Below are 144,179 nucleotides of genomic sequence, written 5' to 3'. Positions count from 1 at the left end.
TCGTTTAGGGATTTGAATATTGAATGGTATCCTCATGGTAGACAGATTCTAGAGTCTATATATGTATTCAGGCATTGTGCATGCAATCATATGTTCGTGAATCAAGCATACATTTGTATATTTAATCATTTATATGAAAAATAATTTATCTTACTCTGCTGCAGGCAACATGCTAAGGATCTAAGAATGAAAGCAAGAGCCAAAACTCTTGAGTTCATGGAGCTGGCAGCCTAGGAGAAAAGACAGATTCCAATAGCACATGGTACCAGGGAAGCATGCCCTGGGGAACCCATCAGGCTTTTACATGCCAGTCACTCTTCAGCCAGCGATGTCTGAGTTCTGTGAAATATGAAATGAGAATATAAATATTAAAGAAATGATATTTTGCATTTCTTTCTCCCAAGAGTCTTGGTCCTGTTCTTAAAAATGTATTCGCAACCAAGACTTTAAGATGAGACAGAAATACGACGCCAATGGGAGCTGAAACTCATGCTGTTTCTCAAGGATGGAAGTAGAAGCAGTAGGCAAACTTTGCGGTGGGTTTTGACTGAATACGACAATGGAGTATAACTATCGTGGAGTGGGCACCCTTACAGAATTACATGCGTTCAGCCCCTGGGATTGTTTGTGAACAAGCTCCCTGACCATCTGGAGGGATGCTGTGATTAGGAACCTTGATCTAAGGAGCTGAAATCAGATGCTGTGAGGTTTTGAAGTTTGGGGTTTTTTTTAAAAATGATGAATGGCTGGACTTCATTTTCAAAATTTATGAAAATCTTTGATTTTTCAATGTTTAGAACACCACATTGAGAGGAAAAATCTAGGAGAGAATGACTTTTGGTTCTCATTTTAAAAATTTTAAACCAACTAAGCCTGAATTTAAGAGCTAGTGCAAAGCAAACATACTCAGTGGTCTAACTTACTCCAAAATGCTTCTGGAAGCATCACGGATTTGGATGAATGTTCTTAGGCGTTCTTAAGTCACATTAGAAATTGGTTTTACTGTCCGTCCAATGTAAAAAAAAAAAAAAAAAAGTGCTGTGATTTGATATTCTCACAGTTAAATGTAATCCACAACCACAGAAGAAAATTTTGCCTAAAAGATATTTGGGATCCAAGTGAACGGACAGAAAAGACAATCATGGAAAATGCCTTTGCTTCTGCTGCAGGCATGATAACTGCTAGAGAGCACTCACCCATGCAGATGAGTGATGATTCTGAATGTTTTCCAGAGTTTTCCTATTTTGAGCCAAATGACATCTGAAAGGGATCCCTTTGTGGTGGGAACAACCGAAACGATCTTATTTCTCAATCTTTTAGTGAAACACTTGTAGCTTTCAAAAGAAAATAGTTAAAATAAGTCAAATGTATACTGCTTACTATTATTGTACCGTTTATTTCAACTTGAGTAATTTTTGAACTTTTTAGGGTTTTAGCATTTCGATGCCCTTGTGACACCTTTGAGCTTCGGTACAAACCCATGAGATGGGTCATGCAGATCATTTTAGGTGAAAAAAACAAATCTCAACACAGTGAATTCAACTTTCACAGATTCCTATAGTAAATGCCAAAACTGCAGCCAGAACGAACATCTCTGGATGTTACAGAGTAACATGTCCACAGTAGATGTTTGCTGAGTAAACAGTGCCCCCCCACCCCCACCCCCCCGCCCATGTTCACTGCTGTTTTACATCATGCAGATTTCCATAGTTTAGAAGGTGCCTCCTTGAAAAGATAATGACTTAACATCCCACAGCAAAAGGGTAGAACTGAGGAAAATGTGAAGTTAAAAAGTCAAGAGTTTTTGCTATCAGTGGCTTATCAGGTTGGGCAAAGTTCAAGGGGAAAAAAGGTCAAATGTTTTGGTGCCTAGGTGGATTTCACGAGCCGATAACACTGAGGATGACTTCCAGGTTTCTCTATGATTCTCAACATTTCGAAGTGTTAGTACTGTCTTCTCTCCTTGGAAGTCACCCAAAAGTATTGAAAATGGGCCTGCCATTCAAGACTCCTTTGCTGTAAGCAGGTGGCCATGCAAAGCTACATCTGTCCTACCATCACATGCACAGAGGTCTGATACACCTGTGGGAAGTTCTGCTGACTTTGAAATGGGAAGAATAAACAGACTGGAGAGATTCTTCAATTCCTGCTCTCATCTTTTACAAGACACCTTGGCGGGCAGCTCAGTGACCATGTAGAAGAAGGATGTTTGATCTGGAAAGAGGACGAAGCTAGATCAGGAACAGGAATGTTTGGAGGAGACAGGTGAAGAATGGTGAGATTCAAGTCCTCTAGGGCAGACAATATGCAGAAGAAAGCAAGGACAGAAGAATTCTGAACAGACACGAAAAGGAGGTGACTTTATTACTTCTAGAAGGATTTCTTTTTTTCTTAAACATTACATCTGGAAAAATGGATGGGGCTTTCTGGGAAACAAAGTGATTTACTACAGCTAGGGTTTTTTCTAGTATTTCAGCGAAAAGTAACAACCAAATGAGGGAACAGGAAAAAGCACTTCCATAATTGTGAGGGAGCTTAGACTAAAAGACTCCTTTGATATTTTCTCATTTTAGATTTCCGTGACTTCGGACCCAAGCAGAACTCATTTAAAGCCCTCGGCCTCTTTAGGTTCCTGCCATGTTGATGGCAATTAAAGTTTTTTGTAAAAACACCAGTCATTGCAAATATAGCCCAGATCATTGAAAAGCAGGTTTTTCATGACAACGAAACAATTTGTTTTGCTTATATACACACCTGCATGTGTGCACGCCCACACGTGCACACACACACAGACACACAGAACTCTCTTTGTCCATTGCTAGCCAATTTCCAAATCTCCTGAGTAAGATATGTATTTCTACTAAGGCAGAACAGTCACAGGTTCAATAATTAAAGAGAAAAAAAGGATCTAGTGTTCGTTTTCCTACTTTCTACCCATTTGTTGTTTGGGGTATGTGGTTGTGGCTGGGGCTTAGAGAAGGAGCAGAAGATCTCTATTTTCTAGTAAAGAGGTGTAGAGGCAGTTTTTATAACTTATTGCCATTAAGTAGGACTTAGTCTTATATCACTAGACTGGTGTTGCTATGTTTGTGGACTATAGTTTTTTTAAAGTCCATTTTTAAAATATTTTTTAAAGATTTATTTATTTTTAGAGAGAGCATGTGTGTGTGAATTGGGGGAGGGGCAGAGGGAGAGAATCTTTCATGCAGACTCCCTGCTGAGTGAGGAGCCTGATGTGGGGCTCAGTCTCACAACCCATGAGATCATGACCTCCACACTTAACTGACTGAGCCACCCAGGTGCCCTGTGGACTATACTTTTAATTACCCATCCTCCCTTTCTTCCATAATAACAAGACTTGAGTTCTTAGATTTCAGCTTGGCTCAATGGAAGGCACTATTGAGATAGTCTTCAAAAATGGACTCCTAGCTGGAATCTTGCTCAGAAAATGCTCCCAGTCCACCTTCTCCCCCACCTCACCCTTGCCCCGAAGGTGAAAGAAGAGCAGATGTATGAGAAAAAAAGATTCTCAAGAGTAGGACAGTAATAAGGCTCCAGTCTTCACACAAATCGCCATACAAATAATATATATACACACAAATAATATATACTCTGAGCCAACTTTGATCCTCATGAAAAGCAAATTCAGAAGACGTAGAAAAAGATTGAACTTATTCAAAGTGGCTTCAAGGAATATCATGAAATTTTCAATCTATGCAGCTTAGAAGAATTATGTGTGGCATTTAGGGGAGGAGAGGATTCCTATAATAGAACTTTCTAATAGAGCTTTCCTCGGGACTGGGTTGTTTGTTGAAGGAGTTTCTCTATGTGCTCATAGGTTTGACCTATCCACAGATTCGTGATGGTCTATGGTAAAATTTGAGAGAAATAAGGACAACTTGGGGTTTTTTTCATAAGTCTAATATATTCAATCCTTAAAAATTGAAAGACTCACTTCTTTTTATTTTGGGGGTTATATATAACATTTCTTCTTAAAATTATAGAATAGGAGATATTTACCAATTGTCTTGTAAAAATAAATCAATGACAGCTCTAAATTGGTTTACCCTATATTTTGTTTTAAATTTATGGGTAACTCTGTGAGATATGTGGGTAAGATTTATCACTTTTAAGATACTAACCAGCTTTGATATTTACTGCACCTTGTATATTGAATCCAAATAGTTCCTGACATTTTGGGTTTTACTAACACTACAGTTTTTCATTCCCTGCCTTCCATTCCTTGTTGGTTGGACTGAGGCTCTGGCCACATGCCTAATTTCCAATGCAATTAGAACTCAGATCTATGCTTGCTAATATCCTGATTGTGGGCTGAGAAGTATGGGTTTCTTGCTATCCTGGGAAAAGAGATTCAGAATTTTCATAGACAAAATATTCTAGCACAGTAGAATATTTTGCAACACACGTCTTTGAGAAGGTAGAGTCTGATTTAGTCTCAGTAAAGATTAGCTAGTTTTTAAAAATTACCCTTTATTTATTACCAACAGTTAAGTGACAACCATGAATCTGAATATGATATGGATCACAGCTGATCAAAAGTGGGCCAAACCATTCCTGTAAAGAGTTAAGGAACAGAGGACAGTCTCAGTTCTATATGAATGACTATATTCCGTTTAATTTGGTGTCTGAGTGGGAAAAGATTCTTGCACACCCAGAGGACCCTTGGCTATGGGTAATTCACTCTCAGAGGATACATCTGTGTGAAGAGTTGCAGTCTCATTATAAAGGGCTCTTTCATGATTTCTGATTCTGCCCTCTCTCATCCCAGAGCCATGCTTTTGCAGAGCTGCCAAGTGGCAGGTGGAATCCAAAAAAAAAAAAAAAAAAATAGCAGCTGTGGCAGTAAGTTGATGAAGTTTTATTTCCAGGTGAACTGGGATCCAGAGAATATGAAATGGAGGGAGGGGGGTGGGAAAGGGAGGGGTGGGAAGGGAAGGGAAGAATGGAGTTTTTTGTAACAAAGTCATAAAGTATTTTTCCCTAATTTTCTTGCATTTCCTATTTATATAAAGTATCTTGATCACTGTGTTGCTCTACAGAGATTTTCAACGGAATTAATTTGGGAGACTGAACTAATCTCTGAAAACAAAATTGACTAGTTACAGTTACTTTTTGGACACTTTTTCTGTATTGTGAATTGTGTGGAAATGTACAGAATAAAAATTAAGAAACATAACCAGTTTCTTTTCTTCTCTTACTGGCTGCTAGATGTGGCGGGTGTGAGTGCTGTCCTTAACGGTGGTTAAGTTAGATTTTCAATATCAGGAACTAAGCAAACATCGGCTGTTAGACAAGGCAGAAACTCAAAGGGATCCCTGACAAGGCAGACATTAAACAATTTTTTTCTTCTTTTAAGATGGACTAATAGAGGCCAGATTTATCCTGCCAGGGACGTGACTAAAGAACATCTATATATGAAATAGTGATTGTTAAGACACTGGGCATTAGGCAAAACAAAACAAAATAAAACAAAAAAACCCACTGATTCTTAAAAGATGGGAGTCAGCTGCATGTTTATGCCATTTTACAGACTTCAGAGTTTCCAGACAGTGGCTTGGGGAAGGGTCATTCCCACAGAGCCTGGCAGAGTTCTTGAGTTGGGGAGACCGAGGCAATTGAGCTTACAGAGCGGAGTATCAGGAAACTGCACAGAGAACCCCACAAATCTGCAGAGATCCCCCACTTTGGTATGCAGTAAAACACTTGCCTGTGTGTGTGTGAGAGAGAGAAAGAGAGAGAGGGAGAGAAACCCACCCAAACTTTGGAGAACCATGTCAAATGCTTAGAAGGCACAATGACCAGTGCTCGCACGTGGCTGGCAATAATGCCCTTTGCAACCAGCCACGCCGCACCCCTCCCATCTACTCTGCCACAGCTTTTTATTTCTTAACAAAACATTATAAATCCCCTGCTTTCCCACTCTGGTCCCTTTTCCTCACCCACTCAGGCCACAGCGGTGATCACCATGGTGGTCTCGTGTGAATCTTAACACATCTCCATTTCTTCTCCCTTCTTCCACTTCTCAACTTCTATTAACTATATTCCCTGTCACAGATGTGCATTTTATTTTATGTCTTCACATTTTAAAATTTTAATTCCAGTATAGTTAACATACGGTAGTATATTAGTTTCTAATATAATGTGTACTATATGTGTACTGATAGTGATTCAACAATTCTAGGTATCACTCGGTGCTCATTATGGTAAGTGTGCTCCTAACCCCCTCACCTCTTTCCCCCATCCCCTCACCACCTCCCCTCTGGTAACCACCAATTTGTTCTCTATAGTTAAGAGTCTGTTTCTTGGTTTGTTTCTCTCATTGTTTTCCTTTGTTTTGTTTCTTATGTTCCACATATGTGTGAAATCATATGGTATTTGTCTTTATTTGACTGGCTTATTTTGCTTAGCATTATTCTCTCTAGCTCCATCCACATTGTTGCAAATGGCAAGATTTCTTTCTTTTTTATGCCTGAATAATATTTCTCTCTCTCTCTCTCTCTCTCTCTCTCTCTCACACACACACACACACACACCCCACCTCTTTATCCATTCATCTGTTGATGGAGATTTGCACAGCTTCAATAGTTTGGCTATTGTAAATAATACTGCAGTAAACATAAGGATGCATATACCCTTTCAAATTAGTTTTTTTTTTTTGTATTCTTTGTGTAAATACCCAGTAGTGCAATTACTGCATCACGTGGTAATTCTATTTTTAATTTTTTGAGGAGACGCCTTACTGTTTTCCACAGTGGCTGCAACAGTTTGCATTCCCACCCATACTACACAAGTGTTCCTTTTTCTCCACATTCTCGGCAACACTTGTTGCTTATTGTGTTTTGATTGCAGCCATTCTGATGGGTGTGAGGTTTTATCTCATTGTAGTTTTTATTTGCATTTCCCTGATTATGAGTGACACTGAGCATCTTTTCATGTGTCTGTTGGCCATCTGTATGTCTTATTTAGATAAATGTTCATGATCTTGGTCCATTTTTAACTGGATAACTTGTTTTCTGGGTATTGAGTTGTATAAGTTCTTTATATATTTGGGGTACTAACCCTTTATCAGATATGTCATTTGCAAATATCTTCCCCATTCATAGGTTGTCTTTTAGTGTTTTTGTTTCCTTCACTGTGCAGAAGCTTTTTATTTTGTTATAGTCTACAGACACACATTTTACATTCAATTTTGTGCCAATGTTAAAAATTCTATATGTTATCAATTTTTTGAATTCTAAGATTTGAAAGTTAAGAACATGGACATTTATTAGCATGGCAGGTTAATGGGTTTCTCAGAGGCAAATATTAAGCTACGGTTACATTTTTTTCTGAAACTTTTCAAGGCCAGGACCCCAGTGCCAAACGAAAGAGAATATTTCTGTCATTCAGACCAAATCATTTATCTTACTATTTTTAGATTTCTGTTCTTCATATTTGGACCTTTTGATACTGTTTTTTTCTTTCTTTTGATGTTGTCTTTGTTTTTGTTGAAAGATACAACACACACACACACACACACACACACACACACACACAGTTTTTTCATTATGTCTCTTGTATCATCAATCTCCCTTGTCATCCTGGAACCCATTTCATTCTTCCTTCTACCTTCAGGGTATCTCGGAGTCCACTGGCTTCCTGTTCTAACTTTGATGAACTTTTTCATAGTCATGCTGTACAATTATCACCTTAGGCTTTTCTTCTTTGGACTTCTACACTTGTCTTATCACTTTTTTTATAAAGATTTTATTTGTTTGACAGAGAGAGCACAAGCAGGGGAATCAGTAGAGGGAGAGGGAGAAGCAGGCTTCTGCAGAGCAGAGAGCCCAATGTGGGGCTCGATCCCAGGACCCTGAGATCATGACCTGAGCCAAAGGCTGATGCTAAACCATCTGAGCCACCCAGGTGCCCCTGCCTTTGTCTTATCACTTTCGACTCACATATTTCTTAGTTTCTTGATTTGCTGGAGTATAGTCACAAATTATTTCTTAAAACCAAGCCCTAGGGAAATAAGTTCTTTGAGTTCTTGCATGTCTAAAAATGGCTATTTTGTCTTTTACTAAAGTTTGTCTGCCTTTGGGATTCCAATTATGATACTTTTCATTAGAAATCTGAAGAATCTTAGGAAAAAGAAGACCTGTGTGCTTTATGAAAAGTAGAAACTAATTTGCCAATATATTCAAATCTCAGAGTCACATGTTATGGGAGTAAAATGACTCTAGAAAGCCTGCTGAATAACTTCATTTTGCACAGGAGGAAACCAAGGTTCCAAGAGACCGAAAATGCTGCTCAAGGTCACATAGCTTAACTGTGACAGACATAGCTTAACTCAGGGGCTCCCCATTTGCAACTGGTATTGCAATAGCATGTTCGAATGCTTCAGATGCCGCCTGAAGGAGCTCCTGGGGTGAAACAAAGAGATGTTTGTAGCAGGTGAGAAGGCGCTGGACTTCGGCTCAGGTCTGCTCCTGAGAAGCTATGTTTCTTGTTCTCCTTGGGTCCAACTTTCCTCATTGGTAGAACAAGCTTGTACGACCAATGGTCTCTAGAGGGCCCCTTTCTTCTCTCAAGTAGTAAGAGACTCTGAAGGGGATTTTTTTAAAAGATTTTATTTATTTATTTTACTTGAGAAAAGAGAGAGAGTGGGGTTGGGGGAGGTGGGAGAGGGAGAAACTCTCAAGCCAACTCTGCTGAGCACAGAGCCAGTTGCTGAGCTCCGTCCCATACCCCTGAGATGATGACCTGAGCTGAAACCAAGAGTTGGGCTCTTTCTTTTTTTAAATATTTTATGTATTTATTTGACAGAGAGAGAGAGAGATCACAAGTAGGCAGAGAGGCAGGCAGAGAGAGAGGAGGAAGCAGGCTCCCTGCTGAGCAGAGAGCCCGATGTGGGGCTCGATCCCAGGATCCTGGGATCATGACCCGAGTGGAACGCAGAGGCTTAACCCACTGAGCCACCCAGGTGGCCCAAGAGTTGGGCTCTTAACCGACTGAGCCACCCATGTGTCCCTGAAGGGGATCTTTTAATAGAAGTTCATTATAAAGATGAAAAAAAGCTTCAAAATGATCTCCATTCAAGGTCCTCCCTTTGGAAAACATTACTAAAATTATCCCCCAAATATATTGTTTGAGCGCCATTTGCCATAGCATTCATTACCGGTCAGCATTTTAAAAGTCTAAAACAAATCCCTTTTTAATAATATATCTATGGATCCAACCCTTGAGAATTTTTATGTGTGTTTATTTTCAGGGATCAGTACAGTGAGTCACAGGTGGCTAGCTCCCCGACTCTACAGTCTGTCACTTCAGAGGTGTAAAGGTAATTAGCTCAGTTTCATACAGGTGGAAAGAACCAGAACTTACATGGAGCACAAATGCTTGTAACTATCAGGTTTTATAACTACGTGGCAGCCATGGTAATGATAACAAGAAGGTTTCTCCTTCGCTGACCACTCCAGTTAGGTCATGGGGCTTTTTTCCTGCTTGAAATTGTCTGAATCCTTGGGGACAGCTCTGGGTTCGACACCTATGTTGCTGATTACAGACAAAGTGAGCTTTGTCATGTAACACATTTTCTCAGTCTCAGAATCCTCATCAGAATTGTAGAAAAACAGTACCATGAACTAAATGGATTTTTGTGGACATTAAATGAGACTGGCTGGAAAAATACTTAGAACAAAGCCTAGCACATAGTAAATGCTCAATAAATTGTACCTATGAAAATATGCTGGGGAGAATTACATTGATGACATGTTGTTTTTGTTTTTTTTTTTTAAATCACATTTCTTACACTTCCCCTGCACTGTGGGGCAGGGGACAGCTGAAAGGAGAGGGCCTGTATAGAACTTAGATGATTTGGTATACTTAATCACCTTTACTCTGACATAGACGTTCTTTATCTAAAGTTTGCCTCAATCCTTTTTACTCCCTCTGGCTTGTAAAGGTGCCTTAAAAATAAAAGGTATACACACTTTGGCAGGGATAAATAAGGTATAATTCTGAAAACTTAAATTGACAGAAGATACAGAATAAATAGACCCAAAAGCTTGAGCTGAGAATGGAAAAGAACATTCATAGGCTTGTCCTGATTCGAGTTTCATATGATGTCAGTCTGTGGGCATCTCTGGTTTACGAGGAAACCACTGGGCTGTCTCTTCTGATATGCATGCACATGTAACCCTATTAACAATTTGGTTAGGTCCAGGGATCGTTTTCTGATTTTAATTTGGTTTTTTAAAAAATGTTGAGCTCACCAAATTTCCAGACTCAGATGGTAGAGAGCCAAACTTTGGAAGATTCTTTCGTAACATGGAAACCTCTGCCAATGCGTAAGCTGTAGTGATATTGTACATGTTCTCCAGACTACCCACAGGCTTCAGTTCCAGTTTCCCTGTCTAGCCCCATTGCCTGCAGCCTCTCTTTAAATGTCCTCTATGCATAACCTTTGCTTTTAGCTTTGGAATTACATTCCGTCTGGCTCCTCTGAATTTAGGTTTTTGAGGTTTTGTGGTTGGTTTTTGTGTGTCTGCATCTTTTGTTTTTTGTTTTTGTTTCTGTTCTTGTTTGGTTTTGTACTGTACAGAAAGGAAAAAGGCTTCTTCAGCCCAAACCTAAGGTTTGCAATGAACACCATGATATAGTTACATGAATTAAGACCTTTTCGTTGTTGCTGATGATGGGGATGAAATGGAGGCATACAAGCTGTTTTTAATTATCTATACAGAAAAATCGATAGCAGTACTTTGCGCCAGCTCAGTGAGCTGCTGGTTCATTGCAGGAAGAGATTACAGTTGCCCTGTCTGCCAGCAACACACTCATCCCTCTGACAGAGGCAATTGGGAGTGAGATTCTCAACTCCTTTAGCGGTAGCCTCTGGTAAAAAGTACATGCTTAATTACCAAATGCAAAATGGCCATTTAGGTTGTCCCAAGAAGGCTGATACTGAAGGAAAGGAATTTTCTTGCTCTAACCCAAACCCAACTCATATTTCTCATTCTATTTATCTTGTCTAAAAAGAAGTAGGGAGTGGAGGTTGGATGTCACAAATACTAAATATCATCCATGTGGTTTGTGCTAGAATAATGTCCTTGTCACTTGACTTAATATCCCCACTCAAGAAAAATGAGTCTTCCAGAAATTTATTAGTTATGTTGTAATTTTTATTTTCAAGGAACAAAACAGAGGCTGTGGGAGCCTGGGTCAGAAACTGTTCCAGTCTCCTCACTGGTGTAAATTGAACCAGTGGTTCCCATACTGAGGTTCCCATACTCTGGTCAACTGTTATTTTATGGCCCCAGTGAACCCCACCTCCTGATCTTAATGTCCTGTATAATCCCCTTCCACACTAACTTTGGGTCTGTCCCTTTTGCTAATGTCCCATTTAGCTGGTATGAAGCAAGTAGTGGTTTCATAGGCACTTTCCCAATGGGGCTTGTCCCTCTGGTCTGCTCTTTCTAGGGACCCAGCACCATTATGACAAATCCCAACTTAGCCACATGGAGAGACATGCAGAAAGAGAAAGATGTCTAGTCAGCCCTGATCCGTTTCAGCCACCCCGGTGGAGGCGTCCATCTGATGTATAATTGAAGAGGCCATCTCAGATGTTCTAGTCCCAGTGTGTGGCAGAGGAGAGCCACCCTGATGAGTCCAGTCCAAACTGCAGAATCATGAGCATAAAAATGATTGCTGATTTTTTTAAAAAGATTTTATTTATTTATTTGTCAGAGAGAGAGAGAGAGAGAGAGAGAGAGCGAGTGCACAGGCAGACAGAGTGGCAGAGGGAGAAGCAGGCTCCCTGCGGAGCAAGGAGCCTGATGTGGGACTCGATCCCAGGACGCTGGGATCATGACCTGAGCCGAATGCAGCCGCTTAACCAACTGAGCCACCCAGGCGTACCATGATTGCTGATTTTTAAAGCCACTAAGTTTTCGGTGGTTTGGTACAAAACCATGGATAACTGAATCACAGTCTCAGTATCTGAAATGACACAGCCTGATTGGCTCGACCGTTTGTGAGCCATTCCCTCATATTAGTGAAGATACGAGAGGGAATAGTTACATGATTTTTTTAGCCCACCAATAATTGAGTTTGTGCATTGAAGTGGCCTGTACTGCAATACAGAATCAGAATTATGGAATTGGATAGTCCTCCCAAGGTATACATTTGTATTTTCAAACTCTTCACTTTGAAAATTAAAAAAAAACAAAAACAAAAACAAAGATGGAGTCCACCAAAGTTGAACTAGGAACAGAATTCAAGCCTCATGATTCTCCCAGTATCTGTATTGTGTTGGCTCCAGTGATTTCCAACACTTTGAAGGACACAGACCACTGTTAACAACACTAGAGCATAGTTAATGCTAAATTAAAGTGAATTAATTTGTTTGCTTTACTGTACTTTTTCTGCTAATGTTCATCTAAAGCTGTCAGATCCGTGGCTATATCCATATCAGGGGACTGTTTATGCTGATAATCAAGTCTTTGAGAGGAAAGGTGAGGTAAAGGACTGAGAAACTATCAAAGTAGGAAAATCGCTTCCAGCCACTTTCTCACCTCATAAAGAAGCAGCTGTGTCTGTAGTCACTCCATAATGTAGAGCATTTCAGCCGCAAGGACCTCTGATTTGAGAACTCTGCTTCAAGTCTTGATGGACATTTAAGGAGCTGCAGTCCCATGCTTTCAGGTCACTTGAACTTATTGGTTTTCTTCCTTCCTTCCTCCCTCCCTCCTTCCTTCCCTCCCTCTATCCCATTCCTCCTTCCTTCCTTTCTTTCTCCCTTTCTTCCTTGTGTTCCTGCTTCCTTCCCTTTCACTCCTCTCTCTCTTTCCCTCCCTACCTTCTTCTCTTCCTTCTTTTTTATAAAAAAGCCTCACTTGATGATATGGATGAATTTTAGGCTCCTAGTGAAAAGCTACCTTAAGTTCTTGGAGAAGAACAGCAGCCATATGTGAGTTTCTAAACCCCAGGTATGCCAGTCTGATAAGCCTCTAGTCATGGGGTCAAGGAATAACAAAATGTGAGGTTAGATAAGCTACTAAATATTATTCCATACTGTAGGTTTTCAAGATACATCTTGAGGTTAAAAAAAATGGTTTATGACATATTTTATATAATTTTCAATAAGCTTAAGAGAGTTGACCAGTAATATCCTAGCTAGTCAAGACATCACTATTGAGGTTCCTGTAGTTGCAAATGCATAGTAGATCAAAAGTTGCGGTGGTATAGAACCATTGGCTTTTGAATACACCACTAGCAAAATTAGTCTCTACTTAGACTTTCATTCCTGATGCTAGCTAGCATCTACCCTCAACTGTTGAACCAACATCTTGCTGGGCAGTCTTTCACTGATTTTTTGGTATGCCATAATATCTTAATAATACAACATAATACAAGGAAAATAAATTATAGAAATAAATTACAAACTATTGACAATGGCAGTGTAGTTTCTGGAAATGAGAATAATTGAATTGCAAAGAATAAGGGAATCTTGGAAAATTGATGAAAGCTTTACAAATTGTTGTAAATAAAATCATGCTTCAGATTTAAAATGTGAAATAAGGCATATTGCATTGTCATACAATTTGTTGGAAAGACAGAAACAAAATGTAAAAAACAAATGAAAATTTGATGTATTCTTTGGGTTGGTAATTAGTGTATATTTTTATTATAAGTTTAATTTGTTAAATAATATAAATATTTTCATTTTACTCTTCAATATAATAATCCCCATTTACTATGAAATGTTGATCACTTATCTAAAAAGGTATTTTCCATGTTCTAATTATGCTCAGATAATAAGGCCCTCTTGTACTTATTAACTGTATTGAATGCATGATTCAAATTCTGGTACAAATGACAGAAAGAGATGACCACTTAGTGAGTGTCTTTTATATTCCATGATCTGCTCTGAGTACACATTACACTCATTTTCTCATTATTAATCCTTGTTAACAACCTTCTGGAGTAAGTACCTACCAGTAATCCCATTTTATAAATGAGAAAAACTAAGGTTAAGGATTTAAGTAGCTGGTATAAATTCAGATAGGTATTTGATAAAAGAAAAGGAATTGTGATCACAAGTTGTTTATTGATGGGGTTCAAGGAGTCACTAAATAACATACCACCTTACTGTTTAAGTTCCGAGCCAATTGAGACATTAAAAATAAATAAATACAAATAAAACAGGACAAAGCAAATGGGACCCCCAAATATTGCTTTTATTAATGATAAATCTGATATTGAAAGTGTGGTTCATATGGAAAGACTAGTAGGCTTCCCGTTATGGCTTCTAGAAGGACAGAGCCCACAGGATGACCTTGCATGTTGTTTCCTCAAGTCTTCCCACCCTGGAAGTGGAAAAGAACTATGAATTGGAACAATTGGGGTCTAGATAATTCACCAACAAGAGATATGTGATTGGCTATTCAGGAAGAAGAATCTTCTTTAGCATAAATTCCTCCTTTAATAACATTTGGCCCCACACACACATCTTTTGTGCCGCTGTTAGAAATAAAATATTTGTCGGAATGAGACATTAGTATCTCTTATTGGGAGTCTATCTTAGGCTCTAAGTGTTTTCTTATTCTAAACATTGTGACAGAAAAAAGAAAAAAAGCTTGAAATGTGAACCTGTTATCAGCAGATCCTGCTAAGGAGTTCTGAGTTTATATGGTGAGATCAACAAGGAACTCTGAAAAGCCTAAAAAAGAAGATGAAAAGTCTAAGGAAAAGAACAGAACTGCTTACAGACTGTTTGCACAGAAGTAACCTGGTGGAGATGAAGAGGAAGAAAACCATTTTCCCACGCAACAGCTTTTTATTAAGCCTGTGATAATTAAAACAGGAAATTAAAGTGTTGCTAAAACTTAGTACAGATAAACGAGCTGAAATCCAGCATTAGAAAAACAAAACAAATCAACAAAAACCCAGGTAAGTGCAGGTAACAGTGTTTGGTCTTGGGGGAAGAGATCATGTGATTATGGTTTACTCATCATACCGAGGGGGGAGAAGTCTGCTTGTGCCATGGAATAGTTGGTTCAGATGTTTGTCTTCTGTAAACTCTATCTCTGCTGCCTGCCCCCCCCCCCATTATGGAGGCTGAAAAAATCATATCTCCAACTTATTCCATCTTTCTTCCAGGAGAAGTCACATCTGACCTGTCACGGCTAATAGCATGCAAGGAAGGGTCTTCTGGGGGTCTTGGAAGGATTTATTTTTTTTCCCCACATGCAGGAGATACTCAAGGAGAGACCCTCTGCCAAACACCACTCCTGTGAGGTAGCCATCTTGTGAGATGCGAGATGCAGGACAAGAGCGTGGCAGAGACACCAAATGGGCTCTGAAATCTTGGAGACACTGAATCACTGCCAACGACCACAGATGTCCAGAAGTCTTGTTATGTGAGACATTGCTAGACGGGTTTTCTGTTATTTGAAGCTGAAAGCATTCCTAACTAGTCCTAAAAACGGAGGCCACACTTTAGGACAGAAATGTATCTTCTCAACTGAATTCCATCGTGATTTTTCTCTAACAGTTTAGTTTCAGAAGGTAAATAATCCTAATGATTCATTTCCCACAGATCAAAATGTTATGTAATGTGGCAAAAAAGATAAAAGTCTGGGAAGGAGATGACCAAAGAAGGTCAAAGTACATTCTAGGTCAGACCTGGCTCAGACCCTGACTCGACCACCTCAACCTGTATGATTTCATCTGAAAAATAGGGATAATGAGTCATTTACCTCATGGGGTTGTTGTGAGAATTATGTGTGATATTTATAAATTGCTTATTCTAGTGCCTGGAAGATGAAGATGATTATGGCCTGTTATTACATACTCCTGAATTTGCAAAATAAATGTTCTTTGTAGTCAGTCACCTCCTTAATATCAACTTGTACTTTTCCAGTTTTTCAGGAAAGCTTTATTCTGTCTTTACTTCTCAAATATACTCATTCTTCCTTTTTGACAAAATTCCCGTTGGTGCCAAGTTTCTCCTGGGTAGTCAGTTATTCCAATCCTTTAGATATTATGCACAAGTCAACCACTGCATTCTTCTTACCAACCTCTCCCTGACTCATCTGAGTAGGATGGGACCAAAATTAGTGTCTTGTAAGGGAGTTTGGAGAACAGGGTGCAAGATGGCGATGTAAAAGGAACTGGAGACGATACCCAGCCCTACACACGTAAAAGCCATACCCAAGAAATGTCAACTAGCTGGGGTACGGGAATGGAGCAGAAGTTAGGGTTGCTCTGATCCTCTCACTTGTGTACACAGAAAGCCAAAACAAAAGAAAATAACAATACAGTGAGAAAGAAGATTCACAAACATACAACACAAAACAAAGTAAGAACCAAGTAGGATTTAAGACATTGAAACTATAGGCTTTGGGTAATAGTAAAAATCTGGTTACAAATTTACTAAATATTCCTGAGAATGATTGTTTAAATGGATAAGGGAAGGGCCCCCAAAAATTGGGGGATTGGGGTGGAAAACAAGTCTTAGGTAAGCTACCAATTTTGTCCCTTGTGTAGCAAATAACCAGGTTTTTATTTAAACAAAGACACAACTTCCTGTTTCTCTAATCACTTTGACATAAGGAACCTCCAAAATATGGTTACGTCCAAGTGGGGGAGAAATGAAAGAATTAGTCATTAGCAAAGTTTCTCCTTTTCCCTTCAGAAATGGAAACATCAAAAATTAAACACCCCCTTTTAAAGGGCAAAATCTAGTTTGGGAAGATTTTTATTACAGGGTTGAGAGCTTCTTCCATGAACTGATTTAGAGAGGCATTCTAAATGGGCTAATCAAAGTGAGTGGTCCAGAGGCTTAGATCATGCTTTGAAAATACATAATAAGTGAATTTAAAATTGTCCATTTGTGCCGTGGTATATATTTCTTTTAAATCTTTCTGAAATAATGCACTCTCCACTTGAACCTCACATAAATGTCCAAACTCAGCATTCCTGAGAGTGGACTTATTTCTAGTTGCCCAGTCCTGTTCCCTGTCTCAAAATATGGCATCACCATCCACAAAGCTCCAATCCTAGGGGTTATTTCTTTTTTTTTTTTTTTTTTTTAATTTTTTTTTTTTTTTTTTTTTATTTATTCACTTGATAGAGATCATGAGTAGGCAGAGAGGCAGGCAGAGAGAGAGAGGAGGAAGCAGGCTCCCGCAGAGCAGAGAGCCCGATGTGGGGCTCGATCCCAGGACCCCGAGATCACAACCTGAGCCGAAGGCAGAAGCCCAACCCACTGAGCCACCCAGGTGCCCCCTAGGGGTTATTTCTAATCATTTTTTTTCCTTTTGCCATCCATAGCCAATCATATATTGCTTCATGTCCATCTACTGCTTCTTGTCCATTATTTTCTCTCTAATCTGCTGTCCCTCCATCATCATTGCTGGCTTACTTATTCAACCACCATGATTTCCCAGTTGCATTATCTCAAGGCGGATCCCCTCTGCATCTTCATTCCCCCACCTCCAGGTAGCCAGAGCCAGACCTTCAAAATGGAAATACAAATATGGTGCTTCTTGGCTTACAGCATACCGAGGAATGTCTATAACAATAAACTCTAACTTCCATATGAATGTTGGCAAGATTATCCATAGACTTAACCCAAGCTCATCTCTTCAGGTATGTTTGCTACAAACTTGCTATGTAATTTTTTTTAAAAAATGACAAATCTATATATAAGGGGTCAATGGCCATGCTCCGTTTTGATTTCTCTCTAACATGCAAGAAACAGAAAGGGATAGCTATCTATTTATGTATCTATACATTGGCTTCTCTCTTCAACCCAACCTTTTATTTTCTTGTCTGGATCTCCACTGGAATTTCTGATAGTGTCAATCAAAAATGTCGATCTATTGAACCCAACAGGATGAGTCAGCAAGGTAATGCAAGGGCTAGGAATTTAACTTCTTACAGCAATTACTATTCATTGACAGTTTAAAGGAATGCAAAATCTGGAAATGATATGCCAGAATACCTTATGACAGGATTGGGAAATGAGAAGGAGATGGTGATTAAGTGAGGTAGTAGCAATTATTCCAATTTTCAATATTCTAGGCCTCGCTTTGCATACAAGATATGTATTCTATCCAACCTAATTCTTAGTAAGGTTTTTTCCTACACCATCGAAAATTAAAATGAAGAAGTGACCGGTTGTGAATGCTCTGGTTTCAAGAGAAGCCGAACACCTTGGATATGAACGGATGCCATGAGGCAACTACTCAGAAAGCAGCTGATTGGGACACTTGAGTCCCACTAAATAATTTAGAATCCCTAATGGAAATCAGACCCAGTGCTTCCCCAGTGGAAGCACAGCCCTTCTTAGTTACCCGATATCCAGTGAGCTACTCAAGAGCTTTGGAAAACAACAATACAGTAAAAGGTAAAAAATATTTTAATGGCGTTCATACTCTCCTGGGTGCTTTCTTGGCACGAAGTTCCCAACTTCCTGACAGCTGCTGCCATTGTGAAGAGACAGGGAGAGTGAGAGAAAGAAATCAATATTTAAATCTGAAACAGCCAGAAAGTTCCACGAAGCTTGCCAGCATTAACTGGTTTGTGTATGTGTTTGGCCTTTCAAAAGCCCCCAGTCTTAAGAGGAGAGAAGGTATTCTAAGTAAACAACTCATTAAGAATCACACAGCAACACATTTAATTTAAGGAAGAATATTCATGTGAGACTTTGTCTAGAAACTTCAATAATAGCATCAACTGTTGCATAAAGTAATGTCTCTCTCTCTCTCTCTCTCTCTCTCTCTCTCTCTCACTCTCTCTCTCTCTCAAAACAGGAAGAGAATATTGATTTCCCAGTCTTGGCCACCAGCCCTACCCCTTCTCACTATAAGCATTGAGATGAATGAGTTGGTGTCTCTAAAAGCACTAAGCAATCTTCAAGAGAGTACCACTTTATAAATAAAAAAAGCTTTATTATTATTGGGTAGAAATGTTAGAGAGAAAGTTGGAGCTCTTATCAAAGGCTGTTGGTGCCCCGACATTTGCTGTCAGCTCTGAAAAGTGGCTGTGAAATTCATTGTATCCAATCCCGGTTGGCTTTGGGCCCAGCATACAGTGGGATTTCTGGCCAATGGCCCCGTACAGTGGGAAGGCTGGCGCCCGGCCCAGGGATTAGAGAGCTTTCATTTCTTTGTCTCATTGATATTAGTCACAGAATCTCCCTTTTCATGCACAACCCAAGCCCATGTGGGGGTGCAGGGGGAGAGGGCAAAAGCAGAAACGACTATGGACTTGGAGCTCTGGTACCTTTCGGAGTAAGAAGAAAATTTCCATTTCCAACTCAGCCATCCAACATCTGTATCTATTTCGTTATGCACAGTTAGCAGGAAATGGATAGTCTGGTATGTCCTTGAAAGGAAAATTGCTTTATAGACATAAGATACTGTGGGTTAACCTTGGACAAACAAGGAACTCAGTATCTTAAGGCTTCTTTTGCTTTCTCCCTCTCGAGTGAACTAATGACTTCTAAATTTCATCTCAAGGAGTAGCGATTTTGGCAAACAGAATTTGCGGGCACATTTCCTTCCATTTCTAGACATGTGTGTTCGCGGGTACCCACATGTATAGCTTTCCTCCTGTCCCTTCTTTGCGTGTGTGTGTAATGTGTGTTTGAGCGAGGGTAGGGGGTGGATGCTTGGCAGAATCCATCTGTACTAATAGGTCCTGGAGCCACATTCTATTTGAATCTCCGAAACTGTTCTGCTGAGTTCCAAAGAGTAAACTTTGGTCTCAAATAATAATCATCTTGTCTTAAATATTCATACGCAATGGAAACTGAAAGTCATTTCCAAAATAAAACTAGGACTATGAATTGCTAAATAGCAACCGATCTTAAAATAAACCACAGAGCCCCAACATATCATAACAAAATGACTCAGGCGCACATCTCTTTGCCTGATTCCCCTTAAAAATTTTTTTCAAAAACCCCTTTCGATACAAGAAAGGAAGTATTAAAGTCTTAAGGAAGGTCTAAATGGAGTGCACGTGCATAAGCTTTTCGTTCTATTACAGAACTGTCATTAGTGAGAAATTAATCTCAGATATGAAATATGCATATTTTCTGGGACCAGCTGAGTGGCAGAGGGAGTCAGTGAAGGACCGGGAGAGAGGACATATCAATGCCTTTTGAAAAGCTGTCACCCTCCTCATTACTCGATTAAACTGTGTTTCCCCAGCTACAAAGTAGTAATGATATCCATCCTTATAGGGTTCCCGATGTGTATCCGGTGAGAATACACCGGATAAAGTAAGGTTTCAGGGAAAACTTACTTTATTTAAGGGGGGTAGAGTTGCGTACCACTTGGGGAGGGCACTGCTTAAGAGGAGAAATGAAAAGAAAGATGGATTTTTTTTCCTGTGAATACATGTTAGGACTTCCAAACTCCTAAAATTATAATAAGATGTCTAATCTAATCCCACACCCAGAAAAGTAGGAAGCTTGAAGATTCCTGGTCCTACTATATTTTAGTGATAAGAATATCAACACCGAGGGGCGCCTGGGTGGCTCAGTCGTTAAAGCGTCTGCCTTTGGCTCAGGTCATGGTCCCAGCGTCGTGGGATCAAGCCCAGCATCGGGCTCCCTGCTCAGCAGGAAGCCTGCTTGTCTCCCTCTCCCACTCCCCCTGCTTGTGTTCCCTCTCTCGCTCTGTCTCTCTCTGTCAAGTAAATAAATAAAATCTTTTAAAAATAAATAAATAAAAACTTTAAAAAAAAAAAAAAGAAAGAAAGAAAATCGAGATCAAGAGCCATTAGCGATTTATCGGAAGTCGGAAACTAACCAGCAGCACCTGGAGGGAATCTCACTCTTCTAACCCCGTATTGTTTATCTGCATTCCTTACTAAGGACAGTGGCCTGGGTTTTGTTGTTGTTGTTGTTTGATAAATGGATTATGAACTCTGAGAGAGGTGGCGGTGGTGATGGGATAGCTCCGTGGCTGTGTCATTCTGGAAAGTTTCATGGTATGGGAGGAGCTGGGCGGAAGGGTAGGGTGTTAGTGAATGCAGAGCAGGGAAGACTTATCTTGCAGAACAGAGCAAGAGTCCACGAGGAGTCACGCAGCACGATGTACCCAGAGGGCACTGGGGACAGCTACCTGGCTGCGGTACAAATAATTCACTGGAGATGATAAAAAATTAAGCGTGTTATCAAAGGCCAAATTTTAGATGATGCTCTTCAAATAAATTTTACTGGGCTCTATCAAAGCTTAGGCTCTCAAATGAGAGATTGATGAGATGACAAGTTCTTAGTAGACTTTCTTTCGTTGAGGCTGCCTCCGTGCTTTACATATCAGTTTTCCTAAATGATACATGAACAGGGTCAGTCTGTTTTAGAAGCCTGCATGTCTCTGTCCTGTCTGCCACAAAGGCAAGTTCCAGATCTGCCGCACATGAACCTCACTCTAGCTCAGGTTTGCTCCCAGACCTCGCCCCTTGCTTCAGCCAAAGAGTCTACAAGCCATTCCCATTATTCTTGCTGGACGTCGTGGGCTTCACCCATGACTGGAATAGTTACAGTCTCTGACTCCATCTGCCTCACTTCTCTAAACCCATTCTTCAAAACCCACTATACATCCTTCCATTTCTTTCTTTCTTTTTTTTTTTTAAGATTTTTATTCATTTATTTGACAGAGAGAGAGAGATCACAAGTAGGCAGAGAGGCAGGCAGAGAGAGGAGGAAGCCGGCTCCCCGCCGAGCAGAGAGCCCGATGCGGGGCTCGATCCCAGGACCCCGGGATCATGACCTGAGCCGAAGGCAGAGGCTTCAATCCACTGAGCCACCCAGGCGCCCCACATCCTTCCATTTCTATTAAGTTGTTTTCCCCCCCTAACCTCTGATGTGGATCCTTTTTTCCTCCGAACGGAGAAAACCACCTTTTACTATAAACTCCTATACTTTTATCAGTGATGCTGTATGCATATGTTCTTTGAGGACAGGGTACATGTCCTTACACATGGGACTGTGTTTGTAGTCCCCATGCTGCCCCCGCATGAGCAGGTCCTGGGGCAGAATCTCAGAGGGTTGCCTGGTGGGGCATCTCTACACGGCAGACATCCTTCTGGGTTAACTATCAACTGAATATCTATTAATAACAGCAGTTGGCAATCTACTCTGGGAAATAAGCAAAGAAAAATGGATTTCTTAAAATAAAGAAGTTGGCTCTTGGAAGTCTTAGGATATGGTTTGTTTTGACATGGATCTATTCTGGCCCAGAATTTAGGGTGGGGATTTTAAAGCTTCTTTGTTAATGTAACGAATGGTGATAGAGTATTTATTAATTAGCAAGTAATGTTCTAAACAGGTTAAAAGCATAATTTTCTCAGCAAACTTAGAAGGCAGACACTGTCATTACCCTCACTACACAAATGGTATAAACCAAGGCATGGAGGGTAAATTAACTAGCCAAAGTTCAGACCACCAGCAAGTGAAAGATCCAGGCTTTGAAACCAGGGAATCTGACTATAGCCAATGCTGTTAAATACTATCTCTTTATTTTACTTTGCAAGTCAACTTTATTGAAGTACATATAATAATTTTAGTTATGATAATAAAATGTACCCACATAAAGCATATAGCCTGATTTTTGACAAATGTGTATTTCTTTTTTTTTTAAAAGGTTTATTTATTTTAGAGAGTGAGTGAGTGAGAGAAGGTGCAGAGGCAGAGTGAGAGAAGCAGACTCCCCCTGAGCGTGGAGCCCAATGTGGGGCTCAATCTCATGACCCTGACATCATGACCTGAGCCAAAATCAAGAGTCAGACACTCAACTGACTGAGCCACCCAGGCACCCTGACAAATGTATATTTCTGTATAAACACCACTTTAATAGAATATTTGATGATTCCATCAACCTCTCCCTGACCTCAACTTGATGTCACAGGTACAACCACTGACCTGTTTTGTTTTGTTTTGTTTTTTAAGATTTTATTTATTTATTTGACAGAGCGAGATCACAAGTAGGCAAAGAAGCAAGCAGAGAGGAGGAAGCAGGCTCCCCGCCCAGCAGAGAGCCCGATGCAGGGCTCGATCCCAGGACCCTGAGACCATGACCTGAGCCGGAGGCAGAGGCTTTAACCCACTGAGCCACCCAAGCGCCCCTGTTTTTTGTCAATGTAGATTAGATGAGCTTTTTCTAGAATTTGATAGATTGGAATCATACAGTATGCACCTAGAAGTGTCTGGCTTGTTTGGCACAGTGCAATGTTTTTGAAGTTAGTTGATGTTGTTGCATGTATCAACATTTATTCTTTTATTTCTGAATAATATCTCCTTGAATGGATCCACCAGATTTTATTAACACGTTCATCAACTGATGGATTTGCGATTTGGGGCTATTATAAATAAGGATGCAATGGACATTTATGTCCATTGTGTGGGACACACCTATATGTATTTAATTGGAGAAAATATCCAACAGCAAAAAGTCTCCATCCACTGGTAGGTGTATATCTAATTAGGAGAAGCTGCCAAACTTTTTTCCAAAGTGGTTGTACCATTTTATATTCCCACCAACACTTGGGACTGTTGGTCTTTTTAACTTTAGCCCTTTCAGTAGGCTATATCTCCTTGGGATTTTAGTTTGCATTTCCTTGACAAGGAAAATGATGTGAAGCATTTTCTTTATATGCTTATTGGGATTTACAGATTTTCTCCTGTGAAGTGTCTGTGGAGGCCATTTTTTAAATGGGGTTGATTGACTTCTGATTATTCAGTTACACGAAATCTTTAATTTCCTGGATCACGATCTTTGTCAGACACACATGTGGTTGAGAATATTTATTTGCATTCTCAGGATTGCCTTATTATTATTTTAATGGTAGCTTCCAAAGAACAAAATTCTATTTTTATGAAATGCAATTTATCAATTCTTAGTAACAATTTATGTATTTTTCATATTTTATCTAAGAAAGCTTTGCCTACACCAGGGTAACAAAGATTTTTCTCCTATTATTTTCCCTAGAGATTTTATAACATTTGCTTTTACATTTAGGTCCACAATCCATTTTGAGTTTATTTTGCTCTACAGTGTGAAAATGTATTTTTTTCCCATGATGACTCAGTTCTTTGGGGACCATTTGGAATGACAATCCTTTCCCCGTGAAATATGTTTGAGTCTATTCATAAAGTGATGGTTTTGTTCTCCACTGATGTGAAAGTCTATCTTGATGCCAATATTGCACAACAATCTTGATTATTTTTGCTTTATACTGGGACTTGATATCAAGCAGTATGAGCCCTCCAAATGTGTTCTTTATTTTAAAAATGTTTTGCCTATTTGAGATCCTTTGCACGGCCCTAGAAATTTTGGCTCCAGTTTGTCAATTTCTATTAGAAGATCTGTTGGCATTTGGTTAGGATTACACTGAATCTGTAGATAAATATGGATTGAATTTATATCTTAGCAGCGTTAAAATCTGAGATTGATGAACATAATGAATCTCTCCCACTTATTTCCACCACTCCCATCAGAAATGTTTGGTGTTTTTCAATGTCTAAGCCTTGGACGTGTTTTCTTAAACTTATCTCACTACTTGTTCATGTTTTTGAGATACAGTTTTTAATATTTATTTTCCCAATGATTAATTGCTAGAATATAGAAATAAAATTGAGTTTTATAATTTGAACTTGTATCTAGCTAAGGGCACTTGGTTCTAGAAGCTTCTCTGAATTACTGACAATTTTCTATGAGTGTATACTCATGCCACATAACAATAAAAATTGTACCTCTTTCCATTATTTTTATTTCTTTTTCCTGGCCTTACTTTACTGGCTGAGATCTCTAGTACAATATCCATTGAAAGTTGTAAAAATGGAGACTTTTGCCTCGTTCCTAATCTTTGATGGAAAGTATTCACTTTCTCTAGTGAGTGTCACAGTAGCTGAGGGCTTTCTGCAGAACAAGGATAATCAGTTATACTCTTAACCTGCTGAGAATTTTCATAATGAATGGGTGTTGAATGTTTTCAAATGCCTTTTCCTCTCTGTATGTAAATGTATTCTTTTTGTCCCTCTAATTATTTTGCTAATATAGTGAATTATGCTGTATGATTTTCACACGGAAAACCAAACTTGCTTTCCAGGGATAATCACCCAATGTGGTAGAATACAGTCATATTTTTACACATTCCTGGCAGTGATTCGATGATATGTGTTAAGGGCGTCAGCATTTATTGTCCCGAGGGATACTGGTGTGCAGATTGCTTTCTTGTAACTTACGCTCCAGCTCTTGGGTATTTCAGGCCTGATTTGCTGGGTGAGTGTGGAGGGGCCCCAAGGCCTGGTCCTCAGCTCTGCCAGTTTAGAACCTTGATATTTTAGCCGCTCTTGATAAGAGAGACAAGACTGACGGGCTTAAGTCAAGCAACTGAGACTCATAGCTGCTTGACTGATAAAAGTGTAAGTTGATAACATTTATAGGCATTGTTTCCTGCTTCCCAAATCTGTTCTACCTCTTCCTTCTGCTGACGTGGTCTCTGTGGTCACAGTGACTGGGGAGGCTGGATTTTTCTCTACTGGGTTTGGCTTAATTTACTTTTCTCTTTCAAATTTTTGATTTAAATTCTATTTAGTTAACCATACATATGTAAGTTTCAGGTGTAGAATTTAGTGATTCATCAGTTACACATAACACCTGGTGCTCATTACATCCCGTGCCCTCCTTAATACCCATCACCCAATGACCCCATCCCACCCCAACTACCTGGGCCTTATTTACTTGAAGCCAAATATGCCTGAAGCTCCTCAAAACCATCCAGAAAAGCCTCAGTTGACAAACTGAAGACGCAGAGTCAAAGATGGAAACACCTGGTCCTGGAAGACTTTGAAACACTGACTTTACCAAGTCTCTTTGAGATAAAGTCCCAAAATATTTAAGCCATTTTAGTTGAGTTTTCTGTGTTTGTTTGTTTTTTTTTAAGATTTTATTTATTTATTTGACAGAGAGATCACAAGTAGGCAGAGAGGCAGGCAGAGAGAAAGGGGGAAGCAGGCTCCCTGCTGAGCAGAGAGCCCGATGCGGGGCTCGATCCCAGGACCCTGGGATCACGACCTGAGCCCAAGGCAGAGGCTTAACCCACTGAGCCACCCAGGCACCCCTTCTGTTTTTTTAAAAAATAAATTAAGAAACCCCACAAGCATTATGAAAATTATCTAATAGAGAAGTACATTTTATAATCCAGTTACAGTGATCAAAACAATAGTTTTTTTTTAACCTTTGGAATATTTCAGAGAGATGAGGAGAAGTGTATTAATGGGACTTCCATCAAACCGTGTGAGCCTGATGGCTTGTCCTTTTGCATTCTAGGGCTACTGCAGCACTTGGAATGGTAATCGAGAATCCAAACATCCTGCCAAGTAGGGGATCTGTGAGACACATGACAAATTTTTCATCCGGTTCCTTCATATTTTTTCACTCCAATGCTGATCACACTTCTCCTTGTATTTGTCACTGCAAAATCAGTGGCCTCATTTTCAAAGCACCTCTAGGACACGTTTTAATTTCTATGTCTTCAGATTGTATTGCGTGGGTTATATTTTAACTGGTAGCCCTCATGCAGGGGGCCATTAATTACACCTGGAGAGGCTGGCCCCTGGCAGGGAGGGTGAGCATTAGCAAATGCTGGGGCATGTCTGGGGGATGGGGAAGTATGAAAAGGTGTTTGCAGTTAGTTGTTTTTCACAAGAAACAGGGAGAAGAATTTTGGACAGTGTATTACTATCGTAGCCTTCTATCTGGGACCTCTGCTTCTGCCCTTGCCCACCTGTGGGCTATTCAACACAGAGAGACCATAGTGAATCAATCAGTCAGATTTTGTCACTCTCAATGGCTTCCCACCTCATTCAGAGCAAAAGTAGAATTCTTTACGTTAGACAAAGGCCATGCATGATCTGGCCCATTACTTGCCTGGCCTGGGTGCCTTTCTCCACCCACTGAGCTCCTGCCATAGTGGCTTCCTTCCTGGTCCTCTAACACATGGGGCAGGGTCAGACCTCAGGGCCTTTGCACTGACTGATCCCTTTGCCTAGTGGTCTCCTCCCAAATATTTACATGAACGACATTTTATAATTCCTTTAGGTTTTCACTCAAATTTCATCCCAGGACCTTTCCACCCCACAAATTGGCAATTTTATCTTCTTTCATTGTCTTTTTCCACCCCCACGGCACTCCTCACGTCCTTTTAAAATTTAATTAATTAGTTAATTAAACATGTTTATTTATGTAAACAAAAATTTAAACTCTATCGTAGGAGGGATTTTTATCTGTTTTTGCTCCTGGCTCTATTCAATCAAAAACTTGAGTCTTCAAAGGTTGTTGGCTAAAGGAACGGAATGAGTTGAAATCTTGAATCAGCAGACCCACGATGAGGCTACGGGAGGAAGGTTGTATTTGGAAGTGAATGCTTCGGAGCACGGGTGAAAATATCTTCCATTTGAACTTTGGTGTAAATGCTGGGTTGAAGTAAATTATGACTAATCTCAACCTCAGAGATTACTATTCCTTAAAAAAGACTCTTAAGGGATTCATAATCTCAGGACTATTAACATTTTGGGACAAATAATTCTTTGTTATGGGAGCTGTTCCGGGCATCGTAGGACGATTGGCAGTATCCCTGGTCTCCACTTACTGGGTTTGCCTGTAGCAACTGTCCCCCCCAAGCTGTGACAATCAAAAATGTCTCCAGACATTGTTCGATGTTCTATGTTGCCCTCGTTTGAGGGCAACGATTCTTGCTCCTGGTTGAGAAGCCCTGTTATCAATAATTTTCATATATTCCTATTTGAATAGAGGATCCTATTTTTTATATAATACATGCTATGGAGTGGAAATCATGGGGATACCATTGCTTACGTTATCAACTCTGTAGTGTAAGCCCCGTAATGACGAGCAACATGTTACATCTGTACGTGTTAAGATAAAACTTAGGAAGAAATAGAAAATGAGTAACCCCTTGTTTAAAGGCCTAGAAACTCTACCCTTCAGGAGTAATAGTGAATGTTGAGAAGCGCCTTTCAGAAAAGAGCCTTGGCAAAATAAAAATAGTAAAGAACAAAGTGCATACCTTCCCAATTTATACAGGTGAAATCACACTGAAACCAACATGGCTTCGTCACTGAGAAAATGGAATCACAAGGAGAAAGAGGCAACATGCAGTCCGTGAGTCGAGGGGACACAGCTCCTTATTCACTTATTTGTGCTTTAGGATGGTATATATATAGGCTTGTGTATGAAGACTCTAGGTATAGGGATAGACTGGAGGTTTGTAAGCGAATTTCTGCCCCTTTTGACAAAAGAAATGATTGGTTCACTGACTGATTAAAAGGTCTACATGGGGAGACACCTCTTTGACCCTAAGTGGCACCCTCCTGGGACATTTGTCCAGTAGCAGTCAACATAGGAGCCCCACATCACTGGGGACGATTCGCCACAAAACGATGCTTCTAATTTGGGGGGTTGGGTATGGGTCTCAGCAAATGTAAATTTTCAGAATTACTTAAGGCATTTAGTAGATACTAACCAAACGGACCTGAAGGGATGTAACCTCAGAACTGTGGAAAATGGAAGTTGACTTTGCAACCATCTGTGGGAGGATGCTGTCCAATGATACGTTGAAAGGAGGAAGACCGGGGGCAGGCAAGAACTGATAAGTGGCAGAAAATCTCAAAATTCACTTTTTAAAAAAATATATTTTATTTATTTGCTAGAGAGAGAGAGAGCAAGTGCTAGCGAGAGAGTGAGAGAGGAGAGAGCACACGAACAGAAACAGAGGGAGAAGCAGACTCCCCACTGGGCAGGGAGAAGGACCCTGAGATCATGACCTGAGCCAAAGGCAGACGCCTAGCCTACTGAGCCACCCAGGCACCTCCTCAAAATTTAATTTTTGAAACGTTTGGGGACATTTGTTTCATACGCCACGATTATGACACGCAATATTTTTATCTCATCGGTATCATAAACATCTACATGCTGCCCAAACAACCCTCGCCGTATTACCTTAGCCTGGTTTCTCAACTCAGCATAATGAAAATCCAGAAAGCCACGCAACCCAGCCTCCGAGTTTCACGGAGACCAGAGTTTGAGCTCCATTCATTAAGCCTCTAAACCCTTGGGTGTCAAAGGCCTGTCACTAAATAGGTCACTCAAGGCACCAGGAAGCCAAAAAAGGAAAGAGCCCCCTAAAGGAAAGTGGCGTTTAATTGGGAACCTTCAGACACCTGTCACTCTCGGTGACAAGCGCGAGAAAGGACTTCGCACATTTGTGACGCGCAGGTGGGACGGGGCTGACAGCGGGAGACACTGGAGCCGGGTGCAGGCGAGGGTGTTCGCGCGTGGGGAGGAAGGAGAAGCTGCTTTTGAAGTCTGGGCTCTTTCATCCCGAATATCATTTAAACAAAACAAAACAAATGTCTGAGGCCAACACTGTATCCTAAAAGGCCATCCGCTCTGCATTTAAGCGATCCTCCCTGTGAAGCCCGGCGCGCACCCACCGAAAGCACAGGTCAGCACCAAGTTTGGAAAAGAGAGGTTGTGCGGGTCCCTGCTCCAAACAAAACAGTGCCTGCTCTCCCGGCCCCCTGGTTCAAACCCGCGTGCTGGCTCCTGCGGGGAGAGCGGCCCTGGAGACTCCTGCCTTTAATGAGCTTCCCAATCAGCTCGCGAGGGAAAGGCGCGCTCCCTCCCTCGCCCAGCCCGCGTCCTCGCCCTGCCCGCTCCGCTCATCCCTCCCCTTCTCCATTTCCCTTCCGTTCCCTCCCCGGCAGGGCGCAGCGCAGGCCCAGGCTGGAGCAGGCTCCCCGCCCGCGCGTCCCAAAGCCCGCCGACCGAGCCGCCGCGCGGAGCCCCAGCCGAAGCGGGGACACGGGAGCGGGAGCCCGGGGAGGCACGGTCGCGGACGGAGGGCGCAGCAGGCGCGCGCGGGCAGCGGCCACCGGCACCCGACCGAGCGCAGAGCCTCGCCGCGTTCAACAAAGGCAGCCCGAGCGCGTGCGGCGTTTGCAACTCCAAGTAAGTGGGAAGCGCCGCGCTGCTCCGCCGCCGCCCGGGGCCACTTTCCTTGACCCTCGCCCACCCGCCCGGGTGCAGCCGAGGATGGGGGTGCGAGTGGGAGCGGGCTGCCCCCGAAACGGATTCGCTCCGGGGGCCCACTGAGGCATGGGGGGGGTGGTGCGTAGGCGGGGGGAGAGTCGGGTCCGGGAGTCGGGGTGCGGGTAGGTGAGCGGAGGAGAGCAGCTGGGGCCATGCCCTGCGCGCCTCTGCGCCGCGTGCGGGCGGCCCGCGGGGTCCACGCCGGGGCTGCGCGCTCCGGAAGACCTGCCGTCGGAGGTGTGTCTGTGTCTGGGGAGAAGTGAGAGGAAGGGAGGCGCCCCGGCAAGCGGGGCTCGGCTTCCCGTCCTTTCTCCGCGCCTCCGCCTGCACCTGGGCTTGCGGGCGGCCGCCTGTCCGCTGGCTTTTGTGGGTACGGTGCCCGGGGGCGGGGGCGGCGGGGGCTGCTCCTCCCAGGGCCGGGGGACATCGAGAAGCCCTCACCGAACCGGGACACTCCTTGTCCTGCCCGCCAGCCCGGGAGGGGCTCCGGAAAGGGTCACATTCAAAGTTTAGAAAGACACACCTGAAACCCATCTCGTTTGAATGCGGACTTTAACCACCGCCCCGGACACAGGCCCTTGAACTTTGAGGCTCCCGCACAGAAAGGTGGGGAATGTTCATTACGAATTTGCCCGGTTCGTCGTTTCCGAGTTAATGTTTCTAAGAAATTAACGTTTTTACAGCAAGGAATATACTCACCTCCTTCCTTACTTTCCATACAAAACCTAAAACTTCCTCTCTTGAACACACAGACACACCTCTTTCTTCTTAACAAAAACACACAGAACACACACCTCTCGCTGATACACACTTGGCTGTTAACTCTTTTTCTCTATGTTAACAGCTGCTTTGTAAGTTTGGGGATACATTGAAAAAAAATAGTGGCATGGGGGGAGGGGGAGAGGTGGCCGATGAGGGAGAGTGAACAATGGGCGGGACCTCGAAGTTTCCTTTTAGCATCTTTCCTCTTCGTGGGCTTGTTGCTGTAGCAGCTTGAGAACGGTGGTGTGTGCCTGCGTGCGCCTGTGTGGGAGCCACGGGCCTGGGAGAGGACTGAGGTGGCAGCCACCGAGAAGGGCTCTGGGACTAAGAGCATCAGGAAGCAGTTTCATGGTCCCGGGCAAATGTGAAGTTGATGAAACAGTAGAGCCCATTCATGCCCGTGGATCGCTGGGGACTAATTGATACGTGGAGATATTTCAGGGTATTGATAGTGAAACAAAAGACGTGTCTCCCAGCACAAAATAAAGCATGCATTTTCATCTTCATTATGTGCCCTTTTAAGTAAATTATGCACTTTAAAGACCAAATCATTAAAGAACATGCACAGTCCAGTTAAATTCAAAGGAAATTAGAGCGGGTATTAGCTCTCGTCCTCTTTGGGGCTATGGGTGCCTTCAGAGTGGTGAGACTTGCACTCATTGAAACTAGAGGATGAGATTTTTTCTTATTTTATTTAAAAACAAAACAAAACAAAACAAAAACACCTCCTTCCATTACCGTGTGCTTTAAGAAACTTTTGTGCTGGGAGTTCTCTAATTGTACTTTACGTCTTCGGAAGGTGATCTCCCCCGACCTCCTTCCGTTCCCAGACATCTTGGGGACAGTTTTCTTCCCACAAGTGAGATCTGTGAGGCGTGCCCACCTGAAGCCATTCAGGACCACAGTAGGCGCTCTCTCTGCTGGTCACGCATGGATGCAACTGCATTGTATTTTTTTCTCTCTTACTTCTTTTTTTAAGGTTTATTTATTTATTTGAGAGAGAGCAAGTACATGCAAGGGGCAGAGGGAGAGTCTTAAGCAGACTCCGCAGGGACCATAGACTCCCAGGCTGGGTTCATTTCCAGGATCCTGAGATCAAGACCTGAGCTGAAACCAGGTGGGGTCCTTGAACTAACTGAGCCAGACAGGCGCCCCTCGCATTGTGTTTTCGAAACCGGAGTTGTGTTAATCCCCAGTTAACATCCTGTTAATATAGAACTTGAATCACCTGATGTTTAAATGAGGTATTATAGAGAATGAGGTTAATTTAACAGTATACAGCATATAATATATATTATATAATAATATATAGTTCTGTGGTTTCCTAGACCTCTTCCAAGATATTTGGAGTAATAAACTTGCCAATATATTAAGAGCTTCAGTGCACCTTTTTTTTCTTACTCTAGTAAAAAAAAGCCAGTGGCCTTGTTGAATTTTCATGGAACTTGATCATTAGAAATAACCTGAGAGAAATAAGGTCCCCAAATAGTTTAATCGCTTTTATCAATAAGATCCATCTTAGAAATGAAATATTTTAGGTTTAAATGCTTTTTTTTTCCCTTTGAAGATACTCTCGGTTTCTCATTTAAGTGACCTCTCATGTGGATTCTGATTCTCTTTCTCATATGTGGGTTGTTTTTTTTTTTTATTACTCTTCAAAATTTTCCCAGGAGACTGAGTTAAGTTGGCTTATTCAAAATGGTGTGTGTGGTTAGCTAATGGCAGATCGAAGACCAAAAGTCAGAATTCAGATTATACATTCAAGTTTTCCACTCCTGCTTTTAATATGGTGGCGTCGGGATATGGGGAGTGGTCCTTGACTTCCCTACGGAAGGCAGTGTTTAAACTGAGAGTACCCAGGCCGACCAGAGAGCAAGCGTGGTCTACACCGGAGGGCATTGAGTCTAGTTTAAGGTATGGCTTATTGTGGGGCCCTGGGAGGAGTCCAGGTTTCCCAACTGTCCCCTTCCATTGCCTGGATGCTGAATGGGGCTTCTTCAAACGGTTAAGGCTGCCGTTCTCATGAATAATCAGAACTTCTGTCTTCTCTTGGCACAAGGCCATGCCTTTGCTCTGTGGTAAAATAATGTTCAGATATGGATCTTCTCTTTATGAGCTGGGCCGACTTTTTTCCATCGGCCACAGCCTGACTTTGGAAAGTTGTTCTTCATCCCTGATATTTATGGCCAATTCAAGTTTCCATCCATCGAGCCATTTTTCCACACACTTCATGCCAGTCTTGTATGTGGCAGAATTCTCCGTGTCTCACCATCTTTCTAGGTTGTCAAATATAACAAGCCTTTTGTTCCGCGCTGTTTTAGTATTTGGTTTAAAAAAAAGAAAAGTTAAAATGTCCGTGGTTTAAAAGAGTAGCTATACCATGACATTATCGGAGGGCATTGTGTTTATGGTAACATTGTGGAATCGATTATGTGGATCACATTCACCACAAATCCCTATTTTTTAAGCTCAGGCAAAGAATACAGTCAACAGTTGGCGCTTGAGACAGTTTGAGAAATAAAATTTTAATTTCTTCTACTGGGATTCATTTGTTAGCCATTTCTTCACAGTAGGTTTAGGTAAAGTGACATTTCCAAAAAAGGAAAGAAAAGAAAAGAAAAAACCCATCATAATGTGTTTCCTAAAAGCAGAATTCTTAAGATTCCTAAACATCATCCTTAGTTGAAAAAAAAAAAAAAAGTATATGAATCTTGAAAGAAGTGAGTCATGGTAACTGACACTGACACTGTGCTCTTAATTCTAAGAACTGTTCGACAAACCAAAATGTCACTTAAAAGGCAAATAGCTGCCTCTCTGACTACTTGTGATCTCTGTCTGTCAAATAAATAAATAAAATCTTAAAAAAAAAAAGGCAAATAGCATGCTGTATTCCTAACCTTTTGTTTTCACTTCTTCCAGCTTTAGCACTTCCCTATCCCCCTCCTCTGCTCTCTTTCTCGTTGCTCCCTTCTATCCATCCAGTGCCATCATTTCCCATTGAACAAGTCCCACGATGTCTTGCCCAATTCCTTCCCCGTATCTGGGGTGGCGAATACGCTTTCACGTACCTATGTATCCGGAAGGGTCGCCCATATCCTGGGATGCAATTTTCACGTTTTTCTGGCCTGGTTCGTTCAAACCTGTTTTCTGGTCCAACATGCTTTCTGTGGGACTCCCCTGGATTGTTTCTCTTCTGACTAAGACCCCGGCTAGGATCAGTTTATGCTTCTGTCACTAAGAGCGGTGTTGACTTCATTCTCCTCTCAGTTTCTCAACTTCAGTGGAGCCTGGATTACTCACCTCCATCCTCCCCATCCCGCCTCCACAGTATAAGATTTCTTGCTCCTATGGTGAGTCAGTTTAACCATAATAAGCAGTTTTCATTATATGTATGCTAGATGCCTAATACTGAGCTAGACAATGTAATATACTCAAGAAATAAAAGTTTCTTTTCTCTAAGGCTTACAGTTTCACAGTTCCGTTTGTATATGGAAATGGTGCTAACTTGTGAAATTCTTTATTACAAATACATTTAAAAGAGATGCCAGACAATGAAAATCCATTTATAGCCCTGCCCTCCCCCCCCCCCCATCTCTGGAAAAAACACTTTAAAAGTCACAGGTCATTTCATCAAACAAATGACTTTTTACATTTCTTCGTTTCCCTTAGCGTGCAACAGCATCGCTTGCCAACGCTGCTTTCTTATGATTATCTGATTATCTTTTACTGCAACCTCCCTGACATATTAATTTTTTCTAACTTCCTTGGCCACTCCTCAGCATTTTTTTTTCTTCTTTTCTTCTCAACTTCCACATGTGGACATTCGTTTCCAAATACTCACATCTCCCCGCTGCCCCTCCCTCTCTCTCCAGATGCTTCAGTATTGATCATGACTCTTTGGGTTTCTACTCCAGTCTTCATGAGAGAACTCTCAAATCTCTCCATTCTCTGTTGAGTTTTGGTGTCACACTTAAAAAAAAAATTTTTTTTTTATTAAATAAATACTAAAGGGGACAATCCTAGTTGGGGAAGGAGACTGAAGCAAGGGACTTCTTGTTATTTTATTCTTAATTGCAACAGACTTCTACACATAATGACTGTCTCATTACTTGTCAGGTAGTGTGATAGGGAATACAAAAATGAATAGGCCTTCAAATCGTTTATGGGCTACTCAGTGTATGTGTGAGTACCATTAAAATAACTACAACACAAGTTACAGCAAGATATGTACATACAAAGTTTTTGCCCTAAGCAGTTCCAGCAAAAAAGTGATTAAAAAAATTTTTTATGAGAAAAAAGGAAGTTTAACTCAAAAAGGTTAAATGGAGAAGGTGATAGTATTTATTTCAAAATCATCACTGTCTTTTGGTTACTTTATTGCGATTTATTCTGGAAGAGAAGTTGACTCTGGATTCCTTTGTGTTTTCATTTCGCATTGACCATGTCATGGGGCAGACAGGAAATGACTGAAAGTGACATCTTAGAATTCACTCTGAGTTATTTAGAATAAATATAATTAATATTAAAGACTTGACACATCACCATAGATGGTCTCTTCAGGAAAAGATATACCAGACATGAGGTTTTGACTGTCCTTCAGTGGACATCTATGCATGGAGGAAAAGAAAGCAAATCCTCCATGTCAGCTGTGGAATTTGGATGAAACTGTGAGTGAATAGGAGGTTGAAGGCATGGGGAGCGGGGGTGGGGGTGGGGTGTTTCCCAGGCAAATCTGTCCTCTAGGTGGCGCTTTAACTCTTTAACTCTTGCTTTTCCCAGCGGGGTTGATTTTGGAAAAGCTCATCTTTCCCCTGTCATAGTTACTCACCATTATCGGGAGCTCCACCCCACCCACACCATGCATCCAGAAAGGCAGGGGCTCTGTCTCATTCATCTCGAGAATCCTAGACTATCAAGGACCAGACCACTGAAAATGACCAATAATGTCTGGCAAATGAGTGAAAAAAATAAATGACTCTGAATACCATTCTCTCCGCCTCTCATGCTCCAAAGGCCTTGATGATCTGTGTCCTCTATACCTGATTCCTCTAGACATCACCTGGTGCCAATTTCCTATTTAAATCTGAGCACCCCATTCTCAGCCTCGAACCTCTGTAAGAAGCCTATCCATCTCTCATTTCTTCACCTCCGTCATTTCACAGGTCATCTAAGCCTTTCAGGTCTCCGGCCTGTCTTCTAATCATACTCTCCCTTGTCCGCTTTATGCCCAGAACTTGCAAGGACTCTGACTCATGGCTCCCTCCATAATGGAGAGAGAAATCTGACTTCCCTCTTCTTTAACAGACCTATATAATTCAAAGCTACAAGACTGCTCAGTTAAAGCCTTATTTTCATCATAACTCCAATGTGGCTAGAACATTTGCTTTTCAGAACTTTTTACATTTATTTTTAAATATTTTTATAACAATTCCACTTAGAGCAGGATTTTTTTTTTTTACACTGATACAGCTAAGCTTAGAGAGGTTAAGATGATCCCCGTAAGTGCCATGAAAGTATTAAAACAAAGCTTTTGGGGTGCCTGGTTGGCTCAGTCAGTTAAGCATCTGCCTTTGGCTCAGGTCATGGTCCCAGAGTCCTGGGACTGAGCCCCGAGACTTGTTCCGTGCTCAGCGGGAAGCGTGCTTCTCCCTCTCCCTCTGCCTGCTGCTCCCCCTGCTTGTGCTCGCTGTCTCTCTCTTTGACAAATAAATAAATAAATAAAGATAAACAAATTATTTATTTTATTTATTATTTATTTATTTAAACAAATAAAAATAAAAGTTTTAAAAATTCCTAGTTTGGGTATTTTCTTCTCTATAACATAATGCCATTTCATCCTCTGGCTAATGAATTTCTATGCCTCAGTTGCCTCTTATATCAAACCTAAACTGCAAGGTATCTATAATAAGAGGTCAAATAACCTGGGGTGGCGGTTCCCTGACTTCTGTTTATGGGAATAACTAGAATCATGTCTTAACTTCCAGATGCCAGGGGCCCAGCCTTGAGGGGTGGAACCAAGGAACACAAACATGTGACAGGCCACCCGGATGTAGGCGATGCAGTAGGTGTATTAGCCCTAACAGGCCCATATTTGAGCTCCACAGTCAAGGAATTCAAGGTAGAAACCACAGTTCTACTCACTCATAGGTCTGTGACCATCAGCAGATATCACGGGTTTTCTTCAATTGCCTGACCTCTCATTTTACTGAGAACATGAATACTTCCCTTGCAGTACTGACATGACTGTTAATCTAGAAAATGAACATGAAGGACTGAACCCAGAGTCTAATTGGTAGGGCTGTTGGATGAAGACGATGAAGGCGCTAATTCCGGGGGCGCAGTGACCCTGCCCGGTGACACCACGCTCCCCATCGCTTTTATTTCTCAGGCCCAGTTGGGGTCTCAGACATGCAGACAGGTGAGACCTGGGTGAGACCCTTCTGCTGTGCCTCACACTCTTAGATCATTCTCTGTAAAGACAGCTCCCAAATTCCCTTCCCCTGAAAAGAAACACACAACCTGTGGTCGTGCTTAAGGCCTGGGGTCTCCAAATCAGGCTGCTGACCTTGGCCTTTCTTGGGGCATCTAGGAGAGCATTGTGCATTCAGGGCCCCCCAGTCCAGTGCAGCCATCCCACTCCTGGCACTGGGGAGGCCCGTAACCACGCTCTCCCTGATTGCAGCCACCACCAAGGAAGCATCAGCTCCGGGTGGGAGTCCCCATGAAGCTGCAGAAACCTGATGGTTCCCCGGCAGCTCTGCCTGGCATTTGGTAGGGACAGGGCCTGTGTCACTGACCCTCCTGCAGCCTCAGGGCATCTTGGCTGTCAGATGGCAGGGAGGCTGGGGATGGCATCCCTTGCTTTTGCCTTCAGTGATAAAGGTACATCGTGACAGTCTGAGGTTTATAAACTGTAATAAACTCTTAGGCTAAATGTGAGCAGTTCGTAATAAAATCAGCGGAACCCGTTCTCTTTCCCCAATTCCGCTGCTCGTCACTGTCATTTCCCGAGGACGCCTAGAGATCGCTAAAGGTGCCCGAAGGTCCGCTTGACCGGACGAAGTGAGCAGGAGGAGAGATGTGTGAAGGGTGTGAAAATATGAAAATCTGAGTCAGAGCTGGGGGATGGGGAGGAAGCGAGAAGACAGTCCTAAAAAAAGGCTCAATTAAAATGGTTTTGCATTCTTTTACTAAATATTATATTATAGTTCTTCCTGAAAGTTGTCAAGAAGACATGCCAAATTGTGCAGTCAGTTTTGCTCGCTAAATTTAGGTCTTTGCAACTGAAGAGCGACACCGCGTTTACTCTGTAGCCGGTGCTTCTCACACTTTCACGGGCATTTCAGTCCCCTGGAGGTCTCGGGACAACGCAGCCTGTGGTTTAGCAGACGCCCGGCAGACCTCTCCCACAGCGATAGCCCGGCTGCGGGCCTGGGGACCTGACTTCGAGCAGCCAGCCACCAGGGTTGGGATCGACGAACTTGAGAGAATGGGAGAGGCACCAGAACTCTCCAGGCATGACCTTTCATAGCTTAATACAAACATTGAGGGTCATGGGCAATAACCCTTCTTGCTGTGCGCAAAAACAGCGCATGCCCATGCTTGATGTCCAAATATTTACAGTGTTTGGTTTTTCATAAAAGAAATTTGCAATCACCATCTGATTTCCTGCTTGGCTCAACTGAAGACCCTTAGAGTAAGAGGCCCCCTGCCAGGCGTGCACCAGTGTCTCCTTCCATTGTTTTCCCTGGAGAAGGGAGAAGTGATTCATGCCTTAATTTGTCTTAAAAGCGAGTGAGTGAGATGTGTTTAGGAAACTCCCTTTTTCTTATGAAAAGGATATAATATCATTTGTTTTCTTTGTGCTAGAATATTCTCTTCTTTAGATTTTGAGTATGATTCTCTTTGATCGTCCCTTCCGTACCGTAGCGGAAGTCGAGCAGGTGTCTTCTATCTTGGTGACTTCTGGGAAGACGCTGGGCCGCTAGAGTTTTTTGCCGCAGAGCCAGGTTTCAGCAATAAGGAACATATCCCAGTACCATTCTTGGGTAACAAAATCTTCACTCAAGCTAAAACAAGGGGAGACCACACACAATTTTAGAACAGTGTTTTCATACTGGCCTTCCTTCTTTGCTAATAATGCAGCTTTTTCTAAACCGAGCCCTGGGAGTCTTGCCCGTAATAGCCAAGGGTTATCCCTGAGGTTGTGACAGATCGTGGTCTTCCAGTTGGATCCTAAGAACCCTGGAGGGGTTTTGGTGGGCATGTGCCAGCAGGTCCTGTGGGGCATCCACGTTAAGCCCGAAGGGGCTTAAAAGTAGCTTTGGAGAATTTTAGGCAAGGGTCAGTGTTGTTGTTCAAAAGATATTTTCTACCAAAAAAAAAAAAAAACCACAAAAAAGAAAGAAAGAAAAAATGTTACCTTCTTGTGCAATATATTGCAGTATTTCTGTAGGTATGGTCCAAGGACTGTAACTGAGGAAAACTGAACTGTTCTAGGAAGGAAAACAGGTAGTTGATTAGATTATTTTAATAGATTTAAGTACTTAAATTTTGAAAAAAGAGCCCGTCTTCCTATGCACACTTTAAATTTACAGCATACATTTAACTATTAAATTCAATGTCTTTGGCAGTATTCAGAATCTCAGAGCACCATGCATGACAGACTTGTGAAAAGGTGGCTTCACTTTCATCATGGGAAAAATAAGTTTTTCATTATTATATTTGTTATTGGGAAAAGAGAAATACATACCTGCAAAAAATCATTTTTTCCTCATTCTAGAAAAATATATCATCATGGCATAAGATGCTCAAATTTTTAAAAACTGTAAAGAAGAAAAACTCACTTCGAGTCTTGCTCCAAAAAGATGCTGCTATTAACACTCCGATACACATCCGCAGCTTTCAGATCTGCTGATGGTACTGTAAGAAATAGTTGAATGAATAATTGCCTGTCTTTTACAAATCAACATGATAATTAACGCACGCTCTATTTTTAATAGCTTTACACACATTCCTGTGCATTTATTTTTATGAAAGAGGCCAATTAAGATGGAAAGTCAGCGTATTTAGCTTGACATGGGCGAATCTGAGTCATTAAAAAAAGCCGAGTCCCTTACTATTACAGACTCTCCTAATAAAGTTGGAAGTAGAAAAATGAAAGCAAACAAGCATAATCCCTGGAAGCAAACAAACAAAAGAAGTCTTTGTCCCAGGAAAGGATGTGCTGTTTAGACGAGAACGCTTAATTCCGTGGAACTTCGTGTGTTTCGTGTGTGCCAATTAAAGGTCAGGCTGAATAAACAGTATCTTCCATCCTGACCCTGAGGACCCTTCCGGATACATATTGGGGGGGTGGGGTGGGGTGGGTAAAGTCTCCCCGGGGAAGCCACAGCTGCCTGCTCCTGCCCAGGACCCATCTAACCCTGTAGCAGCTCCCAGGAGGCTAGGGGCCCTTGGGACCGCTCTGGGGCTGAGGGGCTGGACCCAGAGCCCTGCCTGTGGGTAACCTGCAGGGGCAGCAAATGCTTTGAAGCCTGTGGCTCTTTGATGCATTGGCACCCAAAGGGGAGTTGTTTATTTGCTCCGTTGTTGTTTGGAATGACTAATGTACAAATGGGCTCGAGTTTAAAGTGAGTCAGATCAAATTTACATTGGACGACCGCATTGCTGATTGGAGAGGACAGGCCACAGTTTACACGCTTTGATTGTCTCTGCCGGTACTGGGAGTCCCACCAACGTGAGCCCGAAACGATTTTTAGCTCTTTTTAAATAGAGGTTTTAGTCCGACAGTTGGGGATCACAGAGTTTGCCCTCTGATATGTGATATCTGGGAATTTGGAGATGCAACTTCAAGGCTGTCATAAATGAATTTGGTTTGGAGAAACAGATCAGAAGCAATTCAGCAGGAGTGAGTGGCTGGAGGTGGATTTCTAACCAGTTTCTCTCAAAATAGATCCGCGTTTCCGAAATCAGCCTGACTCTGGGTGTCTAACGTTTCGCGTCCACTGATGCACTCTTGCAAGAGGTTAAAATGACAGCGGTCAACTTCAAAGGCGGCAGAACCAACAGACAAAAGAAATGGGAGTGGACTTGGTTTTGAGATCTTAGGGAAAACCTCCCCAAGCCTGATAGTCGGAAGCCCTGTGCTTGGGGAAAGGAACTTCAGGCCTCCCAGAAAATTCTATTAGAGTTGAGGTTTCCTCCACTGTGGAGGCACCAGTGAGCCCACTGGCTTTGGCAGGGTTTGTGAGGAGACTTCTCTGGGCTGGACTGGTCTTGTCTGCTTTCCCAGTCTCCCGGGCTCTAGATGCCTCTTTGTATAATGATGCCATGAAGTCAGTCAGGCTCTAGGCAGCAGTCCTGGTCCCTCCTTGTTCTTCTCAGAGGAAGCTCTTGAAGACCAAACAGGAGCAACCATGCCAGTGCCTCAAATAGGACCTGAGCGATCTTGGGTGTAAGACCACAAGGTAGACCATTTGGTCGCTGAGCCCACTCTTCCGTAGAGGTGCACGTCCTCTAGCCTACTGTTTCCATCCGTGTCTTCTCCACCCTCAGGGGGGATCAAGAAAGGGGATCAAGGAGGAGACAGAGAGGCTCCCTTTCATGCCCTGGACAAGCAGGATCCTCCAGGCCCAGGGCTTGGCTGCACACGTGCCATGAGCTTCCTGGGTCGGTTTTGTCCCTTGCCTTTCGTCACCAGCTGTAAGGTGTAATGTTAAGCATCTGGTTTAAATCAGAAAAAAGTTTAGGCTTGGCCCCGCCTATTAAAAAGTCCAATTTTATGTTGCGGAACAAATTGTTATCCCCTTGTCTTCTTCTTTCCTCCAACTGACCTCTTCCTTATCTGATTTCCCAAGTCCACGATGAGGCGTGGCCCGGTCTCTTATCAGGCACTAGAACTTGAGCAATAGTTGAAAACCAGTGCAGAATCAGGGGAAAGTGTAACTTCTCTTCTTACTGGTTTTTAAATATAATCTTTGGTGGAGAAGATCAGCCTAAGTACTAGAGGCTGTTTTTCTCAAAGGGGAATGGATTTCTTGGCTTCTCTGGTGTGATAAGCGATTGCTTATCTCTATTCTTGGTGCATTTTGAGCAAAATCACTCTCTGTCCCTTGAGAGTGTTAAATATTTGTATCTGTTATGACTCATGATGCCACGCTGAGTTGGGATGACCGTAGACCTGCAGGGAGGCCGGGAAGCTGAGAGCTGGAGGAGGTAACAGCAGGCGCGGGCAAGTGCAGACCAGTTAGTAAGGCTTTAAGGAGCCAGTGACCACATTCTCCCAGTGGACGCAAAGGGAGAAACTCCAGGACTGCGGCTTATCAGATGACATTGACTTTTACTGAAATAAGGGTGAATGTGTCCCCAGCAGGAGCACCAGCTAAACTGAGGGACACTTGAGGTACATGCTAGCAAGCATCAGGCACACAACTAATGACCGGTGATTCTTGAAGCAAATCTGCCGATCTTAGGACGCATTCCTCTAGCTGACATCTGATACTATTTCTGTTTGTAGATCTCCATATGAAGAGGCTTCCATTTTTTTTTTTTTAAAGCTTTTACTTATTATTTTATAGAGAGAGCATGTGTGCAGGCACACACGAGTGGGGAGCTGGGGACAGGGGGAGGGAGAGAGAGAATCCCAAGCAGACTCCCTGCTGGGCGTGGAGCCTGACTCTGGGCTCGATCTCGCAACCCTGAGATCGAGGCCTGAGCTGAAATCAAGAGTCCGGATGCTTCACCGACCACCGAGCCCCCCAGGCACCTTTGAAGATGCTTCAGTTGTTAAGTCATTTTGGATCGTTGGTCCTTCGTATTTAATGGAAATCATCACATTAGTTCTGAGTTTCAGCCGTCACGGGTCTTGTCACTGAAGCTCATTGTTCTAAACTCTGTTGCTGGGTCATCATTTCTAGTTCTTTCTCTTTGTCGCTGCCCAGGTAGCAGCTGGCATAGAGCCAGCTGCTCAATTCACATTTGTTGCTGCATAGAATTAGGATAACATATTACCTAGTTTCTACCCCCCACGCCCCATCCCCACTGCCCTCCCTCCACCAGCCCTGGCAAGACCGAATATTACTTGGCTGCCCTCGCCACAAACTGTGACCTGAGCAGTCGTCTTCCTTGGCATCTCCAGCTTTTCTTTTCCACGCGATCCTTCGTGCTCAGGGATATTTCCATTATCGATGTTCCGACACCCAGAGGCCTGCCTTCTGCTGTTCTGTGAAGACATCTTGTATCCAGGCTTCATGCTGGCCACTGGCATCCCTCGCTTCCCTTGATGTGCTCTGGGGACACATGGCCATCTGTCAAGTTCAGGACCTGCCAGCACGTCTGGGGTGCTGTTTCTAGGAACTTTCCAGGGCCAGACTTTGTCCCTTATCATCAGCGACTTTGAGAAGCTGCAGACCTTGCTCGCTTTTCTGTGTGATTTCCTCCCCTTTTCCCTTTCGGAGCGCCATCTACCAGCTCGGATAATGCTATCTAACGTCTGTCGGTGCTTTCTCTGTGTGGGACACAAGGCGGAAACTTGACATTCAGTTACAGATTAAACGTTCCCAAAAGCCTTGGGGGAGAAAGACTGTTTTGCTTCTTAAAGATGAGGAAACTGAGTCTTAGGATGGTTAAGTGACTTGTCCAAGATCACAAGCTAGTGAGAGGTAGAACTAGGATTGTGGTCCAAGTAGCTCTGACCACAAAGGTCTTAAGTCTCATGCTGTCCCACCCCCCTCCCCCTGTTCCATGACAAGGGTCCCGTGAGTATCTGAAGAGGTTTTGGTTCAATATTCCCTTCTTTCCTCTGGCCAGGGCCCAGAAATACGGTCTTGCACTGTGTAATTTATATCTACCTCCCTCTGATCGGGAGAATACCCTCCCTGGGTCAAAGAATTCTGTCATTAGGCTAGACCTCTTTGGCTGCATATTTTCATGTACTGGCTCATTTTCCATTGTCTCCTCAAGGGTCACTTGGCCTGGGCTGGTGGTTCAAGGGGCTGGTGCTGAGGAAGGGGCAGGGGAGCACGGGCAGGAGGGTGTCTGGGAGATGCTCCCTCCGGGCCTGCGGCCCGCTATCACCTGACTAAATTGTTTGTTGGATTGCTGTGTTCCAGCCCTGGGGGAGGCCACAATGCCGTGTTTGTTTGTGTATGAGAGGCTCTGGCTTTGATTAGCGGCTAGTTCCAGTGCAGCTGAACATACAATAGGGACCAAAAGGATGGGTGGAAAAAAAAACCCGGCTGCAGTTTCCCATTGGAAAGCATTCCCTGTCAAGCTTGGACATCCAACAGTGGGGCCCAGATGGACAGAGGCTGGGAAAGGTTAGGTGATGGATTCTCCATGCCCTGTGGCCTGTTGTGTGGGACGAAATGTCGAGCCCTGTGCCCCTCGGTGTCTTTCACGAATAAGGTCTGAGACTGGTATATTGATGTGGTTTGATGCGGGGCAAAGCCTGGGGGGAACTGAAGACCATGAAGGGGCCCCGAAGTCACAAGGGCTGGCACGAAAACGGTGGGAAGGGTGCACCTGCCTTAAAGGGCCAGTCACACAGTATGAATAGGAAAAAAAAAAAAAGCATTCCTTTGGCTGTGTGGACGAAGTAAGACGAACTGTGACTGTAATTTTATCAACAAAAGAGAGAAGTGCAAAGTTCTTATTTTGTAACAGCGGCAGAGTCGGTCATTTCATAACAAAAGAATACTAGAATTTTATTCTCATTAAATTCAATTTTGTGTTGTAAGCCCCCTATCCACTGGTAGCTGAATAAGAAGATATCTGCCCAAATTACAGACCCCCCTGTATGTCCTCAGAGGAATATTCAATTCAATGAGAATTTTTAGCCAGTAGAATGTCTGAGACACAGCGTGTTACAGAGGGCTACCATCCTTTATCTCAGACTGGAGGTCCCTTGTCTGGGTCCTCCTAAGAGGGGCACAGCAGACTTGTAGTTAGAAAACCATACAGTATAGCGTATGATGAATTGGTCAAAGAAGAGGTCGATCAGGGTACCTAGAGGAAGAAGGTGCTCTGGTCTGCAGTGGCAAAAGGGGGGTTGCCTGAGGACGTAGGATTTGCAAAAAGAGTGCTGTTGAGTGTGGGAGAAGGGCAGGCTGAGTGGGGGGAGTATCCATGTGAGGGGTGAAGAAAGGGGACAGCCAAGGAGATGACAAAATCAAGATACAGAGGACCGATTGCAGACGGATCCAATGTGTGCACACAGTAGGTGGCCAGAGGACCAAAGTTAGGAGCAGAAAAAAGTGTAGGGCAGCAGGAGCCCTGAATGCAAGCTAACGCGCTTGAATTGCGCTGTGTTAGACAGAAAGGACTCACTGGAGGTTCTCCACCAGTAGGGAAGGGGGAAAAAAAGTAGTAGAGTATAAGAAAGATGATTTTTCGAAAAGCAATAGATTAGAGGTGGAGAGAATCCGTTAGGTTTTAAAAAGTAATCCTCTGTGTACCGGCCCTGCCCCTCAAGCCCTTGATCTTTCCACATTCTAGAAATCCTGTTCATGCTTCAGGGCTTTGTTAAATACCACCTCCTCCAAGAAAACCGTCTTCACTGCCCCAGTTGAAATGAATACTTCTTTCTCTGTTCCCCAGCTTTCAACGATTTCTCTTCTAGTTTTCATTCATTGCTTCAAAAACATGCAATAAACACCGTGTCCTGAGCTCCACGTTAAGTGCTAGGAATGCAGAGATGAATGCGACCCCGTCTGTGTCTTCACATCCCACCGTCTGGCTGGGGGACAGACACATCCATCAGTGGAGTGTCCGTGCAGGGATCAAGATAGGCACTTGGGAAAGTCCGTGGGAGAGACACCAAAGTCCGCTGACAGTGGATTCAAAACAGGTTTTTTTGGAGATCATGTCTCCTGACTTGTGTTTAAAGCTCGACTAAGATAAGGGAGAAAGGGGACGTTCTAGGTGGGGACAATAGTGTAAGTCCTGATTTTATTCTTGTCTTGAACAGTTACTTTAAATGACTCTCTTTTCCTTACTTATCTGTGGAGCTCTTCGCCCAGTGCTTGGGCACAATATGGAATGAATCAGTTTCTGATGTCTTGGTGTAACAAGGTACTTGGGAGGGACCCTTTCCAGAGACACTATGAAGGAAAAGAAAAGCCATCTGAAGTCTAGACGTGAGGTTGGAAGGTGGGTATTTGAAGGATGGTTGGAAGTGGAATGTTGAAGTTCACCCGTTTGGGAAAATTCAGGTGTCGCGGATAGAAAGACGACATCTAGAGAAAGGGCTGATTTGGGGGAAGAGGCCGATGTCCTCGGACTGAAGAAATTGTGGCAAGACGGGATTATCCTCAGACCTGAGCATGAGCTGGACCCACGCATCCCACATGTCTCTGAATTTTGGGAGGATCCTTAGTGTCTAGGGAGGCCCTTTGAGGAGCACGGGCTCCAGGTGTGTCACACGGGGTCAGTGGAAACCAGGCTCCTTCCTGTACCTTCTGCCCCGGGAGGTCCTGCTACTCCGGCTACAGTGAGGTAAGACAACACGAACAGTTTTATTTTCTGGGGAATATTTTTTATTCCTTTACTCCTTGCTTTAAATCTGCCTTAGATGTGTCGGCTTTCGAGAAAGCTCTGTAATCAGGTCTGGGCATTTCATAGGGAATGGTTTGAAGCCACTTCTTCTCAAAGAGGTCGGTTGTTCTCCAAGAGCCTTCTGTAATTCGAGTAACCACATTGGAGATGAGCACCAGTCGCTCACAGTGAGATGCCCGCTCTTTCCCTAAAAGTGCTCATTTTCCTTTCCTCAAATGAATGATCTCGTGCCAGTCGTGGGTAGAGTCACCACTTGGGCAGCGAGTGGAAGGAAGTAGTTCCTCATGATGCGCAACAGCAGAGTAACAGTGAAGCCAGAATGTTCTGGCTCCTCAAATTTTGATGAAAATTACGTGCCGAAAAACAAGAGCCGGACCCAAAAAGGGAGAAAGGTTCTTGTGTTCTTTGTTGAAAGAGCTCCTGTGTGGGGGAGGGGATGTTTTGTACCAAGATGGCTTCTTTGCTTCCTCCACACATCCTGCTGGGATAAGAACACTCTCCCTTCCTTTTTTGGCGTTTTCTTCATCCAACCCCGGGGATCTTCTTCTCGGTGAAGGCAGAGTAGAGGTAAATGGATAGTTCTCGTTTTTCTGCTTTAACAATTATCTTTGCAGCTTTGCTAAAAGAAAAGAAAGCCCAGGAAGTCGCAGTTGTCTGGTTTCCAGTCCAATTTGAGTCAGGAGAGGCAGGAAATGTCCTGGAGACGGAGATTAGACAAGATATTTTCCAAGAAAGCCATTTAGCCCTGCATATATTATACTTAAAATTGTTCCAGCTTTGACGTTAATCTGCAGATTCTGGGCCAGGTAACCTGGGGCTTCTTAGGGTAACATTTTGTGATTTCATGGAGATTTTGCCTCGTCTGGTACCTTTGACTGATCAGTAAGCTTCTGCCAAGATGAGCCAATTATATTACAATTAAGAATCTTTTATCTGCAGATACCCCACTTGATTAAAAAAAAAAAAAATCTTACCCTTTAGGCTTCTCTGTAATGAAGCTAACAACTAATATCCAGATAATGTTTTACCCTTTGCAATTTGCTTTCATAGGTCCTATCTCATTTTGTCCTCAGACCAGTTGTATGATATCGGATTTAATATTTTTACCCCTTGGGGTGCCTTGGGTGGCTCAGTGGCTTAAGCATCCAACTCTTGATTTCGTCTCAGGTCATGATCTCAGGGTTGTGAGATCGATCCCCAAGTCAGGGTCCACACCCATCATGGAGTCTGTTGAGATTCTCTTTCTTTCCCTCTGCCCCTCCCCCCAAACTCACTTTCTCTCAAAATAAATAAATATTTTAGAAAAGACTTTTACCCCTTACACAGATGAAGAAAAGGAGGGTCTAGGAAGGGGAAGTCTTGTCCAAAGTTTGTTCAAGAAGGAAGAATTGGTGTTGCCTCCTCCACCTCGTACAAGAATGGGGGGAGTTATAATCTGTGGAAGTACTTTGTGGGGGAAAAAAAAAAAAAGAAAAGAGAAAATTCAAAGACATTTGGTATTCTGTTCTTTGCAGTGTGTAGTTTCTTTGGCTTAAAACACTGGCATTACCCAATGTTTCCTGAAGAACAGTTGCCCTGCGTTTGAATCCCATGGGGTTGCCATCTAAAAGTGCCTTCTCCTCTACCTGTGAAGTCAGAACCTTTACGTGAGGGCTTAGGAATGGCGATTTTTAGCCAGACCATTTCATACTCAGTAAGTTTGAGAATGTGTGTGTGTGTGTGTGTGTGTGTGAGTGATCTTTTCACCATATGTCTATTGAGAATACGGTCTATTATGATGCTGGCTGTCTTCCAGACATTATTGGAAATAGATTCTACGTTCTAGACCAGGCTTTAAGACTGGCTAACTTCGTATTTTAAGTAAATCATTTGAAGTTTGCAGGCTTTCATGTCCTTAACTGTAAAATAAGGGGGCTTAACGGAAGGATCGCTAAGCGACCCTCAAACTCTAGGATCCAGTGTCTATGCTCTTGCCAGACTTTGGTTCCTGAGACTTTGCGCTCCCCTCATGGAATAAGCTGTGTGTGTTTACGTCTGTGGTTCGTAAATTGGGGTTCCTCATCTGCGGCGTCTGGTTCACCTGGGAACTTCCTAAAAATACTCCTTCTCAGGTACCCCTCAAACCTACGAACTCAGAAACTCAGAGTGTGGGGTAGCACGCAGAGGGTGCCGTACGTTAATAAGCCCTCCAGGAGATGGTAACACAGGATCGAGTTCAAGACCACCAGTGTAAGCCTTTTTGATCCTGACCAGTAAATGCAAATCTTTTGCTCTGTAATTACATTTTGTCTTTCCGAGAGCTCTGACTACATGCTGCTGTCTGTTTCTCAGGAAAAGATAGTAAGAAAAGTAAAATCTCTCTGTTTATAATCCAAGACTTCTGAGGGTAAAACCCCAATTTCCCATGTTTCTAAAGTAGCTTCTCCCATCCATGGAGGTATTTGGAGGTTGCAGGAAGGCTTGGCAGAGCAATGAAATTTTCAATGAAGGGCACTTCTTACTTTACATGGTTCCAGTATGCCTGAATTGTGGTTACTGCAGGTTAGTTAATTAACCCTAATCCCCTAATAACGTGGTTTAGATTTTAGCATATTAACCATAAGTAATTGTACACAGGACAGCATTCACTCCAGGTAGTCAGTCCGCAGATCACAGCGTAACTAACAGATGTGCCTTCTAATTGGTGACTGAGCACATCAGTCCTTTAATCATCTGTCCGCACTGGTCACCTTCTGTCTGTCGTTCATGCTCTGCAAGGAGAGCGAAGAAGGTCGTCTTCCTGCCTCCTGGTCTCCCAGAATAAGCCCACATGACATTTTCCAAAAATGGGTAATTAAAAGAAGAAATTGGCCAATAACGTTGAAAGTGTGGGCAAGACATGAGACGTGGTATGCCGCTGGACGTGAAATTGAAATGACACCCAAATGGAGATAGGAAAGGGCGGGAGGCGGGACATTGGACACATGGTCATTTTTGAGAGGCTGCTCGTATGCAGCCAAGGGCATGTGGTGAACGCAAACTTGACATAAATGAGGCAGGCAGAGAAGACAAAGAGGAGGAAAATGTGCCAAAGTGATTGACGCTGGCCAAAAACTCACTTGAATGAAATTCTCAAGTGTACGCTCAGACTTGAAAACCTGAAGAATGAAAGAATAAAATAATCTCCGCTTAGAAAGGCGTAGGCATTTGCCAAGGCATAGGAAAGATGTTTGCTCTGCATTGTGATTTGCACAATGAGGAAAGGAAAGCAAGCTCTGCAGAGGATTCTTGATAACTGTTTTACAAAAACAGTGATGAAACCCTTTAAGTCTCGGTATTTCTGCCATTGTAAATGACAGTATGCTATTCGTTTTGCTGTCTTTTTTTATTTCTCCATGCATTTATAACTGACAGAGTTTTGAATGATTTGGTGAAAAATTATCCAAGTTGAAGGAACAGTCATAATTTTTCCGAATGATTATTAAGGTTGCTTTGCCCGGTTTCAGTCTGTATGCCCATTTTTACGTAAGCCCTACTGGGCAAGGCCATGACCACCTGTGCGTGTCTGTGTGTGTGTGTCATTTCCGAACAATAACTGTGAGATGATGCATTTTGTGTTTTTACAATAGAATAGAGGTCACCACCTGAAAACATCCATTTATTTGCTTCTCAAGTATTTATAGGATGCTCCCATACTCCTCTTCGAATCCTTGCAAAACAGAGGTGAAAAGATCAGAAGTGCCTGCTTTCCCTGAGCTATCATTCTGGATAAATGAAGAACCAAATAAGCAGATGTAATTTCAATTAGTGTTGGGGTTAGGAAGAAAATCAAAGAGGGGAATGAGACACATTATGAGGGTGCCTGGGCTGGGGAAGGAGGGTGTCCAGGGAGGCCAATTTAGTTTCTACCACAGGCTGTCCCTGGGTGGGGATAAAACCACTGTTACATTTTATCTCCTTCAGTTTCAGTGACTAAGTCCAAACTTCTTATTCTGCGGTGTAATATCTTTATGAATATCAAATAGTTATTAATAGTAAACATACTGTTTTACTTAGCCTAGTCATGTGTGGCCTCTTTTAAGTAAAACAAAGAACCAAATCATAAATCTGTAAATAGAGCCTTAATTCAAAACTATGAAAATTTTTTCTTGCATAACTTTAAACAATATTTTGTTTTTGCTGATTACCTATTTTGAAATCTGGGATCCTATGTTTGAATTCCAAAGGCTGTGACTATACTGTAACTGAGAAACAGATATGAAGTAGTGTTTGGACAAGAAGAGGAAATCATATTCTGATATTCTTTAAAAAAAAAACAAAAAAAAAACCTGAAGCTTTAGCCTAGATGAAATGGATGCATTCCTGGAAACCTATAAACTTCCAAAACTGAATCAGGAAGAAATTGACAACCTGAATAGACCAATATCTAGTAACGGGATTGAAGCAGTGATCAAAAACCTCCCCAAAAAACAAGAGCCCAGGACCTGATGGATTCCCTGGAGAATTCTGTCAAACATTCAAAGAAGGAGTAATACCTATTCTCCTGAAGTTGTTTGAAAAAAATAGAAACAGAAGGAAAACTTCCAGACTCTTTCTACGAAGCCAGCATTACCCTGATCCCCAAACTAGGCAAAGTCCCCACCAAAAAGGAGAATTTCAGACTAATATCCCTGATGAATATGGATGCCAAAATTCTCAACAAGATCCTAGCTAATAGGATCCAACAGTACATTAAAAAGATTATCCACCACGACCAGGGGGGATTTATCCATGGGATGCAAGGGTGGTCCAACATTCACAAATCAATCAATGTGGTAGAACAAATCAGTAAGAGAAGAGAGAAGAACCACATGGTCCTCTCAATTGATGCAGAGAAAGCATTTGACGAGATACAGCACCCGTTCCTGATTAAAATTCTTCAAAGTATAGGGATAGAAGGAACATTCCTCAACTTCATAAACTCTATCTATCAAAAACCCACAGCAAATATCATCCTCAGTGGGGAAAAGCTGACAGCCTTCCCTCTGAGATCAGGAACAATAAGGATATCCACTCTCGCCACTCTTGTTCAACATAGTGCTAGAAGTCCTAGCGACAGCAATCAGACAACAAAGAGAAATAAAAGGTATTCAAATTGGAGGGCATGTGCTATGGTGAGTGCTGCAAAGTGTGTAAGCCTAACGATTCACGGACCTGTACCCCTGGGGCTAATAATACACTATACGTTAATTTAAAAAAGTATTCAGATTGGCAAAGAAGAAGTCAAACTCTTTCTCTTCGCAGATGACATGATACTTTATATGGAAAACCCAAAAGACCCCACCCCCAAACTACTAGAACTCATACAGCAATTCTGTAATGTGGCAGGATACAAAGCCAATGTACAGAAATCAGTTGCTTTCTTCTGAAAATACAGAAAGGGGAATTAGAGAATTGATTCTATTTACTATAGGACCAAGAACCTTAAGATACCTGGGAATAAACCTAACCAAAGAGGTAAAGGATCTGTCCTTGAGGAACTACAGAACACTCATGAAAGAAATTGAAGAAGACACAGAAAGATGGAAAAGCATTCCATGCTCATGGATCGGAAGAATAAACATTGTTAAAATGTCTATACTGCCTAGAGCAATCTATACTTTCAATGCCATCCTGATCAAAATTCCACGGGCGTTTTTCAGAGCTGGAGCAAACAATCCTAAAATTTGTATGGAACCAGAAAAGACCCCGAATTGCTAAGGAAATGTTGAAAAAGAAAAGCAAAACTGGGGGCATCACGTTACCTGATTTCAAGCTTTACTACAAAGCCGTGATCACCAAGACAGCATGGTACTAGCACAAAAACAGACACATAGACCCCTGAAGCTTTAGTCAGTATCTAGCAAAGATTATACTGTTATAGAGACATCACAAATTCAGGTATTTAATATCTTTTATCACCTATCATCTAGGAATTTGGCATCAATGATAAAACATTATTGATAAGAGAAACTTTGCCACTGTTACCATATGAATATATACAAAGAGAATATAGAGAGAACCTATAGAGAGATAAAATATATACCATATATAACATATCTATTTTTTTTTTTTACCAGTTAGAGAAAGAAAAATCTGTATAAAAATACGTGGTTAAAAACTATTTTGAAGGGGCGCCTGGGTGGCTCAGTGGGTTAAAGCTTCCCTCTGCCTGCCTCTCTGCCTACTTGTGATCTCTCTCTGTCAAATAAATACATAAAATCTTAAAAAAAAAAAAAAACTATTTTGAAGCCAAACAGAAATTCAAACCATATTTGGATTAAAGGATTTTCTTTTGACAAAACAAGCATGTCTTTGATTCTTGGTCAAGCTGGGAGCAGGTAGAAAGCCTGCCCTGAAGCCAGTTGGGTGAGTGCTGTGAATCGTGGAGTTGGATGGCAGTGGGGGGAGGGGGGTGTGAGTGGGGAGCATCTCTGCTGGCTGAGCCGTACCTGTGTCCCATAATTCAGCACCATCCGGAGCTTGGAAGCTAGGCTGGCAATAGCCAGGGAGGCCTACCAGCTGTTGGACTGTTTCCTTAACTGCCCATTAGCTTGGATGCTCTGAACACCTGTGGACTCAAAGGGCCTTGCTGAATGCTCATTACAGAGCCACAGCGCGTACCCTTTACCTCAGCGTACTTTGAGTCTGTGAAAAATAAAGCCCGAAGTTAAAGCACGGAGGGTTCTCTTAATCCTAGCTTGCTCTGTAAGATGAATGTAACATCATGACCTCCAGCGAGGAAGAGCAAGGTGTCCTGTGGGACAGGCTGGCGATGGGCCGAAGGACCAGAGAAGCCAGGGTGCTGGTTTGTGTAAGGCTGCTGCTGTTAAGAATAAGTTTTTTTTTCTTTTTTCTTTTTTAAAGATTTTATTTATTTATTTGACAGAGATCACGAGTAGGCAGAGAGGCAGACAGAGAGAGAGAGAGGGACGCAGGCTTCCCGCTGAGCAGAGAGCCCGATGCGGGGCTCGATCCCAGGACTCTGGGATCATGACCTGAGCCGAAGGCAGAGGCTTTAACTCACTGAGCCACCCAGGCGCCCCAGAAATAAGTTTTGATTGACAAGCTGAGGTCAGAAAATCAAGAGAGAGTGTAGAGTGCATATTTGAAGAAAAAAAACCCACAGTGTCATAAAAGTTTGCTTGCTTCTTTTCTATTTAGTATCTGGCATCCTATTTCTTTTTATAGGATTCCCCATGTGTGTATTAACTCTTTATCCTGTTTAAACATCTTCCAGAGATACTTTTCTCCCTTTCTTTCTCCACTACAGCTTTAAGTCCGAGAAGGAGCGAACGTGGTCGTCATCTTCGTAATAAATACTTATTTATTGGTACAGAGACAGGTGTTAAACTCAGAACAGCACTGTGAAATTTCCTAGAAGTATGAAATGAGTCGATAATTGAGTACAGTGGATAGGATAGTTAGGAAATGAGAACCACATTTTTAATTTGACGCTAAAATGTTCGAGAAAGATTTTCTGCGCCAATGTGTGGCTCTTAATTTTCTATCAGGCAAGTGAGTGAGCACGAGGAAGGGTGTTGGGGTGCATGGGTGAGTGTCAGTGAGTGATGAGTCAAAAGAGAAAATACAGGACAATTTTGTTCTCCGTGACATGAAATACTAATAATAAATGGATGATTCTCAGAAGTTGTCATTTAAATATGAATGCATAGGTTTGTGTCTTTCAAGAGTGCAAGCACATAGCGGGGATACATATGGCGTGCAAGGGCATTTCAGAGCTAGAAGGAGGGAGGAATTTGTTTTCTGCCCTTTAGAATGTCGTGGGCACACGGACACGTGGATTCTCAGCGGGGGGATGTGTATGCAGGGGGCTATCCAGGCAGCGAGGAGTACTGAGTACAGACTGGAGAAATGGCCCAGACCTTCACAGTCCTTTTGACCCTTTGATGTCACTGAAGTCCTACCCTACATATAGAAAGACACAATGTCACTGAGCCCCGGCACACCTGGAGAGACCGGGGAACAGGCCCCAGGCCCTTCCCACTTCCACAGGGCACAAGCCTTGTGCCCCGCCTCTGGGGCCTGCCGTCTTGGCGGCTTGTCCCCCTCCTTATCTGTGCAGGTTTGATGCCAACAGGACAGTCTGAGGTCTCAGTCCGATTCTGATAAAATGGCAAACAAAACCCTCCAGGGGAGGAATCCGGAGTTTTCCATTTCAGTGACTATGGAGGAAGCTGAAGAGCTTTAAAAAAAAAAAAAAAAAAAAAAAAGGCCTGCGAGCTTTCGGAGGAGGGTCCCTGCTGTCTCGGTGAAATAACGAAGAGATATTTGTCTCCGTCCCGTGGAGGGCCTTGCTTCAAGGTCGAGTTTTAAGAAGGAACTCAAAAGAGAGCGCTCGGGTGTTGGGTGTTCAAGTCACGCCCTCTTCGGAGGCTCCAGCCTGCAAACAAGTGGAGGGAGGAAACGCTAGTCCTTGTAGAATCTAACACGTCATTGAGCGGGGAATGCTGAGAAATCCTATATGTGTCAGACTTCGGGGAATCCTCACGGTAATTCAGTAAGGTGGGAACCAGTTGATCCCGTTTTACAGATGAGAAGGTTGAGGCGGAGAGCTGGTTAGTGAAATGCACATGGTCTTCAGGTTAGGAGGTGAGGCAGGGGTGTGCGTGGCTCTGGAACACAGGTTGTCAGCAGTCACATGATAGCTGTACCACCCGTAGCGTAGACAGTAGTCGGGGATAGATATAAGAAGAGAGGGACACGTGACACCAGTCACTAATGTGCCGGACAACAAACCAACGTGGTGCTGGTGGAGGGAAGGTCGTTTTGGGCATCAGACGCTCTGCTTCTGCCTTCACGTCCCTTCCTTCACTTGAGCTGGTCTTGTCCCATTTCATCCATAAGGAAAATGACGGCTCAGAAAGGGCAGGTCGATTTCTCAGTCACCGGGCAGTATGTGGCGAAGGTTAGACTTTTGAGCGCTGGTCGTCTGACACCAGAGTCCCCGCTCTGTTTCCAGCCTCGGGGTGACTGGAAGCCGACACCTGACAGGTGGCGGAGGAGGGGCGCGCCCTCCGGAAACACCCGTGGGCCTTCGTTCCTTCGGGGCACACGCATCTGTGTGTCAGGTCTCTGGAAAGGAATGAAAAGTTAAATGAGGCGTAGAACCTATCATTTGTTGTCTTAGAGTTATGTCTGATGAGTCCAGAGGATATAAAAATTAATATTTAATGTGGGGTCACGTGTGATAACATGCCATCTAGAATCTGTAGACTTCTCCCTGGCTTTCCCATTGTTGGAAGTGCCTGGAGTTGCTGAAATGGGGAAGGACGAGGTGCTGAAATTCTTGGTTCATTGCAGACCTTCATCTCGGTAGGGTCCCGGCCACTAGATTACTTCTTGTGAGCAAAGGGTCCAGCCCTGGTCATCCAGAACGTCTTCTTTAAACCCTCCGGCCCCCTTAACCGTCCATTCGTTGAGCTCCAAGGGTGCTGACCCATGTCAACCCTTATTTGCACGCGCTGTGCCCTTCACCTTCTCAGCTGATACCTCCTCTTCCTGCAAAGACTGTAAACTATATGCCTGTTTTTAAAATTTTCCTATAGCACAATCCCCTGCAAGGCATCCTTAGGTCCATACTGAATGCTCTAGAAACAGTGATTTCACTGTAGCAAGGTGTCCCCTCGGGAAGGCTCTGTACAATCCAGAGACGTAAAGAGAGGAGGCACATGGTTGTCTGTCTGAGCGTTCGCTGATGTGGGACGGGGACCCTGTGAGGTTTCTAGGTTGGATGAAAAGGAAGTCATTGAATTCTGGAGTCCATAGGATTTCCCAGAGTTGGGACCTCCGTGTGCATGCCGTCAGGAGTTTGGGGGTGGGTGGGGTGGCCAAGTTCGGGGTCAAGTTTGGGAGATTCCGCTCTCGCTGTCTCCCCACATCCTCACATCCACTGCTCAGGAAGGAAGGTTGAAAAAGAAACTCTGAATCCAGAGGAGCTTGGACATTTATAAGTCTTGGTTTTTAAGTTTAACTTCAATAAACCTCTGGGAAGAAACCTTAAAGTCACCATCTGATCCCTGAATGGAGGGTACGGAAGAACGGAAGGACGAAAGCTCTTTGGGTCGGGGGAGCAGGGCCGGGAAGGAGAGGGCAGGTGCCCGAGGGCCCCTCCCCCGCTCTCTGCACACCCCCTGCCCTGCCAGCACCTCCTTCCCTCAAGCCTGACCGAGTGATGAATGCGCTCGCTCAGTGTCAGAAAAGCTCAAGGTGACTGATGGCGTTTCTGATGAAGGATGCCGCGCGTGTGGGGCAAGAAGAAAGAATGGCAGGGAGAGGGACCACCAGACTGAGATGAAAACCCCCGTCCAGCAGAGAGGCCGGCTTGGGGACAGACAAAGCAGTGGGCTGCGAGCTGGTCCATGCGGGGGCCTGGGAACCGGCAGCACGGAGGGGCCCCTGTGACCCATTTGGCACAGGCAGCGCTGGCTGTGCATTTCCCAGCATCCTCGATGATCAAACACCTGGGTCACCTCCTGGGTGCAGCCCTGTTCTTAGAGATTGATGATGTTTACCAAATCTGGCAGCTGGCTCATTTGTAGGAAAGGTAATGCTTTGGGAGCCCACTGTGCAACCCCACGAGCCCCAGGAGGCCTTTGGTCTCCTGCTTATTGTTCTTGCTGAATGGCCGGCCAGTTTCTACAGCAAACAAAGTGCTTTGTACTCTCCTTGGGGCCCTCTCGGTCCTCTGGTCTCTTCCAGCAGTCACTTTTTTTGAAATTAGCCCCCTCCTGTTTGAAAGACGAGAGCCTCCCCCAACCCCACCATTATTAATGCGAGGTGGCCCTGGACCGTCTTTATAATGTTTGCTTCCCTTGCGTCACCTGACACGCGGAGTCGTGGAAAATGCCTCCCTCTGAGTTTCTCAGGAACACGACTTTGTGTGTGCCCCTAAGGGATTTTCTTCTATGAATTGTGTTCCCTCCCTCCGGAGCAGGCCTTCAAGATCCGAATTCCAGGGATGGAAAGCCCAGGGTGAGCACCTTGCCCCAGGGATACACAGCAAGCCAGCGGGGAGGCTGAGTGGTGGGGCCGAGGCCTTTGGAGTTCGGGGCCTTGAGAATGTTCTACCAAGCCTCCCTGCGGCACGCAGGCTGCTGGCCTGGGGACCTCACTTGAAGAATACTTCTTAGACGTGAAGAGAAAATCTCTGCATCCGTTACCTGTAGAGCAAGAAACGTGTTAAGAGATTATGTCCTTAAGAAGTTGAGTCTCCACGGTAGAGCTGTAGGGTTCTGAAGACGGGCCTCAGGGTAAATATGGGAAGCAAGGGGAGGGTCCCCTGTTTTGGGACAAGATCTAATCAGAGCAGCTTGTTTTTATGCGTGTTATATATTAGAGTTTTAGATAGGATTTTACTTCTTACAACAGAAGTGAAAAGACCACCAAGTCCAGCATTTTCTTTTCAATATGCACATGCAGAGACAGAGGCTGAGACCGACCTAAGATCACGGGACCACGGAACGAGCTTACTTGCATCGCTCCTTTCTCCCAGCTCGGCACCCACCCTTCTCCGCTCTGTCCTGGGTTGCTGGGGCTGGGACGCCACAGACCACACTTCTGTGTGGCCGTTTGGCTCCACATGAAGCTGTGGGGGGGGGGGGGCGCCGAGGGGAAGCTCCAAGTAACTTGGAGGTTCAAGAGCCTGGGTCTTCTGTCAGAGCCCCGGTAGACCTCCGCTTTCCAAATTTCAGGAAATCTACTTCCCAGATAATGTCCTGACTGGCACGTGAGAGGACTGGTCAAGTTGTAACTTCAACACAGTTAAGTCATTCTGTAACACACACTCGGAGGTGCTGTGCTTGATTTTCAGGAGATCAGTCCGGAGTTTACAAGAGATCAGAGAGTCCTTTAGGGCTGCTGGGTAAGTTCTCTTCTGTGATTTGTGATAAGAATTTAGAGTTGAGCTTAGCACTTCTTTCTGTAATCTCTCCAGAGAACTCAGAAGGACCCAGCTCCCATCACAGTGCTCACACCATGACATAATTGTCTGGGACAGCAGCCTTCTGGGCTCTGAAGACACTTTCTTTAGGAGGCACTTGATCACAGCCCTCCACAGGTGTTCATTTGATTAACTGTGATGCTGTCATATCACATAATTACAAGCATGCTATTTTCCCTTGGCAGGGAGCCCATCACTGAGTTCGAACCCAACCCATTGGTTGGACATACCCAACCAATCCTAAAGGCCACCTATGAGGGTCTGATTCCTGATCTCCTGCCTGCTTTCAATTTTTGTATCAATTGGGACCAATCAAGAGAGAAACCATATCAATTATTTTAACAGAATCAATATTAGCTAACTATGTATAAAGTTAGTAACTAGATAACTGAAAATAAAACACTAAGGAATTCTGGAGCATCACAAAGCCACATAAGGAAGGTTGGGCTTGGACCCAAGAGATAAAAATAGGTATAGTGTATATCGTACATTTGTATATATAATTGTCCTGAACTTCTAAACCTATTAGATCTCCTGAGGTAGAGTCTATATTCTTACAACGCTGTTCATGTCTAAAACGCCAACTTTGCATTGTGCTATAAATATCTTTATACATGTCTGTCTTTCATTAGCAGTGGGTACCTCAGTGGTGACATGGAACAGAGTAGATCAAGAAATGCAGAGAAGAATAGTGGGCCACGATACCACTGAACTTGCTTTAGTTAATGGAGTACATGGTATAGATGTTATTCTTGGGAGCATGTTTTAGGATTGTACATTTTAGGGCATTATCTAGCCTTCTAAAAATTTTAGCTATGTTGTATAGCTGAAAGATCACCTTCAGTGACTCCAAAGGTAGATACTCTCCTGCCTTCATAGTGTGACTTTCTGCCTCTCGCTCATCCCAGCAGCTGACAAAAGCAACAGAGGAACAAACCTGCCTGGACCCCAGGCCAGTAAGAGGGGTCGTGATGAACAGCCGGTGCCGAGGAGAGGGACTGCTCCAAGAGGGTGTAGGTGTTTTGAGGAACCTCTATATTGTTTTCCATATTGTTTGGACTCATTTGCTTTCCCACCAACAGGGCACGAGGGTTCCCTTTTCTCCTCATCAGTGCCAACACCTGTTGTTTCTTGTGTTGATTTTAGCCATTCTGACAGGTGTTAGGGGATGGCTCATTGTGGTTCTGATTTGCATTTCCCTGAGGACCGGTGATGTGCCACATCTCTTCATGTGCCTGTTGGCCATCTGCGTGTCCTCTTTGGAAAACTGTCTGCTCAAGCTCTCTGCCCATTTTTTAATCAGGCTGGGTTTTTTTTCCCCCCTTTTGATATTTAAGTTGTGTAACTTCTTTATATTTTGGGGATTTAACCCCTTATTGGATATATCATTTGCAAATATCTTCTCCCATTCAGTAGGTTACCTTTTGGTTTTATCGATGGTTTCCTTCGCTGTGCAAAAATTTTTGAGTTTGATGTAATCCCATTTGTTTATTTTAACTTTTTTTTTTTTTTTTTTTTGCCTTCGCCTGTGAAGACTGATTCAAAAAATTATTGCTAGGACCAATGTCAAATTGCTTACAGCCGTTCTTCTTCTGGGAGTTTTCTAGTTTCAGGCTCTTTATGCATTTGTTTTGTGGTAAGTTATTTTAAACCAGAGTATGAGTCTATTTAAAGTTTCATACTTAAAACCTTTATAAAAAGAAATAGAATTTTCTAGCCTTTTACTAACCTTTTTTTTTTGGTCTCTCTCATGGACCAGATGTTGGAAAATCTCTCTGTTAATAGCTGCTATTTGTTTTTTTTTTTCCATTAAATATGAGAAAGGGGTGGTGGAGTGGTTTTTTTAAAAAACAAATTAAATTGCCACAATCTTTCAAAATGTAGGTATTGAAAGTGAGTTGGAAAGCCAGGATAAAGAGTGGGCAGAGATTATAACTAAGGAGCAGCCGGTAAAGGAAACCACGTCCCCTGTCTCACTTACCCTGCTCCCTGGCTTCGGTAACAAAGCAAGGAAAGTGCTTTCCGGTAAAACTCTCCAAAAAAAGTATAGACTGCAGAGAGTCCCCAAAGAGAAAGGGATGGATTCACTTGGCTGCCTCATGGCTGTACACCCTCATTTATATTCATTTTCACTGGAGAATGACGGCAACAGTGTAATTTAAAAATTGGCTTTGAAAACGGTCAGCACCAAGAATAGATAATAATGAATAAACTGCCCTTCAGATTGGAAGACGTCGTACTTCTCCCCGGTCGGCATTGTCTGGTAGATTTTAAATATTTCTTAGAGCTTCGGAATTGCTACCTGCATCTTAAAACCAGGCCCGTCTGCTTTTGTGTAGATGATACAATCAATGGTACAACCTGGTCTCCTCAGGCATTCCAGCCGTCCATTTCCCCGAGAAACTGTGTCCGACGGTCATCCTTCACTTTGTTTAGGATGTATTTCGGTGTGTTTTGTGTCCCATCATCTTACTTTCTCTTTCAGTCTCCGCTTCCTATGGCCATCTGAACTGGTAGAATAAAGTAACCTCTTGGGTGGAGAGGGAACTTAATTTCCAGCCAAGCCTGTTAGATGGCGGAGTACCAAACTTGGACAATTGAGGGTAATCCGGTACATGTAGAGCTAGCCACTTGGTTCAAACCTTCTTGCTCTTCCCTAATATTTATAACTCCCAGAATACTGTCTCAGTTCCAGGGAACTTACGGAAAGCCAGTGTGCTAGAGAGAACTGGAGAGATGAAATTTGGGGTGGGAGTATCTTATCCTTGGCTGTTCCGTTTGCTCTGAAGATTTTGATCCTCACCTATCGTAGCATATAAATGGTCATCGTGACATGGTCACCCCAGTGGAGAGCCATTATGGTGATAATCTTTAACAAATATTGCCTTCGTGCTCTGAGCATGAGAACTCGTGAGCAACTGGGCATAACCTACCATTGAAAAGGAGATGAGGCAGATGGCTAATTTCTCTAGAAGTTTCCACAGGCTTTGGTCAGCTGATTTGAGAATCTAATCCCCACTGGTAGGATATATGGGTGTACCTAAGTATTTACATATTTCTATGAAGTAATGATGTGAAATAGAGGAATTGGTTCTGTACTGTATTTTTTCTCTACTTGTAAATCCAGTTTTCTTTTTATCCCTTCTTCCCTTGAGTAGCTTCATAAAACCGTAATGCAAACCTCAAGAGAAAGTGGTTATAGCAGATCATGAGAAAAGAGCAAAATTTATGACTTTTGAGTAGCAGTGAATTTGGGGGCTTTCAAATCCATGGGGGGGGTGGGACTCAGGGCATAAAAGTTGTAACCACAACAATGAATTGAACAATGAAGAAGACTGATCTTCTTCCCCTTGGACTAGATAAAGGTTTCATAGGCTACAAGAAGAGAAAGTCCGAGGGGGCAGGGTTGCTAAGACGCGGGTGTGTCTCTCAGTAGGGATTTTGTAACTTGTGGAAATGAGGGCAGAAAATATAATCCTGGGTAGTTGAGAGATCCCATGAACAGATAAAGCTATATCTTACTTCCAAAGAACACAGCAAGCTTTGTAATGTCCTTTCATTCCAGCCCCTGACACTGTGCATGGGACAAGGGCAGGAATAGAAGTGGCTATGCAGGGTATTTGGGGGTGGTGAGGGGTGTCACAGATATATTCTGGCCCTGGCTCTGTCCTTTATCAGTGACCTTGGCCAGTTACTCAGCATCCCTTTCTACTGGACAGTGTTGTTGACATTATCAGGTAGGATGCTATATGTTAAAGCACACTGGGAGTGGTAATCACAGAATTATAAACCATATTACATGCAGAAAACACCAACCTGGAGGACCCACATTAAATATATATTTTAAATACATATTAAAGCTATGTATGTGTACATTGAGTAGATACACACTATATAGAAATATATATTCAAATAAGAGAAACTTATAATAGAACCAGATATGACATGATAGAAAAAGAATTGGGCTTAGGTATCCTGAAGTACAGGTTCTGATTACAGCCGCACCACAAGCCAAATATATGATTGTATGATTTTGAGCAAGAAATGTATCTCCTCTCTCCTAGCCTGGTAGCTCTGAAAAATGGGGTAGACCAGATGGTCTCCGTCATCTGTTCCATTTCTTTTCATTACTATGATTTTGACAACTTACATGTTTGGTCTGAGTTCTTAATAAGGCAACTAGTTTCAATCAGTTGATCTGGTCAGAAATAAAGATTAGGAAAAATGGATTGTTGGAATGCAAAACCACTGTGAATAAGTTAGCCCTCCATCCAATTAGAGGCATTCTGAAAAACATTTCAGTGGCTCTTCTGTTCATAAACGCATGTAACTGAGTGACTTCTAGGTGCCAGGCTCAGGAATCTAGGCATCTTTCCTGTCTTGTCCTAAAAAGGAACTTGTGTTGTCAGGAATTAAGTAGCTCTCAGACAGTGGACGTCAGTAGACACAGCGGGGCACCGTGTCGGCGAGTTGGGAACGGAATAGGAATGCACTTTCGTGGAGGCTAAGACGATCCATAGAGAAGGTGAATGTCAACATCAAAGTCCCAGTATAAAATCTGAAATTCAAACTAAGTGGCGTGTGCACCACTGATATCTGGTTTCAGTTTCAGTCGTTCATCTGACCGCAGAGAACCTGTGGCCTGTATGAAAATTTAGTATCATAGATCAAGTGGTGATAGTCGTTGGTGGACATCAACCCCATAATTTTCATCTGTGAAATCTGAGGCCTTGGAAAGGGCAGTGATGGCCCAAGATGGCGTGCTGGTGAGTGGCAGAGACTTAAAGGTTGATATCCCTCATTCTTAGTGCTGTGATTTTCCCCACCATAGTTAGCCTCCTCCTTGAACAATGGTTCATTATCATGACATCCTAACATAAATGTGACCTTCCTAAGACACAAGTCAGATTTCATTTTGAGCCTGTGTTTAGAAATCTGAGCATCTTAGGAGTCCTACTCAGCGATGCCAAAGTAAAGACCAGTAAATACGAGCAAGGAGGTAAACGAATGCGGAGTACATTTATTTCCAAGTCTGCTGAAAGATGAAAACTCAGCTATTTTTGTTATCCTTGGTCCAGATTTTTCTTTTTCCATTAAAAAAAAAATTGTGAGTTAAGCTGTATAACCATTGGTTTTGGCCTTTTTTCAAAGGGTTTCTTTCATTTTGCAGAGAACCTCATTTATTCCTAGCTCTCCCTGCTCCCCGGGGGTTGGAAACTCAGCCAGGGCATCTGATTTATATAATTAGCCTTTCGTGAGTATGGATGGCCTCTTGCTCCAGCATGAAGCGAGGTGAATTTGAGGAAAAACACTCTTCCTTTATCCTCCTACTGACCCTCCCTCCCAATTCTAGCTCTCATTTGTAACCCGATTTACCGGGGAAAGCCATGATTCTACAATCTGATGTGATCTCACCCTGTCAGAGCTTTTAGCCAGAAAGACTTAGAGCCCATCAATTTCATAATAATGGGTATATAATGACGGTCCCTTTGGTATTGCTCTCACCCAAATCCCCATTTAGAGACGGCGACTGGAAGGACAAAGGCTAGTGTTTCGGGAAGGGCAGATTTAGGGTAGATCAGCCATGGAAATCAGCGTTGGCTCACATGTCCAGGACCTAATGAGAACCTGGCAGAGGCCCAAAAGGAATTGAATCCACTCTGCCTCTGCATTCTAGTCCCCATTTCAGCGCTTTTCATGAGAAGCTGCGGAATTGGAAGCAGAGGAGGTAAAGGAACACCCCAGGGGAGGGGTAACCACCCCCGTATTTACCACAGGGTCATCTCTGTCCTTCGTCCGGGGACAATGCAAGGAGCCTCTGGCTGTTTCTTTAATGAGGGCTTCTTGCCGACTCCTCTCTCTGTCCCGTGTTGTGATTTCCGGAGTTGCTCAGGGTCCTTGCTCCTCAAGGTGGTGAGTTAGTGAACTTGAAGTGCGCAAGCTTTCACCTGCTGATTCAAGCTCATGGACATTTGCTACCTCGTCCGCCTCATCCTTCTCGTTTCCCTGTGACGATACCTCATCTCCTTTGTGCACGTCCTCACGCTTCAAAATCTGACAGTGCTAGACAGGTGTCACCAGAGATCCAAATAAAGGTGGCGAGGGGCCAAATTGTCTGGCAAGATAGTTTCAGAATTTTACAAGAAAGTAGCTGGATTCGGTCCATGAGAAAGGAGGGAGACTGTTTGCTACGTTTTGAGCTACAATGGTATGACTGAGGTCCCTTTGGGGCAGGAGGAGTGAACAGAGGGTGATGGAAACATCGTCTTGCCCCAGTGTTGGCACGTCACGCCCAGAAAATGAGAATCTTTGGGGGACTAATCTCAGAGCTAGCACTCACTTGGGAAAAACCAAACAGCTCTTCAGGTAGATGATTAATACATGAAGAAATGTTTACCTCTCATGGGTGGAGGAGAAAGATGGTGAATGCTGCGGAAATATCTATCTTGAGGTTATCTTGAGATTGACCTGAATTTAATATTGATTTTCCCCCACATCTAACATTCTTATATTGGGAGGAATGCTCTTGGGTTTGCTGACCTCTGCGCTGTAACCAGGTTGGTCAATGGTGAGGCCATTTGTCAGTCTCATTTTGGGTCACTTTCTTAGGTGGCGGTTTGACCTTGGGTGGTGGTTTGACCTTGGGCACGTCCGGCTGCTCAGGCATGACTGCTGAAAGAAAGATCGACTGTGTGAGGCTCGCAAAGAATACATTGGCCGATATGGCCACAGCTTGCTTTCTGTTTTGCAAAAACTTTTCCTCTGAATGAGCGTAGGAGTGGAGGGGGGTTCTCAGTTGCCAGCTCTCTGGCAGGTGCTCTCTCTCTCCATATCTCCCAGCTGTCACACGGTGCCACCACGGCGCTCCAAGAAAGGACAATCCTAGAGACTCTGCGCCTTCTCCTCTTGGTGTTTTCTTTGGGTGCTTTTGTTGTAAGAAGGTGTGATGCGAGTGATGGGCACTCATTTTGAAACAGTTGGCCCCTCGCAGGTAACTCGGTCAGGGGAAATGTGCAATGCTGCTTTTCATCCTTGGGCATTTTCTTTTTGAGATCTCACAACTGGCGATCCACGCTGGTTCCTTACTCCTCTCTATTTCTTTCCTGGCACTCCTCATTTTTTTTGGCCTCCCTATTTCTTAGCTTGCTTTTCAGCCAATAAGGCTTTCTTCTTCATCTCCTGCTTATTGATGAATGAGTTTCATTCATCTTTCTTTCTCTCTTTTTTTTTGGGGGGGGGCGGGGTGGTCTGTGAATAGCTGTAGACTTTGCCTGCTCCCATTTTTCCACTTGGCTGTTCAGTTCCATGGAGACAGAAAATGGAGGGGAGCAGCAGGGTGGGAGGCAGCAGGGTCAAAGGTCAAGAGTGGTCCCCTTTTGAGTTACAGCTTCTGATTTCCACTGGGGATAACATATTGTAACCCAAAGTAGCTACAAGTCGTTGGCTGTCAGAAGGCTCAAAGCAAAGGGAGGGAGGACAAAAAAGGAGGGGAAGATCAGAGAAAAGGGGAGGAGTGCAGACCCTGGAGTCAGTTAACATTACCGGCAGTGCTTTGTAGGATAGTGTTTGGTGACTCCACACAAGGGGCTTTAGGCTTCGTACCGCTCTGCCTATCTTCTCAAGGGTTGACCTGGGAATATATCGCGGGGTCCATTTACAGGTGATTACAGCCTTCCTACCCTATAGATAACTTTATTCAAAACTATTTAGGTAGCAAACTATTGTGCAACATCAAAGCTTTTTTGGGAGGTGGGAGGTTACGCTACAAATTCGATTGAAAATGTCCCTTCTTGGAGACTTTGTAAGACCCACACTCAAGAAGCCATTTGTGTCCTTTTGCACATATGCACACACTTTAGTGGGCCTATTTTAGTGTGTTAGTGATTGTCTCGTGGCTAAACTGCAGGAAATTTTCTAGAAGTAGTTCGGCGAATGAGATTTGCTTGGTTTTTCACTCCTATGTGCCATTTAACAATCCAGATTTAATTGTGATGAGAAATGGATTAACAGCAAAATCAAGCCGTAATTTTCCCACAGACTTTTTAAGGGCTTGGTCGCCATCTGATTTGTCTCTGTGCTCACAGCATAAACCTCAGCAGTGTCCTATAATTGCGTGTGGGGGAATAGAGGATAATGAGTATTTAAGAGTTTTTCGGACATCATAAGCACTTTTTCCATGCTAGGATATTACTTGGCCTATAGCAAATGGTCCTAGTACAGACTGAGGGTCTTACTAAGGGAGGTTTTCAAAGGGTTAGGCTTTAGTTTTGTCTGGGGCAGGGTTTTCATGCTAAGGATACATTAATAATCAGATGGAATCCTCAGAAAACAGTGATTCAACTCAGATCAACAGGAAAATAAAAGAATGTTCCGTAGAACAGTCACTTTAAAATCTGAGAAGTCATCAGAATCACTTGGAGGGAATGTAAAAATTCCTCCTGGGCTCTGTCACTTGTGATTCCTATGTGAGCCTTGTTTTGTAATTTGTGATCACAGCACAGGCAAAGTAAAGAGGGGATGAGTCCTAGAAATACACTCTCCAACCCGAAACCCTTAGTAGAATTCAGAGCCATATATGACAAATGCCATTACAACAACAACAACAAATACAAAGAGAATGTTCTAAAACAAAGCTATTTCCGTGTCTCATGCAGCTGGCCCATAGAAACAGTGCCTTATTGATATGATCACAATAAATACTATACAGTGAATAACCGTGAACAGCAGGGACTTGCTCTTTGAGGCCATATAAGTAATAGCTATTGTTTCAAGAAGGAACTACATTGTATACAGTTTACATTGACAGAAGGGGGACCAGAGCTGAACTGATACATTTTTGAGACATTTTGATGCTATATATTCCAACCACCTACCGAGACTATAAAATGAGATGATTCCAATGGAAACGCCTTACAATGACAAGCACCAAGTAAGTGTGAGCCAAAGTCTGCTATTGCCTTCGTCTCTGCAAAGTTTCATTTCAGTAAGAGCGACAGCAGTGCGGGATCCCTCTTGAAATTCCTTATCAAAAATGTCATTTGCAGAACACACCCAGAAGCGCTTAGAGGGCTCGGGCACTGTGGTCCAGCAGAAGTGCACGCGAGATCTGACATCTGGTTGGTAAATTCAACTCCTTTGTATCCATTTCTGATACCCATTTTCTTTGCTTTATCTGGTATCGTCTTCGGAATTTGTTCACCGAATTTCACCTGCTTGCCAGAACTGTTTATTTTCATTTTACAAGCAACCAAATGTTTCCTCTTGCCATTAGTTAAAAACTACATTAGGGCAGGGGCAACATTCAAGCCTTTGGGGAACTAGGAATCAGCAGATGTGGTTTCTTGCCTCTGCTGGGTTTGTAACTAGCTGTGTCAACATCTCCCTGATACTTAGTTTCTTTGAGAATTAGATTTCTCTTCTGGAAGGTGGGGCTAATATAAATTGCCCCCTTTCCTTCACAAAGTAGCTAGGATCAAATCAGAAAATGGGCACAACATTCTTCATAAACCATAAATTGCTAAATAAATATAGGGGAACTGGTTAGGCTTCATGTTCTTCCTGGATCCGACTGACTTCTCTTAAACCTCAGAGTGATTTTTATTTTACACAGACAAACATTGTTTATAATATTTCTAGACAGAATGCCTTTAGGATTTACTATTTAAAAAATGAACAAAAATAATAAATTACTAGAACTCTGAACGGACATGCATTCGTGTTGTGATTCTCACCCTGGATTTTTGACAATCCAGAGTAAAGGGTTTGTGGGTTACCTCTACTTTGTTAAGTCGTTTTTTGTATTTTTTTTTTCCTTTAAGTAGACCCAACCAGGGGCTTGAACTCACGACCCTGAGATCATGACCTGAGTTGAGATCAAGAGTCGGTTGCTTAACTGACTGAGCCACCCAGGTGCCCCCTACTTTGTTAGGTCTTGATCTTCAAATGCTAAGATAAATTTTTTTTCAGTTATGGCATTAATGTAAAAAACAAAACAGAACAAACATACTTCTACTGAGTTCAAAGAACAACAACAAAGGTTTGCATATTTGTTCATTTTTTTTAAGTTTTTAAAAAAATTTTTTTAAAGATTTTATTTATTTATTTGACAGACAGAGATCACAAGCAGGCAGAGAGGCAGGCAGAGAGAGAAGAGGAAGCAGGCTCCCTGCTGAGCAGAGAGCCAGATGTGGGGCTCGATCCCAGGACCCCGGGACCACGACCCGAGCCGAAGGCAGAGGCTTTAACCCACTGAGCCACCCAGGCGCCCCTATGTGTTCATTTTAATCTGAGTTCCCGGAGTTCTGGTTATTCTGCATCTGTAAGGGAGCATCTTGGGTATTTTTCCTCGAGAATCCAAAATTTAAATGTCTGCGACTCATGGCACTCTGCCCCAGGCAGGCTTGCTATACGATTCTGTTGCCTTTGTGTCTATAATTCTCAGCTGCTCTTGGCATCCTACAGAGAAACTGTGGACCCTTCTATTTATTACTTATTTATCTGATTGATCAATATGCTTACTCTTCCTCTCTCTCTGGAAACATCCAGCTTTGATGCCACCTGGTCCACCTCCGGCACTAGGACAGCTCACTGCTGCCCCTCCTGGTGGGGCTGCGCGCTCTCATAAGGCAGGTCCTGCGAACAGGTCTTCCCCCCTGAGGGTCCCTCACCCTAGCTGAGGGCTCTCCGCTTCCCTCTCTCTTTCCCATGGCAGCCTTTAGTTTCACATGTCTGCTCTACTCCCTGGATCGTCTTGGTTCACTTCTCTCTCAGGCGCATTTTGCAAATCTTCAGGATATTGTTTAGGGAACTTGAGTGTGTAAGGATGTTGACTGCAGGAGCCGCATTTCTAGCAAACGTGATACAATACCCCTTATACCATTTCTCTCTAGAACCAGGGCCTGCCTCTTTTTTGCAATGATCCAAGTCCTCCTCGAAGAGCTCATTAGCGCAACGTGAAAATGGGGAACTAGTAACAGGCCCACTTAATGTGTAAGTGGAAGGATGAAATTACAGAAAGGCTCATCCATAATAGCGTGGAAGGAATAGGTTTCACAAACTTTGTACTGTATTCAGACTAGGATCTTGGAAATGGAACCTTTAGCTGGGCTAGGCAGTGCTCAGCAGTTTAGTTAGCTCTTGAGGTTGAAGTGGGATAAATTCAGGGGAAAATCCAAGCCCTGTCAAGATCACCCAAGACGCAGAGAATATCTGCTTCCAGGCACTTCCTGCGACACTTCTCCAAACCCCCAGAGTCCTTCCTTATCAGTCAGGAGACCCATCGTGCTGAGCAGGCCTTGTCTCTGCCATGAGATCAACCAGGGCTAATGACCCCTCATTCCTTCTGGGGTCCATCAGGCTTTACTGTCTCTGAAACACCTGCCCTAACTCACCCCTGACTCCCAAGGAAGACTTAGGTCCTTGCTCCTCTCTGTTTCCAGAATGCCTCGATCCCCTCTCCGCTTTTGTTGGCTTACTTGTCAGTTTTACCTGTCAGGTTGTCATCTCTGTGAGGGCAGGTCCTGTGTTGTGTTTGGCTCTGTGCCTCTGCTGTCCAGCACAGTGGCTGATATCGAGGAAGCACTTGGTGATGAATGAGTGCATGAAGGAAGATGGGACAAATTGTTAACTTCCCTTGAAAGAGCAAATGCATTTTTATGCTGCTCAGATTGTACTCTTGGGAACAGCGAACCGGTGCCTTAGGCCCTAAGGCAGTTCTGATGATCACAGAATTCTGAGCCAAATGGGGTAGGAGATACAAAAGCATTTAAACAAGGAATTTTTATGTAGTATCATTGTTCTTTTGTTCTATCTGTCTATCTGCCCATCCATCCATCCATCCATCCATCTTTCTAGAAAGATGATTCAAGGGCTAGAGAACAAGGGACACTGCTTCCTTGGGGTGGGACAGTCACCTCCCCTGAGATCTTTGGTCCCCATACTGCCTCCACCACAGACTTAAGATAAAAGGGCCTTGTCTCTTCATGAAAGGATTTTCAGCTCACATCTAACGAAGGGGATTTGGAGGATTTTGGTAAAATTGGAGGCTTCCCTGGCCTTTTAAATAATAAGTACCTTTTGCTTGGAGGCCACTACAATTCTAGAGCCAGGACAAAGGTCTCTGGCAAAAGAGACCGAAGCTGCGTTCCTTAGGTCTGGCTCCCCTTTGACAATAACGACCCACCCTATCTGGTGGTCTCCTCGGGAATAGTTCTTTTTGTGCTGCACGTAGCTATTACGTGTCCCTCGGAGACCGCTCAGAGGTGCCTGGCCCTGTGCACTCTGCCCTGGGTAGAGCAGCACTTTCTAGTTTGGGCCCCAGCTCTCTCTCCCTTAAGAAGTCGGCCAGATGGCTTGATCCTTTTAAACTCCGCTTTCTTGTTTGACCAATAGGGTTAACAGTGATGACTGGTGAGGTTGCCGTAAGGTTTCATGGGATAAGAACATGCAGAACGGAGTATGGTGCACAGACCTGAAAAGAAGAAAGAGACGACAGCAGATCACAGTTAATGTGAACAGTTACAGTTAGAGGTCATCCTGTCCGAGCCCCGGGATGCCTGAAGAACGTGACCTCAGAAGCTACCCCAAGGTTGGCTGTAGGGCTGGACACCCTGGCGAGGAGTAAGCAGCATTTGGCTGTGACTCCCCACCGCCGAGTAGCACGGACTCACAGAGGAAGGGTGTAGGAAGGCTCAGGACAACTTTTTATTGAATTCCAAGGGGCAGAGAACAGCCTCTTGCTCTTGGTATTTACTAGAAACTCTCTCGAGTTTCCAATCATTTCTGATGAGCCAGAAGCTCACCTGGTGTCACCTGGAACTGATTCCCGCAGTGAATGTGAAAAAAGGCAGGGCTGCCGTCTTGGCGATCACTCGGGGTGGTTAACCGGGCCCGGAGCCAGGTCATTTCTCGAAAACCCTGGATATATTACAGATCCTCCTTCATTTCTTTGCTCACAAGCTAAGTTCTGGATAAGAAACCAAAACAGGGTTAGCTTTTTCGAAATTCTTGGCAGTGAACCCTAACCCCTGCCGAGAGGTGGTACCCTAAGCAAAGCTGGTTGAAAGAGTTGGATGCTTCCTGCTATTTTGGGCAGGAAGGCAGGAAATAGTCCCGCTTTACAATAATTATGGGCAGCAGGGCTGGGAATAAAGCAAGGCTTCTATTAAAACAATCTGTTCTTAATACGGTGTGCTGAGCCACCAAGAATATGCACAGAGTTTTCACTGGGTCTCACGGTGTCTCACTGACCAGCCCCCCAGGGGCTTATTAACATAAATTATAATAAGAGGTTTAGAACTCTTTAATGACCAACATTTTTATGTCAAAGCCCATGGAAGGATCAGAAAATTTGAAAAAAAGAAATTCTCATGAAAGAATCTGCTACATTAAATGACTAGGATACTTTCCTCTTTTTAATATCTACTCCGAGACCCCGTCAAGCTTTTAGCCGGTTCCAGATCAATATCTGGCCAAGTCAGGAAAAAGCAAATCCAAAGCATATTTGCTCAGCTAATGAATACAGAGTTTAGGATTAGTTCAATCAAAATTTAATCAAAATTGGGATTAGCCCAAATCTCAGGATGGTAGAAGGCTCAAGATGAGAAATGAGAATGTTTTTATATCTAAGAATTCTTAATGTATTCTTGAAGTTGCACGTGGCCTTGTTTCTTGTTCATTCTTGCCCCTTAATGTAGGTATTTCATCTTGAACGCCCGCAGAAGAGCTGCTTTACCAGGTCTCTGCTCTTGGCAGCACGAGCTACCTGGGTCAGGTGGACAGTGGGAAACCGAATCAGGGCAAGCTTGCAACAGGAGTGGGTAGACGGAAAATACACATTTCCCCCATTCCCACCCGCCCGCCCTACGGAAGCTTCTAGCCCCATGATATCTTTTTGATGGAACTCATCAGCTCTCTGGGTTATGTTCCATTTTTCCCTCCAGGCCCCTTCTCCAATCTTCTATATTCTGCTTGGAATACCAGGAGGCTGACCTTCATGGAAAACCAGATTCCTTTGCCATCTGGCTTTTGGTTGGCTTTGGCCCACAGAGGCACTGTCAAGGGCTCTTAAAGGGGGAAAAGAATGAGTTCAGGCTGTTTATTTCTGTCCTTCCTTCCCTGCTCATTTGGTGAGTTTGCAGAGTCCGATCAACTTTGGCCTGGCCTGGCCTGTAGCCCTCGCTGCTTCGAGGCCCTGAAAATTACTGCGTCTGCTTTCCATCTAGATCTAACGGTGGTAAACCTTTCTTGCTGTTGCTTACCCGACTATGTTTCAATATCTCTTTTGGTTTGGCTTAACTCTCCTCACATCATTTTATTTATTTTTATTTTTTAAAAAGATTTTATGTATGTATTTGAGGGAGAGAGACAGTGACAGAGATAATGAGAGCAAAGGCAGGTGAGAGAGGGAGAAGCAGGTTCCTGCTGAGCGGGGAGCTCCATACGGGGCTCGATCCCAGGATCCTGGGATCATGACCTGAGCCGAAGGCAGGCGCTTAACTGACTGAGCCACCCAGGCGCCCCTCGCATCATTTTAAATAATGAATTCATTAAACTCTCTTCCAGACGGCGTGCTGCCGTCTGTGTCCTGCTGAGACTCTCCTTTCTGTGCCATGAAGTGAAACCTCCATTTCTTCAGACAGGTTTGCTCGCTGTGTCTTAAACATCCTCTCTGTGGCTTTCCCACCTCTACAAGTGTGGTGTCCCATCCCCTCTCATGCCACAAAACCACACTCAATCCAAGCTTAACCATGCTCCCCTAGCTGGCCATTCCAAAGGAAAGTGATGGTCCAGATTCTTTGGAAAAAAAGGTCATGTGCTGTTTTATAAAAACGGTATATTAAAAAAATATTCAACATAATCTAATCATGTCTTTTGGAAGCATCTTTAGAAAAAGTCAGTTTCTTGCAACTCTATACATTTCCCCATGATATCAACCTCTTTGTCATACTCGCTGGAAAATGTATTTACTGGTTTAAATTAGCTCTGATTTGGAAAGCTTTTTGAATCCATTGTGCAGCCAAGGCATAAAACAACTCAGTTTTTTTGTTTTTTGTTTTTTTTTTTAAGTTTCCCAGACTGGCAAGCAAAACCAAAGTAGGATTTCTGAAACCATTGGATCTGCCTTGATTTTTAGGGTTTGACGGAGACCAGGAATGTTGGTATCAGCTCAGACGCCAGGAAAAATCATCACGTCTCTGTGTTTCACTCGTGTGCAGTTACGGGCTAAGTGGTGTGGTGCATGGCTTCGCTAAGCCAGAAGTTGTACAAAGTGGCCTCTGTTTTAACAGGCTTCCATTTACGCAGTGTGACATCAGAGGCTGACCGCCCACCTTTGTTACTGCAGAAACACTCAGCTGATCACAATATAAGTAGGGCGAGTTTGGTGGTTGGTTGGTTGATTGGTTTTTTAATCACTAGTATATAAAAGAGAATTTTCTTTTGAAAGGCAAGTAATATCAAAGTGATCTGTTGGAATAGGGCAGTTGATAGGATGAGAGCTCCTAAACTAAACTGTCCCCAGCTCTTGGACATGCTTCCGTTCGAGGTCCCCACCCCTTTAACCCACCTCTGTCCTCGTCAACCTTACCCCTGAAACATTAGTATTTTAATATTTGTATTTGAATTTTTGTTGTTTGGAAATTTTCCCAGAATGAAGGTATTTTAATCTTCTTTGTCCCCCAAGTTTTCTTCTTTACAGAAGTATTTATTATGATGATCATAAATGATGATAATGACACTATGAGTTATTGTTTATCAGGTCGTTTCACATACACTTACCTCACTGACTACCATTCTATCTGAAATAGGACAGATTTTTAAAATAGTTATCGCTAGTGAGATGGGAATTGTGCAAGATCTCATGGTTTGCTCTTGATTTTTCAGCAAGGACTCTGAGACCCAAGGTGTCAGTTTTCTGATGGAGAACTAGTGCCTCTCCCTTGCCTGGCGCTGTCTCCATTAATCACCCAAGATATAAGTGTCCTCAAACAGAAAATAAAAGAAGGGAAACTGAGGCAGCTTATAGCGCCTTAGTTATCAAGTTCCTCCGTCAGTGGTTCCACAGCTTCCTGGGGACCAAGCTCCAGCCAGGGTGGATATTTGCAATGGTGGAGCAGAAAAAAATCAGTAGAGAGAAGTGTAGATGACTACGAGAGCCCCATATGGCATCTTCGTTTTCCTTGGAACCACCTTTAACAAAGCAAAAGAGAGGCCAGGTTCCTCTTCATAATCCATTTCATGTAATCCAGTGTTGATGCAATGTTATCGTTTCATCATAGGAAAGAAACACTTTATATTCCTGTTTTCAGACTGTCCTTGGAATCCCGCATGCCCCTCACAGCCCGTGGAAATTCAGTGAGAAATGGCACCTGTTCCAGGAGGCCATGGGTACGCACCCCCAGACCGCGGTGCTGCTTTGAGAATATCAGAAGCGTACTCCCCGTATTCACGAGAATGGCCAACCACTGAGGGAAGAGAACTTTCCGTGACACCTACTGGACTTGAAGCATCATGAGGGCTAGGACGGTGCTTGTCTTATTTCTTGCTCAATTTTTAACAACTGGCACAGTGCCCTACTCTTGAATCAATGAAAGAACTAGGAATGAAATGAATACGATCGCTCTGAGGGAGTTGTCCATTGTTTTTTCTTCCTACCAGATCTTCACATTCTGGGGTGCGTTGCACACTGACAACACAGCATCTCCGGGCAGGCTGCCCGCATTGGTGTCTCAGCAGCCACACATGGCTAGTGGCTCTCGGGCTAGGCAGGGTAGGCATGGACGGCTGGGATTTAAGACTGACGCTCTTGCCATCGTAAGTCACCAGTGAGATCCAATAGATGACCCGTTGCGGGTTCTTTTCTTTCTTGCCCACCTTTCTGGAAGCCTGAATCCCAACTTAAAATTCCGAGTCCCCTTATAAAAGAGGAAACAGACGGCAGAGATATCCGACTCCCATGCTTCTAGAGCCAGAGCAACTACCATTACCATTATTCACGATCCAAATCATTTGGCCGATGAAAATGGCATAGATTTTATTTGCCCTCCTTGCCTTCTCCCAAGGGTACGCACATACAGTTCTGTCACAGCACATCACTAGAAGCACCGAGAGGCCACGTGAAGACATAATAGATAATAGGCGTTAGCAGCTGCAACTTGGCCTGTTTTCTGGTGGCTGGGGTGGATGGCAGAGAAACTTGCTACCGGGCCAACCTCTCTCGGTGGGGCATGAGATGTCCCGGTAGGGAGTGAGTGATCCTAATTTGGCTTCTGACTAGATACTTGGCTGCCAAGCAAAGCGGCCAGACACTAAAAAACAAAACGAAACAAACAACAACAACAAAAAACCCCGAAGTGTTCAGGACCGGGACTGGTCCACGTCACGCAACATGATACAAAACTGCGCTCTACTCGAGGGCGCCCAACCCAGGTGTAGCAAAATACATGTCCAGTGTTCCCTGCTGGGGGCTTGTGTCACCCAGAGGAAGTGGTACATTGTTGAATCCTGTACGGGGACACTTCCTGGAGCACTGGTGGCCACTTCTAGGACCTAAGCAGCGATGTTCAACCCTCAAGATCTGTCTAGAAGGAGGAGCTCCCTTCTGCTAAAGCTGTAAAAAAAATATCAACAATGGCAATGAAAAAGCAATTTATTGCTAAACTCTAAAATAGAGAAGCTCTAATATACCTGAAATTGGTCTAAATACGAGTGACTGTTATTGCTTTCTAGGAAATAAAAGGAAAAATGAAGAACACAATGAAACTCTCTTAAGTACACAGATAAAGAACAGATGCGAGATATCCACGTAACGCTCTGTCGAACATTTTTGCTTGGAAGGTGTGCCAGGACTTTTCTTTTCCTTAAGTATTTTTAAAGCAAGTCCTAGATACTTTATTCTTTCATCTGAAATTGCCAAGATAAAAGCTTTATGAAAATCATACCCACAATACCATTATCACACCTAATAAAAAAATAACATTGAGGGGGGCGCCTGAGTGGCTCAGTGGGTTAAAGCCTCTGCCTTCGGCTCAGGTCGTGATCCCAGGGTCCTGGTATCGAGCCCCACATCGGGCTCCCTGCTCAGCGGGGAGCCTGCTTCCCTCTCTCTCTCTCTGCCTGCCTCTCTGCCTGTGATCTCTGTCAAGTAAATAAATATAAATCTTTGAAAAAAAAAATAACATTGAGGATTCCTTGTTCCACCCTTTCTTCACATGCTCTCTGTTTTTGTAACAAATCGTTCAGTTTAGAAAGTGAGGCCAGGACATGAGTTTGCCATCTTCACGGTGCTGCATACAGTGGATTCATCCAGAGCGTCGTTGCCCAGGATAAAATATTTCTCTCTTCCCTTGGCACCCTGCACGATGAATTGCACCCTTAATTACTCACATTTCAAGTATGCTGGCCCAGAAACTTAACCAGTTGCATGAATCATCTACAAGTTGGTAGATGTAGTTAGGAAAGCTTGCATTTTGCTTTTTCCCCAGAAAGGAGTTGTACTGTTTGGGAGGTGGGAGAGTGGCTGCCCCGTATCAGCACAGACCGGTTTCAATCACTTATTTCTGGTCCCGTGAGTCAGGACGTAGGGTTCCCCGCCATCTATTTATGGATTATAGTTTTGCTCTCTCTCATCGCCTGACTTGGCTGTTAACCAGTTTTAGGCCCAAATTGTTGTTTCGTTCGGTGGCAGGATCTAGCCTTGGTTAACCCGTTTGCAAGACCAGGAGTAGCTTAGGGAAAAGAGCAGCCCAGGGAGGGACATGAGCGAGAGCTAGACGGGGACCAGAGGGCCGTGTGACAGGGCTTTGCTCCCCTGCCTGTCCTTGCCTGATGTCCAGGCAAGGACCTTCATTTTTGGTGACAAGGGGAGAAACAATTTTGGCATATCCAATGGTCATACCTCTAGTTAGGAGAAATCATGCGACCTCTTACAAAGAGAAGTTGAGATATTACTGAGAAGCATGGAGAAAGTCTTACAGCTTGTTAAATTTTGGGAAGAACCATGCAAAGTTGTGAGCACCCTAAGATGGCAGTTGTGTGAACGTCAATATGGCGTTGGGTCGAGTACTAAAGACAATTAAACATGACAATAATTTCCGTCGGGGGTTAGGACAAAGGAATCAGGTTTTATTCTTTTTCACACTTTAAAACTATTGTTTTATTCCACATTCTCAGTATTTCTTTTTCCCCTTTTGAAGACGACCCTCCCGAGATGCTCAAACTCAGCCTCTTGGGGCGGCAGTGGACAGAAAACCATTAAATACACGTACATTTTCATCGGTTCAGAGCAGGCCAAAGACTCAGGGTCTCCACACTTTATTAGAGTCGTGGCTTTGTTCTTCAGACACAGAGGAACGCGGGGTGGGGGTGGGATGAGTGATGTGAGGTCATGAGAGGAGGGTCCCAGAGGACATGGTCCCAGTGCGAGTGGGCAGCGGAAACCCCGGCCAAGTTACACCTACTTTTTTAAGAATCAGAAGAGCTCGCTGTCATTTTTATCCGGCCACCTTTGGAGGCAGATTTATAGATTTCAGCAACCCTGACTGGAAGCCCCATATCAGGAGTCTGGCGTTTCACAGCCTATGAAGGAGGAAAATTCTCCTTGGCTTATATCGTTTGGGGCCTTGAAGACATGGAGTCAGGGAAGAGTAGGAATTCCCCCAGACTCAGGCTCCTGGCCGGCTCTCGGCTGCTGTTGGCCATGGTAATTGGCTCTGGCCTCTTAGTCACCATTGGGGTCGTGCACGCGGGTGTAGATGCTGGGGGGGGGGCAAGAGGGGTGTCAGGGAGCACACCCAACTACGGTCATGGGAATGAAGTGTAAATTCCCAACCTTCATAGAGATTCCTGGATATTTTATAACTGTGTTGCTTTAATCCAACTGGACTGAGCATTTCCAACCCATTATTTTGTAAAATGAAAATGGGGTTTTTTGGCTAAAAATGCACTATAAAATGTGGTACTTCTAAGAAATGCAGAAAATTTGGAAAAGCATCAAAATGCCCCCATTCCACAGATGACCTCTCTCAAAAATTTGGTATATATATGTGTCAGTGTGTGGATGTGTGCCTACGTGTAATTTTTTTTTTTAACAAAATAAGATTGTAGTGTACAAAGGGAATCGACAACTTCTTATGTGAATAAATATATATCATCTTTTCAGTGGATAAATATAGATCTCACTTTTTTTTTCCAGATTTTTTTATTTTGACAGAGCACAAGAAGGCAGAGCAGGAGGCAGAGGGAGAGGGAGAAGAAGGCTCCCCGCTGAGTAGAGAGCCGATGCAAGGCTCAATCCCAGGACCCTGGGATCATGACCTGAGCTGAAGGCAAAGGCTTAACTGACTGAGCCACCCAGGCGCCCCTATAGATCTCACTTAAACAGGAACACAGAATTTCATTTTCCAGACACAGTTTATGAATCCCATATTGGCTATTGAAAATTTTTCATTATCCGACAGCTTTAATCCTTTTGAAGCTGAGTTCAAACTTCTACAGAATCAGTTTGAGTGTTTTTTTAAAACAGTAAAAAAAAAATTTTTACAAACAGATGTTTTTCTACATAAAAATAAATGTCTAAAACATGTTTTTTTAATAGCCCACATTGTGTGAAGGGTAGGAAAGTCGATGTGGGAAGAAAAGCAATTATTCCAAATATAAAATTATCTAGTTAATTCTTCTATTTCTTGAAATAGAGGAGGAAAGGAGGAACATAACTCCTTTGTTTTGCCAAAATGTTTTAGTCAGCCCTGAGAATAAAATGTGGTTTTGAGAGAAATCAGAAGACCTTGATTGTCACCTACTGCCTACCGCACTCCACCACCGAATTCTTGTGGTTTGCCTTGAGTTAGTCACCTGCCCTTTCTACATGCTCTTTTCTTGTGGAGGAATAATAATAATAGTAATTGTTTGTCTGCTCCCCTGCGATATAATAAGGCTCAAATGATACAGTGAATGCAAAAGTACATTGAACACCCCAAAGCATTATTTCCATATTACTGTTATTATAAGTCCACGTGGTTAGATGACCAGAGGAATTTGATGCACCTGCCCTTTATTTATACACCAACGATGTTTTCTTGGAATTGTGTTTGTAGAAAATCAGTTACACTGCTTGCAGATAAGGCAAGCGAAGTTTCAGACTGACCAGAAGTGCTCATCACTCTTCTAATCACAAGTTAACACTCTCACTTCATGGACATGTGTAGCTCTTTGTTTTGTTTTCTGTTGCCATGTGACAAATGACTATAAACCTTGTGGTTTATTAGTTCACACTTCTGGAGGTCAGCTTGGGCAATGATGTGGTTGGGTTTTCCCATCAGGGTCTTAAGGCTGAAAGCAAGGTATCCTTTGGGCTGTGTTTATTTGGGGAGGTTTGAGGAAAGAATCTGCTTCCAAACTCGTTCCCATGATTAGCCATCTTTAGTTCCTTGCAGTTGTAGGACTGAGGTCCCCCTTTCCTGGGATCTCAGCCCCAGGCCACTGTCAGCTCCTAGAAGCCATCCACCTTCTGGCCACGTGACCCTCAAAGCCAGCAGGAGAATGTCCCTTGTGCCAAATACCTCACATTTCCCTTGTCTCTGACCACAAGGCCCTAATTTAATGGCCTCCTATGATTAGTAGGTCAGGCTCACCCAGATGGTCTCCTTGTATTATGGTTGATTGGTTTGGGACTTGATTGTATCTGTGAGGTCCCTTCGCAGCAGCACTTAGATTAGTGTTTGCTTGAATAACTAGGAGACTGTGTGTGTACCCAGGGGCTGGGAATCGGGGGGGGGGACATCTTAGTATTCTGCCTACCACGCCCTCCAAATCCAAGGTTCTTCTCCTCCAGTGAGTCAAAGGACTACTCTTGTTCTCTGAATAAAGAGAATCCACCAACCCCCCCCCCCAACCCCCAGTGCAAGATTCATGAGTAGGTCTGTGTTCTAGAGAGCTGGGAGATGATATTTGATTACGAGGTTCTAACTTCATGATGATAATCTCCTCTTAGCAGGCCCAAGGGAACAGGCTTAGAAATCAGATACACAGGGGCACCTGGGTGGCTCAGTAAGTTAAGCGTCTGACTCTTGATTTCAGCTCTGGACGTGATCTCAGGGTCCTGAGATGGAGCCCATATTGGGCTCTGCGCTGGGCATGGAACCTGGCTCCGATTCTCTCTGTCCCTTCCCCCACCTCTCTCCCTCCTTAAAAAAAAAAAGGAAAAGAAAAAGAAATCAGATACACAAAGTTCAAATATACCCACACCTGCATGAGTTGGGCAACATATGTAATCTATTTGAGTCTGTTGTCTTTCTTCCTGTAAATTGGTGAATGCTACCTGTTTGACAAGGGCGTTCTCACTAAGAAATAAAAATGCGTGTGTAACAAGCTTGAGTATGGCACCTAAATTTAAGTGCAAAATGAATAATAATTCAGTGTTGCTTCAGTGGGGAGGAAAACAAAGAAGATGCAGATTTAGGTTATTTTTTTTCTCTCAGATTTTTAAAATTAAATCCACCCTCCAGCAGAAGGGCTGATTCTGCCTTTTTAGTGCTTTTACTGAAAGTGCTATCCCATAACAGTATCATTTTTAATGAATATATTATTTATATTTTTAGCTTTCTTGAAGAACAGTAGGTCCAAACTTGGCAAACTCCAAATGAAGATTATGTTTTCCCCAAATAAATGTTTCTTTCGACCTCTGTGCAGATGAATATATACACAACACTAAATTAAAAAGTGAAAAAAACTGGCTTTCGATAACATTAAATATATTTGATAATAAATGCATGTGCTATTTTCATCGGCAGCCCTTAGAATGTGACTGAATATCCTTTGAAGTATAAACAATAATCACAAATCGCATTTTACATGTGAGTAAGAAGGGAATTGAGGGAAAAACTAGACCCACACATAGCTCCCATCATCCCAGGAAATACTGGCCAGGAAGATAGGGCTATAAGGGCGCCTGCGTGGCTCAGTGGGTTAAGCCTCTGCCTTTGGCTCAGGTTGTGTTTTCAGGGTCCTGGGATCGAGCACTGCGTGGGGCTCTCTGCTCAGCAGGGAGCCTGCTTCCCCCTCTCCCTCTGCCTACCTCTCTGCCTACTTGTGATCTCTCTCTGTGTGAAATAAATAAATAAAATCTTAAAAAAAAAAAAGAGAGAGCTATAAAACCAAGTCATAACGTTGTTGCTTCATCAAATTCCTGAAGGCTAATACATCCAAACACATGGTTTACATGTTCTCCTATTAGAACGATAGATGGCTTACCCAGGTAAATAGTTTGCTTCTTAAACAATAGTTCACTTATCGAGACTCTCTCATTCCTGGTCAATTCCTTGCCTTGAAAGATTGAACTTCAACCACTTGACATCAGACCCCACAGATAGCCTCCAAAACCCACTCTCCCTGAGACACGGAGACACAGTGAAGGTTACATTCTTCCTTACTCTTGTGGATTTAGTGAAGTTAGCTTTGCTTAGTCAATAGAGTTTTTTGATTGGACTTCCGGGGGAGTCCACAGTTGATGTTAATTACCATATCCACCATTTCTAATTCAGAAAATTTTCATTAATTTGTATAGTCATCTAATAGATCTCCCTGGCTTCCCAGTGGACTGTGTTATAAACATTTTGAGAAGCACATATAGCATAAGCTTATAATTCTGGGGCACACCTTGTCATGTCACGCAAAGGAGCTGCGCTTTAATTTTCATGAAAATCTTCAAATTTTAGTGCAGGTTCTTTAAGGATGAAGGTGACGTATTTATTTTTATGTCCACCGGGTCTTGTCTATATGAGCACTAAATAAATTTTCGTTGATGGATGAGTCGCTGAAGGATTAATTTTTTAAAAGATTTTATTTATTTATTTGCCAGAGAGAGTGAGAGAGAGAGACGGCACTAGCAGGGGTAGCAGCAGGCAGAGAGGGAGAAGCAGGGTCCTCACAGAGCAGGGAGCCCGATGAGGGACTCGATCCCAGGACCCTGAGATCGTGAACTGAGCCGAAGGCAGATGCTTAACTGACTGAGCCACCCAGGCACCCCTGAAGGATTTAAGGCAAATTCCCTGAAAAAAACATGCACATTTCATGTGTACTTAGATCGTATCCTGAAGGACCCTTAGTAGAAAAGAACTCCACGTCATCCCCGAAATAGTTGACAAGCTTTACATACACGCAGTAAAGAAGCTTGGCAATTCCTCAGCTACTTTTTACAAGCGCTCTGGAAGCAGTAGTTATTTAAAAGAAGCACTAGAAGCAGAGCTATCAGTGGATTCGTACACAGATTGTCCACGTGGAATGCCAAGAGAAGAGAAAGAAAAACTTCACCAGCAAAACAGCAAATCATCCCCCAGTTGGGGAACAAGCTTCATTTAGTCCATGTGCTTTATCATAAATATAACCCCAGAGTGAGAGTTCAGTCTATGAAATGGGGCAGCTAATGATTTCCCATCATAAAACATGAATGACACTTATCGTATAATAGAATAATTAATTAGGATTCAAATCAAGCTAGCTTCTTCTCTGGCCTCGCTGTTAACTAGCTGTGGGGTTTGGGGTAAGTTACGCAATGTATAAAATCTTTAATTTCATAGTCTATTAACTGCAGATTAACAATGCTTGACATTGTTTATTTCACAGTGATTTTGTGAAATTGAACAAGATAGAATCACATCATTTTGGGGTTGAAAAGTAGTTAATGGTTATTTAGTCTAATTAGAGCTTTAAATGGAAAAGTGCTTTAAAGAAAAATATCTCGTACCATATGGGGTATTGTAAACCTATCAGACCTTCTGATTTTTAACTCATTCTGAACTATTCCTCCAATTATTTATGTTGAGAGAGTTGCTTTAGCCCTACTCGTGCATCACCCAGCCTGGGATCTGGAATTTAGCAGTTAACCACATCATGAATGCATTCAGTCTCCATGAATCATTACGTGAAAACCAAAATCTTGACCTTTGAGGAGTAGACCAGCCTCACTTTCTCCTGATTCACTTTCTTTTGTGTTAATTTGGCTTGCGTATCCATAAACTGGATATAATGTCCCCATTCTACCACTCTGAGCTGTTAGAATAATTGAGGTGAAAACAGAAATTGCCAGAAAATAAGAACGGAAGTTGCTAAGGAGGTTTTCTGGAAGTGTCATGAAACTGACACTCTCAGGAGCTCAGGTGAGGCAAGTCACCACAAATAGTGGAGTCTGGAATATTTTTAGAGAGCTGAGGGTTTATGCCTTGTGTGCTAAATTTTTCAACGAATTAACCTTGTAGGTATAATCTTGTAAAGCTACTTTGTGCATACTTTCCTATGTTGCTAATCAAACAATGCCTTATAAACATTAAGTGTACCTTGATGATCTCTGCCACTTTACAGATATCAGTACTGTGATGTCTGTGGGTACTGTAATTAAGGAAAACTGAATTGTTGGGGGTTATTTGACTCTACTTTAAATGACCCATAACTAAAAAAAAAAAAAGTTTTTCTGTCAATTAAATGACCCATATGTGCATATGAATTTTTAAAAATAAATTTTCCATATTTTCCTTTATTTTTATGCTGATACCAGGATACTTGATGATGGCCTTTTTTTTTTTTCTTTCTAATTTACCATAGGCCTGAAATCCAATTAGCCAAGCCTGCAGAATTACATGTAAAATTCAAAAGATAGTCATTAATCCCCTAAGGGAGGCCAACCTTAATATTGTTTCATTAGGTTTGGCTGGTCAATCTTCCAAATTTTATTCATTCATTCAGTAAATATTTGCCAAGTATTTAGGTACTTTAATAAGCGTGGGAGTAGAAAGACATATAGGACAGAGTGTTTTAGAAACATGAAGTTCCTGGATCTAGATGCCAAAAAAAATAAGACATCATTGTATGGTTTTTAAGGAAATAAATGTGATCTAGGTTAGCAACTACTCAAAATCTAGGTAAAATTTTGCAGCTGCAAGGTAGTAATCTCTAATCCATTTGAGCATTATTCCTTGCTGTCATAGTCACAGTTAGACATATTATAATCAGAGTTAATTTTATATCCTGGAGTTTTTATGTCTGAGGTACCAAGAATTCAACCTCATTCCTCTCTGAGAACAATTAAATGAAATTGACAGTGAAAAGATTCCAGCTCCATATAAGGAAGAAATTGTTAATAATTGGAGCCTCTCGGGGCACCTGGGTGGCTCAGTTGGTTGGGCGACTACTTTCGGCTCAGGTCGTGGTCCTGGAATCCTGGGATTGAGTCCCGCATCGGGCTCCCTGCTCAGCAGGGAGTCTGCTTCTCCTGCTGACCTCTCTCCTCTCATGCTCTCTCTCTCTCTCTCTCAAATAAATAAATAAAATCATTAAAAAATTAAAAAAAATAATTGGAGCCTCTCAAAAATGGAATGTACTGATTTTCCCATATACTTATCATTTGTATAAATTTTGTGGTCCAGTAAAGCCTTCCTGGTATCCTATGAACCACTTTGATTGCTCAAGTTGTTGAATTTCAAGTTGATACAGTAGTCCATTGAAAATATAATTTCAATTTTTGTCACAAAACAATTTCGTATTTGCTCAGATTTGAAGTAGCCTGCACATTTAACCAGGATCCTTTTGTGTTTTTATTTCACTTATTCGTATATGTTTTACAGAACAAGTTTAAAGAGAGGATCTTCTGTGGATTTTTTGTAGGTGTCTCTCCAGTTGACTTTTCCAGAGTGGTAGTTACCTAAATTTTAAGTGTACCCACCTCATAACACTACTGTCTAATTCAAATTTCCTGGTCTTACTCAGAGGTGTGTTCTCAGGATATGTGTCAAATATTGCCTGAAACCTAGATAAGAATTACTTGCAGGTAAATAATTTTCTAAAGCAGAAAGGAAACTGGCCATGATATCACTGTTATTAGCCACTTTCTCACATAACTGAAAAAGATTTGTTTGGCAGGACTGAACCATTTTGATGTCTCGCTTCCTCTTTTATAAATTGCAATGGTAGTTTTATCCCTTAGGCTAATTATTTATAGGAAGCACGGGGGTTTCAGTGAGTGGGGCATTTGATGCTTCCAGAGAAAGGAAGGAAAAAAAACCCTTTTTTTGGTGGGGAAACTGTGCACGCACACTTCAGGGGATCTCCGAAGGGGGAGGAAGCAGTGGTTTCTCACACACCCTTATGAGATCGGATGCTCGTGTCTGGATTCGTTTCAGCATTGCATACAGAGAATCATCAGGTGCAAGGAGAATGAGTAGGACTGTGTATGAGAGAGAAGGATGATGGAAAGAGGGTCAAATGATCATGGAAGTAAAAAAAGAAAGTGGGCTTTTAGAGGACAGAGTGAGCGAGCAGAATCACAATCCCTGATTTTAGTGTTTCTGATTTCCAATAAGTCCCATTTCTTTCAGCTTATTTGGTAGCCGCCTTTTCACTATCAATAAAAATATGGGGAACAATGCAAAGACCGAACCAGACAGAATGAATGGGGACGGGGTATCCCAACCGAAGTACAAGGTCATTTGATGTTTTAAACTAACTTGATGTAATGTTCTGGTTTTAGAAGATGTCACTAGGTCCCTAATGAAGTGAGTTTGCCAGCCTTCTAACAAGATTTTCCCTTTCCCAAAGCAACACTCTGCATAATCAATTAAGCCTTTCCTTGATTTCTTTTTTGTGGGTTTTTTTTTTTTTTTCCGTTCTTCTTTATTTTTTTAGTCAATGAACTCAGCCCCAAATGAAAGCTGGAGTTGTATGAACTGAATTGGCTGGAACTAGTAGCTGAAAGGCGTGCAAATCAAAGCTGGCAAGTTTCGGCTCTTCCGTTCTTGAAGGAGAGGCTAACTTCAATCCAAATGGCTTCCTGGGCAATTCTTTGATTATCCTAGGGCTTTGTTCCTAGTATGGAACCAGACATTAATAACCCATCTTGTAAGCTAACCCAAGAAAATACACATCATCTCTTTACCTTGGGGTGTCTTCCTGGTAGTGTGGACACTTCTGGTAGTGTGGGAACTGTGGATGAAGGGATTTCACTTGACTCATGGGGTTAGGCGGAAGGGGGGTGGTCCACATGTTCTTGATACTTCCGGTTCTGTCCTAGCCTAGCACAGGGCCTAATCTACAGACAGAGGGGAAAGTCTAACTGGTCTAGGTTCTGACCCCATTTCTCAGACTTTGTGATCTAGGGCAAGTTATCTCAACTTTCCCACTTATATTTTTCTCACGTCTATAATTGCAATAATATCTACTGCCTTCTAAAGTTGTGAGGATAAAGGTTAGGTAAAGCTCTTAGCACAGGGCAAAGCCTTTAATCCATGGTGACTATTATCTTTCCCTAAATTTATTTCCCTCAGCCTTTTTCTTTATTTTTATTTTTTAACCCATCCTTAAAACCTACCTTAAACTTCCTGGAAGAAGCTGGACGATAAAGAGAGAGAGAGAGAGAAGGAAGGAATGAAGGAAAGAAAGAGTGAGCATATATTCAATTTTTAAAAATATTTTATTTATTTATTTGAAAGAGAGAGAGAGCACAAGCAGGGAGGAGAGAGAGAAGCAGGTTCCCCATCGAGCAGGGAGCCGGATGCGGGCCTCGACCCCAGGATCGCACGATCATGACCTGAGCCAAAGGCAGTCGCTTAACAGACTGAGCCACCCGGGCTCCCCAATATTCAGTTTTTTATTTCAGAAGAAATTATGGTTCCGAGGAACTGTCTGTTAAACTTCCATGTACGTAGGAGTTCACCTGGGGATCGTGACCTTGTTAAAAGGTGATTCTGGTTCCGACGTTCTGGGGCGGGCTTGAGGATCTGCCTTAAGGACTTCAGGAGAGAGGTATGGATGTTATCTTCAGAACTTTATAAAAACACGCAGTGTCCAGTGCGAGGACTCCTTGAATCACAACCGAAAGCAGTGAGATGGTCTCTTATTTCTCTTATTCTTTTACGAGTAAAAGCGTCCTCTCTCTAATCAAATTTACCTGACAGGGGCTCCTCGGATTCTATTTGTAGCAAGAGTCATTGTCTTCGCCCTCCTTCTGAGTCACACCAGCTCCTTGAGCCGTTCTTTTTGGTCCCTTGACTCTAGGACAGTCTTTTCCATTATATTGTGTGGGTTCTCAAAGCCTTTCATTATGTCACACTGAATATTTATTAGGCTCTTCTAACATAATAACTTGGCAAAGTCACACAGGATATTCACCGGCCCAGAAACGGTCTCCAAACTAATGTTATCTTAACTTAATGATTGTTTCTGAGATAGCTGTTTGCTTTTTTTAACTCCACAATTACACTGAAATGTATCTCCGTGAGATTGCTAGTGACCTCTATTGCTAATCCCACCTGTCTGTAGACTTTCACTTTGCTCATCATTTTTCACATCTTGAAACTTCCTCCTTGCTCGGTTCCCGTGATTCGACTCCCTTTGCTTACTCTTGTTACTTTACCTTTCTGCGGCTCGCCCTACTTACATAAAAACTAGAATTGTTTTCTCGTTTTGCATACCTCTTCAGTTCTTACTTTGTGTCTTCTTATCCTCTGGTCTCTTTGGGCAGCCCCAAGGCTTCCCACTCATTCAAGGAGCCTGTGTTGACTCCACCGTAATTTTTTTTTTTTTAAGATTTTATTTATTTATTTGACAGAGACGGAGAGGAGGAAGCAGGCTCCCTGCTGAGCAGAGAGCCCGATGTGGGGCTCGATCCCGGGACCCTGAGATCATGACCCGAGCTGAAGGCAGTAGCTTTAACCCACTGAGCCACCCAGGCGCCCCTCCACTGTAATTTTGATCAGCAGACCAGCCAGTGCTTTCTTCCAGATCAATTACTCCTATCGATTTCAATTCAGACGTCCTTCTGGCACCTCAAACTCAACATGACCAAACAGGTCTTCCCTACCTCTTCTTAACTTTAGTCGCTCAACGTCTTTATGCATTAGTGAGTGATCTGAAAAGTCAAGATAGTAAAAGAAACTAAAAGTCATGTTTGCTGAGAAATCGATCACATTTAACCCATGTCAGAGGCTTAGACTACTGTCCTTAGAATAGGTCATCGTCCAGGTTCCTTATGAAGCAGTCTATGAGCCCCTGTTCTCTGCGTTGGCCTTTGTCTCTGGATTGACGATCAGAACTGGGAAGATGGCTGAGATTTCTCCATCCTTAGGAGATTCAGTTAATTTGACAAATCCAATCAATTTTAGCTCTTTGGTACCTTCTCTTTTTCCCTTCACTCCTTTTCCAATGCCACAGTTGTCTTTGTCATGCCTCACCTGGACTAGGTCAGATGGCCTTCTCTCAGCCTCCCTGACTCCAGTCCTATGTCCTCCAGTCACTCTGCAGACTGCTCGCGGGGTGCCCTCTCGGAAACGCGCCGACGATCGTGCTCCCGCTGGGCTCCGGGCTCCTGAGAGCCCATGTGTCCTAAGTTAAAACATCACTGCCGTTCTCCTGGGACCCTTACACACAAGGAAGAAACACCCAGAAACATAGCTTCTCTCCGTTCCTTTTCTATTTCCTAACTTTTCTCTCTGATGCTCCAGCAGTCTTTAACTAAGAGTTGACTCCTGGAATATATCACACTTACTCAGGTCCGCACACTTACTCAGGTCTGCACACTTACTCAGCCTGTGCCTGAGTGTTCTTCCTCCCCTCCCCTCATCTGATTGGGACTAAACTCAAAATTACTCTCCTCTGGAAGTTTCTTAAAATCTCTGAACATACTTAGGTAACTGTTTTATGCCCATTAAAAGAAAATGATTACAGCAGTTTTTAAACTTTAGTGCATCAGAGTTTTACACATAGAAATAGTGTTGGATGTGATTCAGTTCTTTTATGGCTTTCTGTTGAAATGATCCTAGGATTTTCCTCCATAATTCTGGTCTCCTATTAATGCAGTGAAATACATGAGCATTCGGTTGTTAAAACAACCTTGCATCGTGGAATAAATACCACTGGTGATGATTTATTAGCTTTTTAAGTATTTGATATATGGATTTACTAGTATTAAAAAATATGTTTTTATGTTTACGTTTGTTAGGAATATTGGTCTACAATTTCCTTAATGTCCTTGTCAGGTTTTCGTATCAAGTAAAATTCATCTATACTGAATTTTTTTCCCAATTACTTCAGTTAATCAGAGAGATTTTTAAAACCCCGGGTTATGATTCTGGATTGGTCTATTTCCTTCTTTAGTTCTGAGTAATTGAGTAATTCGTGTTTTTTGAAATTTGGTATTATGTCTTATAGATTAATATTTTCTAATTATAAAATGTCCCTCTAATTTTGTTAATTGTCCCTTTCTTCAAGTCTGTATTGAATAATATGACTATAGACACCAGCCTTTTCAAGACTACTGATTTGGAATATCTTTTGGATATTTGGAATATCTTTTCCTATCTTTTTACTTTTAGACTTTTAAAAAGTAATCCTTAAAATGTGTCTCTTTTAAATAGCGTACAGTTTAGTATTGCTCGTTTATCTAGTTTGACAATCTCTTTTTGGTTAATATTTTTAGTGTATTTGTATTTAATGCAGTTATTTGTGTAGGTTTAAATATACTATTTTGCTATTTCTTTTTATCTCATGTGTTCTTTGTTCCTTCGTTTCTCTTTTCCTGATTGTTTTGGGTTGATCAAATATGTATCTTTGGCACATAACTTTCTTTCTTTTTTTTTTTTTTTAAAGATTTTTATTTATTTATTTGACAGAGAGAAATCACAAGTAGACAGAGAGGCAGGCAGAGAGAGGGAGGGAAGCAGGCTCCCCGCCGAGCAGAGAGCCCGACGCAGGACTCGATCCCAGGACCCTGAGATCACGACCCAAGCCAAAGGCAGTGGCCCAACCCACTGAGCCACCCAGGCGCCCCCATAACTTTCTTTTTAAAATGAACATTATTGAGGTGCCTGGGTGGCTTAGTCATTAATCGTCTGCCTTCAGCTCAAGTCATGATCCCATTGTCCTGGGATCGAGCCCCACATTAGGCTCCCTGCTCAGCGGGAAGTCTGCTTCTCCCTCTCCCACTCCCACTGTTTGTGTTCCCACTCTCGCTATCTCTCTCTCTCTAAAATAAATTAAAAAAAAAAACATTATATCACTTTATGTAAAATGCAGACGTCCTTAAAAGAGTATAATTGCATTTTCTTCATTTTCATTTAATTGTTGTCATACATTTTTTCTTCTACATTTGCTATAAACCCTACAATTTATTTACAATATATATTTATCATGTCATATATATATATGTACACACACATATATATACATGGCTATAATTACATATTACATATATTTTAACTTCTATGATACATACACAGCCATAAACCATTCCCTTCAATCTGAAAAACTGCATTTAGAATTCAGTATAAAGAAAGCTTGTGTGCATCTGATTCTGTCACCTTTTTTCCTGAGAATGTATTTATTTGCCCTCAGTTTTGAAATATATGAATTACAGTTTGTGAGTTTTTTTCTTCTGTCAGATGTTCTTCCCCTGTCTTTCACTTCCTTTGTTTAAATCAGAAAAAGTCACCCTTGTTCAGTCTACATCATGCACCTCCCTCCATAGTTGCTTGAAAAGTGTTTTATTTGTTTCTTTAAATTTTGTTTTCAACAGATTGAATAGGAAGTGTCTTTGTGAGGAATATTTATTTTTATCATGCTTGGGGTTTGCTGAGCTTCTTGGTTCTGTGGGTTGATGTTTTAATCAAACTATAGAAGTTTTCAGTGATTAATTCTTCAAATACTGTGGTGCCACATTCTTCCTCTTCTTCTGGGGCTCCCTCACTAGAGCATGGTAGACTGCTCAACACTGCCTCCCAGGACAGAACACTGAGGCACTGTTCTTTTTTTTTTTTTAATACCACAAGTTTTGAATTCTTATTATTTCTATTGATCTATTTTCAAGTTCAGTGAATCTCTCTTGTGCGCTATCTAATCTTTTGTTAACCCACCCAGCAAATATTGCATATGTATTTTTCAGTTCTCTCATGTCCATTTGATCCTTTTTTAGTTTCCATTTTCCTGCTAAGATTCCTCATTGATTGTTGTGGTGTTTCCACTTTCTCACGGAACCAGTGACAATATTCATCATATCTACAGTACTCTTTCAGTTAATTCCAACATTTGTGTCATCTTTGAATCAATTTCTTTCTTTTTTTTTTAAGATTTACTTAGTTATTTGAGAGAGAGTGGAGGAGAACAAGTGTGAGCGGGGGGAGGGGAAGACAGAGAGGGAGGAGAGGGAAAGAATCCCAAGCGAACTCCCCACTGAGCATGGAGCCCGAGGCCAATCTCACAACCCTGAGAGAATGACCTGAACTGAAATCGAGAGATGGACACTTAAGCAACTGAGCCACCCAGGTGCCCCTTGGAATCTATTTCTGTCGACTACAGTTTCTCTTGATTATGCCCTGCTTCGCAGTTCTTTGGCATGTCCAGTTTTAAAGCTTTATTGAATTTAACTGATATACCACAAACTGCACATTTAATCTATTCATTTGATGACTTCTGATTTATGTATATACTTCCAAAATTATCACAACAATCAAGATAATTAATATGTCCATCACTTCCAAAAATTTCCTGATGCCTTTTTGTAATCTTTCTCTTATGGTCCTCTTAATGCCCCCCAGATTCTAAGTAATGATCTATTTTTGTCACTATATAAATTTGTGTTTTCTAGAATTTTGTGAAAGTAGAATTGTACAGTTCACATTATTATTATTTTTTTAAGATTTTATTTATTTGACAGAGAGAAATCAGAAGTAGGCAGAGAGGCAGGCAGAGAGGGGAGGGGAAGCAGGCTCCCCACTGAGCAGAGAGTCCGATGCGGGGCTCGATCCCAGGACCCTGAGATCATGACCTGAGCCGAAGGCAGAGGCTTAAACCACTGAGCCACCCAGGCGCCCCTCACATTATTTTTTAATAACTTCCTTTACCCAGCACAATTTTGAAATTCATACATGTTGCATGTATCAATTATTTTTTGTTTATTTATGCTTAGTAGGAATATGAGAATACCACAGTTTATTTACCAGTTTTCTTGCTGATGGACATTTGGGTTGTTTCCAGTTTGGCTATTATAAATAGAGTATGCTCCTATGAATATTTGTGTGTAAGTCTTTGTGTAGTCCTAAGTTTTCATGTCTCTTGGGAAAATGCCCAATTAGTAGAGTCATTGGTTTGTATGGTAGGTATATGTTTGGATTCTTAAGAAACTGCCAAAATGATTTCCAAAATACTTGTAATCAGAAGATTTTTTTTTTAAAAGATTTTATTTATTTATTTATTTGACAGACAGAGATCATAAGTAGGCAGAGAGGCAGGCAGAGAGAGAGGGGGAAGCAGGCTCCCTGCTGAGCAGAGAGCCCTATGCGGGGCTAGATCCCAGGACTCTGAGATCATGACCTGAGCCGAAGGCAAGAGGCTTTAACCCGCTGAGCCACCCAGGTGCCCTGTAATCAGAAGATTATGAGAGTTAAATTACTCAACATTTTCCAGCCCTTGCTATGGTCAGTCTTTAAGTCACTTGAGTATGTAGGATTATCACATTGAGGGGTTCCCAGTAATGTTGAACATCTTTCATGTGCTTATTTTTCCATTTGTATATCCTTCTTTGAAAAGTGTTCAATTCTTTTGCCCACACTTTATTGGATTTTCATATTGCTATTGAGTTAGAAATGTTCTTTATATATTCTAGATAAACATCCTTTGATAGATACATATATTGCAAATGTATAATTATATAATTGATACTTGGATATTGATCTGATATCCTACAACATTACTGAACTCACTTATCAGTCCCGGTAGCTTTTTGGGGTAATTCCATTGAATTGTGAATAGAGTCCTGCTCCTTACAGACTCTTGGGTAATTCTAGGTTCTTGAGTTGAGAAACTCGGTACAGCCTTTGAGATACAATTCAGACTTACTAGGTAAAGATTTTCCGTAATTTCTTTGCAATCAAAATTAATAATCAGTTCCTTTTCTGGTGCAGATTTAATAGTCTATGACAGACCAATCAACAAATTTAGGTCCCTCTTCAAAAAGTCTCGCTTCCCAGGTGGGGCACTTTCATTGGGTCTTTGACTTTTGGCAAATGTAGAAGAGCTTCCGCTCTGAGTTGGTGCTAAATGCTTCCCTGAGAATTCTCTTTCTCATGCAGCCATACAGAATATACAATATTGTCAGATAATATTTATTCACTTAGCGGTATATTAGTGAACGTGAAAGTCTCCATCTGTTTTTAATTGAGTCACTTCATGTGAACAAATAAAGCCACCAGCTCTTAGAGATCCCATCTGAGCTTCGTAGTTAATAAAGTTGTACTTACTCATTTAGAAGACTATGAAAATATGGTAGTGATCTTGATGGAAATACTTTTTATTTAATTTTAAGCTGAGAGTTACATTTTTTTTTTTCTCCTAAATCTAAGTTTGTGGCTGATGCTTGACTTTTGACTGTTAAACCCACCTTGCATTTTGGGGAACAAACCCAGAATGGTAATTCCTGGTTGATTTTGGTAGCATTTTGTTTAGGAATTTTTTCATTTCTGTTCATAAGAAGGACTTGCTCTTTTTCTTCCTCTTTTCCATGGTCTGGTCTTGACCTGAAGATTATATGACCACATAATATGAGTTAATGAATATTCTTTATTTTTCTTATCCTCTGGGAGAGTTGTGTCAGGTTGGAATGAACTGGTCTTTGATTGCTTTGTGGATATTGCTTTTCTATTTAACCTGAAGAGACTTCATACTTTTTTTTTTTTTTAAGTAACATGAAAGTTGCAATAAATCTCTGCATATGTGTGTGCCCATGAAACCACTGCTCAGATCAAGGTCAAGAACATGTGGTTGCTTTGCTGAGCTAGGCTGAATGAGTATGGATTTGTCTTTTCAGGCAACAGGTGGCATTTATTTATGACTTGTTAATACTATTGAGAGATTAGCTCAGTTCGTCAATACAGATGACTTTCTTTTGATTTTTACTGCCCCAAATTGAGAAGTGTCCTTTCAACTATTCAGAAGAGATTTTGGAAAAACATTAGACACTTTTATCATAAACACATTTGCTTTTAGTTACAGCACTTTTTTATCTCACACAAAATATGGTACATGTTTTAATTGCCTTGGTCTCTATGATGAGTTAGTAATCTTGTAGAGTTCATGAGATCAGATAGAATTCACATCTGTGTCTCCCTTGTAACATACCCTATTATCTTGCATACGCTAGGTGGTCACTAGATATTTACTGGTAATAATTAGGATTTCAGAGCTGTGCCTGCTCTGACTCCAGCTTATCTAAACTACACTTTCTTCTTTTTACTACAAAACTACAGTAAACGATAGCTTGTAAATTGCACTATTTACTTAAAGCAGTCTCTTGATTTCTCACCTAAAATGTTAGCAAATTCTGCTTCTCTCACTGGAATGTTTCTCGTTCCAGATTTACTTACCAGAATCCAAACCATCTTAAAATACCACATTGCCACCCTGTGTATTAAGCTGTCCCTGGTATCCTTTCATAAAGATACACTCTCTTCCATCCCACTCTCTTCCCTAAGAACGACAGGAGCTACCACTGATGGAGCTCCTAAGGTGCCTGTCATATTTTGTTACCTCGTTGTTGTCGTCAAACAGATCGTAAGCCTACATAATAAGTTTCCATGAAGGAGGATATTGAGCATAAAAGATTACCTACTTTGTCCAGATCACTGATACAATAAACAATGGAGTCAATGTGCAGGAAATCCTGCTGACTCCAAAGCCTCTTCTCTTTCCATCGCATTAAAACAAAGTTTTTATTGCCATATGACTTTCTGTAATATTATCCTTGTAATTATGATCATACTTATTAGACTATGTGTTTGATCTTCGGTAAGAAGATAAAATCCTGTCAAATTCTTGTAAAGTCTGGAATAGTCGAAATAACACACTTGTAAAATTTCTATTTTTACATACAGGAATTATGGAAATTCCTCTTAATACCACAAGCAAGGTATTTTGAATACTCAAAATATATTTCACATTTCCATCACCATACCTTGCGACATCTGTTCAGTTCCGCGTTTTGAACAGAGAGTTTTGTATTATTGGCATATCCCCTCCAGTGTAGACTTGAGATTGGCTAGACAGGTGACAATTAAATTTATTTTTCTTTTTTGACTAATGAAAGTTAGACGGGAACCAATGAGGAAAAGCGTGAAAGAAGAGCTGCTCTAGCCGAAGCGGAGATGATGGTGAGGGTTGGGGGTGGCTTTCAGCAAACCCGCTCAGGACGCACTCAGTGCCTTGCACCAGCCTTTGATGCCTCTCTGGGAAAACACCAGTGCTCTAAAAAATCACTGCTTTAGCCCAACTTCGTTTTCCTATGAAAATCAGAAGGGTGTGTGTGTGTGTGTGTGTGTGTGTGTGTGTTTGGAGTCTTAGATCTTGTTCTTGACTCCCAGTTATCGTACCTTTATAATAAACACCTCAAGATGAAGTCCCTAAAACATCTATAAATTGACAAACAACAACCAAAAACCCACAGCCCAAAGAGTAGTCGCGCAGAGGCACCTGGAAGGACCATTGAGTGTGGTGGCTGCCATCTTGGCGGAGACCTGCGGTTTCAGCCACGCTCGCACACCAAGCAGCCTTTCCTTCTCTCCGTGATCTTCCCTTGCTTCTCTTCTCCAGACTAATGCGTGACGCTGTCTGTCTTCCTCTCAGGATGTGCTCATTTCCTCTTCCTCCTTGAGGAAGGTCCATGAGGTCCATCCATTGCTATTTGATGCCCTGTACTCCGTACTCTAATCACTTTTGGTCCCTGAATATATCACAAACATCTTCACACATTTGCTGATGTGATTCCTTCTCCCTGAAGTTGTCTTCTTTACCTCTTTTCTTAGAAGACTTCAACTATTTTTTTTTTTTTAAACAGACAAAAATGCTTCAATCCTCTACCTCACTCAGACCTGCTAAGCAAAATAAGTACTTGGGCCTATACCCTCCGAAAGCACTGTGTGTATAATTTTGCCATGATATTGACCACAGTGAATCATCATACTTGTTTCTCTCTCTTTCCTCCCAGTTGGAACTCTTTTGAGGAAGGGCTGTATCACGTTCATTTCTCATATTCCCATTCCCAGCATAGACCCAGCCCTTAGCAGGTGTTCTAAAGGTTGGCAGATAGATGTCTAACAAAAATGTCCTAAAATATCACACTTCTCCAGCAGGTGCCACCATGCCATAAAAATATTTTGGCCTGAAAGTTCTCTGTATTTGAGGCATTGCATTATGCAAAATCAAACGAATGCCCTACTTTATCAATCTAATTGATATGCACTTAGTTAAAATCAAAGGTGGAACGCTGCTGAATTTACTTCTGTGCTGTGAGCAGGGCGTATCTGAGGTTATGCACGCACGTACTTGGGACACGTTCTTTTCAAGGCTTAGTGTTTAAATAAGCCAGCTTAACAAGCCCAAAATGAAGGGCTGATTTAGTAACAGATTTCATTATAAACACAATGCCTATTTACGTGAGACCAGGAACCTGAGACAGTGATCAAACCATTCAAGAATAAATCAATATGATGATTCTAGGCTTGAAGAAAAGTTTCTGAAAACAAAGGGAACCTGTAAGCAAGGAAAAATAAAATTAAAACAATGAATTCCCAGGGTGTCCGGATGACTCGGTCGCTTAAGCTTCTGCTTTTGGCTCAGGTCATGATGCCAAGGTCCTGGGATTGGCCCCATGTTGGGCTCCCTGTTCGGCGGAGAGGGAGAGCCTGCTCCCCCCCCCCACCCCCCCCACCCCACTCACTGTTCCTGTGCCTGCGCACAGACACTCACTCATGCTCTCTCTCAAATGAATAAGTAAAATTAAAAAGAATAAATAAACCACTAAATACCCCATAGAAACAAATCTCTCTCAAAGGTAGTAGGCAGAAGAAATCACCATTATTAAGTACAGGTATTACATGGAAAGATAAAATTACAGTGGTGTATTTGTCTGACTAACTCTTTGTCTTTGTAACCTTAGAACACCTACCTCTGTGAATATTGTGTGTTTCACAAGCAAGGTGGAGAAAGTGGGCTTAAATAAATAAATAATAAACTCCTCCAAAATCAAGGGTCTTGAGCTGTTCAGGGAACACATGAATTCAAATGTATTTTCATTACAGTCGCACCTACGTAACACCCAGTGCTCAACGCATCCCCCTGGGATGTCTTTCCAGTTCTGTGCGCTTTCTGCACCCCAATCTTACTATGATCTCAGCGGCCAGCGCCTACTGTTCTTCTCCAGAGGTCTGCTGTCTTGGGAGAGAAGATAATTAGCAAACAAAAATAAAGACCTAATACATCCCACATGGGGTTGTGCCAAGGAAAACGTAAAGCCAGTGAGGGAACATACATGTATGAAATTGGTGACATTTTAGATAGTGGAGTGAGTTACCCTATGGGACACCGGGCTTTTTTTTCTCTTATATGTTATTCTATTCATCCATTTAGCAAATAGATCAGTGACATTTCTGTGTCAGACACTGTTCTGAACTTTACAAATGAATGTAAGGAAAAGATAGTGTCTTGTCCCTTAAAAGTCTTATGGATTACTGCAGGGAAATGCATACAATTTGTGTATATACACAGCTATATACATAGATACACAAATATAATCACAATCACACATGCACACAGTGAAAGTTATACCAGATGTTAAGGCCTTTTTTTTTTTTTTTAAAGTAGGCTCCATGCCCAGCATGTAGCCCATTGCTGGGCTTGAACTCACCACCCTGAGATCAAGACCCGAGCTGAGATCAAGAATCAGACACTTAAAATGACTGAGCCATCCGGCACCTCTGATGTTAACGCTTTTTTTTTTTTTTAGATTTTATTTATTTATTTGACAGATCACAAGTAGGCAGAGAGGCAGGCAGAGAGAGAAGGGAGGAAGCAGGATCCCTGCTGAGCAGAGAGCCCGATGCGGGGCTCGATCCCAGGACCCTGGGATCATGACCTGAGCCGAAGGCAGCGGCTTTAACCCACTGAGCCACCCAGGCTCCCCGATGTTAACGCTTTTGATAGAACTTCAGTTTAGAGGATACTCTAAATGTCATTCATTCTAATAGGACCTCGAAAGGTTCGTGGCTTGTACTGTTGGCAGTTTTCCAAAGATGGGCACTTACTTCCTGGCCGGTGTGTGGGGGCGAGTCAGCTAGCCAGCAAGGAACCTGAGCAACCTCCATTGGCTGCTCCGTGACTACAGTTTTTTATTCTCTACGTGCTTTGTGCATGACAATTAGGATGTATCTTTTCATTTTTTTTAAGAAAGGAATAATTTTAAGAGAGAGTCAATTGCTAGTAATGATAACAAAAGAAGACAAGTCAAAGGGGTCTTACGAGGTGATGGTTACGCAATATAACGGGGTAGGGGGCACATGGTGTTTTTCAGTTTTTTATGCTTCGGTTCATACAGTCAATAATATGCCACTTGTATGTTCAGGGTTTGTGAATGAACAAAGTCTACAGATTGGACATGACACAGTGAGCTCCCAAGATAAAGAGGACAATGTGGCCTGGACAGAGGCTTCCTTAAAGGTGAAATCCCTCCTGGCAAACCTTGGGAGGTGATAAGAGTTTGCTAGGTAGAGACCTGTGTGGGAAAGAACTTGTTGTTGTACGGGGTAGCAGGAGCCAAGGACCAGTTGACTGAAACACTTGTTTTTGAGTTCAGAGAATTAGAAGTCTTTCTTCCCAGCTAGAGACACATGGAGCGGGTGCAGGAGGGAGAGCCCAGGTGAAAGGAATTCCTGTGAGAAGGAAAGATTGGCACATGTTCTAGAAATTCTGTCTGGACCTAGGCTTTACAAGAGTATAGATCAGAAAGAAGCAAGAAAGGCCACTTCATGCTAGAAGGTAAGTTACAAGATAGTACCGTCATCTGTGAGGAGGAGAATTGGATTGCCATTTGCCCAGGGGAAATTCGGCTTTTTACCTTCTGTTCCAGGAAGATCCCACCCAAAATGCCAATTTGTTGTCCTAATACCATTAAGGATGAAGGGGTTAGGGGGCCGTGATAGAAGGTAAACAAGCCTACTGGGCGGCTCAGTCGGGCAAGTGGCCGCCTTCAGGTCCTGGGATCGAGCCCCACATCGGGCTCCCTGCTCAGCAGACAGCCTGCTTCTCTCTCTCCCTCTGCCTGCCGCTCTGCTTACTCGTGCTCTCTCTCTCTCTCCGTCAAATAAATAAATAAAATATTTTTAAAAAAAGAAAGGAAGCAAGCAAGCAAGCAAGCCTACCGACCAAAGGCACTGTGGGTCGGCCGTGCGCCAGGTACTATGGTGCTAACTTTTCATGCATCCTCTCTCTCCTCTCAGAACATGGCGGGACAGTCTTTACAGCCATGTCGAGAGCTAAAGAAGATAAGTTCCAGAGGAATTAAATACAGGGCTTCATTACATAGCCAGAGCTGGGATTCTAACTGAGGGCTCACCTACTACAAAACCCTTACTTATTCCTCTGTATCGGGTTGCAGCGAACAGGTAGAAAAAGGATTAAGGGGAAACTAGAACATTCTGAAATTCTAAAAGCTCATCTCCAGTTACTTTTGATTATAGCCAATGAAAGCAGCGAGGGAATAATACAACTGACCCAAGTCCCTTTTGAACTCATGTGGCTCCAAAAAATAGTTGAATAAACATACCTTCACATCACTGTCCTAGTATGAAGGGTAACCACATTGATTTCCATTGAATTCTTGCTTCATTGGATTGATTTTTCCCCCCTTTCTTATCCCTGGATGTTTTTGTGTTTTTAGAGTTGAGTTGGGAGTAGAAAGCCATTTTCGAGAAACCTACACATTCCTGTGAAGATTAATAAGGGTCAGAGGTGAGGCGGCTACATGGTTTTAGTCAAAATGGGTTTCCTGCTATATTACCAAGTCAGAAAACAGGAGAAAAGAATATGCTGGAATATCATGTTTCAATTCAACAAATGTGGTCATTATTTTTCTTGAGAAAGGTAAACATTTCTTAAAATGATGATTTGGTTGGTTTTCTTTTTTGAAACATGAGATTAGATATTCATACAGAGTATATACGCCGGTAAGACTTCAGCTTTGACTGGGCTGCTTATTAGTAAGTCAGTAGGAGTGAGAAATCGTTGGTTGTTGGTCGAACCTTAAGTGGATCCAGAGATTGTAGCGGAGTGGAGAGAACAAGGTCAGTCAGGAGGAGTAGATGGCTAATTATTGAATTTCAGAAGAATTAGAAAAGCTATTAGGCCTATTCCAGCTCTGAAGACAAGAATGAGAAGTGAAAGTGATAATTAGGAGCCTTGATGCAAAATAATTATCAGCACGAGATACCATAGTCTTCTGGCTCTTTCTCAGTCACACGGACAAAGCCATCTGTAACCACCCTACCTAATTAGTCCTCTTCGACTCACTGTTGATCACATCATCTTTTTATTTTGTTAATAAAATTTACTACCGTCATGGGACGCCTGGGTGGCTCAGTTGGTTAAGCGGCTGCCTTCGACTCAGGTCATGATCCCAGCGTCCTGGGATCGAGTCCCACATCGGGCTCCTTGCTCAGCAGGGAGCCTGCTTCTCCCTCTGCCTCTGCCTGCCTCTCTGTCTGCCTGTGCTCACTCTCTCTGACAAATAAATAAATAAAATCTTTTAAAAAAAAAAATTTACTACCGTCAGAAGTTATCTTATTTTTGAGTTTCTTTACTTGCCTATTTGTTAATTTTTGACTTTGCCCACAAAGTGTTAAGCCCCACGGCGTCAGGACTCTGGTCCGCGTTGTTCAAATCCTTGTCACCGCTGCCTAGACCAACTCAGGCGACGAAGGCTGCAACTCCTACATACACAGAGTTTTTGAATATTTGAGTAAATGGATACACCATTTGTGATGTTTCAAGTATTAACATATGTCAGTATTCATAAAGTATTTAAAACAGGTCCTCGCATATAGTACAATAAATGCTTGTTAACCAAGTGAGTATCTTCCTAATCCAAACTGACTGGTCTCCCTCAAACTAAATTAAAGTCACTTCTGAGAAATAAGAGAACACAGATATTTAAGTCTATGACTGCGGTCATCTAGAACATGAGTCATAGTTCATGCTCCGTAACAGAATTTCTGACCATCAGTGGTTTAGTTTGCTTTGTAGGGAACTTAAAGGAAATTAAATCTTTGGGCTTAACTGAATCCCTGTCTTTGATTTACCCTCAAGAAAGAGAAATGCAAAATAGTGGTCCTTCCCTCATACATCATGACATTCTGTAGTTATTGGCTCTTTCACAGTGTAAACTTTACTGGGGTGTAAGCTTCGTGAGAACAACCAAAAACTTCTCACCGGTCATTGTTGTATCCTGAGAATATAGCTCCATGGCTGGCATATGATAGGTGTCCCAAAAATGTTTAATGAAAGAATGTGCTCATGTGGGGAGAAAGGAAGCATTAGGATATTTTTGGGATCTTCCGGAATCCTCACATAAATACAGATGGGGGGGTAGACTGATAACAAAACTACAACCAAGGGACAAGGTTTAAAGCAACACTCGGGATAGAGTTTTATTATTTTTATTATTATTTCTTACAGCTCTGGAGGCTAGAAGTCCAAGATCAGGTGTCAGGATCATTGGGTTCTGGGTCACAGGCTGCCAGCTTTCCATTGTATCCTCACATGGCAGAGAGCAGAGACAGACAGAAAACTCTCCTAGGATTCTCATAAGGGCACGGAGCCCATTCAGGAGGGCCCTACCCATATGACCTCGTTGGATCCCAATTCCCTCCCAATGGTCTCATCTCCTAGTACCATGTGGATGAGGAGGGGTAGGGCTTCAATGTACGAGTTTTGGGGGAATACAAATGTTCAGTCCATACCAGCCCACCAGTAATCACTGAGTAGTACCATTGCTGTTACCATCACAGAAGAGCCAAACACAAGACTGTGCGGCTCCCGGTGAAACAGCACGGTGCCACTTACCGTCTCGCCAAAGGGATAACACCTGAGTCTGATTAAGCCTCTGCACCCAGCTGCCAATTTGCAGCTGAACAAAGGAATGTTGAAATTCACCGTGAATTTGCAATCATCAGAATCCAGAATGTGGCCTACTGCTGATGAAATGGCCTGGCTCTTGTAAAAAGTGAAAAGCAGGAAAAGAAAGAAAAAAGGGGGCTGGAGGATAATCCTACATAATAAAAGAAATCTAAAAGACATCCATTTTTAAAATTAGACATGTCTAAAGAAGCACACTCGAATAAAAGCCTCAAGAAATGCAAAGAAGGAATTGCTCCAGGGCTCTAATGGCGATGGGGACCATGGTAAAGCCTTTGGATATGAGTGGAAAATTAATTCATCTTATAATTCACTAAGATGTGTGTTTGCTTTGTGTGGTTTTCTATACGTTGTGTTTTATTTTACAATAAAAAGGTAAAAAAAACTATTTCCCAGAAATTTGGGCAAAGAGAGCACAAAAAGTCTAGAAAGTTCTAGTGATGTGTAATATATGGTGCAGATCATTCGCTGATGATGCAGTATGTACGCTTGTGGACACTGATTGTGTACGTCTGCTTTCGATGCTGGCTGTTGTCTCCAGCCCAGCTTCTTCAGTAAATTTCATGTCCCCTGGCTTAGACAAAGGATGGAAAAATCAGTTGAGCATGCATACTGATTCCTGTGCTTGACGCTGTGTTTTGGTGATATTTTTCACTAGCAAAAAGTTGACCGAGCAGCTACTCTGGGCTGGGGCCCGGACCTAGGTATTTAAAACAAAAAGAGGGGACTGGCACTGTTTCTGCATGCAGAGGGCATAAAATACAGTTGCAACAGGAGATTTTTGTTTTCCCCCATTTCATACAAGTTAAATTGCATTGGCGGGTTCCCTGAGTCTCAACATGGAACCTCTCGACTTCCCTGAACTTCAAAAAAAATATACTGGGGATAAAGGTCCTTGAGTTTATTTTAACCTAAGAAGTCCAAGGGCAGAATGAATTTGTGCCACGATGATGCTGAGCAAGTCTTCAGTGGACAATCAAATCGTCTCTCTCTCTCTCTCTCTTTTTCTGTTTCATTCTTTTGTGTTTTGCTTTTGAATAATAATGGATGGTTCAAAGCGTGGTGCTTGTTATTTCTCAATAAAAAGCAATATTATCGTTTTGCAATACAAATATTGAATCAGTATGTTGTACACCCGAAGCTAATATAATGCTATGTGTCAATATACCTCAATTTAAAAAATTGAAGAGAAGTAGTTCCTTGTAGTAAGTGATAAGAATGTAAGGGTGAATTAACTTTATTCAGCAATTAATAATACATTTCTTAAGATTCTGGGTTGGCTCTCTGTCTACATCTTCATTTTCACAGCAAGCCTCTCAAGCAGTTGCTATAATCACTCCCACTTTGCAGATGTCAAAAGAGAAGTTCCAGTGGTTGTGATTTGCCTGAGGACATCCCCCAAATTAGGTGGTCGGGCTGAAGAGTGAGCCAATATTTCTGCCTCCGGGTCCCATGGTCGTCCTTCCAAACAGATCGCTAAGGGGCCAGTTCGATTCCAGGATTCTTGTCTTGTGTTTACACCAGAGTTTGATCGCCTTTTAAAATCCTAGATCCTATTAAAATGCTAAAGGAAGGAGAGCTCTCTTTTTCCTTCTCAACAGCTTTTTCTCTAGGGAAGGGATGAGGATTTCGTAAACGAACTCTTTTCCTTTGAGTTGGTTTCTTAAACGTTAATTTCCTCTGATCTCTGAGCTTTAGACTTATTAGTGATGGAGAAGAACTCAACAGGAGTTTCCAGACACCACCATCTATGGCAGTTTTCCAGTTGATGGTTCAACCCCATGAAACTAAGTCTCTCAGGGCAAGTGCAAAAAAAATAGCAGTAAGAGGAGGTGAAAATAAGGAAATGATTCAAAAGAAGAGCCGATTTAGCAAGGCTTCTTCCCCTGTTTTATTTCCCTCAGTGCCAACAATTCGCCATGATCCAGGTCCTTGTGTCCGTTCATCTCGCGCACCCCTGGAGAGTGGACAGGGTTAAACTGTTTACAGAGAAAGCTTTTGCCTTTACTTGATGCTAAGGACAAATAAACAATCAGTGATGCAAATACCACAAGCAGCGGACCCGTGAGCTACATGTGTGCTAATTACTCAAGTATTTCCTACAGCAGCAGGCGTCAACGTGCACGTTGGGCCATGTTTGGGAACACTTGGATTTGGGGATGATTCTAGTCCACCCTTTTCTAAAACCCCTTACTCTCTTAAATAATCTTTATTCATTTTCTCTAGCCAGAAAAATGGAAGCTCTCCAAATACCGGCCCAGGCAGAATAGTAGGCAAAGCAGGAGGAAAGGGAGGAGATGAGAAGAAAGATGGTCTCCAACTCAACCCCATTGCTGGTGGCTCCTTTTACACGGGCGAATTCCTGGGCACAGGGACTTGGGTGCATTTTCCCTTAGTGCGTCTCAAACGAAAGTCCACCATTCACCCACTTCTCCAGGCTCTGAATTGTCGCGAATTCATATCAGAAGCAGAGAGGGTGCGTTTCCATTCCAACTCTCCAGCTGTCACCCACTTCCTCTTCTTCCTTCCAGTTAGCTCACACTATGGCAAAATAACCCCGTGACTCAAAACAAGGGTATCCTTGGGAAATTCTGGTCTGGGTGGGGTTTTTCTCCTCAGAATTCAGTGAATTTAACTTGAAAGCTTTTTGAAAATAAATATAAAAGTAGGAACTTAACAGAGTAAAACTAGAAAGGCTGAGGTTAGAAGTAGCCGGTGACAACAGCTTTCTGCTAACACCCGTGTGCCTGAGTGACCGTGGTTCTTCACGCGGCTCCAAGGGCATTACAAGGCTCTACAAGGATCAGCCCATTGTGTGGTTGGAAGGTTCACTCATGAGCTGTGCTTTCTCAGTGGGAACTTCTGAATCCTCAGAGGACAATGCACACATTGTAGTACACTTTGTTCTACAATAAATTATAGAACAGAATAATCTCAATTCTATGTGTGTGTGTGTGAGAGAGAGAGGTTTTATTGTTCACACTCAAGGGAATCTAAAATCACTCTTCTGGAAAAAAAAAAAAAATCCTCAGAGCTAATGACCATGGGTAACCATGCTGACAATTAGTTGTCACGAGTGACTTCAAGTTCCAGAAGAGTCTTTCTAATGTTAATCTAGGATTTTTGACTCATATCAAATGTGGAGAATTTCAAATTATGAGTGAGTGTAATCTCTTTATTATCCTAGAATGGAGAAGATTTTTAGATTTTATGTGAGCTTAAACATGTATTTGACATAAATCAAAGCGTGCCCAACTTCTGTCTTGCACTTCCCTCTTTGGTGGACCAGTGAATAATGGAACAGGGATGATAAAATAATCTTGATCATGAAAAACAAAGTCAAGAGATATTGGTTATTATGATACATGTAAAGATAAAGACAAACCATATACTGGCACAGATAATTCATAAACTGTGTCCATTCAAATTATCCATGGGGACTACAAAACCAAGGTTGTTTTTAAGAATTGTCAGGAGTTACGAAGATGACCATAGTTACACAGATACATTACCATGTATCCCCACCAGCAAGATTAACCACAGGAGTCCGCTCAGAATTATGCCATGAAAATTCTTTTGCTTCCATAATTCTTGAGTCATACTTAAGCAAGTAATTATGTGTGAAGTTCTTAAATGGAGAACCATTGTATTTTTGTCAGTAAATACCTAATTGCAGAAGAACACTTAGTGTTCTTAGTTCAGTGGCCATGGGAGAGAAAAGAAAGAATTCTGCCCAAGAGCACTGATAGAAATCTTCTGAAAATCTGTTCCAGAAATGGAAGATGGCGCCCTTCATTAAGGAGTTCCACCAGCCTTCCTCTCTGACTTAGGCTGACACCACCTTCTGTTTCTCTGTTTATTCCTAGAATGCAGTCCCAGCAGTATGTGCAACAGCGTCGAAAATTTGCAGCTGCCTTCCTGGCTTTCATTTTCATCCTGGCAGCTATGGACACTGCTGAAGCAGGGAAGAAAGAGAAGCCAGGTAAGCTGTAGGGTTATGACTACATAACCCTACATAGGACACGTAACCCTACATAGGACATACATAAGGCAAGACTGTTCATGGATTAACGTCCATCTAATCCAACTGCCTGATTTTTGTCCTCCTTCCCTCCTTCCTTCTTTCCTTCTTTCTTCCTTTCCTCCTCCTCTCCCTCCCTTTATTCTTTCTTTAGAGGAACCTAAGTGACATCCCCTGTCCCCACTTTGCCATAGGTCCTAAAATATAGCTGATGGTTATTAACACAGTGACCGTATCGTAGCTCTTGTGTACGGAATGCTGATGAGCAAGCAGGTGTCTTACGTTGAGTCTCTTCCTCAAAAGAGAGTCCTGCAGGGAATCTTTGTTTTATCTCATATGAACAAAGGGGGAAACTGAAGCTCTGAGCGATACAGCGTCTTTTCTCTGTCACTCCCAGCATCATATGCGGTAGGCTGCGGAGCTGGTGGCCTGTTTGTGTCTGTGAGGCACCACATTCAGCTTATGCTCTTCCACCTCTAAGAGAAAGGAACATTGATTTGCAATGAAATGCTAATCTGACAACCCTTACTTCTAAAAAGATGTTGCCTTATCTTTCATGTTTCCCTGTTTTTGAACATCTTTACCAGAAGTGTTTGCTTCTAAAAGGAGATGTCATTAGATCCTTTGTACAGTCTCTAGCCCCTGGAGTTACACTAATATGAGTTCTGTCTCCTTCCGTTCACCGTCTCCCTTCTCGTGATCATTCGCCGATTCGATCACTTGGCTAACGTGGGTCGAGGTGCTACGGTTCACCGGACAGTGAAGGCAGAGGTCAAAAGCACAGAGCCCGCAATTACGGTGCCCTGGAATGAATTTGTTGTAGGAATCAGAGTTTCCCAGAGGTGGACTCTTGTTCCTTTCTTCTTTCCAGAAAAAAAAGTGAAGAAGTCTGACTGTGGGGAGTGGCAGTGGAGTGTGTGCGTGCCCACCAGTGGCGACTGTGGCCTGGGCACCCGGGAGGGCACCCGGACCGGAGCCGAGTGTAAGCAAACCATGAAGACCCAGAGATGTAAGATCCCCTGCAACTGGAAAAAGCAATTTGGAGGTAAGCCCCACCACTACTGTCCTTTCGATGTAATCTTCCACTCCGGGATAATGCTTGCATTCTTCTACCAGTCCTCTTTTTGAGCCTGACTACCGTTTATTTTAAATAAGTTGATTTTATCAGATCGCAAATAACCAGATACCTTGCCTTACCCCCCAGGTTTCTCAACTTTGGTGCTACTACCATTTGGGGCCATGATGTGTTTGTTGGGGAGGGCACTGTAGGATATTGTTCTGGGCATTGTAGGATATCGAGCAGCATCTCTGGCTTCTCTCCACTGGTTTCCAGTAGCACTCCCCGCCCCCATCAACTGTGACACCTAAAAATGTCTCCAGATATTCCCAGATGATCCTTGGGGTCAAAATAGTCCTAGATTGAGAACGACTGTCCTACTGATCGGGACGTAAAACATACCCTTGATCCCTCCTGAGTGTGCCTTGACCGATCTCCTCTCCTCTCTCTCCGTCTTCTTCTAGTTTTCATTCCTTTTTTCTTCCTTCCCCCTTCTCTTCTTTATTCTCCTCTTCCTTCTCCAGACATCTTTCTGGGGGCTTTCAGGCCCCCCTCTTTTGATCTTTCCCCACCATCCACCCTGGTTAATAGATTTGCTTATCAAATCTAGCCAGGCTGCTTATAGTCAGTTTCCATCGACTTTTCTCTCGCTAATTATTGTCATTTTCCTGCTGGCCTTCTCTGCCTGTTTGGGAAGGAGTCCTTCAACACTGCCAACTTTGAAACCCACTACCGAACACCCAGATTATCTGTCTTTGCCACATTCCAGACTTTTTGTCTTTCTTGGCCTTGGAGGTACGCAGTGCCCCAAATGTTACTTACTTACTCTTTGCAGAAATGTATTCTGACCTATAAGACAATAAAGAAGGGCAATGAATATAAAGACTGTATCTTTTTCATTCTCTATAACCTTTGGGGTAATTTGTATGAATGCTGGTAAGTTCTATAAGCACATGGTGAAATTCAGATACATTTGGTCTTAAATTATATATGGGTTCTCTAAAGACCTACCTACAAAAAGTTTTTAAAAGTATGTCTTAAAGAATGAATGCCTAGAATATATAAAGAACTCACAAAACTAAGAATCCAGTTAGATAGAGAGTAAAAGACATGGACAAATATTTTACCATAGATGAGATACAGGTGACAAACAAACACTTGACAAGTTGTTGAACATCTATCTCTTCCGCGCTAGGGAAATGAGAATGAAAACCAGTGAGATGTCACCGTATATCACATACCTATCAGAAGAGCTAAAATGACAAATAAGACCCAATGCTAGAGAGGAGGTAGAGAAACTAGGTCCTTCATACCTTGCTGATGGAAATGTAAAATGGTGCAGCCACATTAGAAAGGAGGATGGCAGGTTTTGTTTTGTTTTTAATAAGAATAAACATCTGTTTCCCATACAACACAGTGGTTTCACTCTTGGCCATTTATCTTAGAGAAATGAAAACTTAACATTCCTCTAAAAATTTGTACACAAATAGTAGATAGCTTAAAATGACAAAAATTAAAGAGATGGAGAAGACATGAGTGATTGCCAGGGTTTAAGGAGATGGGAAGGGAGGAAGGTGCCTAGGCAAAGGCTATGACAGGATTAACCCAAAGGACTATAGTGTTGGAACTCTTCTGCCTGTTAATGTGTAGATGTTCACTCATATCTACAGACCTGACCGCGTCACACACAACTAAATGCGCACGCGTACACACAAATGAGTGCGTGTGAAATTGGCAGAACTTGAATGACTTCTGCGGGATGTATCCCTGTTCATTTCCTGGTTGTGCTCAGGAATTCTGGTTATGCAGCATAATCACAATCGAGGGGAGACAGGGTAAAGGCTCTAGGGGTCTCTCCAAATTCTTTCTTTCAACCACATGGGAGTCTACAACGCTCTCACTACAAAAAGGTAAAAACAAAAGTGCGTCTACCTTTATGGCACTACTAGAGGAACTCAAAGATTTCTGTTTGGTCGTACCTTGCCTTTAGCGGAGTGCAAATACCAGTTCCAGGCCTGGGGAGAATGCGACCTGAACACCGCCTTGAAGACCAGAACTGGAAGTCTGAAGCGAGCCCTCCACAACGCGGACTGCCAGAAGACAGTCACCATCTCCAAGCCCTGTGGCAAGCTGACTAAGCCCAAACCTCAAGGTAGGTTCCTGTCAAGGCACCGCAGTTTTCACGTAACGTGTGTTGATGGACTCACACGGGATTTTCAGGTAAGGAAACTCGAATTTTCTGGAAGGACACCTTAGGTGAGTTACCTCAAGAAAAAGATTGAACAAGCCCTGTATGTTGAACATCACACCAGTGTTTTTCAGCAGGCAATTGATGAGTCCAGATTAGAGTCGTCTGCACAGATGGGGCGTGGGGGCGGGGATTGGAACAGCCTCCTCGCACAAATAAACAACTTAGCAGAATCAGCCAATTAAGACAGTTGCTGTGTGGTGACCGTATATTCCAAGCCCTAAACTGGGACTGCAGCCTGACAAGTATGAACAAATTCATGAAGACCGTGAGGCAGAAAATCTAAAATGAGGCCTCTCCTAGATTATCCACCGAACGTAGTTTTCATGAAGTCAGCTACATTGTTTTACATTTTTCCTATCTCCACTGCAAAAATTGATAGGTCCTGTATTTCCTTCACTTTTCAGCCTCTCTCTCTCTGTCTCTCTGTCTGTCTCTCTCTCTCTCTATATATATATATATTTTTTTTTTTTTTAAGTTAGGTTTTTACCAAGGACATTCATTGTGAAATTTTCAAATTATGTAGAGCTGTCTTTCTATTTATTCCCAGAAAGTTACACTCTGCTCTCACGCCAGGGAAAGGGAACCAAAAACAAATATCATGGCTATGGTTTTATAGAAATAGGATCCCAGCTGAGGGAAGACAAGGAGGTATTACACTCTTACTTCATGGGTGTTACGGGCTGAATGGTGTACCCTCCCCCCCACCCATTCAGATGTTCAAGGTCTAACCCTCAGTATCTTAGAATGTGACTGTGGAGATAAGGCTTTTAAAGAGGTCATTAAAGTGGAATGAAGTCATATGAGTGGGCCCCAGTCCAATCTGACTGGTATGTGAAGAAAGGAGATTAGGACACAGATACATGCGGAGGGAAGACCATGTGAAGACATAGCGAGAAGATGACCGTCTACAAGCCAAGGGGACACACCTCAGAATAAATCAACTGCTGACAGTTGATCTTAAACTTCTAGCCTCTAGAACTCTGAGAAAATACATTTCTCTTGTTGAAGCCACCCACTCTGTGGTACAGGGTAAGGCAGCTCTTACAAAGAATATGGCAGGTCTCAGGGAACTCTAAAATCTCTCCCTGGTTTGTGCTCATCTTTGCGCTCTAAAATTCATACTGGCCAGATTAAATATAAGGAGAAACTCAGAAGAACTGAACATGAAGCCCACAGGAAATGAAAAAAGGAAAAAAAAAACCCTCCAGGAATCAGGAGGATTGGCTGGCTTGCTACTGATCATCAGAAGGGTCTAACTTCACAGACCTAGCGCTTCCGTCTCTGGTGGAGTGGACATGGTTGCCCCCAGTGGTAGGGAGGCCAGATGCAGGCCAGACCTGCCGGTGGCACATCTAGGATTCAGGCTGCCCTTTCCAGATCATGGAAATGTGCCGGTTCCAGTGTGTGTTTGGAAGGTATGAAGTGAGGCTGGGGTCAGTATATGAGTGTGGGTGCCCACTTTATAAGTATTACTTGTCTGGAAACAACTGCACAGATCTAATGAAAATTAGCAGCCATGTCTATCCAGTGACACATTTCCAAAACTGGAAGAACTCAGAGATACACAGTTTTCAAATTAATTCATTTTTAAGGCAGTCAGAGAACCAAAATATCCAGCATAAATTGAGCATGGAAAAGAAAAGGAATTAAAGAAGTCCCCATGCTCGACCATCGTGGTTCTCAACCTGGGTTGCACATTAGAACTTCCTATGAGAACTTCTAAAAATCCCAGTTTCCAGGCCATAACCCAGACCACCTATCTCAGCCTCAGTAGCTTTGAAAATTAAGATGTTCCTTAAAAACTTCCAGTATCAGCCAGAATCAAGGATTACTATGCTAGTAGGAAACTCAAAGAGACTAGACACACTCACACGTGCATACACGCATGCACGTACACCTATGTCCACAGTCCATTCTGGTTCTCTCCAGTGGGTGAGAGAAACTGCAGCCTAATGAATGAGGAGGAAAGAATGAGAGGGACTAGGCAGTGGGTGGTGGTAGGGCTGGGTGGATACAGAAATCATTGCCAAGTTTGGAATAAATAGAACAAAGTGGGGACATGATTCAGAAAGACCCTTCAGGATATTTGGTGAGGACATTAAGTGAGGACTTCTTTGGACTTGGACCAGTGGATAATTGACCTTTTTACATTTTTCTCATCTGGTGATATGTAATGAAAATTGTAAGTTCAGCTCAGGCGTTCACCTTGAAAAATGGCGGTTAAAAACATTTCAAGTAGGTAAATATTCTGTCCTTTGTTTCTATATCAAAAATGAAGGTATATAATGAATTAAACATGGGATTAGCCTGAGTGAGTTCTCTATTTCACAGCACTAGGTAAAGCCCACCACGGTGTGCAAAGGTGACTCCCAAAATGGAAGACACTTTCTAGAGCATGAGCTCTTCTTTTTTTAAATTTTAATTCCAGTGTAGTTAACATACAGAGTTATATTAGTTTCTGGAAAATAATCTAGTGATTTAGCAATCGTGTATATGCCTCGGTACTCATCACGACAAGTGTACTCCTAATCCCCTTCCCCCATCCCACCCTCCCCTCCCCTCTGGTAACCAGTTTGTTTTATATAGTCAAGAGTCTGTTTCTTGGTTTGCCTCTTTTTCTATCCTTTGTTTTGTTTCTTAAATTGCACATATGGGTGAAACCCTATGGTATCTGTCTTTCTCTGACTTATTTTGCTTAGCATGGTACTCTATATCCATGTGCATCCTTGCAAATGGCAAGATTTTCGTTCTTTTTTATAGGTGAATAATATTCCGCTGTGTATCTATACCACATCTTCTTCCTCCACTCATCAATTGATGGACATTTGGGCTGCTTCCATAATTTGGCTATTGTAAATCAGGCTGCAGTCAACATAGGGGTGTACCTGTCCTTTCGAATTAGTGTTTTTGTATTTTGGGGGTAATTACCTGGTATTGTAGTTACTGAATCTTAGGGTAATTCTGCTTTTAACTTTTTGAGGAAACGCCATACTGTTTTCCCGAGTGGCTGTCCCAGTTTGCATTCCCACCAACAGTGTGTGAGGGCTCCTTTTTTTTCCACATCGTCACCAACACTACTTGTTTCTTGTGGTTTCGATTTTAACCATTCTGTCAGGTGTGAGGTGATACCTCATTGTGGTTTTGATTTTGCATTTCCTGATGGTGAGTGATGTTGACCATCTTTTCGTGTGTCTGTTGGCCATCTGGATATCCTCTTTGGAGAACTGTCTGTTCATGTCTTCTCATTTTTTATGGATAATTTGGGTTTATGGCACTCAGTTGTATAAGTTCTTTATATATTTGGATACTAACCCTTCATGGGATATCTCATTTAAAAATTTATTCCGCCATTCAGTAAGTTGTTTTAGTTTCATTGATTCCCTTACTGTGCAGAATCTTATCTTGATGAAGTCCCAGTAATTTATTTCCACTTTTATTTTCATTGCCTCAGGAGACACCTCTAGAAAAATGTTGTTATGACTGATGTCAGAGAAATTACTGCCTGTACTCTCTAGAACATTATTTCTAAAAACTGTTCTAGAAGACATCTACCAGAGTATAAGTTTCAGGAGGGCAGGGACCTGACTTGTGCTGTTCTCTACTGTATCCCTTTTGCTTAGAACAAGGAGTAGCCCATAGTAGGTGCTGAATAAGCTAAAAGAAGAAAGGTTTCACACATGAAATTTATCATATCATAGACTGGTGGAAGCTGTGGTAAATAAGTCATTTAAGTAATATTTTCATACAGTTATGCAATTACAAATTATTTTTTCCTTTTCTTCAGGAAAGAATAATTCATCAGGGCTTCCTGCTACTTTAACTCAGGAAAGAGGGAGGTAGGGAACCCACTAATTTTGAGTCAGGCACTACGGTATGATAGGCACTCCTCATTTCAGCTTCAATGCAACTCTGTGCATGAAATTGTATTTATCTTACTTTATATTTGAGAAAGCACAGGCCAGAGAGGGTAAGCAACTTATTTAATGCTTCACAGCTTATAAGTGGTGATTCAGATTCGAGGTCAGACAGACACCAAAGACCGTGCTGCCTCTGAGTATTATACACCCATGAAACTTTGGCCATGTTAGATAAATCTCGATGTCTAGAATCATTCAATAGTAGAGCTTCTGGGGACCGTGCCTGTCATCTGACGTAACCCTGGGGGAACAGATGAGGACAGAGACCATCAGTGATTCATTTAAATCCATCCTGTTGCTTAGGAGCAGAATCAGTTCTGGGCTTTCTTCTCTTTCAGTGACATTTTCTGCCCTTTTATCCCAGTCCCTGAGCTCAGACGCAGAAAGTACCTTTTTTCCCCTCCATCGTTACCTTCTCATCAAACACATCATCAGGTTCTGGTCTTTTCTCTGCCTTTTTTTTTTTTTTAATGTTTGTTTTATACACCTTTTCAGTTTGATTTCTGTCCTCTTTTGTTTTGGAAAATGGCAGTGGCTTAATAGGCAAATGATGGGACGCGCTCTTTAAATTTTAGAGTGGAACGTAAAGATGTTGGTTAGGCTATGACTACCCAGCATTAAATTGAGAAAAAGCTGGAGAATATCACTGTGACTTGATTCCTAATAAGGCCAAAAATTTAAAAGACTTGCTTGGGGGAGAGAGGGCACTTTTTTTCCTGACTTGGCACCGAAACTCTGGGAGATTACTAACTATCCCCTTATTTTAGTTAAAAATCACCTTAAAACTCATCACACTCTAGTCTGTTGGGGAGAAATGGTTCATCCTGTGGTTATGTCAATATTGCAGAAGCTCCACACTCTAGCCTTGGTACAATTTCATCGACACTAGATATCATGTTGGAAACTCTTAGTAAAGATTCTCCTCTGTTGAAACCCCACTTAATCCGAGAAGAGGTTTTCGTCCTCTTCTTCCATATTATATACCCAGAAGAAGAGAAAATATTGATATACTTAATGCAGACATAAGAACTGAAAGGTGCATAACTAGAATATAGCTTTCCTAGGGATGGGGACAGGATTGCTCTGGAGAGGTCAGTGACTGAAGGATTGTAACTGGAATTTGCTTTGTTGCTGCTAGAATCTACCAGGGATAAATTGGCGAGCAATTGCGTTGGACACTGGAGATTATCATTTCTCAGGAAAAGGGATGGAGAGTATTAATTACAGTTATTAATTAAGGAAATTAATTAAGAAAATCCTGTATCTGTCCAGGTTTTTAGTTGCAGCAAGGTCTACTCTAACTAGTTAAGCAGAAAGGGATTATTCAGGGGGAATTCTGTAGCTCAGACTCTCCAGAAGGGCCAGAGGACTTGAGTTGGATCCGGGAGGATTGCAGCAGAAAGCAACAGATCCAAGAAAAATGTCTAATCATGCCAAAAGTGACTGATGGAGCAGAAACCCTGCTGCTAAAATTACCCACAGTTCAGCACATATGCTAAGAATTGAACACCATACCTTTCCCCTCGAAACCAGATACCTTTGCCTCCCTTCTTGCCAAAATACCCAATTTCCCCAAATTTGGCCCTTTTTTTTCTGGTTGCTGACTTCGACCTCTAAGACTCAAAGTGTACCTGCTTGCTGGGAATGAGGTCACCTATAAAATTCCGCTGCAAGGGACTCTGGGAAAATGTGTCTTTAACCTTCAAAACTCTCCCTGTAAAGCCGAGGACCAGGTGAGTGTGTCTTGGATTGGTATTTAGTGAGCAGCCGGCATGGGAGTGTGTGGGAATGTTGGAATGTATGGAAGTCCTCATTGGACCTAACCCTCCCTCCTTTTGCCTAGATGAGGCATTGATGACATTTCTCGGAGAAGTTGCCAAGAGTAATGTCCTATCAGACCGTTCCCCCACTGCAGAGTGAGTTAGGGCTCTCATTATTGGAACCGCCAGTAGTTTTTTTTGTTGAGTCATTTTGGTCTTTTCAGTTTGCGGGGGGAGAAAAGGTGAGGATAATTGAGCTGTGGACAAGTGAAGAAAGTGGGAACCAGAGCCACTCTCTGCCAACAGCGCTACGTAAGTGACCAGAGCACAGAACCCTTCAGAGGGCGCGGAACGGGTCTCTAAGCCACAGTGTCTCTCAGTGGTCCCCTTGGAGGATGGGCTCACTGCAGAACGAGAAGGTAGGCAAGCTAAGTGGAGAGGGTGAGATGGCCCCCCGTGGGAGAGCCGTGGCCCTGCAGGCAGTCCGGACAGGGTGAGCAGGCGCAGCGCAGTGAAGCGGGCTTCTGGTAGTTACCACTGGAGGGCAGAGTCTGAGCTGAGGCTTGATTGGGGCTCACGCAGAAGGCCTTTGTACGAGCTGAGAGTTTCCTAGGGACTACAGAAGATGTGGCCTCATGATCATCCTAGAACATTCTAGAATCTTAAGTTATGGTGGAAATGGAAATTATTAGTTGTTACTGTTTAAACAAGATACATTTGTATCAGCCTCCAGATTTGCCTGGGACAGGAAGAGGAGGGAGCACAGGAATGTGTGTCTGTGCTACAGGTGGGCCAGGGAACCAGGGTAATCTCCCCCCCCACCCCCCACACCGTCCTGTCCACCCGATCGTACTCTGCTGTCACCAGATCCTTGTTACATTTTCCCCTGCTCCTGAAAACCCCAATTCCTTTTACTTCTTCCCAGCTATTTCTCAATGTTTTACCGTCTTGCTGCTCTTTTTTTGGACAGTTGCCTAGTCCTCTCTTAGGTTTGACAATTCATCCTTAAAGATCAAAAGGACAGCCACTGTTTCAGTGCAAGACTCAGCTGTGTGCAGGACATGGCACTGGGCAGCTGATTATAAATGAGAAAGGGGGTCAGTAAAGTGATGTTCCCAGCATTCTCAGTTCTCTCCTGCTCAACAGATATTATTTTGTTGCTTCTTTTAAAGATAAAAGAAGTTGCCAACATTTCTTTCTAGACTCTGGGCTCTGCCATCCCTTAGCAATGAGCGTGCAGATGCGTTTTTCTAGGCTGAGAGACTCTCCACTGTGTGGAGAGGGGCGGCGGGCAGCCTGGGCGGGCTCCCTTTCTCCCCGAGACCCCGACAGGTTGGTGGTTGCTGCCCTTGTATCTGACCAGAAAGAGAAGCCTGGGGACTCAGGCAGGAATTTTGTCCTTCTTGATCAGAGGGAAGCCCTTGCTCGGTTTGGTCTTAAGGTTTGATTTGGTTTTTATTCTGCTGTGGAAATTGTCTTCCAACATCTGTATTTTAGTTCCCATTCATGATACTGTAGCTGAAGTGAGGAGATCTAGTTCTTATTAGCATATTAGCAAGATCTCTTATTAGCATAACAGTTTTGTCTTCTGTAAGCTAAAGTCTACAGTGACTACCTCACCAGTGTCAGGATGGAGCGACTGTGTAAAAATGCGTGATAAACATGCAGTATTCTTAAAACTATTTCCTTCCTACCAAATGAAAATCTTGTGGGGGTGTTTCCCTCAGTACCTTTTTGGGCAAAAGAACTATGGCGATTACAACAGTAGTCATTACAATTAATATTTATTGAAAGACTTGTGTGTTTGGAGGACATTTTAGCATACTGAGTCTACACTGTGTCCTTGAAGAATCACAAAAGCGCTGTGAAATGGTTGCTATCATCATTCCTAACTTTATATCCGAGGACACTGAGTCAGAGAAGTCAGACGCTTAGCGTGAGGCTGTACAGCTGATAATACAGGTATCTCGGTTTCTTACCCAAGAAAGAATGAATTTCAGACCCAGCCCTAGACTCCCTCTTCTGTCGCATCTTTCCATCAGCAATGGCGTCAGACCCGGACTCCTCGGCAGGACAGGTGGCTCCAGTGTCCCCTGACACTTGCTCCCGATGTTGCCCATGTGCCCTGCCCCAGCCTTGCCCCAGCCCCACCCCAGCACGGGGAGGGCTGGCAGCACGGCCACGCGTGCTTACACACCCGCTTCTCCGCACCCGTGGGTCTGGAATCCTGGCGCCTGTTCTCCTTCTAGACATCATACATTTCGTTCTGTGAAATCTAGCTTGTTCGTTTGGCAAGCGCTTACCACGTGGGCCCTGTGTGAGAGTTGGCACCGGATCAGCTGCGGCCCTGCGTGGACCCACAGAGCGGTGGGAGCAGCAGAGAGAGCTCCCGTGCGCCGCGGAGAAGGTGCTGTTAGAGAGCCATGCGGTCCTCTGGCAGGGTCTCCAATTTATTCATTTATTTAGAAAATCTGTGAAGAGCCTGCAGTGGAACGGGCAGGTTGGCAGGTGCTGGGGATACGAAGCAAGTTTCCTTCCCCCTTACTGCTCTGTTCTAGTCGGGGGCGTTGTGGGGGGGGGGGTGGGTGTGGGGTAGATAATAGTGACAAAAACAAGAACTAAAAGGACAACCACATATTGGAGGAAGCGCTCTTGGAAAAGGCAGTTGGGGGAGAGAGAGAAACCAGGGAAAGCTTCTCTGAGAATAAGTCCGGAACTTGGTCTTGAACACAGAGCAGGAGCTAGCCCTGCCAGTTGCTCAATCAAACAAGGACCAGTTCAAAGTCCCTGAGGCCCAACAGGCTTTGTTTTGTTCCAGGACTAGAGAAGAGATCAGTGTTACAACCCGCTCGGCTTCCCTTCCCCTGCGGTAGGTAGGTGCTGCCTTTGTGCAGGACTGGCTGCTCTGATAAGACATTCATTCGTTCCTCCTCCGTAGTGAGTGCGTCTTTGCCTCTCTCAAGCCTGAACCTCGTTCCCCTTTGTAGTCCCGAGTCCACGAGAGGATTTCAATGAACAGCACCGACTGGAATGAATGAACCCACCCGTCCATCGGTGAATCAGGGAAGACTCCTCCCCATCGTCCTGTCTGGCTCACTAGCGCACGTCATTCATTCCCGGGCTCCAGACGGATGGAGAATCCCTGCCGGGGCAGCGTTTGCTCACCTGCAGTACGAGTCATCGGGCTGTATTACTTCCAGCCTCGTGAAAGGATTTTTAGTCCTCATCGCTCTTGGTAAACCCCGCGCTCAGAAGCGCACTCGCTGTGCACAGGCGACAGCTGTGTCGTGATTCGCGCGAAGGAAGGCTGCGCGTGATACAAAGTGTCCGCACGGGTTGGGTGCTGGGTTGAGGGGCCTTCTCGCTCTTCCCCCTGCTGCTTTTGCATTTCTCCCCGCTGACTTCTTCCCGACCGAGCATTTGTGCTTTGCGTTTTCGGTTATCGCTTGCATTGTCATTTCTGAGCCACATACAGGTGGTTCTTGTTGAGTATTTTTGAAGCCACTGGCATCTCACTAAGTTGTGAGTGTGCATCGTCTCGCTTACTCCTCCCAGGAGCCCCAAGGAGTTTTGTGCCCGTTTTACAAATAGGACATGAAGGTTGCAATTTGCAGGTGACCCAGCCCAAGAGAGGGTCAGGTTTGAACTTGAACTCAGAGTAGTCCTTTTTCCAGAGTCCTTTCTGTCATATCCATGCTTCCCAGACCGAGTGCTCCAAATGGTGTCTCTTGGGATATTCTGAAAGAAATTAGGAATTTGGGATTATATTTCTACGATAATCCTAAATCATTACCATATGCGTGTTCAGGGTCATTGATGATTGAGCTGTGGGAGATCATTTTTGGCGCAAGCCTGTGTGTACTAAGTGCTCTAAAGCAAATAATAACCTTTAGTGCTGCATTTCTCAGGCTGGGGTCTTTTAAAAAGAGGGGGACACTCCTGTAGAGTAAGAGCATGGTACAGCGTAGCCTGCTATCCATCGGCCTCCCAGGCCGGACACTGAGTTGACTCGGATTGCCGCCTTGGTGTGGTGAGGGTCAGAGCGACTCCAGGGCTTCACGAGGACCTGAGGCTCTGCTGTCCTGGTAACCAGGGGCGACGCTTCGCACGCTCTCCGTGACTCCAGCCAGCTTTGCCCTGATGCAAAGCCTCTGGGAACCCTCAGGGAAATCAAAGCAGGCTGGCTGTTGCTCAGCACAAAAGGCAGGGGGAGAAAAAAAAGCTGAAAGACTTTTTCTAGAGGGTAAACAGTATTTGTAGAAGAGCTCATCAGAGATGCAAAGAGGAGAAAGCAGGTAAAATGTTCGTGGTGTCCTACTGCTCAGGAACGCAGGGGACGAGACCTGGAGCTGTTTCCAGTGGGTTGACCTATTCGTTGGCTTTTGCAAGGTTTTCGAATCTTATTTTCATTCATAGAAAAGTGTATTTTCAGATCTTTACCCAGACGCAGAAAAGCACTACATTAAGCCACTGTGAGGGCTTCTCACTGAAGAGAGAGAAGTCTGGGGGCACCTCTTCAAGTCTAACCTTGGCTTCTGCTGGAGACAGAGCACTGGGTGGGTGGGTGAGGGAGCGAGAGGAACGGGGCAGTGGGGAAATCTGGAGGACACGCATGCAGGTGTGTGAACGGGCGACTGAGGGGGGCACCCATGAAACTATTAAGGGACATCAAATCCTATATTGTGTGCCCCAGTCACAAACCCAAATGATATATATTTTAAATTCTGGGGGACACATGTAAAACACAGTTAGCTGACATATTTTGCACTTCTGTAATTAATTTTTGTACTGAAAGAAAGTGTGAAATTCAATTCACCGGGGTACGGGTTCACTCGCTCTTGGGTGACACAGTACCTCAGCTTGGGTGGCTTCAACAGCAGAAATCTGTCTTCTCACAGCTGTGCAGGCTGGAAGGCCAAGATCAAGGTTTCTGCAGGGTTGAGTCTTTCCGAAGGCTGTGAGGGAAGGATCTGTTCAGATCTTTTTTTTTTTGGCTCATATTTTAGTATATGTGCTGCTGAAGCGAGCACTTTTTTTTTGGCTCATAGATAGCCGCCTTGTCCCTGTGTCTTCACATAGTTATCACTCTGTGCATGTCTGTGTTCAAATTCCCTCTTCTAAGGACACCAGTCTTGGGGTGAGGGTCCACTAAGATGACCTCATCTTAACTTACCTCTAAAAAGACCCTCTCCCGGAAAGTCAGATTCTAACGTATGAGGGTCAGGAACTCAGTATGAATTTTTGAGGAAAACCTTATTCAGCCTGTAGCAAGATGCATAGAATCAGTTGGAACAACAACAGTAACAACAAAAACCCATTGGGGAAGGAAATAAGAAATGATTTGGAGCTGTACCTACTGAACTTTTAAATATTCTAGACTTCAAACTTTTCCCCTTGACATAAATCAAAATTTGACTTTCCAGTAGCACCGGTCATGTAATGTTCAACATCAGGTACAATAAGAGAAAGTGATGATATGCTAAGTGGGAACTACTTATTATTGATTCTAATAATACTCTGCATTTCTGGTTTAGGCTACCGACATATAAGATCTAATTGTATGACAGCTTTTCTCCCTGGGGCGTCCTTCTTGCAGAAACCAGCTTTTGAACATTTACACCTCATATCAGAAATATCATCTCTTTCCTGTGTGGGGGTGGAAGTGAAGAAGGGTGAGGTCTTCAGAGTGGTGCACAGAGTGAGGGAGGGGCAGATGCTTTTGCTGAACATAGGAAACCCATCGTTAGTTCCTGGCCCCATGTTTTTCTACGTCTGTGTGAGCACATGTGCATGTCAACCACTGTGCCTAACTCGAGTTCTTTAAACTAACTTTGGAAGACACGAGAATGAAGTCAGAGCTTCATTCTCCCTGTCACTACTAGCCATCAGTACCAGCAGCTGTGACAACGTGTAGTGACTGGGACAGCCACCGCACGTGCACGCACACACCCTAGCATAAGTATCAGAAATGCGCGCCTTCCCCAGGCAGTTTCCCTTGCATTAGTTATGTTTGCCTCTCTTCAGCTTAGCTAGTATTTAAAAACAAAATTTAGCACGTGAACATCAAATTCACCCCCTGCAACCCACAGCTGTTGTTTTCCTTCTGTAACTTGTATACAAGTGAGAACACCATGGATTAAAGGCCTTACAGATGATGCCCTTCTGAACCGCTTCCTCCCTGCTCTTCTCTCCTGTGACTCAGGGGGAAAATCCACATGAATGTTCAGCTGTTCCAAACCAGTGACTCGGTGGAGCTAATACAGGAGGTTACCGTAGGCCTGATCGTCTTCCCGGTCTCCCATACGCATAGGTCAGATCAGGGAGTCACCCGAACGCACTCATGACTGCTGAATAAAGGAAGCGCGTCCTAACAAGGGTACCTTTCACGATTGGCTGGGGAAGCCAAAAGGTGTCTCCACTTCCTTTAAAGAAAGGAGAACGGAGAGATGGAAAAGAGGCTGAAGAGGCTAGAGAGCTGGGTCTTGGGTGAAGAGAGGGGGGTTACTTTACCACTGCTGGGTGACTTGTGCTTTGGCACGAAACTGACATGTTTAGTGTCTTATTAAGCTTCCTCTGTGTGATCAATGAAATAATCCACAATAAGTACAATTAATGATTTAAGAAAAAAAATGTAAAGGTTATATGTTGGATTTTTAAATAGAGAATTCTTTCTGTGTTGTGCAACTTAATGTATGCTACCCCACTTTAAACGGAAATGTTGGGAAATGTAATGAAGGAGGCTGAGCTGTCTAGTACCTGGTTGGATTCTAGGCGGATCACTGAGTTGCGTAACTCGGGATTTAAAAGCCTTATTACCAGTTCTAAGGAAGAGCGAGGTGACGTGAGGGATTAGGTGTTTTCAGGTAAGCGGGTGGCTAATTCTAAAACACAAGCAAGTTCCTTTCAATAGGTTCATGAAACAGTAAAAGAATGGTGGTGGTTTCCGGCCTTTTGGACAGATCTACATTGTAACTGTACTCAGACAGTGATATGATCCTTTTCCTTCGCTCAGTTCTAATGATTTTTTTAAATAAAGGTTTTATTTATTTGAGAGAGACAGACAGCAGGAATGGGCAGGAGAGGGAGAAGTAGGCTCTGATGTGGGGCTCGATCCCAGGACCCTGGGCCAAAGGCAGACGCTTAACTGAGCTGCCCAGGCGCCCCAGTTCTCATGATTTATTGAATGAGTCTCCAAAGGCTAGTTCCCATGGCCTCTGGCATGGCTCCCGCTGGCCTTGCCCTCATGCTCTCTGAATCTACCATGTCCGTTTCTGACTGTCCATAGCCTCCTCCTATATGAATTCTACCTGTAAGAAGGTGCAAATCTCTTTTTTCTATTCCAATAAGTAGTTCCTGCCATTGGTTTAGTGACCCAAAGCTACTTCATTGAAGTCAATAGCAAACAGAGTTGAACTCACGGTAGTTAAAATCCAGGCTCCACCAATCATTTCATCCCTCAAATCCTTTTCATGCTTTCTGGGGGCACAGGCAGGCCCTCTGAAAATGAATCAAACCGAGATGTTTTGCTAAGAAAATGAGATAAGCTTATTCCAGAATTCTCAACTCTTCTATTCTTGACATAACATCTCCCTGGAGTTCTCTGAAAACCTTTACATTGTTATCTTTCTTCCAAGATCCACTCCCCCAACTTTCTCTCCGATTTCCTGAATCCTGAAAATGGGAGCAGGTGTTTACTTGTACCAACTGCTTGGCAATCCTGTTCCTAAAAAAGCCTGTGACGAAAAAGAGATGATGCACGCTGGTGATTATGGGCCTTTTGAGAACAAGTTTGCTGTGATGGGGTCCGACAGAAGTCACTGCTAGGAAAGTCAATGATTACCGCCTTTCCAGAAAGATTTGTCAGTGCATATCTAGAGCTTTCCAAAGGCCCTGCCCTTTGGTCCAGCAAATCCTCTTCCAGTAATCTGTATAACACTTTACAGTATTGTGATTTGTACAAAATGTGCATTGCATCCCTATTTGTGGTAATAAAAAGTGAGAACAAGCTAATTGACCAACAAAAGAGGGAAGGTTACAAAACATATGGAACGGGATGCCATAAAGGAATCCTCTGTGGGCATGCTTCAAAGTAGATGCAGTGGTATGGAAATAAGTTTTAGTATAAAATACTTTATCAACCATCAATATATTCCTACTAAAAGTATATGTTACATATAGTCATTGAAAGAATACAAATAGAGGGGTGCCTGGGTGGCTCAGTGGGTTAAGCCTCTGCCTTCAGCTCAGGTCATGATCTCAGGGTCCTGGGATCGAGCCCCGCATCAGGCTCTCTGCTCAGCAGGGAGTCTGCTTCCCCCCACCTCTCTCTCTGCCGTCCTCTCTGCCTACTTGTGATCTCTGTCTGTCAAAATAAAATAAAAAATAAAAAGAATACAAATAGAACCCATGGGGGAAAGTATTCTCTCTGTATTTTGAAAATATGGGTGATTTCTGTTAACATATATCTGTTTCTTTACTTTCTGTATAAGCCCGTATTACTTTTAAAACCAGCAAAGTAATATTTTTAAGAAGAATGAAATAACAGAGAGAGGAGAAACTCCTTCTTACCTTCAGGCTGAATTTCCTGTAGACATTCTTTTTCTCCCTAGTAATTCTTCCCGTGGATACTGTATCTTTTACAGTGTAGGCATCAATGATGCCATGAGAAACTAGGAAGAAGAGAAAGACATTGAGGTCATCAAAACAGCTGCTGCATACCCATGATTCCAATTAAAAATACATACTTTTAGAGTACTTTACAATTTTGGAAGACTCTCACAGCAAGCAGTCTTGAAATCTTGTAAACTCTACGAAAGCAGGATTTTGTCTTGTTTACCATCATCTCCCAGCATCTAGAATGGTGCCGGGTACACAGTGGATATAGGGTTATATTTGCTAAATGAAGAAATGAATGTTTCTTGAACAGGGGTGGTCAAATAGGATATTAGAGGTTGTAAGCTCACATAATATTCATGATGTCCCTCTCCAGAGGACAGACTAGGTGTTCTTATCCCCAGTTTATAGGAAACAGATGTAAAATAATCAATTTGCCCAACATCACAAAGCTGGTAAATGGAAGGATCCGGATTAGAATAATTCTTCGAGGATTTGGTTCTTAGTATGATTCGAGCAGAATTTCATGGTTTCCTCATTGCCCTACTAAACAAGGCCCTGATGCCACTTAATTCTTAAAGATTTTGTTTTCTAATCAGAATTTTTAAAATGTATAGGTTCTGAATTTACTGTAGCATGACTCTCATTAATTCCTGTTAAATTACTATGTTAAATTTTAAATTAGAAATTCTCATGATGCATAGCAAGAGCTTGCTATGCATCGTGAGAAATTTCCTTGGCCAAATTTTGACTTTTCTAAATAGAATACAGTCCAGGGTGGCCCTCCAGGTGATTCATAGCCATGTGAGCAACCCGAATCCTTTCTAGAATATGCAGTGAGGTCCCAGGAGGGATCATCCAAGGGAACAAAACAAGCCACTTTTCAGGCAGGTGCCCTTTGAGCTCACGTGTCCACAGTGGCTCACTTCCTGTTGGCATCCCCTTGAGTCTCACAGCCTCAGTCCCCGTGGGGAAGAGTGACATGGAGCCTGGGGTGTTAATTTCATGTGCGGCATGTGTGTACTTCCTTCCGTTGTCTTGGCTCTTTTCACTGGGAACTACGGTGCCCGGCTGTTTGACATCAGGAAGCCGATCACAGCGGCTCTTAAAACCTTGGAGAGTTGCCGCTGTGTGACTCTGTCACAAACAAAACACTTGCTTACGCCGGTGTAGCCCTGCTCTAAGCCGATCCGTGACCCTCATGCTCACAGCAGATTTCTCTCCCTGTAACCTCGACGGGCTGCTAAGCCGGGGCAGAACTCTCTCTGATTCACAGAGTTAATTCCGTCTTCTATTTTAAAGACAAGAGAAAGGGTTGAGAAATCTGGATAGCGTTCCTGGATGTATGTTTGTGATTTTCTTCTTCATAAAATAGCTTTAGGGAGATCCTGAAATACTGCAAGATTTGGACCGCAGTCCTTACTTTCCTTGAGAAATATGAATGAATTGACTCTGTGTCCCGTCCACGTGTCCGTTTCTTCACTTTTAGGCACCAAATATTCCATGAGCACCTGTCACGTGCCAGGCACTAGGACACAGATGTAAATGACAGATACGGTCTTCTGCCCTCACAGGAAGAGGGAAATGTAGATTAATTAGGTGTGGAATTAGAATCGAACAATGAATTTTCTAAGAGCGGCGAGAGGCACATGGAAGCTGCTTCGTGTGGGGTTTCTGGGCGGGTTTCCTTGAGGAACCGAAATCGAAATGAAGGTCTCAGGGCTGGGCCGATGTTGGCTAAGCGAGGCTGAGGGGGCAGGAGGACGAGCGGGAGGAGGGAATGCCGTGCATAATGGCTGAGGCCATCGGGGCATTCCTTTGACACGCTGGAGACCATTTTTGACACAATTCAGTCATTTGGCTGAGGTGAAAATAAGCAGAGAAACCTCAAGGAAGCACCGTCAGGAAGAGGAGGGCGTGGTGAGCCAGTGAGGCAAAGGTTCTTGTCATGGGAGAGATTTATGTACCTCACCGAGGAGCTGCCAGCCAGCTGTCACGCACCAGGCCCTGTGCTGGCCGCTCGGGAAGGGACAGTGGGGCGGGATTCTGCCCTCACGTAGCTTATGCTTAGGGGCGGCCACAGTACGAACGGTCAGTGCTCTGAGAGAAGAGATACAGAGAGAAGGCTTCTAACGCAGACCAAGCAGAGAACCGACTAGAAGTTGGTGTCAACACGGGTACCTAAAGGATGGGAGGCATTGCCCAGACGGAGGTGGTCGGGGAAGCGCAGACCTGATGGGATGAAAAGGAGGTTTGAAGGCCGAAGACTAGGGGAGAAAAAGAATGATGTGCCCCAGGAACCGAAATAGGCCGAAGGGTAGAGACCCAAGCCGAGGGAGGGGATCTGAGTGACGGCTAAGAGACGAGTGCGGGACAAGACCAGCTGCATTTACTAGCGACGGATGAGCAATGGGAGCTGTGGGAGGAGGTCAGAGAGCGGCCGCTCATTTGCTTCTACAGCCAGATCGCGGTGGACCTTGAGGAGCCACTGACACTCTTCTGGACTCCATTTCTTCAGCACCCACATAGGGCAGATGGACAAGGTTCTTTGCAGGTTGTAGACTTCACGATACTATTTAAAAACCCTCATGCAGAGGGGCGCCTGGGTGGCTCAGTCGTTAAGCCTCTGCCTTCAGCTCGGGTCACGATCCCAGGATCCTGGGACTGAGTCCCGCATCGGGCTCTCCGCTCAGCCAGGAGCCTGCTTCTCCCTCTACCTCTGCTTCTCCCCTGCTTGTGCTCTCTCCCTCTCTCAAATAAATACATAAATAAAATATTTAAAAAAAGAAAAACACCCTCATGTCGAGTGGGTAAAGCCTGAGAGGCTGTTCCTGAGTTTTTGAGGCCACAGAGACAAGTAGTGACAACATTCATATAGTCTGTCTGTAAAATGTACATAAGTCACCCCCCCCCCCAAAAAATGCTTTTGTTTGGAAGCAATATTACCAACCTAAGTTTCTTCCTTATTCTCAGAATTTGAATGCTTTTTTATGTGAGAAACCAAACTGACCTCATGCAAATAGAATTTAATCCTTCTTTCCACTACTTTCTATTTAGATTTGAACTCAGAGTGGTCTTAAGGTCTCCAGTGTGTCAAAGGAACGCCCAGATGACTGGCCAGCAGTGTCAAAAAAAAAAAAACAAAACAAAACCCACAACTTTCTGATTGGCATTGTGCAGATTAAATGGGCAATTGGTTGATTTCTTGGTATTTAGCAAGTTGTTAATTAGTGAATATAAACTATGGGCATTCTCCAGTAGAGGATTTGGAGAATTCGAGACCAGAGAGACTAGAATTACACTCCAGCTGACATCCCAGATTATTCTCTGAGGACACCTTTCTAATAAACAGCTGTTGTTTAAAATGTCAACCAAAGACTGGGAATTATTAAATGTTAAGACACTGACTATTCAGAAATAAAACAGAAAACAGAATTTGACTTTGTAGGTATCTTTGAACTTAGAAGTTCTGGTCATCTTACCCTTTCATGGGTCCAAAGGAGGGGATATTTATAAAGACAAGCAAAAACAGAGTGAAAGTTTAAGTCTCTTCAGTTTAGGTGGAAAGGGAAGGACGGGCATGAACAAAGTGAAAGCTTGCGAACAGCAGTTTTGCAGGATGTTAGCAACTCCTGGTGTAATTGTGTGTGATGCCCTCTTGAAGCTTGAGTAAGGAGCGTAGGACAATTACTTTGTATGGAAATATTACTTCACCTAGTAAATAATGGGCTTTCAATCTTATCAGAAGAAATGATGAGGATTGGGGGAAAAAAAGGTTCGAGCTGTGCCTAGGTATAAGCTTGGGTTTTACAATGTACGTGTTTGGCATTATATTCCCTAGGCTCCTCTTGGACACAGGCCCTGTGATCCAGTGAACTGGGCCTGCTTGCCAGGATTATTGTCCCAGTACTCCTCTGTCATTCAGCACATTCAGGCACCTGCTCAGTCAGTGGGTCTTGGGCATGATGAAGAATATTAATTATATGGAGAAATGACCTCTCGTTCTTAGCAGGTTTCATTAGGGTGATAATAGACTAACCTTTATTGAGAACAGGCTGTTATGCCATGTTCTGTTCTCAGGGAATTTTCTACAACTTATTTAATGAGGATATTGACCCTGTAAAGTGGTACGATTCATACGCCCCTTCACAGGTGAGGAATCTGAGATACAAATAACACGACTGGCTTTCGGGAAGCCTCAGCTTGGCTTAGTGATGGAGCCAGGACTCACATGCCAGCAGTCCGACTCCAGAGCCCGTACCTGACCCCTCTGTTTCTACCGCTACTGTGGGCCAGAGGGAAGGATCTTAAAAACATTTAGCAATAGCCTTTCATTTGCTAGCCTAGTGATTGTGACCATTCTCTTCTTTGGAGCCCACGCTGACATGCCCTGTTCCACACTGCATTCTCCTCTGCCTAGGAAAAGGGAGACAGCATGATGATTCAATGGACAAGGACAGGATGTTTTGATTTAAATCCTCATGGTTGGGGTGCCTGGGTGGCTCAGTGGGTTAAAGCCTCTGCCTTCAGCTCAGGTCATGATCTCAGGGTCCTGGGATGGAGCCCAGCCTGGAACTCTCTGCTCAGCAGGGAGCCTGCTTCCTCCTCTCTCTCTGCCTGCCTCTCTGCCTACTTGAGATCTCTCTGTGTGTCAAATAAAAAAAAAATCTTTTTAAAAAAATCCTCATGGTTTTACTTACCCAGTTTAGCTCAAGTTGGGACATTCCATTTGCTTCATCCAAGGCGAGGAGACTATAGAGTCAAAGCTCCATGTGGTTCAGAGCTGGTCCTTCAGATATGGATCACTGGCAAATATATAAGCAAAGAGCAAATCAGGAGAGAAGACACTTTGAAATAGGCAGGAAAAATGCTTATTAACAGCCCCATGGGAAGGGCATGCGGGGAGTGAGGGGGCTAAGCAGAGCTTTTATACCTCCCCACTGAGCAGTGAGTATCCTGGTGTATTCTCTTACAGAGGTCTGCCCTGTTTCTCTTTTCTAAGTAGGACCCTCAGACAGTATTTTAAATACCAAATGGGAGCAACCAATAAGATGACAGGCATCTACAGGTGTCCGCATGAAGGAAGGCTGTATCACTCCTGCCTGCTCTCCTAGGCGCTCTCCTGGCAAAAGCAGGTTCACAGACACATGCGCTTTGTCTCTCCATCTAATCATTTCGTTCCCGGATGATGACAGTTGGCCCATGAAAAATGAGGGGTGGAACTGCTTGGGTCCACTTAGATGTGAATTTTTTTATAAATACAGTACTTACCAATAGCATTTTTTCTCTAGCTTGCTTTATTGTAAGAATACGGTATATAATACATACACACAATATGTGTTAATGAATTGTGTACGTTATTAGTAAGGGTTCCAAGCAATAGTAAGCTATTAATAGTTAAGTTTGAGGGGATAAGAAGTTACATGCAGATTTTCAACCGCATGGAGGGTTAACTGTAAAAGAAAAGTACCCCCACCGTTTACTAACGTGATGATTTTTTTCCCCTCTTTTTCATCACAGCAGAATCTAAGAAGAAGAAAAAGGAAGGCAAGAAACAGGAGAAGATGCTGGACTAATGGGTGCCACCTTCTGTGGAAGACGAAAAGGACGTCAGCAAACAGGATCAGTTAACTATTGCATTTATACCTACGTAGGCTTTTTATTCAACAGTTATCTATAGCTTAAGTACACGATAGGCAAAAACAAAAAAACAAAAATTTTGTAGTAGTGTTTTTTTTTTTAAATGTATACCATAGGACCACTAGGGGCTTATAATAAAGGACTGTAATCCTATTTAGAAAGTTGACTTATAGTACATGATACATGGTAGAAAACTGAGGTAAGTTTTTTTGGAGTTATGTGGTATTTTACATTTAAATTTTTTTTTTTTACTTTTTTTTTCTTTTGCCAGCAGTTAAGTGTTGTGACCATGTAAACTACTTTTCTTGTTAATTTTTTCACCTAGACTTTTTTTTCCCAATTGAGAAAAACATATATACTAAACGAAACAGCAATAAACTATAATCATCCTATCTGAGGAAAATATCTTGTTTTCTGCCAATGGATTAAAAAAAAAAAACAAACAAAACTTTGGTTAGCAAAATGGGGGGAGGGGGCACAGGAAACCCTAATTCAATGTTGCTTTTTTTTTCTTTCTTTTTCTTTTTTTTTAAGAAAAGCATTAAAAGAAATTCACTTTGGCAGGAACATTTGTTTTCTTGATGAAATTATTTTTCCTTCTGAGGAAAAAAAAGACTAGGAAAATAAATCAAGGTGATGCTGAAAAAAGGTGCTTTTGTGTGCAGTGATTTGCTATTGCAACCCTCTTCTGTGGTCTCCTACACTCCCCCATTAACCTGCTATCAGACAAACTAATTAAATCACTCTTGGGCACAAATGTTATAGAGGGTTTAGGTATACACAGCATAGATGTAAATGTACATCTCTGTATTTTTAACTATCAATATTTAGTGTTATAGAATTGAACAAAAGTCCCAAAGTAACCCAGAGTTTGATGGACCAGGAAAACACTCTTCCTGATTTGGATTATGCAAGCTCAGATTTATCCAATATAAGAACAGAGTGACACATGCAAAATAGTAGTTTGTACTTGGCTTCTGTAGGCCAACAATTCCGACTCTGTTATCTACCACATGTACCAAGATATCTACCAAGGACTATCTGTACAACTCCCTTATCTGCTGGGTTCCAAGTACAATCTCTAAATAAACAAGTCAATGCTTCTATTAGCGAAATAACACCTCAGAAATCAGCTGAGATTAGCTAGTATTACGCTTAAAAAAGCCACTGCTAATTTTAAAGTGGTAAGACTCAATAAACAAAACACCTATTTACCAAGATAACTCCAAGTCCACTTTCAGAAATAATGGTTTCAGCATATCTTGGGCTAGCCACAAAATCATTACAAACTGGTCTAATGATTTCAGCCAAAGAGCCTTCAAAGCTAAACTGTTCTGCAGTTGAGTCAAAGACTCCACTTGAGCTAGAAATGTTGAAGGGGGTCCTTGCTCCCCACTGAGTCAAAACCAACTGCCAGTGAGGAGTAGAAAAACCTAAAACATTTTATGGACTGGTGCTTGATAACAGCAGAGCACCTTGTAAAGAGTGAATGACAGACATGAACCATGAATACAGTCCTTTTACCAGAGGACCTTAATAGGAAAAAAGCATTCATGGGGATGGATGGAGGAGAAGAAAGTTTTGAGTAGGGTTCTTTATAGCAAGTCCCATACGGATAGAGATGGTGGAAGAGTCTGCAGCAAATTTCGTTAGCCTCTCAGCTAATATTGCTCCTCCATCACTCTTTAGCCAAAATAGCAACTCGTGAATCGGTAATGAGCGAAGGTAAACTAGAACAAAATCTCCCCAAAGAAAAGCAGCTCTGTAAATGATCGTGGCATCCCCTCCACTCACAGGGCATGGAGGATGATTCCTAACAAACCATAACATAACCCTCTGATTCTCTGTTAAAGCAAGGGCAATGGTTGGAATGTTCATTGCTGTTGCATAGGCTATGAAATTAAACTTCCCCTAAGTCTTGGGAATTATTCTACCCCAGCTCCAGCTTAACATATCTTGCTGAAGTACTGAAAACATAAATACAAAAGGACAAGCTCCAAAAAAAAAAAAAAAAAAAAAGATTCTCACAAATAGGAGAAAACAGACCATCATTAGTCATTTCAGAGAGTGCACTAGCAAACTCTTCTTCCCAAATATTCTGAATTTTATGGACTTTACCTTAAAGTTTATTTAGCCTTGAGGTAGGAAAGGGAAATATAAAGAAATCAGCTGTGATAGAAAAAGAGGCTTGGGAAGTTGGCAGAGTAGGAGGACCCTGAATGCATCTCCTACATTTACAACTAGTTATCACTCATATCCAAGAACATGAATTGGAGAGTGGACCGAGGACTGGCAGAACCAACCCCACAACTAAATGTAGAGAAGCTGCTGCATTGGAGAGGTTAGAAATCGGAGAGGTTAGTAAGGGCTGAAATGGTAGTTGGGAGCTGACCAAAGGAGAGAGGAAGCTTTAGGGCTCCATGGACACAGAAAGGGGAAAACCCAAAGAAGCCCACACAGGGAAAATGAATCCCTATAATATCTGGCCTTGAAACCAAGAAGGGCTGAATTCTGTGAATCTGTATAAGCAGTGGGACTTGGAGCCTGGAGCTTTAAAAGTCAGCTGACTGAGCAGTGGGTGAGCCAGGATAGCCAGTGGTAGCTGGGTCTCTACCCCTAAAGAGACAACAGCCCAGGGAAAGTCAACATAAAAGCCACAGTTTGCACAACAGCAGGGAGATCTGTTTATGGTAATTTCAGAGAGAGTTGGGGGAACTACTCTGGGAACAAAGGAGCCAGCAGCATATACAGAGCCACCTGAGGGAGGTGGCACTGCACAGACACTTGCCACTTACCCTGCTAGCAATATGCTCTGCACATGAGTTCTCCTGAGGACTCACCCACTCCAGACATGCTGGCCTGGGCCCTGGGCTCAGTACCAATTTGGTTAATACTGTGCAGGCCCCACCCAACTGCAATGCACATAGACACTGCCTGTCCCAGCCACCAACACCATGACCATGCACCATGCTCCCAGCAGCCACCAGGCTGCACGGGATACAAAGCAGGACCAGCCGCTCAATGCTGCCCTGCCCCTGAGTCCTTCTGTGGTCATGCCTTGCATGCTTGGTTCTCACTAACATCACAGAGAGCAAGCACTGGCCACAATAGGCAGAAAATCCATGCAGACAGCTGGGCTGAAAGGTAAAGGGACTCAGACACAAGAGCAGGACACTAGCAACACACATAGGAAACTCCCCTGAAGTGCTGGGTTCTGGTGAACAGGAGACAGTGCACTGCAGGGCGCTACAGGACCTCTTCTTTCTAAAGCCACTACTCGCAAGAGCAGAAGACATAGCTGACTGACCTAACACACAGGAAAAGCAGACACAGAGAGGTAGACAAAATGAAGAGACAAGAGAGGTATGTCCCAAATGAAAGAATAGAACAAAATCAGAGCAAAAGATCTATGTGAAACAGAAACAATATGCCTGAGACAGAATTTGAAATAATAATCAAGATATTCACTGTGCTTGGGAAACCAGGGAGGACATCAATGAGACCCCTGACAGATAAAAAATAACACATCAGAGATGAAGAACTCAATACATAAAATTAAAATACTATAGATGGAATAAGTAGTAGACGACAAGAAGCAAAGGAATGTATCAGTGACCTGAGGAGAGAGGAATGGAAAGCTATCAAGCTAAACAGGTGACAAACAAATCCTGCATAATGGGAATAGACTTAAGAGAATTCAGCATGGTAACATTCAAGTTAGAGGGATGCCAGAAGAGTGAGAAAGGGGGAGAGAAAATGTATTTGAAGAAATAATAGCTGAAAACTTCCCAAATCTGGGATTGAAAACAGAGATCCTGATCTAGGAGGCAAAGAGATCCCCCAACAGGTTCAACCCAAGGCAATCCACACCTAGACACATAGTAATTAAAATGCCCCCCCCCAAAAAGTGATAGAGAATGAATTTTAAGAGAAAAGAAGGCAGATACAAAGGAAATCCCATAAGGCTATTTGTTGATTTTTCAGCCGAAACTTCACAAGCCAGAGGAAAGTGACATGATGCATTCAATGCTGAAAAGGAAAAATATGCAGCCAAGAATACCTTCTCCAGCAAGGCTATTATTTAGAATAAAAAGAGATAAAGCATTTGCAGGCAAAAGTTAAAATTCATGACCATTAAACCACCCCTCTAAGAAATGTTAAGGGGTACTCTGAGTAGGAAAAAAAAAAACCAAAAATGAGTGAAAGTAAGAAAAATAGAAGCATGAAAGCAAAAAAACTTTTAAGTATATCTGTAAAAATCAGTCAAGAGAAGCACAAAATAAAAGGATGTAAACTATGATACAAAATATCTGAAATGGGGAGGGGTGAGGAATAAAGAATAAGTTCGAAATTAAGTGACCATCAGCTTAATAGAGACTGCTACATGCAGAAGATATTATATATAAGCCAAATGATAACCACAAATCAAAAAACAGTAATATGTAAAAAATAAAGACTAAGGAATCCAAGTATATCCCAACAAACCATGAAAGAGAGAAAGAGAAGGATCAGAGAAAAACCATGAGAACAACAAGTAACAAAATGGCAATAAATATATATCTATCAATAATTATTTTGAATATAAACTGACTAAATGCTCCAGTCAAAAGACATGGGGTGATGGAATGGGGAAAAAAAAAAAAAAAAGCAAGACTCATCTATACACTGCCTACAAGAGACTTATTTCAGAGCTAAAGGCATCTGCAGATTGAAAGTGAGGGTATGGAGAAACATTTATCATGCAAGTGATGTCAAAAGCCAGAGTAGCAAAACTTGTATGAGAAAAAGTAGACTTTAAAACGAAGTCCGGAAAAAGAGACAAAAAAGGACACTATATAATAATAAAGGGGACAATCCAACAAGAAGACATAACAACTGTAAATATTTATGCACCTAAATACATAAAGCAGCCAATAACAAACATACAGGAGCAAATCAATAGTAACACAGTAACAGTAGGGGACTTTAACACCCCCATTACACTGATGGACAGATCAGCCAAACAACATCAATAAGGAAGCAATGTGTGTCCCGTGAACAACACATGGGACCAGAAGGATTTAACAAATATATTCAGAACATTCCATCCTGAAACAGCAGAATACACATCTTTTCAAGTGCAAATGGAACATTCATTCCCCAGAATAGATTACATATCAGGTCACAAAACAAGTCTCTACGAATTTTGGAAGAGTTTTCTGCATCTTTTACCATGCATCTTTTCTGACCACAATACTGTGAAACTAGAAGTCAACTACAGGAAAAAATCTGGAAAGAGCACAAACACATAAAGGTTAAATAACAGGCTACTAAATAATGAATGAGTCAACCAGAAAAATCAAAAAGTACACGGAAGCAAGCAAAAATGAAAATGCAATGACTCAAAACCTTTGGGATGCAGAAGAATTCATTCTAAGAGGGAAGTTTATAGCAATACAGGCCTACCTCAAGAAGCAAGAAAAATCTCAATCTAACCTTACCCATGAAGGAGCTAGAAAAAGAATAAATGAAGCCCAGAGGCAGCAGAAGGAAGGAAATAATAAAGATTAGAGCAGAAATAAGTGATATAGAAATGAAAAAAAAAAAAACAATAGAACAGATCAATGAAATCAGAAACTGGTTTCTGAAATGATCCACAAAATTGATAAGCCTCTGGACATACTCATCATAAAAGAAGGGGGGAGTGAGAAAGGGCTCAAATAAAAATCATAAATGAAAGACGATGAATAACAACTACCACCACAGAAATACAAGCAACTGTAGAAGAATATTGTGAAAAACTCTATGCCAAGAAATTAGACAACCCAGAAGAAATGGACACATTCCTAGAAACATACAACCTACCAAAATTGAATTAGGAGGAAATAGAAAATTTGGACAGACTTATTACTAGCAAGATGATTGAATCAATATTCAAAAAAATTCCCCCAAAAAACAAAATTCCAGGACCTGATGGCTTCATAGGCAAATTCTACCTGAAACTTTAAAAAGAAATAATACCTATTCTATTCAAACTGTTCCAAATAAGAGAAGCAGGAAAACTTCCAAATGCATCCTATGAGGTGACTATCACCCTGATACAAAACCAGATAAAGACACCACAAAAAGGAATTGCTGGGCAATATCTCTGATGAACATAGATATAAAAATCCTCAATAAAATACTAGCAAGCCAAATCCGACAATACATTAAAAAATTGTTCACCATAATCAAGTGGGATTTAGTCCCAGGATGCAAGAGTGGTTCAATATTTGCAAATCAACCAATCTGATGCATCACATCAATAAGAGAAAGGATAATAACCATATGATCATTTCAATAGATTCAGATAAAGCAGCTGACAAAGTACAAAATCCATTCATGATAAAAGCCCTCAACAAAGTAGGGTGAGAGGAAAAATATCTCAACATAAAAAAGGCCATAGATGAAAAACCCGTAGCTAACATCATCCTCAATGGGAAAAAAAACTGAGAGCTTTTCTCCTAAGGTCAGGAACAAGGGGCTCCTGGGTAGCTCAGTGGGTTAAGCCTCTGCCTTCGGCTCAGGTCATGATCTCAGGGTCCTGGGATCAAGCCCTGCATTGGGCTCTTTGCTCCAGGAGGAGCCTGCTTCCCCCTCTTTCTGCTTGCCTCTCTGCTACTTGTGATCTTTCTGTCATAAAAAAATAAAAAATAAATCTTAAAAAAAAGAACAAGCCTGGATGGCTAAGCGTCTGCCTTTGGCTGAGGTCATGATCCCAGAGTCCTGGGTTCAATCCCATGTCAGGCTCCCTGCTAAGTGGGGCATCTGTTTCTCCCTCTCCCTCTGCCCCTCCCCCTGCCTGAGCTCTCTAATGAATAAAATCTTAAAAAAATAAAGAAAAAGTGGTATACACACACACACACACACACACACACACGTACACGGAACATTATTCAGCCATAAAGAAGAATGAATCTTGCCATTTACAATGATGTGCATGGAACTAGAGAGAATAATACTAAGCAAAATAAGTCAGAAAAAGACAAATACCATATGATTTTACTTACATGTAGAATTTAAGACACAAAACAAGCAAGCAAAGGAAAAAGAGAAGAGACAAACCAAGAAACAGACTCTTGACTGTAGAGAACAGTCTTATGGTTACGGGGTGGAGGGGGGGCTGCTGAAACAGGTGAGGGGGACTAAGGAGTGCACTTGTGATAAGCACCGGGTAATGTATCAAAGTGTTGAATCACTACATTGTACACCTGAAACTAACATAACACTGTATGTTAACTATACTTTAAAATTAAATGAAACTAAAACAAACAAACACAAACCAACAACAGTTGTAAGTCCTTAAAATAGCCTTAGAGTGAAGACAAGCTTTCCTTCTAGTGATTAGGAGGGCACAAAGGAGCCTATCCAAAATCCTAGCAAAAACATTCCTTTAGTCACCAGAAAAGGTCCTTGTTCAGCTGGGTGATGACATCCTTAGCACATGTACCCTGGTAGACTTTCTGATTTATCCTGAGTATGTGAATGCTGTCACATTACGTACAGACAAAGAAGATCTGGGATAAAGATATTTTGACTTTATATATGCCTGGAATGACATCCTAACTTCCTGTCAACTCATGGGAGGAGAAAGCCAAATCCAATTATATTCTAAATAGCTCTTAGGTGCTACTAAATTGTATTGGTGGGGATGCATGGGTATAAAAAAAAAATTAATTTCATTTGTGGTTTCTTATTTGAAGAAAGAAAGGCTAAACTGCCATGGAGAAGACAGATACTTCTTGAAGAATAAGAGACATGTACTTTTTTTCATAATAAGCTTAACTTAATTTCATAATAAGCTTACCTTAACTCTATGTTCCTGAAAGTCTTAAATTAATTGTTTTATAACGTCTTTAAATGAAAACCAGAGGTAAATACGCTTTAGGAAGCACTGAATAGACTATCTTTCACAAATTCAATTATTTAAAAATAGTTCCCAAACATAACATTTAGAACTTTATCAACCTTCACTCATGAGATTTTCTAATGGAGCAAAGGGCTTTTCCCCCATTTATCTTCTTTAAAAAAAATAAATAAACAAATATCTTTGGATGTGGAAAATTCTCTCCATGTCTTTCCCTATATTACCATGTTTTTCTCCTGTGTCCCCCCATTAAATCTTGGCTGCAAAATCAGGCAGACAGAATGAAAGAGGACAAACTTTAGTAACAGACAGTAATTGCTCCAGGTCTGTCAAATAAACGCATTTTCAATCTACTTTTCAAAGAAGATACAGAGTCTTGGAATACATTTACATCAAGAGAAAGGGACATAATGTTCTGAGCATCCAGCAATCCATGCCTACCTCAAACGCATGTAGACTCTAATTCCCCCAGAAATAAGATATGGGACATCTTAATCAGAGAAAAATGTATCACAATCTGAGAAGTCTACCCCCTGTCCCACGGTTTCTGTTCCTCTCGATCGTTCAGTTTTCAAGCGAGGCACCAAAAATAAGGTAAACTGCTCAATTCTGTTAGGGTCACAAGTAAAATAATATAATTCAAGGATGTTTCAATGCAAAGAAATCCAGACCTACATGTGTTTATTTTTTTAATTTGAAAAGAACAGTAAAATCCAATTAGCCCTCAAAATCTGATTTCTGTAAAGGGTTGGTTTTTTTTTTTTTTTAGGGGACAAAACCTCAACAGGAAGTACATTGTCCAATGACTTCCTATGTATGTAACCATTGTAACTGCTATATTAAGTTACCCATGGGGTTGGTGAAGGAGATTATATGTCTCAATTATCACCACGCATTTTGGGGTTTTTTGGGAAAATGTGCATGGAAGCCATACATTTACATTAAAGAATGAAAACATGCTGACATCATATCCCTAAATTCTTGTGACTAGAGGGATTGCGTTAGAGATCATGTAGGTATAGTGATTGTATCCCATATACTCGACTTGCCCTTAGTGGAGATACAAAGGTTACATAAAATAATAATCACAGAGAATATTCTGTTTTTTGACTGTCAGATCCATCAAACACAGGCCAAAGTCATCGTCTTCGAGTGTCTCAGTTTATGAGACTCTTTGAGAATCACATGAATAGAATTACATGACCAACAGATTGAGATGCCTGCAAGGAGTGGTATGAATTTTTAGACCACTAAATCCAAAGTTGTATGCTTTTAAGGTAGTCATGCTAACAATTAAAATTCTTACCAGTTTATTTAGAGATTTGACAAACTACAATCTGGTACCAAGGATGAAAGGCAAGAGAGGAGGGGCCTGTTCTGAGAAGTGGCCCAGAAGAGAGTGGGCAGGATACACTAATTGCTCTCTGAGTTCCTAACCTCTATATTAAGCTAAAGGATACCTGGGCATCTAAGGTAGTTTTCTTTGGGGAGCATTTGGTTTACACATGGGTTATTTAAGCTCGGAAACTTAACCAGGGCTGGGGAAATTGAATTCAGGACTTTCTGGTGAATGCATCTTTCTCAAGACACATAACAATGTCCAAAATAAGATTCCATTCTCCTATGAAGTGCATCTCTAAAATGTGTTTGAAAAAATACTATTCAGTGTTACTTGTATAGATCAATATAGATTAATTTCCCGAAAACCTCTTTGGGTATATTGCCCCTTCCAAATTCTGATTATACATTTTACCCCATAGACTAGAACCAGTTTAAATTCATTAACTAATATGTGAAATCCTTCATTAAGCATTTTTTTAAAAAAATTTTATTTATTTATTTGACAGAGAGAGAGAGATCACAAGTAGGCAGAGAGAGGGAGAAGCAGGCCCCCCGCTAAGCAGAGAGCCCGATGTGGGGCTCGATCCCAGGACCCTGGGATCATGACCTGAGCCGAAGGCAGTGGCTTAATCCACTGAGCCACCCAGGTGCCCCATTAAGCATGTTTTTTAAGTGCTCAGCTCTGATACAGGTGCTAGGGATGCAGCAAAGCACAAAACGCTATTCTCATGGCACTTACACTCCCGCTGAGGATCTGGACCATGAATACAGTGGTATTCTGGCAGCAAAGAACTCTCCAAAGCACAAAGTTGGAACCCACCAGCCTTCTTAAAGCTTAGGACTGGAACTGGCCAGGCATCATTTCTACCACATTCTAATGATGAAAATGAGTCAGGGCCAGCTCAGATTCTAGGGGCAGGATCTACACAGGGAGTGAATCCCAGGAAACAGGGTTCACTGGGGGTCTGGTTGGGCACAAAATATACACAAATGTAAAACATACATTAGATGATGTTACGTTCCATGGAAGAAAATGAAACCATGAAAGGCAATATACAGTGTTGGTAAACACTGCCATTTGAAATACAGTGAGTGACCAGAGAAAGGGACATCCAAGCCGGCAAAAACCAGAGGCAGGTCAGGGAGCAGGTCATGGGGTTGCCTTCAGGAAAGCATTCCAGGCAGAGAGCTCTGTAAGGCAGGAGGTGCAAAGCTCCAGATGGAAGTTTCCAACACGTTCCATGAATAACAGGGAGCCTGTGGATGCAGGAAACTTCGGGAAAAGGAGGAAGAGCTCACGAGGGTAACAGGCATGAGGGCAGCTCCAGTGAGGTGTGGGGACCAGAGGAAGTTTTATTTCTCCTCTGAGAGTACCTCTTCCTCAACCAAGAAGGCGAAGTAAGAAGAGGAGGGGAGGTTCAGGTTTCTTCAGATTCCTCAAATCCTTACTAACACAACTGCTGCACAACTCCTATACCGTTACTGTCCTCAAGGTTCACACCATATGGGGCGAACTTCTCCCTTCACCTGATTTAATTTAGTGAGCTGAATGACCCATCTTTTGGTTTGGTTTTCATCAATCCCAGTCCCGTAACAACTAGTAAGAGATGCTCGGTGGCGGGGCTCTGGATTTCAGTCCATGCTTCAAAATGAAAATGTTAACATTTGAGCTCCTCGTTTCCTTGGTTTAATTTAGCTGGGTCGACGGCCAAAGCCACCTGTTACTAAAAGCGTCCACTACAGAATCCCAGAATCTCAGCAATAAGTTCATGTACCAGCTCTTCACTCTATATCATGGACCTTTCATTTCCCAGCTTAGGATGCTGATGTCAAGCCCATTGCTTTTTAAATGAATTTCAGCTTGATAATTAATTCTACACACTTTGGCCATCTCGGAGGGTCTGTGCCCTAATCTATACCCAACAGCCTCCTCTATGCTCTTGTTCTAGATTTCTGCATCGTTCAGCATTCTTTTGTTGCAACTAATAGAAACTGCTATTCTTAAACTGAATGCAGTGTGTGTGTGTGCAAAGAAATTTTTTGAAAGGATATTCAGTAGCTCATAGAATTGAGTAGAAGAGGGTAGGGAAGGGTAGAGGACCAGAGGAGCATTAAAAAACAAACAAAAAAAAAGACAAATATTCTGAACATCTGAGCAGCCCAAGAGTTCCTCACACGATTCAGTTCCAGTGATTTTTGGGCCCTCTATGTTCCCGCATTCATGGGACATTCCTCCTGGGACAGGACTCCGCTTGGCCCAACCTGGGCCACATGGGACTCCCATTGTGTTGGAGTTTCCAGATGGGCAGCCTATCGGAATCACACAAAAATGAAGTGGAGCAAGTCTTCTAAGATGGGCATGTTTGTCAAAAAGAAAAAGAAAATACTAAAAATGAAGCATTAAAAGAATTGTTTTAATCAATTATTTTCATAATGCCTAATATTAAACTATGAAAAACAAGGAATGCCAGGAAATAAGCACTGATGTGGGCTGGAACCAAGTTGTACAGAAATTTGAATGCAAAGAAAAGGAGCCCGTTGGACAATGAAGAGTTACTCGTATTTTTAGTAGGAGACGGGCGAGAGTAACAATGCTTACACTTGAAAGATTTTAGTCTGTCACCTGGAAGTGGTTTATAAGATAAATTTGAATAGCAAAGCACTTAAGATGGAGAGACAATTTAGGAAGTTATTGGAATTTTCCAACTGAGAAATAATGAAGGCCATTTGGATCTGTCATACATTTTGCCTCTGGCCACCCAGTCATTTTCTCTTATTTTTTTTTTTTCTCTTCTATCACTGTTGCCTTGTTATTTTCTTTGTGATCCAAGGAGATCTGATTTAATAACACATTTTTCTTCATGCTTTGGGAGCCTAATGTCAGATAGCTATCCCTTATTGAGTATGGCAGATTTAGAAAGCTGACCAGTTGTTCCAAACTTCTGGTTCTATGACTTCATAGCCCTCCCTTCCTATTAGCATGAATGAGGTCACCTTGACCGGCAGACTTAGTCTCAAAATGAACCTTGTGAATTGCCCTCTAATTCACCAGTAAGATATTCCCTCACAAGCCACTCACATTGTGTCCCATGTATAAGACACAGAATCAGGCCCTACACCTGAAACAAAGCCTCCAATTTATTACGTCTTTCCACCATGTCCTTAATTGACTCCCTTGAAGTCCGCCCAGTATTCTGGCCCAAGAGGAGGCTCTGTTTTTCTAACTCTACCCTCCCCTTCTAGCCACACTATCATCATCCAGATGTAGTCCTGCTCTGAATCTCTTATCACATCTGGACAGACTTGTCTGATGTGAATCAGGGTATGACTCTGCATTTTGCCTGATCTTAGAGTACATGCTAGCATATTCTCTGGGCTTTGTTACAGCTAACGTTTTCCTTTATTTTCCTGGATTTCCCTGATGCTAGCCTCTGGCCAACCTGTGGCCTACACCTATATTCTCTGGTGGCTGAGTGCAGGGTTCTGTCCACTGGGCCATCCCTCCTACCATCTCCTTTCCCATCACCTTCCTTTCCTTTCAGCAGCTCCCATCCCTGTGCGGAGATCTCTGCTTCCAGATTTAAGTCCTTCTGAATCATCCTTACCTGCCTGAAGTTATCCACTTGATCTCTGGGTGTGTACTAAGATAGGGGAAGTCATTTAAATGGAAGAGAATGCACACCCGGGAGAGTGCAGAAAACAATAGAAAGGGTGATGTAACACCTTATCTTATCCACACAGGCAGCAAGAGGAGTCGTGCTAACTATCAATCACAGGAGAGTCCCAGAGAAGAGAGCTCATAGATGGAGCCCTTCGCCTGGAGACTGGTAGAGAATAATGTGATGGAGCACTGAGAACACTAAAACCAAGATGCTTGTTCTCAAGTTGGGGTTCTTAACATTTTTTTTGTCCCATGACCCAAGCCTACGGGTCCCCTCACAGAGCAGTGTTTTTATGCTTAAAATAAACTGCATTGGACTAGAAATGATTCCAAATATATTGTAATACAGTGTAACTATATTTTTATAGTTACAGTGTAACTATATTTTTAAGAGTTTGATTCAGAAATAATTTGCCTCACTACCCATTAAATAATAGGTTCTAGAGTTCAGTCTAATCACTATAGTGATCCATACAATGGATGCTTGTAGATATCTACAAAGCTAGATCAATGAGACAATCTGTGCTTTCTATTCATGACACAGTCACAAAAACTGTTCATACTGTTGTGGCTTGTTGCCCATAGTTGCCATGGAAGAAAATGTCAAATTTCTGTTCAGAGACGTGTGAAAATAATCATGATTTTTTCTTCCCTGTTTCAGTCATAGATCCCCAAATTTACTTCAGGTACCCATTAGTTAAGAACCCTATTCCAACGGAAGTCACAATCCTAGGCAAGCCCAGAGTGTTGCTGGAAATCTGTTGTCAATTCTTTCCCAAGCGCACCCTTTCACTAATTTCTTAGGCTAGGATCGGACTTTCTTCTCCATTACCAGGTTGTCATTCCTGCCAAGCTGTGAACATACCACTGGATCCTCTCCCTGGTGCCTGGGCCCCCACTGCTTCCTCTGGGTGTGATGCTAGACCTCTTTGCAACAGTGGAACAATGGCTTTCTCTCCACTTCTTTTAGCTGTTACTCTCTCACTCATACACTGATTTGTTCATTAATTCAACCAATAGGTTTTAAGTGTACAAAACAGGCATGTTACATCTCTGTCCAGACTGGATTCAAAATCTATTCCTCACCTAACACTCTCATACTTTACCATCTCATTGCTTAATATTCACTTCTGACAATGTTTCTCAGGCTCAACCTTTCTTAAGAGATAGAAAGTTAGTTACAATCATATATAGTTCACATTTGCAGATACGGTAATCTCTGCTGGGTGGATTAATAATAATTTTCCTTTCCTATAGATCAAATCCAATAATGGATTTGAAAACATAGAACTCAAGGATTGTGGAGCAAGATGGTGGAGAGTACGAGACTGAGATATCATCAGGTTCCAGGAGTTCAACTAAATAGTTATCAAACCATTCTGAACACCTACAAACTGAACAGGACACAGAAGAGAAGAGCAGCAATTCTAGGAACAGAAAATCGAACACTTTCCGGAAGGTAGGACACGTGGAGAAATGAATCTGACGCGACTGGAAGAAAGACTGCGGGGAGAGGAGCCAGCTCCTGGCAAGTGGTAGAGCAGCGGAGCACAAAATCAGAACTTTTAGAAGTGTGCTCCACTGAGGGACATCACTCCAGAGGCTAAGCAGGGGGTGGAGCCCTCACAGGGACAGTGTGGTCTCAG

General features: G+C 42.6%; 1 protein-coding gene across 2 annotated transcripts; it reads left to right on the top strand.

Moving 5' to 3' along the window:
- Positions 1–29,774: 29,774 nt before the first annotated feature.
- On the top strand, positions 29,775–130,288 carry PTN (pleiotrophin). Of its 2 annotated transcripts, none has more exons than XM_080819116.1 (5): positions 29,775–30,044; positions 106,254–106,369; positions 107,280–107,453; positions 109,456–109,617; positions 129,530–130,288. In XM_080819116.1, exons 2-5 carry the CDS (start codon positions 106,255–106,257, stop codon positions 129,580–129,582), a joined length of 504 nt encoding a protein of 167 aa, XP_080675242.1. In that variant the 5' UTR covers positions 29,775–30,044; position 106,254; the 3' UTR covers positions 129,583–130,288. The 2 variants fall into 2 exon arrangements, with proteins under 2 accessions (XP_080675242.1, XP_080675241.1); XM_080819115.1 differs by having other exon boundaries at positions 129,527–130,288.
- The last annotated feature ends 13,891 nt before the right edge of the window (positions 130,289–144,179 follow it).

This window comes from Martes martes (assembly GCF_963455335.1).
Source record: "Martes martes genome assembly, chromosome: 11".
Classification (NCBI taxonomy): domain Eukaryota; kingdom Metazoa; phylum Chordata; class Mammalia; order Carnivora; family Mustelidae; genus Martes; species Martes martes.
Note: the sequence above shows the minus strand (reverse complement) of the source record. Positions and strands in the feature narration are given on the sequence as shown.

Coding starts and splice junctions, on each gene's coding strand:
- PTN (XM_080819115.1), top strand. CDS start 106,255: ATGCAGTCCCAGCAGTATGTGCAACAGCGTCGAAAATTTGCAGCTGCC. Junction 106,370..107,279: donor AGGGAAGAAAGAGAAGCCAG/GTAAGCTGTAGG, acceptor TCTTCTTTCCAG/AAAAAAAAGTGAAGAAGTCT. Junction 107,454..109,455: donor CTGGAAAAAGCAATTTGGAG/GTAAGCCCCACC, acceptor CCTTGCCTTTAG/CGGAGTGCAAATACCAGTTC.